The 119,512-nt window shown below is 39.4% G+C and overlaps 2 protein-coding genes across 4 annotated transcripts in view; both read right to left on the reverse strand.

The window, feature by feature from the left end:
• GFI1 (growth factor independent 1 transcriptional repressor) overlaps positions 1-3,276 on the reverse strand; it is a gene marked incomplete at both ends in the record, with an annotated part of 36,215 nt that extends 32,939 nt beyond the window's left edge. Inside the window, one exon of the mRNA XM_081325512.1 lies at positions 2,898-3,276. Within this exon, the coding sequence (XP_081181638.1) occupies positions 2,898-3,276 (379 nt within the window). The remainder of the gene's footprint in view (positions 1-2,897) is intronic.
• Positions 3,277-15,797: 12,521 nt separating this feature from the next.
• EVI5 (ecotropic viral integration site 5) lies at positions 15,798-109,754 on the reverse strand. 3 transcript variants are annotated; one of them, XM_081324338.1, is made up of 20 exons: positions 109,541-109,754; positions 98,832-99,049; positions 84,942-85,131; positions 81,692-81,916; positions 78,791-78,865; positions 77,255-77,380; positions 76,534-76,677; positions 76,231-76,320; positions 76,040-76,137; positions 75,298-75,358; positions 74,798-74,851; positions 70,144-70,176; positions 69,476-69,622; positions 63,575-63,709; positions 61,835-61,975; positions 60,855-61,013; positions 47,278-47,424; positions 45,118-45,213; positions 34,735-34,830; positions 15,798-17,003 (listed from the first exon to the last, which is right to left on the reverse strand). In XM_081324338.1, exons 2-20 carry the CDS (start codon positions 98,978-98,980, stop codon positions 16,701-16,703), a joined length of 2,469 nt encoding a protein of 822 aa, XP_081180464.1. In that variant the 5' UTR covers positions 98,981-99,049; positions 109,541-109,754; the 3' UTR covers positions 15,798-16,700. The 3 variants fall into 3 exon arrangements, with proteins under 3 accessions (XP_081180464.1, XP_081180465.1, XP_081180466.1); XM_081324339.1 differs by lacking the exon at positions 69,476-69,622; XM_081324340.1 differs by lacking the exons at positions 69,476-69,622; positions 70,144-70,176.
• Positions 109,755-119,512: the final 9,758 nt, after the last annotated feature.

Below are 119,512 nucleotides of genomic sequence, written 5' to 3' on the forward strand. Positions count from 1 at the left end.
TGTGAACTGGGCCCTGTTGTCCGAGACTACGACATCCGGCAGCCCATGTGTGACAAAAAGCTTCCTAAGCACCTGGATGGTCCTAGCAGTAGTCATAGTAGATATAGGAATTGCTTCCAACCATTTAGAGTGGCTGTCGACCACTATCAAAAACAGCTGACCCTGAAAGGGCCCAGCGAAGTCAATGTGAATCCTTGACCACGGTGTATGAGTCTCCTCCCATCGGTGGACAGGGGCCTGTGGCATTTCTGGTCTGGATTGTTGACACATGTAACACCCATGTACTTGGGCTTTGATAGCCTTATCTAACCCTGGCCACCATAGGTAGCTCCATGCCAATGCCTTCATCTGGACTATGCCCGGATGGCCCTCATGCAGAGACTGAAGCACACAGTGCCTTAATGAACTGGGGATGATAACCCTGCTCCCCCATAAAATGCAACCTTTGTGAGCTGAAAGCTCATGTCTACGAGTGAAATAGCTCTGGAACTCTGGTCCTGGGCTATTTTCAAGCCACCCGGTGTGAATCCATGACAAAACTCTACTTAAAACTTTGTCTGCAGCAGTTTCTGCAGCCACATCCCCAATATGGAGGGGAAACTCAGGCAAATCCTGAATTGACAAGATGCGAGCTGCTGGAGCCGGATCTGCTTCTACCTGTGGCAATGGCAACCTGCTAAGGCCACCTGCGTGGCCCATGTCTTTGCCGGGTTTGTGAACCAGCCTGAAGCTGTAGGCTGATATAAAAATGGACCATCTTAGCATTCTAGGGGACAGTATTTGAGGTGTCTGCCTATCTGTAGTAAATAACCCCAACAATGGCTTGTGGTCTGTGAAGACCGTGAATTCCCTGCCATACAAATAATCATGGAATTTCTTCACCCCAGCCACGATGGCCAAGGCCTCTTTGTCAATCTGAGTGTAATTGCGCTCAGCTGAGGACAGTGTCCTTGAATAATAGGCAATGGGGACTTGAGTCCCATCACTAGAGAAATGGCTTAGTACAGCCCCCACCCCATAAGGGGATGCATCACACACAATGCGTACAGGCAATATTTCATTCAGTGCGTAAGCACTGAATTGGAAGACAGTAGTGATTTTACTGCCTTAAAACTATTTTCGTGAACCTTGGTCCACTTCCATGGGGTGTTTTTATTTAAGAGCCAGTGTAACGGCTCTGCCACTGCGGCCTCCTTAGGAAGGAATGCATGATAAAAATTAAGGAGACCCAGGAATGCCTGAAGCTCTCCCTTAGACCTGGGGCTTGGTGCCAGCTGAATTGCTTTCAGCTTGGACTCCACAGGATGGATGCCTTCAGCATCAATACGGAATCCCAGGAACTCAGTGGAAGGGGCCCCAATGTTACACTTGTTCTTTTTCAATTTGAGTCCCGCTGTGTGGAACTGTTGAAGGACGGCCTTGAGCCTCCTTGCAAGTACCTCAGTGGACTCACCGGCGATGAGCACATCGTCGAAATAGGGGCAAACCCCCCGAATGCCCTTGAGCGTGCGCTCCATAATTCCCTGGAAGATTCCTGGGGTTACGCTAACCCCGAATTGAAGGCATTTGACTTTAAAAAAAACCCTATGTGTCACAATTGTTTGTGCAGCTGCTGTGGCCTCATCCACAGGTAACTGCTGATAGGCCTGTGCCAAATCTAACTTAGCAAACACGGTACCCCCTTGCAGTGATGCCAAGATGTGGGTAACGACTGGTACCGGGTACGCGTGCTGCTGTAGTGCCCGGTTAATGGTGCACTTGTAATCAACGCAAATCCTGACCTCCCTGTTGGCCTTAAGTGGCGTGACAATGGGAGTTTCCCATTCACCCCCATCTACGGGCTGCAGTACCCCCTGACTGACTAGCTTGTCCAGCTCTGCATTGGTTTTGTGTTTCAGTGCAAATGGGACTCTACGGGGCTTGATCCTAATAGGCGTTATGGCAGGATCAAGCTTAAAGGCTATTGGAGGGCCCTTGTACTCTCCCAGGCTTGTGTCAAAAACATCTGCAAATTCCTCGCATACTGACACCAAGTTCGCAGCTTGTGTCCGGTGGATCCCGGTTACTTGAATGCCCAGTGCATCAAACCAATCAAGCCCTATTAAGCTCGTTCTCTGGCCCTCCACCACAATCACATCTAGGCCCCCCGAAAACCCCTTGAATTTGACGGCCAAGGTGGCCTCGCCTTTGATGGCTACTCTGGAATTCTGGAAGTCAGTGAGAATGATGTCGGATGGCCTAAGCTTGTCCCATCTCTTGCTGCAGTTGCACACGAACCGGAAGGTCTCCAGGTAAATAATGGATACAGCTGAACCAGTGTCCAGCTCCATCCTGCAAGGAACGTCCTGGAGCTCGACGTGAAGCTGAAGTTTTGGCTTAAGGGGGCGGCAAGCTCCAGTGCGGCAAACACTCCGACAACTGGAGCAGAACCCTAGTCCTTGCTGCCCCGGGGCCCTGGTACCTCTCCTGATCGGATCGTCCGATTGGCGGTCCTTCTGGCAACCTCTACAGACTGCTGCGATGTGGCCAGTTTTCCCACAGGCCCAACATGTGACTGTCTGGAACTGGCAGTCCACTCATTGGTGGTGGCCGCCACAGCCCAAACACCAAAGGAAGGGAACTGCCTTGTAAGGGGACTTCAGTTCCTTGTTGTGGTGCCATTGGATCTTGTCGACTTCATGGTCGGAGTTGACATCTTCTGAATGCTCGGTGTCCTCGTGGTGGACGGTTTCCTCGTGAGGAGTGCTTTTGGCAGGCTGCAATGCCTTCACGGCCCCACCAGCGGCTTCGTCTGCCATGACCTCTTTTAAGGCTTTTTGGAGGAAGAGTCTCTTTTGCAAAAACTTTTTGTTGTAACTCTCTCCTCCTGAGTCCACAGATGAGTCGGTCGCGAAGACTTTCTTCCAAGTCCAAAAATTGGCACAGGTGAGAAGCTTTTGTCAATGCCACGATGAATTCTGTGGCCGTCTCGCTGGGTTGTTGAACTCGCTGTTCGAAGGCATGCCTCCACACTATCACCGACAGCTTCGGTTGGAAGTGGTCGCCGAGCCATTTCTTCAGGTCTGCGTAAGTAACGGACTCCAGCTGCGCTGGTGCAACTAAATTTTCTGCGATGTCTAACGTTGCAGACCCACAGACACAAAGAAGTGTTGTGGCCTTCAGGCCATCTTCGGCGACTTGGTTTGCACGGAGGTAATTCTCTACTCTTGAAATGTAGGATGACCATCTCTCTGGATGAGTAACCTCAAATTCCTCAAGCTTTCCGACTTTCCCCATTGTAGGGAAGTCTTTGCAGCTCGTGCCTCTCATCGCCTTGTCCTGCTTCTTCTGTAGGCCCTGGGACTGGTCCACAGGGCAGTGTGGTCGCTAGCGTGGCTTGCTAGGCCGACCAAGGTGGGGGGAACCCCTGCCAGGCGCTTTGCTGGCCTCACCCCTAGTGACTTTCAGCTCTTCCGAAGAAGCAGGATCCCATCCTTGTCACCAGTGTTGTGTAGTGAGTTCTTTGGACGCAGTAAGCAAGACAAGAGGTTGCAAACAGGAACATTGCTTTATTGAGGCAAACAGGAACAGAACTGAAACCGAGGCTTCTGCACAGCTTCTTATACGGTTGGCCACTAGGTGGTGGCCAATAGGTTTAAAGGAATCCATTCCCACCCCAAATCATCCAATGATCTTCTTGGAGACAGCAAGTCTGGCTAGTCAATGACCGTTAGACAGACACACCAATTGAGCAACCTTAAGCAGCATTCAAACAGACTCGTGAAACAGTTCAAGTAAAATCCCAATAAATTACAGTTACATTTTTTGGTAGTCTACAGTATTTCAAGCAACATTCAGAACATTGTTATGGACTATCTAAAAATATTACTAGGAAACATTTCCTTCAGCAAAAAGCTCACAAGCAGGGATGATAGATGGACCAGTAGGTTCCTTCAGGTTCCCAGAGATAGGAAGCCTTTGAAACTGTAGGTTTCAGCTAAATATTATCACTAAGACTAATGTATAGATTATGTATTCATGTGACATCTACTGAATGTGAACACAAACTTTAGGACTGTTATTTGACAGCATATGTCAATATTGACTCCTGGAGATGGCATAGATAGACATATCCCTGGGGTTTTCTTGGCAAGATTTCAAAGTCGTTTGTGATTGTCTGCTTCCTAGGGCAGCGAAAGAGTGGCTGGCCCAAGATCAATTAGCTGACTTCATTCCTAAGGGAGAACTAGAACCTACAGTCTGCCAGTTTCTGCCCTCGTTGGATTTAATAATAATTCATGTACCATATAAGAGTGCAAAGTTAATAATTCCTGTTGATAAACTATTTGATACACTATTTGATATATTATATCTTTAAGGTACTGCTATACATACATTAGCCAAAGTTCAAATCATCAAATCAAAGCAAAACAATACTGTATACTTTCTTTGAAATTCTTCCTTTTAATGTTTACTTTTAGTTTTTAATTTATGTAGTTCAAGTCTAAGGATTTGTGTAATGCTTTAACTTGCCTTCAATTCTTGCTACAAAGAACACGTTTGCTTTATTAAGAGGAATATGTCAATATATTTGTGAAGTTTTGACCAAGTCATTCTAGCGTATTAGCAAATTATAGAATGAAATAAATTGTCACGGTCATTATTGAAGGGGTCACTGGAATAAATATTTCCTCTGCATTTTATTTTCACAAAATTGAATTGGTAAGAAGAGCATAAGCGAGAGACAACCATAGTATGCTGTAATACAACACACTAATGTTATGGACAGTTATTGGAGTGTAAGAACCTATATCCCTTTAATATGGATACCTTTTTGTGTAGCTACTTTGCTGGTTATTATATAAGACTCAAGCCCCTTACTCTCAGCTTGCAACTTAGAGCACAGTAATACAGTGTAAAATAGATGGGGCTGTATCAGAGAATAGCAGCTGCAGTTGTACTTTTCTTCTATTCCAGCATGTGCTGTACAATTAAACCAGAGTTTTAACATTGGTTCTCCTTCCCCTGCCACCCCTTTTCTGTGCCTGAAGTTGTTGATGGCCACTGGTGTTGGCATCAATTTTATTTGATATTTTTGGCATGAGAAGGAGTATCAGAACCAGGCTGCTGTTCTTGGAGGCAATGCTGGGCTATAATCTGTACTACCACCAGTTGATTTTTGATTTCATTTAGTGCTGGACATACCTCTGTTGGCTGCACGCTGCTGGCTGTGAAAAAGTGCTGGTACACTGACAGGATCAAAACATTTCTGGTGCCCAGCAAGGAAAAAAAAAGTAAACTATAGAAATGAGGTTATGAAATAAGGGAAAGGTATAGGGAAAAAATTAGGGATGTGGTGGCTCAGTGGGTTAGGACGCTGAGCTTATCGATCAGAAGGTCAGCAGTTTGGCAGGTCGAATCCGGAGTGCCGCATAGCAGAGTGAGCGCCTGTTACTCATCCCAGTTTCTGCTAACCTAGCAGTTCGAAAGCACTTAAAAATGCAAGTAGAAAAATAGGGACCACTACGGTGGGAAGGTAACAGCGTTCCGTGCGCCTTTGGCGTCTAGTCATGCCGGCCACATGACCACGGAGACGTCCTCGGACAAGCTCTGGCTCTTCGGCTTTGAAACGGAGAGGAGCACCGGCCCCTAGAGTTAGAAACGACTAGCACGCATGTGCGGGGGAACCTTCACCCTTTACCTTATAGGAAAATAGCTAAATCTAGTTTCAACAACTGGCCCATAGATATTGAAAACTGTCACCCAGCATGGTTTTAGTCAATAAGTTTTTACATATCTAGTTTTTGGGCTCTGATGTATAAGAGGTTGTTTATCTTACTAAAAAAAACAAGATAGAGAAATTATAGATGTCAGGCCCCAAGAATTAGACAGGGAGTTACTCAAGACAAGATTCTGTTATTGTTCTTCGCCTCTGGACAGAATCTTGTCAGACTAAAGTAATTATTTGCATAACTGCAGATATACTCTGGGAAAAGCTAGGGAGAAACTGTTTTAAGCTTCTTTCTGCTGACGAAACTTTTCAAGCTCTGGTGCCTCTTTGCTCTCCGGAAAGCAGCTCTTCCCTCCTGGGAATCCAGTCTAAATCCTATCACAGTTGAGTAGATAATAATAGATCAACATAACAATCAATTTGATCAATAGTTCAACATAATGATCAATTATATTATCAACATAGAGGAACTAAAGAGCCTCTTGTTGCGAGTGAAGAAGGAGAGTGCAAAACTTCGGTTGAAACTAAACATTAAGAAAACCAAGATCATGGCATCCGGCCCTCTCAATTCCTGGCAAATAGATGGGGAAGAAATGGAGGTAGTGACAGATTTTATTTTCCTGGGCTCCAAGATCACTGCAGATGGGGACTGTAGCCAAGAAATTCAAAGACGCTTGCTCCTGGGGAGGAAAGCCATGGCAAATCTAGACAGCACACTAAAAAGCAGAGACATCACCCTGTCAACAAAAGTGCGTATAGTCAAGGCTATGGTCTTCCCAGTTGCAATGTATGGCTGTGAAAGCTGGACCATAAGAAAGGCCGAGCGCCAAAGAATTGAGGCCTTTGAACTCTGGTGCTGGAGAAGACTCCTGCGAGTCCCTTGGACTGCAAGGCGATCAAACCGGTCAGTCCTAGAGGAGATCAACCCTGACTGCTCTTTAGAAGGCCAGATCCTGAAGCTGAAACTCAAATACTTTGGCCACCTAATGAGAAGGAAGGACTCACTGGAGAAGAGCCTAATGCTGGGAAAGATTGAGGGTAAGAGAAGAAGGGGACAACAGAGAATGAGGTGGCTGGATGGAGTCACTGAAGCAGTAGGCGTGAGCTTAAATGGACTCTAGAAGATGGTAGAGGACAGGAAGGCCTGGAGGAACGTTGTCCATAGGGTCGCGATGGGTCGGACACGACTTCGCAACTAACAACAACAAAAAATATTATCAACATAATTGAAGCCAGGTTCTATTCTAGGTATACCCTAGAATCTACCTGTACATGTTAGGATCTGTAGTATGGAGATCAGCCTTGCAAGCCAACATAATGTGGACTGGATCTCACTAGCGAAGAAATGCTCTCATATTTTGTGAACACATTTGCAGTCTGTAGTTGCTATGGTCAGAGTAAATGAAAAAGTAAATGGGTTTAGAAAACACTTGGAAAGCATGCCAATTGTAGTGTGGCTGAGTAGATGGCTGTTTCATAGTATCCAGGTAGCCTTCAATGTACGACCAGAATGGAGCCCGAAGTTTACGTTGCTAAGCAAGACAGTTGTTAAATGAGATTTTCCCCATTTTACAACCTTTCTTGCCACAGTTGCTAAGTGAATCACTGAAGCTGTTAAGTTACTAACATGGTTGTTAAGTAAATCTGGCTTCCCCATTGACTTTGCTTGTTAGAAAGTCACAAAAGGTGATCATGTGACCTTGGGACACTGCAACCGTCATAAATACATGTCAGTTGCCAAGCTTCCAAATTTTGATCACATGACCACAGAGATGCTGCAATAGTTGTAAGGGTGAAAAATGGTCATAAGTCACTTTTTTTCAGTGCCGTTGTAACTTCGGTCACTAAATGAATGGTAGTAAAGTTGAGGACTACCTGTACTCACATAGTTACTCCTGTTGTAATATTCCTTTATTTCAGCAAGGGTGTAACACCTGAGGCTCAATCACAGGAATGTCATGGCTCCTTCCCCAACTTGTTTATTTTTTACCTAATGTGATTGTAGGAAAGAACAGTTTAGAGTAGAAAAGTTCAAGGTGAGCAAGTGCTTAACTTCTCAGGAACCTTTTAATTCCTGTTTTCTCTTAGTGCTCACTGGTGCCTTTTGCTGAACAGGAAAAAAAACCACAGCTTTTCCTCTGGTGGATGAAAAGCAAATGGGGAGAGTGAAGGAAGAAAAAGAAGAGCCAGGAAGGGAAGAATGAAGAAAATGACTCAAAAGACGGTCTCATCCTGTTTCTCACACTTTGGTTTATTTCTGCTCCAGATTGCAACTTTAAACCGAAATCAGATAGGATCATATCATAGTATGACCCTGACTGGTTCAGGCAGAGAAAACAACTTCAGCTTCCTATTCGTAGCACCTGGGTAATATGTCGGTTGCTGCAAGATCATTACACTTCACTGTTCAATGTGTTTTATGGCCAACTTTCAACTGAATTTCTCATGCCACCGACTGAAGAGCTTTGCTTGTGCAAAAATCTGCAGCTGGCACTGCCAACGACAGATATACAGATCCTTCCTTGAGAAGATCAGCTACTCAAGCCCAGGTGCCGAGAGTCACAGCTGCTTATAGTTGGATTCCCACCGGGGAGGGGGGTGGGAAAAAAAAATAAAGCAGATGCAATCTACAAAGAAAAGTGAGCGACAGGGTGTGTTATGTGTGTAAATATACGTACGCATGGCCCTGGTTTTACAAACTGCATTTTAGTTCTGAAGGCGAAGTACAATGTTCATCTTGCAGTCCAGGGAAATATCTTTTGTTGGAGAAATGTAGCTTAGATTCCTGGAGGCTGCTAAAAATAGTGTGCCAAGGAAAAACTGAAAGTTAGAGAAGCTCAAAAAGCTGTTTAAGAATTGCCTGGAGACCATCTATTTCTGTGGACAAATCTATTTCTTCTCCTGCAATTTTCAGCTAACAAGGTTTCATTGTGTAGTGCACCAAAATACTGTTGTGGCTTTTTAAACTGAAGCAATCAGAGATGCAGTTTAAAAGTTATATTCACATGCAGCACAAAGCTCTGCTTTTTTTTTTACTTATTGCTCACTGAATTTAGGAAGGCTTATTGCAAAGAATCATGTAGTGTTAGATATTTACTAGGATATTTTTAAAAATGACATAACTCTTAAGATGCAGGCCACTTGAAACCTCTATGCAGCTTCCATTTCTCTTATAATTTTCCAGAATGTATGGAACTAAAATTTTCGGATTCTGGTTGGTTGTTTCTAAGGGTAAAATGGGTGATTTAAGAAATTCGATCTGTAAAATAGTATTTGACCTTAAAACTTGCAGACACTTATTTAAGAAGCTGAAAAATATTATTTCCCACTCATTCTGGTAATGTCATATTACTGGCTGTGCCCTTTGTGACCATCAGTTACAGCAAGAATACTTTATGCAAATCCTGGACTGAAAAAAGTATTTATTTAAAGATTGGAGATATTTCTGGTCAATAAAGTGACCAGGGCTCCATATTATATATCATATCTAATCTTTCTTATGGCTATAGACCAGAAAAGGCATGGGGTGCATAAAGCATGCATAAAAATATATAAAAAGAAGTGATAGAAGGTAGAAAAGGTATACTGTATAAATTAAAAACTAAACTTATATATAAAAAGAAGAATCAGCAAGAAGGAATAGGAGCATTAGCTGAGTGTAGGGAAAATTAAAACGTCAGAATGTGGAAGGCTATATCAAGTTACAAAGCATCGCAACACACCAAACTGGGTATTCATGAAATCTAGTTTATAGTATAGGTTAAATTCCAATGGATTTTGTGCATTGCTGCATAGCTTCATAAAAGTTATTCAAATTTTATCTTGCTTAATCTCCATATTCACATATTGCTTAGTTTAGGGACCTAACATTTGGGGGGTGGGGGGGCTATGGCTCCACTTGGGAATATTGTAAGGTGGGTAAGGCTGTCACGAGGGAGAAACTACCGGTTACCCGCATAGCTACTATGGTTATGGCTAGTTACAGAACAGAGCCAGTTTTGTATAGTGGTTAGGGCATCGGGCTAGAAACTTGGAAACTGTGAGTTCTAGTACTGCCTTGGGCATGAAACCAGTTGGATAACCTTGGGCCAGTTGCTCTCTCTCAGCCCTAGAAAGGAGGCAATGGCAAATCACTTCTGAAAAACCTTGCTAAGAAAACTGCAGGGACTTGTCCAAGCAGAAATCAGACATGGTTGAATGGAATAAAGGAAAAATTACAGAACATCATTGACTACCAAGCAGAGCTGATGTTGCTTTCAAATGCCTTCTCTAGCATCCCAGGATGTTGTCTGCTACCCCTTAAATTATAGCGAGTTATAGTGTAATGGATTTACATAAGGGCCTTGGTTAGATTGTGAGGAAAGCTGTAGTTATATATGATTACATGCAAATGGGATAGAAACTTTGAGAGGAATTGAGGTGCTATCCATGGGTGCATATTATTTCCACTGGCTTAATAACTAACAACTCAGCATTTCCAGAATTGGGATATGTTATTTCATTGCACAGCAATAATCAAAATTAAAAAGTTTCACCATTGTAAATCATCCTCTGGTGTTTGCCAGGATCCGCAGAAGATTTTGTATAAAAGTACGGTTTCTTATTCTGTGCTAATTCGGCTGGAAAAGATTGTTCAGTGAGGCTTGTCCCCAGGTCAGCATGCAGAATTGCAGCCTTAATTTTAGAACCCATACCACAGAACTCAAGAATGTAATTATAGACACAGCCTGCATTTCCCCCGATGAATTGGTTTGTCAGCTCGTGTAGGAAAGATCATTTTTGAAATGTGAAAAAGAGAGAGAGAGAGAGAGAGAGAGAGAGAGAAAGAGAGAGAGAGAGAGAGGAAGCTAATAAAATAGCAACTGGGACATTTGCAACTGTTCCTCTTAGAATTGGCCCCTTAAATCTCTCTTCTCCTAATCTCGGAGGGAGCAACCTTTCTCAACCTGTTTGGGAAACCTTGTAATCTAACCAAGACATTTGGAGTGCTCCAAGATGGGGAAACTGACAAATCATCCAGTGACTTTAGTCATTTACTGACAAGGGATTTAGTGTCTTCATAGTAATCACCCATCCATTGTTCAAATGATACAAACCTGTTATTTTGGCGTAGCAATACTGAATGACTGCTAAGCTGTGATTTGCTAGTGGGCCAATGACTGTGCAGCACCAACTACTCTTTCTTCTATGGCCTTTCAATTCAGTTCCTCTAAAATCTCTTTATTTTACCTGATGTTTTCTTTTTATTGTGCGATCTTCATGCCCTTGCCTCCCTGTTCAAAGGCTAATTATATCTTTTTCCTCTTTATATCCTGTAGTAGTCTTGCATTAAGAGTTTGGCTTTCCTCCAGGAATCCAAGGTGTATATCATAGCTTACCTCTCCAGGTTGTGAGGCAGGTCAGGTATTTCAGATCAAAGTCTTTCAGTGATATTTATAGGAGTTTATTTATTTATTTATTAGTTGAATTTATATACCGCCCTATTCCCGAAGGACTCAGGGCGGTTCACAGGGCAGTTAAAACAATACAAAAAGAGAGTAAAATGGAATTAAATTAATACAAGCCCACAATTCATAATAATAAAATTAAAATTTTAAAATTAATTTAATATAATTTAATATGATTTAATTAAAATACTTGAAAATTTAAAATCCCTCAGTCCAGGCCAGACAATTCGAACAACCAGATTTTTAAGTCCCGGCGAAACGAGCGAAGGTCGGGGGCAGTCCGAAGCTCCATCGGCAGTTCATTCCAAAGGGTGGGCGCACTCACAGAGAACGCCCTCCCCCTGGGAATCACCCGCCGGCAATCTCTAACTGGCGGAACCCTAAGGAGGCCCTCCCTGTGGGCGCGCACAGGACGATGGGAAGCTGATGCTGGTAGCAGGTGCTCCCTAATTACGAGTTGATCATAATCTCGGTTTCACAATCCTAAATATAATCAACGCTAATAGTTTATAATATAATCCAGATTTGTGGTGGTAATAGGTAAAGGTAAAGGTTCCCCCGCACATGCCTGCTAGTCGTTTCCAACTCTAGGGGCTGGTGCTCATCTCCGTTTCAAAGCCGAAGAGCCAGCGCTTGTCCGAGGATGTCTCCGTGGTCATGTGGCCGGCATGACTAGACGCCAAAAGCGCATGGAACGCTGTTACCTTCCCACCGTAGTGGTCCCTACTTGAATTTTTACGTGCTTTCGAACTGCTAGGTTGGCAGAAGCTGGGACGAGTAACAGGTGCTCACTCTGTTATGCGGCAGTCGGGATTAGAAAAGTAATAATGGTTTAGTGATATATCAGTTCTATACAGATAGTTCAGTGTGACTTATGACCAGCATTTAATGAGGGTGCAAAGTTAATGATGGTCTTGGAAAAAGTGGCTTATGACCTGAATGTATGAACACTGCACCATTCCTGAGGTTTACATGATCGTAATTTGGGCGCTTGGCAACTGGCTTGCATTCACAACAGGGTGTAGCATCCTTTTTTTGTCGATTTCTGGCAAAACAAAATTCCCCTTCGGGAAGCTGGGTTCACTTAACAACCTCATGATGTTTACCAACTGCACGGTTTTCTTAACAAACACGTTGATTGGCTTAACAAACTCCATAAAAATCGTCCTATAAAATCAGATCTAAACTATGACTGCAACGACTTAACGGCAAAAATTCCAGTTCCAATTGTGGACATAAAACGTAGGGCTACCTGCAACTTTTTTTTTCATTTCGGTGATTTCTGATATGATTTCTTTCTTTTTCTTCTGCTAGGGCAGACGTGTCAAACACAAGGCCCAGGGGCCGGATCCGGCCCGCAAAGTGGTTTCTTGTGGCCTGCGAAGCCATCCTGGAAACAGTGAGGGAATGGCCCCCACTGCCTTGGCCCGGGCCCAGAGACCCTCCTTCTGCCAGAGACCCTCAGATCTGTCCCACTCCTGCCCAGGCCCCTGTAGGCACTCTCGATGCGAACGATGTAGAGCTGGCCATGCCCACCCAGTAGGCCATATGCACTCTAGCCACGCCCACCCAGTAGGCCACACCCACCCAGGCCATACCCACCCGGCCCCCTGAGGGCAACCGCAATGCTGATGTGGCCCTCAATGAAATTGAGTTTGACACCCCTGTGCTAGGGCTTACTTTCATCTGTTGCTTCCTTTTTGCCTTGACCCTACGAGCACTGCATTAGTATTGTTTCTTCAGATAGTAATAACTTACCAGTTTAGGAGAGTGGATTTTTTTAAAAACAGAAAATTATTTTAAAAGAGTTTTGCTCTATATTCTATCCTGTTCCACATTTTTGTTCCTGTTATTCTTGTACAAATTGGTTTACTTAACGTATTTTTAAAGTACTTTATTCTGTGTCTGTTCTTTTTAAAACATTTATTTTTTTAATTTTTACTTTCTGCATTTCCAGTTCTCTCTTTTCTAATTTGGTTGTTTTTCATAGAATGAAAAGCTGGTCATATTTTTACAAGCTTTTTGCAGGTGTGAATTGATATTTTGCAATACTACTTTAACAGACCCTTAACTGTTGATATAAATTAAATATTAATTATTTAGAGTTCTCGTGGTTTTTCAGGTAATCTTTGTATGCTTTCAATAATTACGAGTATTTTTTTTTTTACTGGCTTAGCAGTCTCACCTTTTTTCTTTCTGTTCTCAGGGTTATTATTGCAGTCTTCCTCTTTCTCCTTTAGCAAATCTATTTGCAAATATACTGAAATATTTTCAGTTTCATTCCTTGAATGAGTGAGCCATTTGGTTAAAATTAATTTATTAAAGCAGAATTTTTCTCGCATCTAGAATTTAACATTTTCATTTTTCCCATTTTTTAAAAAAAAATTCTTTATACAAGCAATGTTTAAAGAATAATTGAGAATTGTATTAATTTACCAAAATGTCAATTTCTTTCTTTCTGCAGTTTTATCACCTCCCTTATCAATAAGTCCTTAAAGCTTCTGTCTGAATATTTTTGCTGTTTGCTTTTTCAGTCATACAATTCCTTTGTGTTTCTGTTAGCTTCCTCATTTATACTCTTCAGTTTTCTATATTTATTCAATTCTCTTGTTTCTCTTTTTTATTTATGTGCTTCCTCCCATTGACTTTCTCTTGTACAAACTGCTCAGCATCCTTATTCCTTTTCTCTACTCTTTTTTTTTAAATCACTGAATCAGCCTTACAACACACATTTGATTTTCTTTTGCCAGTGGCTGATCACGGCTAGTATTATATTTTAATTTTTGCTCATATTATAAACACGACTGACTTTGTCTTTAACTGCTAGTATATCTCATATTAAGATAGAAATATTTTAATGGGAGAATGGAGAAAAAAAAATTGCTCATAATTCAAGAACTTTTCTGAATGGTTTATGGGAGGCATTTATTACAATCTACCCTACCTTAGGGACGCGGTGGCTCAGTGGGCTAGGACGCTGAGCTTGTCGATCAGATGGTCGGCAGTTTGGCGGGTCGAATCCCGAGTGCCGCGTAACAGAGTGAGCGCCTGTTACTCGTCCCAGCTTCTGCCAACCTAGCAGTTCGAAAGCACGTAAAAATGCAAGTAGAAAAATAGGGACCACCACGGTGGGAAGGTAACAGCGTTCCGTGCGCCTTTGGCGTCTAGTCATGCCGGCCACATGACCACGGAGACGTCCTCGGACAAGCGCTGGCTCTTCGGCTTTGAAACGGAGATGAGCACCGGCCCCTAGAGTTGGAAACGACTAGCACGCATGTGCGGGGGAACCTTTACCTTTACCTTTTTACCCTACCTTGTCTGAATATTTTTTTTAAAGGAGCAGATGTATCTAGAAACTATTACCTTTATTTATTTACCTTAAACCAACAATAAGCCACCCATCTCAAAACCAGCCACTCTGGTGGCATTCAACAGAGCTAAATAACATTAAAAACATAAAGACCAAACAAAAACAATAGACAAAAGATGTTAAACCACTGGAGTACCTGGTCTTGGTTTATCACTCTTTGACCTTCTACCACTATGTTCTAGTTAACATAGAAAAGTGATGAAAGAAAAGTGCAGATCAAGCGCAGGCAGAGCCTGGGGGCAGAGTCAAAAGAGGAACCAGTCTATTGTCATTGCATTGCCACAAATGATCCAAGTTCCACCCCCCTTGAATTCCTTTGACTCTTATCTAACTCCAATTTAGTGCTGACCATAGTTGACTATAAATCATCTTAACTGACATGCAATGTGTGATCCTGATAGTTCACCACATGGTTAGTGCTTTGAACATTTTGTCCAGGGTCCTGGGCAGGGACTTCAAATGATCCAATTACAACAAAGCTCCCGAAGGATTCTGAGACTGTGAGAACAAGATTCTCTGATTTGATGAAACCAAGATTGAACTGTCTGGCCTCAAATTTTAAACGTTAAATCTGGAAAAAGCCAGGCACTGCTCATCACCTGCCTAATACCATCCCAACAGTGAAGCTGTTAGGGGCAGCATCATGCTGTGGAGAGGTTTTTCAACAGCCAGGATTGAGAGACTGGTCAGCTTTGAGGGAAAGCTAAAAGGAGCAAAGTACAGGGATATCCTCAATGAAAACATGTTCCATAGCTCTCAGGACCTCACACTGGGTTGAAGGTTCATTTTCCAACATGACGACGATTCTAAGAACACAGCCAAGATAAAACAGGAGTGGCTTAGAGACAACTCTGTGAATGTCCTAGAGTGGCTCAGCCAGAGCCCTGACTTGAACCCTACTGAACATCTGTGGAGGGACCTGAAAATGGCTGTCCACTGATGGTCACCATCCAACCGGACTGAACTTGAGAGGATTTGCAAGGCATAAAATCCCCCAATCCAGGTATGCAAAACTTGTCGCTTCAACAATGTATTGAGGAAAGGGTTTGAATACTTATGCCGATGTGATATTTGAGTTTTTTTGTTTTTAATAAATTTACAGATATTTCTAAAATTCTGTTTTCACTTTGTCATTATGGGGTACTGAGTATAGATTAATGAGGGGAAAAAATGAATTTAAACAATGGTAGAATCGGGCTGCAGCATAACAAAATTGACAAAAGTGAAGGACATTTTTAAGGAAGAGTTAAACTTAACTGTTTAGTATTTGTTAAATCATGAAAAAGGTTTTATTATATAGTTACATATACACAAAGTTAAAATTTCAGTAAATAGCATCATTTCAAACATAATTAAATGGGACATGAACTGTAGATCATCTGATACAGAGAAGTCTCAGAATGAGAATTAGTGTTTTTCTTATTTTTCCCCCACACATCGCTCCCAATTTTAATTGCTTACACATAATTTCATTTTTCCTTTTAAAATGCTAAGACACTCATGTAACATTTACACATCATACAAAATTCAATATACATTTTAGGTAGGAGTACAGTTATACAAATATATACAAAATAGATATTATTTGTAGTTAACATATTTGATCAAATTCATTAGCAACTTGTCAAAAACAAATGCACATAAATGTTGACAAAAGTTTTCAATCCTTTAGAATGAAGTATGACCATTAATTATATAAAATAGCACAAACAGGCTTCTAGATTGGAAACTCTGTTAGTCTCCAGTACTTGAAGTTAATTAAAAATAAGACACTCAAAATAATCAGATATTCCGTATCTGCTATTTCTAGTGTACACATCCATTTTGATTGCAAATTGTTTATGGAACATAGTTGTTCACAGAGCATTAAACTATTGCACAAGACTGTCCCTTCTGAAGAGTAATGATTTTCCATGTTTGTGAACAGCAGCTGTGGTTCTTGAGAAGGCAACAATTATGAATGCACATCATCTAGCATGAGAAACGTACAAAGGAAGAATAATTAATACTGTTAACCACCCTGTATCTTCTCAAGTGTACTTCATGGCAATAGTGTTAAAGAGAGATTAGGCAAACACAGATGCAAGGACCAAGTCAATCTGAGTGCTTAATGCTAATTTTCTTAATTACGGAAGAAGCTCTTTGAGAATGAAAGCCAAACTTTTCACAGTGATCACACCATAGTAGAATAAGACTCCATTCTTTTTTTATTTTTTTCCTTCTGAGTATTTGTGATCAGTGATTCAGTGTTTTCAATATCACTGTCACTACTGTCTACCACTGTTGGATTCAGGTCCAACTGGCCAGTTCTGCTGTGCAAATGAAAATGGATCCCGTCTTCTTGGATGTGATTGGATATAAAATCTTCATCTGAAGAATGCAGTGATTCATCATCTCTTATCAAATGGTTCACGATATGAATCCCATCTAAAGTGTTTGTGCCTGGAAAAGCTTTCTTACTTTTTAAGCAACTGATCTGTCAAAAGAAAAAAAAAGACATTTAAAAGAATAAGAGAATGGGTCCTTTGTCTTCTTCATTTCCATCTGTGAACCAATCGCTTTTGAATTATGGCTGCAATTGCAAGAGTAGACTTTCAGTATATGCAAATCATTGCTCATTCAGTTTTAGAAGAAATTGAAACAGATGAAAATATTATATGTCTGCAAACTGGTCCTGAATATCTTTACATAATGACAGCTTTGAAGAAAACATTCCAATGATAAATGTGTTTAACTAGACATTTGGGGCATTGATCTTTCTAAAATTGTTTATTATTATTGAGATGAATTTCAATCTTATCATTCAAGTCACATGTGAATCATTTATAATACTGGAAAACCCAAACATCAACAGACCTGAGCTATACAGAAAAACTACAAAAAAGAACACAACATTTTGTAGATGTATGGTTGCATTTTGACTTTGGTGCATCATAGGCTGATTCTCAAAAGCATCTGGAGGGGGGTTCATGGCAAAAACCAATTGTAATTTCATTTACATTAAAACTGAGTTAAAAAAAATGAATTTAGTTACACTAAGGTTTGCCATTTGACAATTTTGGTGAACTCTGTGGACCTCAGATTGTATATTTTATACAACTGTTTTGTTTTTGCAATGTTCTGCATATATTTCCTCCTCACACCTTTATAAAACCTATTATTTTTGTTTTTATGCTTGATCGTCTGAGAACATGACAATACACACTTAATGATGTTAGAATATTGTAAGGAATTCTGTTGACATTATTTAGAATAAAAAAAATACTTTGTCTTTTCCACTATGCAAAATCAAACTCTACACGTGAAAAACATATTACACATCCAGACATGTCAATTAATATAACATTATTATTAATGAGCAGATTTAAAATATTTATAGTTTGTTGGTACTAGAGCTAATATTCCAGACAAAGTGCCTGTTGACGAAGAGAATAAGTCATATTCTAGAAATTTTAAGTCCATGTTGCTAACTTGATTCTAATAAGTGTTTCAATACAAGTGTCTTTAGGAAACAAACCATGTCAACCACTAATTAGATCTAAAATGAAAAAGATACACACTCAATACCTCATGCATAGGGTATTAAATAAGATGTTGAATCATAAACGGTGAGGAACCACTAAAAACATGCCTTAGATGTTAAAATCATAGTATAAAATTACAACAGTCTTTGTTTGTAAAAGCCCAGAATTGCAGGATGCTCAGAAAAAAATATCTAGCAAGATGTCCCATTTTAAGATTCTTTGCACCTTTGCATTATAGTAAGAAATAATTTTTGGCAAATGCCAGGAGCCTTGCTCAAATCAGATATTCCATAAGCAAGATTACAGCATTTTCAAATTCAAATTAGAAATTGGTCAAATATGCTAGAGTTTAGGAACTTCAGTCTTCTAGACACTATGGGACTCAAATTTTATGAGCTCCAAAGCCAATGGGAAATTGCAGTTCAGTAAAATCTGAAAAGCCGTGTGTTATCCATCTCTACTTTAAGCACTATCAAACTGATTTGTACACTAAAGTCCACTAAACTTTGTAAAGGTTTTTCCCCCCAAATATTAAAACGGAAACACCCATCCAATGCAAATCATCATTAAGTAACCTACAGATTATCTCAGTGCCATGTAATATTGAAAGAAATTGAAAATAATTCCAGAAAGCTTTTGATTTTTTTCCCTCCTGTTGATATTCTTCTTAAAGCCAAATTAACTGCATCTACAGTATTTTGGCAGAATAAATACTCATCTTTCTGCATTCAAGATATAGTACAGTAGAAAAGCTGCAAGGCATAGCAATATCAGCCACACCCTACTTGGTTTTAGTTACTGCATGCAGACTATCCTAAAACAAGAAATACAGCAGGAAGTGTAAGGCATGTTCTTAAGTTGACCAGATGCTTTGGATTAAAATTTGGTGGAATATGCAAAAGATATTTAAGAAAAGGATAAAGTTTTCTCCGCAATTGTTTTTATTGGGTATTATTACAGATACTACTCTTATAGATACAAAGTTGATGTTGAAGTTAATTACGGCAGCGAGACTTTTAGTAGCACAATATTGGAAGAAGGAGGAACTGCCTACTATAGAAGAGTGGACTTTGAAAGTTTCTAACTTGGCGGAAATGGCAAAGATTTCAGCATATTTGAAAGACCAATCGCAACAGAGATACATTGTGGAATGGAGAAGATGGATTGAATATATTCAGAATAAATATGGGACTAAAAAGTATCATTTAGCATTTGAATAAGTAGCGGATTTTTATGACGTATAATTAGTTAGTAGTTATTTTATTAATATTTTGACTATGGAGAGTTAAAGTGTGATAGAATTTAATGTTTTATTATTGTTGTTAGCATATTTTAGATTATGCTTGTTTGTATTATTATACCCTGTATTCAGCTCTGGGAAATCGGGGAGGGGAGGGGAGGGGGGGGTTGGGGAGAGGGGAGGGGGAGGAGGAGGTTTTTTTGTATTCAAAAATGTATTGTAAAACTTTTCAATAAAAAAAAAAAGTTGACCGGATGCTGAGTGTTAACATGTCTTTAAAAAGTCTTATTGGCTTTGAATCTTTCAAATGTTAATTGTGGCTTAACAGATGGACATACAAGTCATCCTTTCCAGGATAGTAATGTACACCTAAGAGATCACCTTAAGGTAACGGCGGGGAGGGAAAGATATCCCATTCTGGAGAAAGCATGGCAACAGAATAGAAATGTTTTCTGCACCAATAGCTGAAGAAATACACTTCATAGCTTTGCTTTTAGAAAGGGAAAACGAAAGAGAACGAGAATTGGAAGAAAGCTATGCTTTTAAAAAAAATATTTGGAAGAAATGTGGGCTGTGGAATAACTAAGGAAGAATATTTGGATATTTCAGAAAGCTACTATTGGACAGAATTCTTGCTCTTGCAGTGATAGTATAAATGCCTTACATACGGTCACTCACGCCCTTGTGACCTCTCGTCTGGACTACTGCAACGCTCTCTACATGGGGCTACCCTTGAAGACCACTCGGAGGCTCCAGCTGGTACAGAATGCAGCCGCGAGAGTTGTGTTGGGAGTTTCCCGACACTCCCATGTTACACCTCTGCTCCGCGAGCTGCATTGGCTTCCAGTTGTCTTCCGGGTGAGATTCAAGGTATTGGTAATGACCTACAAAGCCCTACATGGCATGGGTCCGGAATACCTTGGGGAGCACCTGCGGCCGGCGTCAACTTCCCTCCGCCCAGTACGCTCCCACAGAGAGGGCCTCCTCAGGGTGCCACCGGTCAAAGAATGTCGACTGGTGGCCCCCAGGGGGAGGGCGTTCTCTGTGGGCGCGCCAGATTTATGGAACCATCTTCCGGTCGAGCTCCGGATGGCGCCTGACCTCCGCTCCTTCCGGCGCGATCTCAAAATCTAACTTTTCGAACAAGCTGGCCTGGCCTGATGGGATGGGGCTGGGTTTTATTAATCTGTTTTAACCTTTTTTAATGTGTTCTAACTTATTCAAAATCTTAAAAGACGATGCAGTAAAAGTGCTACACTCAATTTGCCAGCAAATTTGGAAAACTCAACAGTGGCCACAGGATTGGAAAAGATCAGTTTACATTCCAATTCCAAAGAAAGGCAGTGCCAAAGAATGTTCAAACTATCGCACCATTGCACTCATTTCTCATGCTAGTAAAGTCATGCTTAAAATTCTACAAGCTAGACTCCAGCAGTATGTGGATCGAGAACTACCAGAAGTACAGGCAGGATTTCGAAGAGGCAGAGGAACTAGAGATCAAATTGCTAACATCCGCTGGATCATGGAGAAAGCTAGAGTTCCAGAAAAACATCTACTTCTGCTTCATTGACTATGCTAAAGCCTTTGATTGTGTGGATCATAACAAACTCTGGCAAGTCCTTAAAGAGATGGGCATACCAGACCATCTTATTTGTCTCTTGAGAAATCTATATGCGGGCCAAGAAGCAACAGTGAGAACTGGACACGGAACCACTGATTGGTTCAAAATTGGGAAAGGAGTCCGACAAGGCTGTATACTGTCGCCTTGCCTATTTAACTTATATGCAGAGCACATCATGAGAAAGGCAGGGCTAGATGAATCAAAAGTTGGAATTAAGATTGCCGGAAGAAACATCAACAACCTAAGATATGCAGATGATACCACTCTAATGGCAGAAAGTGAAGAAGAACTAAAGAGCCTCTTGTTGCGGGTGAAGAAGGAGAGTGCAAAACTTGGGTTGAAACTAAACATTAAGAAAACCAAGATCATGGCATCTGGCCCTCTCAATTCCTGGCAAATAGATGGGGAAGAAATGGAGGTAGTGACAGATTTTATTTTCCTGGGCTCCAAGATCACTGCAGATGGGGACTGTAGCCAAGAAATTAAAAGACGCTTGCTCCTCGGGAGGAAAGCCATGGCAAATCTAGACAGCACACTAAAAAGCAGAGACATCACCCTGTCAACAAAAGTGCGTATAGTCAAAGCTATGGTCTTCCCAGTTGCAATGTATGGCAGTGAAAGCTGGACCATAAGAAAGGCTGAGCGCCAAAGAATTGAAGCCTTTGAACTATGGTGCTGGAGAAGACTCCTGCGAGTTCCTTGGACTGCAAGGCGATCAAACCAGTCAGTCCTAGAGGAGATCAACCCTGACTGCTCTTTAGAAGGCCAGATCCTGAAGCTAAAACTCAAATACTTTGGCCACCTAATGAGAAGGAAGGACTCACTGGAGAAGAGCCTAATGCTGGGAAAGATTGAGGGCAATAGAAGAAGGGGACGACAGAGAATGAGGTGGCTGGATGGAGTCATTGAAGCAGTAGGCGTGAGCTTAGATGGACTCCAGAAGATGGTAGAGGACAGGAAGGCCTAGAGGAACATTGTCCATAGGGTCGCGATGGGTCGGACACGACTTCGCAACTAACAACAACAACAAACTTATTCATGGGCATTGTTGTTTAATCGTTTTTAAATTTTGTATCTTGTTTTTTAATATGTATTGCCCTGTTCACCGCCCTGAGTCCTTCGGGAGAAGGGCGGTATACAAATAAAATAAATAAATAAATAAATAAATCTGAATTTCACATCCAAAGCGATGGGCAGATAAGATTATAAGTACTGTGTGACAGAACATATACTTTTGAAATAAAAGGGATGATCCAGACTGTGTAGATAAGGAAATAGTAAGATTAACCAGTCAAGTCTCTTTTTTTTGTCAAGCTTAATTCTGAGTGACTTCGTACATATGTCTAGGTAGCTTTCCTGGCAATGTATGCAACTGATTTGTCATCTCTTCTTTCAGATTTTTTTCAAAGCTTCTCAATTTAGCCTCCAGCATTGGGATTCCATAATGCTCTCTGACCTACGTAGTAACCAAGTCTGATCCCACAGTGCTTAGCTTTTTATGATCAGCCAGCGTTCACCAGATGCTGCCACTCAACTGGATTGCCTGAAGTTAAGTATCAGAAAGCTAGTCTGTCAAAACTACAGGCTATTACCCCAACTATCTTTAGCTTAAATAATGTTAGTAGTGATTGCAACTGATTTCCCTAGCAATGTCTTCAGGCACCTTGAAAAAAAGCAGAATTAAGAAATGAACCAAAGGACCCACAAACCCACATCTCCCACACTGACCCTGGTTATCTTCTTGAGAACACAACATAGCCATGCTCCAAAAGACAAAAAATCATACTGAACTTTTTCACAACATGCTCTTACCTGTAGTTGACTGTTACACCCAAACATAAGCAAGAAGAAAAAGACAGCAGAGAAAAAATTAGAAGTATTAAACCATTTTAATCTAAATTTTAAATGCAACAAACCAAGGCAGCCAGCCATTTAAGATTCAGATATTATCACTGGCCAGTGTGTTATTTGGAGAAGAAATGCAGCATAATTACAAAAATTCCTTAGTTAAAGGATTTCTTTCACTTAAACAACACCAGAAAGAATATATTGCCGTACAGAAATTTCCAAGAATATGAAAGAACTGTTACCTCTATTATAATTGGAACTGTACCTTAGTAATGGTGCTAAGAATTGTCCCAAATCTGTGATTTTATAGGTTTAGAATTTAAACTACTGTCTGAGATGTTTCCACCAACTTCTCTTATATCCAAAACCAGAAAATATACACTCTGGAATTATTTACAGCTTTTGTTCCTCTGAGGCACACTGGTTACTTTAAAGTTAAAATGTAGGCAACACAAATTCCAGTTAGAGATCCATTGCATCATAAATCTTTTGGTTCTCTAATTGTGAAACGGTGATATTTCTCTTCCAGAGTTTGAAAGTGTTGATCACAGATGACATAACTCAAAACATACTTTTATTCATCTGCACTGTGCAAGCTATGCAATATGCAAGTTGTATATTGGATGACATCGCCAGGGCTCGTTGCCTTGGAAGAGTGAGGAAGATTCTCAGGGATGACTCACACCCTGGACGGTATCTCTTTACTCTCCTACAATCCGGTAGGAGGTATAGCAATATAGCCAGCCGTACCAACAGGCTGAAAAGTAGCTTTTATCCGTGGGCTGTTAGGCTTTTAAATGGGACATAATCTTATGCAGAATTGACTTGGGAGGCCGGTGTGTGGTGTAGTTGGTTAACATAGTGTGGTGGGATGGAGGGTTTGTTGTCACTGTGTGTTGGGGGGAGAGAGCACGGGGGGAGGCTCAGCTAATCTCAATGTACACATGTTGTACTTTGACAATAAAGGTTTTTTTTATTATTATTATTATTATTATTATTATTATTATTATTATTATTATTATTATTATTATTATTATTATTATTATGTCTGTGTAATCTTTTTTTTCTTAACTTACAATTTGCATGTGAAGTTTACTTTCACAGCTTGTTTCTCTTGGTAGCAACACAATTAGGAAGCCTACTATTATTACCGAGAGATAAGACATTAACCTTACCTGGGTTGGCATCAGAAGTACAAAAATAAATAAATAAAAATAACCTGATCAATCAGAAGAAGCCCATTAAAACCTTTTAGACTGACAAACTTTATTGAAAGGCAATCTGGGTTTGTGAACTATCATGTGCTTATGCATCATGTGCTTAAGCTATCATGTGCTTAACTATCATGCTCATTCATCATGTGCTTATGCCTTTTAATAACAAGTTGTTAATCTCCAATCAAATCAAACTTTTATTAGGGTCAAATAATCTGAAATTGTAAATCTGAAAAGGTGCTGATGGACTCCTTCTGTTAGCCATTGCTTACCATAATTAGCCTATCTTGTATCTTGTGAGCTCTTTGGTTTTGGTCTATACTTATTTCTCCAGTGAGGTAGGTAACCATGTTGAGATACAGGTAGTCCTCACTTACTGATCATGATTTAGACCAGCAATTCTGTCGCTAAGCAGCATGGCCATAAAGTGAAACATCACATGACTGTGCCTAGCTTATGATGTCGGTTCTGGCTGTGACCATTAAGTGAATTACCTGTAATTATTAAGCATGATACGATGTGACCATGATTTGCAATGGCCTGCCATTTTTCCCATTGTCTTTGCTTGTTGTGAACGTTACAAATGGGAGATCATGTGACCACCAACTGCAACCATCCTAAATGCGTGCTCGTCGCTACAAACTTGAATCATAGTCACATGACAATGGGGATACTGTGATGGCTGCAACTGCAAGGACTGTTCGTTATGTCTCATTATTCCGTGCTGTCATAACTTTGAATGGCTGCTAAATGAGCAGTCAGTAAGTGAGAACTACCTGTATTTTCCAGTGCTGTGCATGGTGGGTAGAGAAAGATTATATTACTAAAATTGTATTAGCATAGGTCATCATGCTATTTTGCTAAGAAACTTTTCATGTACAGGCAACAGGACTGGAGAATGAATGGCTTGTGTAACAGTTTAATTTTCATTAGCCCACACCGTATCTCGTAAGGGAAACTATTATACCACATGATCTAAGAAAATGTAAGAAATACGCTTAGTAATGATTAATTCTCATGGCATATGTCATACAAATGAGATCCAGAATCAATTCACGCATACATGAGCCATTTATAATTACTTCATTTATCTGAAATAAAGAACATCTTTCTTCCCAAATAATTCACCTTTAAAAGGGAATAGTCAATTTAGATTTCCCAACAATACGACAATATACGTAAGATGCGGGTAGGCATAGGGTAGGAGAGAGGGAGGATTTTATTAATTTTGGGGGTGGTGGAAAATGCTTTTCTTTCAGGTAAGCGCTATAAACATAAAACCTGAATATTTGTAAATGGTTCAAATGTCCACATACTATTACGATGCAGTTTTGTTAGAGCTGAGCGTGTTATGACACTTCACTTTTACAGAAATGCCTAGGTAATTAGACGGAAAACTAAAGTTATGCGTATCTTAATTCTGAGTATATATTTATATTCTAAATATCTGGATAAGATTTTTCTAAAAAGTCATGGGAGTAGGTTTTGTAACTTTATCACTTATCTAAAGCTAAACAGCAAACCGGAAAAAAAGATTTTTAACACTAAGATATTGTAGTGCTAGCTTGACAAAGATGAAAACTTGTGATACATTGAGACCAAAAGATTTCAAGTAAGTCAGAACAGGAAACCAATAACTTGATCAAGGAGGGTTCATGAACTTTTTGATCACTGTGCTAATACCATATAATCAAAAGTTTTGAAATCTTAAAAGAAATTATGTGATTGAAACGATAGCATGCAATCAGAAGAACATGTTTCAAACTCAATTCTATAAGCAACTTTGCTTATTGCAAAACAGATCCTAGCGCCATTTTATTTAGCACAGGGGTCCCTGACCCCTAGGCCGTGCCCCACTATCGGGCTGTGGCCTATTCGCAAGCAGACCACGTGAACAGTCGGCCAGCACACACGCACGCACAGATCAATTTGTGCACATTGAGCTGTGCACACATGCATGTTGGTGTGCCGCTCACGCGAGTCAACACCTGCACACAGGTGCGTGCCAGCCTGCTGCTCATGAGCTACGTTCCCCTCTCCCTCCCTCAGCTGGACCACCAAGCCGCAAAGGTTGGGGACTGCTGATTTAGCAGGTTTGAAAGACTTATGCTGATAGTAGCAAGTATAGGATTCAAATACATAAGAAGTTAACTTCAACATAACATGATAATCCTCAGTAGCCATCATTAATTTTAAAGAAACTGAAGATATATTGAGAAATAATAAAGAGGTGTAAAATGAAAGATTGCTTAAGAGATCAGTTATGGCCTCATTAAGTCAGATTGAAAAAGGAAATTTTTCACTCTACTTGAGTTGAATTATAATTTACTTATAATTCCTTACGATTCCTAGTCAGTATTATTTTCTCTACTAAATTTTTCTACTAAAATGTAAATATTGACAATACAGGTTTCACAAAGTCATTCCTCTGTTCCTTACCTCAATGAGGTTCCAAGAAAAATAGTCCTCTGCACTTCAGGTTGTGTAACATCATTAACAACAACAAAAGAGACTGACTGATTGATTTAAATTCAATTCATATGATCTCCCCCTCCACACCATGGAACTGGGGTGGATAATAATCAGTAAAAGCTACCCTAAAATTACAAAAAAAAAATATGAAAAGACATCATACTTGAAACAGCTTCCACTGGACTAAGGCAGGGGTCTTCAACCTTGGCAACTTTAAGACTTGTAGACTTCAACTCCCAGAATTCCTCAGCCAGCAAAGCTGCAAGTTGAAGTCCACAAGTCTTAAAGTTGCCAAGGTTGAAGACCCCTGGACTAAGGCAACAAGACAGTTTAATTGTAGGAAAGCAATGGAAATACAAGTAGTCCCTGGTCACATGACATCTTACTTGATGATCCCTTCTCTCAACAATCCAGGATTCCAGGCTCAATTGTGGTCCTACGTTGAGGACTACATGTAGAGTGAAATTTCTGCCATGATGGTGTCAGAGGGTAAGAAAGGGAAAGGAACTATCCAGCTGAATATAAATTTATTAAATTATTAATTTAATACATTAATTTATTCATATCTAGTTGGACCATAAAAAAGGCTGAGAAGCAAAGAATTGAGGCCTTTGAACTATGGTGCTGGAGAAGACTCCTGCGAGTCCCTTGGACTGCAAGGCGATCAAACCGGTCAGTCCTCGAGGAGATCAACCCTGACTGCTCTTTAGAAGGCCAGATCCTGAAGTTGAAACTCATTGGCCACCTAATGAGAAGGAAGGACTCACTGGAGAAGAGCCTAATGCTGGGAAAGGTCGAGGGCAAGAGAAGACGGGGACGACAGAGAATGAGGTGGCTGGATGGAGTCACTGAAGCAGTAGGCGTGAGCCAAAATGGACTCCAGAAGATGGTAGAGGATAGGAAGGCCTGGAGGAACGTTGTCCATAGGGTTGCGATGGGTCGGACACGACTTCGCAGCTAACAACAACAACAGCTGGATATAAATAAAAAAGCTAGTACAATCCTTGGTTCCATTAACAGAGGCATAGAATCAAAATCACGTGAAGTATTAGTATCGCTTTATAAATCCTTAGTAAAGCCACTCCTGGAATACTGCATCCAGTTTTGGTCACCACATTACAAAGAAGATGTTGAGACTCTGGAAAAAGTGCAAAGAAGAGCAACTAAGCCACTACTAATTAAAGGCCTAGAGACAAAAACAGTTGCAGGCTTTGGGTTTGGCTAGTTTAGATAAAAAAACAATTAGGGGTGACATGATAGCTGTATCCCAGTATTTGAGCAGCTGCCACAAAGAAGAGGGGTCAACTTATTTTCCAAAGCAACAGAGGAAACAGTGGTTGGAAACTGATCAGAGAGAAGCAACCTGGATTAAGGAGAAACTTCCTAACAGCGAGGACAATTAACCAGTGGAACAGTTTGCCTTCAGAAGTTGTAGGTGCTACATCACTGGAAGTTTTTAAGAAGAGACGGACAGTCACTTGTCTGAAATGGTATAGGAGGTCCTCCTGCTTGAGCAGGGGGCTGGACTAGAAGACCTCAAAGGTCCCTTCCAACTCTATTCTGATTCAACTAAATTAAAAGTTGCTAATTATCTTCAACACAGAGTGGTAAAATCTGCAACATGCAAGTATTAAATTTGTAGGTTACAGCTTTCAGAAAATTCTGGGGTAAATTAGAAAATAACATGATTTTGGATTTAATTTGGAAGAAGTGCTTCAAAACGCACAATGCGACAAACTCAGTTCCTGTCTCTGATTTATTAAAAGAGCTACATCTGTTTCCAGCATCATCCTGTTACAATGGAAATCTCCCTGTAGCAGCCATGTAATCCCTAAAAAAAAAGGATATGGCTGTTGCAAGTTGCAGACAGGGTACTATGCCCTCATTCCCTTCTTTCCTGAAATTTGTCTTTTGAACGGAATCTGAGGCCCTAAAAATGGCATAAAAAGGGAGACACTTTAAAAAAAATGCAATAAGGCCCTCACGTTTAATAGCTATCTAGCATGAACAGTAGTTCTGTTTTTCAAGAGTAGATACACTCTTCAGCATATCAGAGTGAATAAAGTGACTTTAAAACTGAGGGTCCATAAAGCTGCTATGTTAGATTGGGTATTTGCTAACCACATGACCTCACAAATGCTATCTTATCGCATCACAGTTTCCTCAGACTGACCACAATCGCTAAAAATCTAGACTCCACCAGCATAGATGCTGAGAATCTGACACGTAATAACAAAAACAGCAACTTTTAGTTGTCCAATAACTTTGCTGTTGTGGGAGGACAAATCTGGTGGTGTGGTCTTGTCTTACTGCATCTGTGAGATACCGTACAAGGAAAGCACATGATTTATTGTTCTGAAAGCTTTTGCCACAAGTTGGAACACTCACATTTTAAATCTGAAAACATATTTTTCCTCTCTCTTTGGTGTCAGAAGATCATGAAGCAGAAGAATTTTAGACAGTGTTGTGTTTTATCATCATTCCAAACTCTGTGCGTAAATGTCAAAAGTTTGTATTATTTATTTAGGTTTATATGACCATCTAGCTCAACTTCACGACTTTGGGCAATGAATGGCAGTTAAAAACTTAGAAATTAACAAATCCATCCAAGCCATCAACATAATCGTCCCAAGGGCTCCGTCACATCTCTGATGGCATAACAAGGTTTTGAAAGATGTCTGAAAGCCACCAGGTTGTGGCTAATCTAATCTTCCATATGGTGATGCTCCAAAGAACAGGCACCTCAGAAGGAAAAAAAATCTTTTTCTGGGCCCTGCCAGATAGCACTCTTTAACAGATGGGACCCATAATGTGACTCTCTTGCAGGATCTGATGAGGAGAAATTCTTAGAAAACAGGCAGGCTCAGATACCAAATTATATTAACAGCCAGGTTCCAAACCATTTCTTCAAAGATTACCCACAATACTTTGTACTGAGACTAAGTAAAGGATGGAAGCCAACAGTGCACTCGGTGTAATAATTGGGTCACACGAATCTCCTATTAACAACTTGGTTATTTTATTTCTGGATCAACAATTTGTTTTTGGATCTTTTCCTAGGTAGTCATACGATGTTATTCAGTTGTAATGGAATTAAAACACAAATAAAAACAACTGATTTTTGTGGTTTTAAGAACATAAATTTCACATAATCCTATTTTTTAGCACTACCCGAGAATCCCTATTTTGTTATTTAGTCTGAATAATTTATCAAAGTAATTATTTAGCATTTACAATTGTCTAAAAGTAGAATATTTGCTCTGTATTAAGCCCATTTTGTTTCAACATAAACATGATCGTAACAAGAGATAGCAGATCTATCAGAATATTTTACCAACTGCATCAGGAGAGAAACATCAGATGAGTGATAGCACAAGGTTCATTGGGAATAGGAAGAAAGAATTTTTAGTTTTCAAGTTTAAGAAAAGAAAGTGAGATAGTTTCAGAAAAGAGATCCCCTATCTAAATAATCTCTGCAGGTATTTTATGATCTGCAATGATTGAAAACCTTCCATTAAAGATATCAATCAAATGTTTTTCAGCTAAACATTTCCTTACCAGTAGGATAACCTGTATCTGAACAATTCTGGCTCTAGATTTTGTTTACTTGAAGATCCACAATCCAAAGGATAAAGTTACAATAAACTAAAAACTTTTTTTAAAAAAATCTAGGCTTATTGCTTGCAGCGGTGAAATATAAAAAGGTCACATAAGATTAATATCCTTCAACTATGCTTCACAACAGTTAAACGTAACATACCTACAGATATGAATTTATTTTAAAAATAGGGTATTACTCGGTAGCCCTTGACTTAATGACTATTCAAAGATATGACAAATACTCCAAAAGGTAATTATGACCCAGTTCCTAAGTTCTCATGGATGCCACCTCCCATAGTCACATGACAGCATTTTGGGTGCCCACCAAATTGACCTGCATTTATAGCTGCTTGCAGTATCCTGTGGTCATGTGACCGTGGTTTGCATTTTTTTTTTTTTGCTGAAAAACAATTATTTTTCCCCCCAGCAAAAATGCCCAAAAGCAAAAAATGGGTTTACTTAACATGTGTAGAGTTCGCTTAACAACCATGGATTTGGTTAATAAACAAGGTAATTTCAATTAAAGACTGCCACAAAAAAGGTATAAAATGAGGGCAGACACATGATGCCCTGCTTTTATGACCATCGTGACTTATAATTGTAATTGGCAGGCTCCACTATAGTCTTAGGTTGAGGACTATCTATATATCAATCTCATTTTTTTTTTTATAGAAAAGTACCTTTTTTAAAAAAGGCTAACGATACTTGAAATTGAGGAACATGTAAAACAGAAGGCAGAAATAAGTTACACAAAGCAATGGCACAGAACAAAAATATCTGATAGAGGAGATGGTTGGCATTACAAATCAGATATGGTATTGCTAATGGGTTTCCTGCGTAGAAGCCGACTGCTATTACCATACAGAGAAATTATTGCCTGAGAATAAAAAAAAGGAGAGGATCTAAAAACACTTCATAATGCAACAGTCACACACAACCTGCAAATCCAGGATTTTTCTTCATTTTATAACTGGAAACCACTATTTCTTCCTTCTACTTCCCAAGAAACTTTGTGGTCTGCCAGTGTAACCTTATCAATTCTAACCTTATATACCACTCCTCTAATCTACATGACACATTTGTTCCTTGGAGTATCCAACAGGAAGCCAAAACAACTGTTCAGGAATGCAGAATATATGTAAATGCCACTAACTCTAGTTAAAGCAACTGATAAAATAGAGAAATAGTACAAATAAGAAAATAATAATAAATATATCTGTAGTTTGGACTCAATCTTTTCAAGAGCCAACTGAATCAATTTATCTTCCTGAAGAAGCCTGTTTTTGTATCAAGCTGACTCATGTTAACACTTATGATAGTTAGCAGCATCTAAAGGTAAAGGTAAAGGTTCCCCCACACATGCGTGCTAGTCGTTTCCGACTCTAGGGGCTGGTGCTCATCTCCGTTTCAAAGCCGAAGAGCCAGCGCTTGTCCGAGGACGTCTCCATGGTCATGTGGCCAGCATGAGTAGACGCCAAAGGTGCACGGAACGCTGTTACTTACAGCATCTACTTACAGTCAAAAAAATGACTGCCCAGGTATAGATGCAGGTCATTAAACCAATCCTTTTAGAAAGTCGCTTTGCAAAGATTCCCAGCTAATGAAATGCAGGCACTGTGGTTTATGCTATAGTACACTACGTAGTTTGATATATTGTGGCATTTATGAATACTGGAAAAGCAAGCAATATAAGTTTGTTTCGACAGTTTCAAATCCACAGATATTTCAGTTATTTCATCTATCCATGCTGCCTTCATGCCTCAGCATGTGGTAACACCTGGCTGGCCTTGGCTAGGTTCAATATACCAGTAAGATGAGGCCTGACAATACTTATAGATGGGAGATGACTTCAAGAATACTGACTTGAACAGATGCAATTTTCTGAAATGGATAATATACTGTTTAAGTATTTGCTTGTTTTTCCCCAGAGTTTTGGCAAAGTCTTTACTGCTACCTAACATTACTTTGTACCTATTAACACCCAATTTGCTAAGTTAGTTGATATAACAATGACTTTAAGATTAACAATTATGTTTCCAATTCCTTTCTCGAGGAGAAACATTTGAGGTGCATACATACAGACTTACACTAGAAAAGCTCATATTTATTTTCCATACAACTACATAATCATCTATGAATACCAACCTGGTTCCTATATTTATAAAAAACTGTAGTCATTTTGTGTGTCTTAAAGGAAGATGACAAATTAGATATCTATGAATGTTTTGAAAAGCATGGCCAAAGTTGGGGAAAGGAAGGAAATAATTGTTTCCTTTCTATAGTGGTACCTCGGTACTCGTTAATTGTTTCTGGGAGGCGCGATGAGTACTAAAAACAACGAGTACCAAACAAACCACGTGACTTACTACGTGATCCTTTATTTTGGTTGGGAAGAACTTTCTGTCTGTCCCCCTCTTTCTATATCAGCGACCTTGCCAGCATGGCTGACTTCCTGTTTGCCCTCTGCAGCTGTCCCCCATTTCTTTTTGCAGTGATCTTTTCAACATGTCTAACTTCCTGTTTGTTCTCCGTGGCTGTCCACCTCTTCCTACTGCAGTGCGCCAAAAACCAAATGAACAAGTACTGGGAAAATATTTTCACGTCAAAAGGCGCTGAGTACCAAATTCGACACGTTTTGAAGCAGTCAAGTACCAAGGTATTGATTACTCAGAAATTTAGATGCCTCATTCTACAAATAAGACCTCTGTACTGATGAAATCCGGTTTTCATACCGCATTCAGCAAACATAATATGTTTATTTAAGTCACACTTAAACTATAAAATCTGGTTTTCACTGAACTAAAATTTTGTGAAGATTTACTATTAGAGGAATTAAATCCATATGAAAGAAAATGTTATGTCAAGCTGCAAGGTTCCCCCATAGTACATCTTATTATTAATTTCCAAAGACAATCTATATATGTCTATCTCTTCACAAAAGGTAGGGCTGCTACACATACAATATGCTAGATAAATAATATGTTTTATGAAATAAACTTTTTAAATTTCTTTTTAAAGACGGGGAAATGATTTCCACATCAAATTGTTATACTCATGCTATCATCCTTCCAAGTAATCAAAGGAGGAAAAGTTGGTCAGCAATTGCCTTGGTGGAGCAGTGGGCTAATGCCTCCTTAAGTAACACCAGCTGCCTGCAATTAGTGCAGGTTCGCGTCCCACCATCCTTCCGAGGTAGGTAAAATGAGGACCCAGATTGTTGGGGGCAATAAGCTGACTTTGTAATAATGCTGCTTGGGCCCCCCCCCCGAAAGCCCTAATAAGCAGGCATATACATAGAATGAAGGCTATTGCTAAGCACATTGGTTTGTGCTTAAATTGTAAGCCGCCCTGAGTCTTCGGAGAAGGGCGGGATATAAATGGGATTAAAAAAAAATGGTAAAAACAATGCTTTTTGCCAAAAGGTGTGTGACAGAAGCAGAACTTTAATGGCACAGTTAATCAATGCTAAAATACAGGCATACATGCCAAACAGCAAGCCCCATTAAAGAGTGGAATTATTTCCAAGAACAAAGACACTAGATAGTTAATTATTCAATTATTTCCAAGCATAAATAACCCAAATAGACTGATATTAAAAAAAGACTAACCCCTCTTTTATTTTGGACCTTTCTATAAAATCTCCCAAAGAATATTAATAAAAAGTTCTAGTTAATATTGATAAGAGACCCTTTTCTAACCACAAACTGACATACTATTTTGCCTGGATACATGCTGCAATGCATATTCTGTTCAAAATAAGAACATCTAAAGAGAGTGCAGAAGTAGAATGATGAAAGTTCTTTTCAGACATGCATCTGAATTTACACCATGACCACTGTTTCTCAATGATGGGGGGGGGTGGTTTATGGATTATGTTTTTATTCTATTTGCTGTCCAAAGTTTCATTGAACAGAGAGGCAGCCACATAATTTTGATTAATAAATAGTAAAGCATGTTTGTAGCTGGACTACAGATTAATTTATAAGATGGTTCCATACAATTTCTCCCAAATGAATAAAAAAAAGTACCAAAATGATTATGGGTAATACTTTGGCTAAAGTCAAAATAAGCTTTCTAATGTTGGGCAACTTATAAAAAGTCTAGGTATTTTATATTCTTTTATCTGATTTTTTTAAATGCACACCAGGATTATAATACGTGAAAAGATACAGCTTCCACAAAAATAGCTAGAGTAATATTCTGGTCCCTTACCATTCACTACTTATTCCGACTTAAATTCAAATGTCCATACTTTTCAATATTTTATTGCTGCATTAGTTAAATATTTCCAGTTGACTAAAATGATACTATCAATTAAGCTGAAAGTAGCACTTATCATAAAGGCCTATACTTCTATGAATTTTGCTCTCAGAAAGAGGACAATTTTAAAACCAAGTTTTAAAAGTCAGCTGCCACAGCGTTATTGATGAAAAAACAATAAAAGTCTAAAGAAGCGGTACAGAATTCTTACAAATAAGTACAAGCCTAATCAAGTTAATTTTATCAAAAAGACATTTCTTCATATGTTGCAAAGCAAAATTATCCATGTTTAGTATTTTCTTCTGACTAAATGAAAAATGTAATAATTCTGAAAGAGCAAGTCATTTGGAGTCAGCAAAAAGAAGAAAACAAAAGTACAAGCTCAAGTCTCAGAAAAGGAATTTAAGTGAGCAAAAATGGTAACTTACCTCATGATTCAACTCTGCAATCTGATCTTTCAGTTCTCTAATATACTGAGTAGAGTCGGAATTATTAAGTTGCCCTTGAATTTTCCCCTCTTCTTTCTGTTCAGGAAAAGGAGATAAGTACATCGCATCAGATCCAAAACTTTTATTGGCAAGTTTGATTTAATACAGTATTTTCCAAAGTGGATTCAGAGCAGGTGTCAGCCAGCTATATATGATTAGCCTTCCATACAAATGATTAAATGGGTAGCTACACATTGTTGCAATTTATTTTCCTGTTGCCATTTCATTAAGTCCATATGAAAGTACCCTAAAGAGACAAAACAAAAGAATTGCCAATCTATTTTCAAGTTAGCCATTCCACTGAGACAGACAAAAATTATGAGCTAAGTATACCCCACAAAGTATGCCTTTCTATATGGATCTGACTCCTATGTAGCAAATACTTGCATTCCAAACTATATCTGATTAGATTTACTGCAAATAATATGAAATGAAGTCAGAACAAGCCAGTCAGCATAAGTAGAATCCAAATACATCCCATTGAATTAAGAAGAAAATGATGAATAAGTGTTAGGTTTACAAAGAAGTACATTCTCAACGGGAAACACAGTACTAAAATTACAGTATTATTAAAGATAGCTCAAAGATAAGAATGTTTCAAAAGGACGTGTTCACCGATTTATGGAAGCCACAAACCTTAAAAACTAAAGCAAGCGTTATCTCACGAAAGTACTAGTTAGAAAGTTTTTCACATAACATTCATACTTGAATACGACACTCCAAACTAGTACCGTATATACTTGAGTATAAGCCGAATTTTTCAGCCCACTTTTTGGGCTGAAAAATTCCACTTCGGCTTATACTCCAGTCAACAAAAAAACTTACTGAGGACTTGTGCGCGGCCGAGGCTTTGGTGCTTCCGGGATCGCGCGCACCTCTCCCAAGCCACCGCCGTCCGGAGACCTGCCGAAGTTTGGGGAGGTTTGGGGAGGTGCGCGCGCACCTCCCCAAACCTCCCCAAACGTCGGCAGGTCTCCGGACCTCCGCGCCCTGCCTGCCTGCTTCTTTCCGTAGTGGAAAGAAGCAGGCAGGCAGGGCGCGGAGGAACGGAGACCTGCCGACGTTTGGGGAGGTTTGGGCGCCTCCCCAAACGTCGCCGGGTCTCCGTTCCTCCGCGCCCTGCCTGCCTGCTTCTTTCCGCTGCGGAAAGAAGCAGGCAGGCAGGGCGCGGAGGAACGGAGACCCGGCGACGTTTGGGGAGGTTTGGGTGAAGTAGCCGAAAGACCACTCGGACGACAGGCTACTTAACTAAAAGGTTTATTAGGAGCAAGGCAAACATAGAATAACTTGTCCGGCTTTTATAGCCGGCAGCTGTCAGTGAGGGCCAATCAGAAGTGTTCATTTTGGCGCCGCGTCTATCCGGACCAATCCGCGTCGTCTGCACTTGACAGCTCAGGCTTCCGCATGGTCCGGTGTTTTGACAGCCGCGAGCTGTCAGTGGTTGCGCCTGCGCCGTGTGGGGAACTTTGACAGCTGTCAAAGTTCCCGCGTGTTCTCCTGTCAGAATGTTTTCCCTAGCCGGAACAACCTGTTAATTGATGTATATTAACTGTTTACATATATAATACACCCCTTACCCCTCCCCTGGAGCGTTCCCTCCCCCTTGGTTGCCAGACCCCGCCCACTGGTAGTCCTTTAGGTAGACGGGGGCTCTTCGGTTCCTGTTTGAACGGCGAGGAAGTGGGGGGTTGTCTGGTTCTGGTAGTTCGTTTCTTTGCTCTTCTTCCTCTTGGTATGGTATAGGTAGTATTTCTGGGGGGGGGTTGCAGATCGAGTTCCTCTGGTTGGGGTTCTGAGTTGTGTGGTGGTTGTCTGGGTCTGAGTTGGTCGATATGGCGGCGTAGGTTGCCGTGAGTTTGTGTGGATATTAGGTAGGAAACGGGTCCCGTTTGTTTTAGTACTGTCCCCTGGACCCACTTGTTTTTATCAGTATATGACCGTGCCCATATCATTTGCCCTGGTTTGAGTGTGCGGTTTGGGTAGGGGTGCTCTTTTTCTTCTGGGTATGTGTCAGGATGCAGTCTGTCGAGCCGAGTTATCAGCCTCCTCCCCCATCTCAGTTCCGCCGGGGATTTGCCCGTTGTTGTGCATGGAGTTGCGTGTTGTGACATGAGGAACTGGCTGAGACGCCGCTGCCAGTTCCCCTTTGCGAATTTTTTCAACGCTTCTTTTGTGGAACGCACCATAATTTCAGCCATCCCGTTCGTCGATGGGTGGAACGGCGCAGACGTGACCAGCCTAATACAATTCTTCATAGCGAACATCTGAAATTCACGAGAGGTGAATTGAGGTCCATTGTCTGAAACTATGGTGTCTGGAAGACCGTGTGTGGCGAATATTTTCCTTAAGGCTTGTATAGTGGCTCCTGACGTTGTTTTTCTAAGGGGAGTGACTTCTAGCCATTTGGAATAGCTGTCTACTACAATTAGGAAACTCTGCCCCTGGATAGGTCCTGCGAAATCTAAATGTATGCGTGACCATGGGTTCCTCGTAGTTTCCCATTTGTGAATTGGTGCTTGGGGTGGCTCGTTTCGGGTCGCTTGACAGGTGTAGCACCCTCCCACGTATCTTCCTATCTCTTTATCTATGCCAGGCCACCAGACATAACTTCTGGCCATAGCTTTCATCTTGACAATGCCTGGATGTCCTTCATGTAAAATGTGTAATGTTTGGTTTATGTTCTTCTCTGGTATTACGACCCGATTTCCCCAAAGCAGGCATCCCCTATGCGTAGATATTTCATTTTTCCTGCTAAAATATGGCTGGAATTGGGGGTGTGGGTTTTGTGCTGGCCACCCTGTTGTGGCCCATTTGAGGATTCTGCTAAGTATTTTGTCCTTAGCTGAGTTGTTAGCTATAATGTTTGCAGACAGGGGACAGTCTGGAAGTTGAGAGATTGCTAGAATCAGTCCAGCTGGGGCTGGGTCTGAGTCCTTGCTTTGAATGGGCAGTCTGCTGAGGCAGTCTGCGTGTCCTAATTCCTTCCCCGGTTTATGTATTAACTGATAGGAATAGGCCGATAAGAATGTGGACCACCGTAGTATTCTCGGTGAGAGAATCTGTGGTGTAGTTTTATTCCACGTGAATATGCCCAGAAGGGGTTTGTGATCTGTAAATATAGTAAAGGGTCTTCCATAAAGGTAGTCATGAAATTTTTTAACCCCTGCGACTATTGCTAAGGCTTCTCTGTCTATTTGTGCATAATTCCTTTCTGCTTTAGACAGAGTGCGTGAATAGAAGGCTATGGGTCTTTGTGTGCCATCCTTGCATAAATGACTTAACACTGCCCCGATTCCATAGGGAGAGGCATCGCAAGCGATGCATATTGGGATGTCTTCTCTGAAAAGGGTGATCGTAGAGCTGTGACAAATAATCTTTTTTAATGATTGGAAACTATTCTCATGTATTTTGGTCCAGGACCAAACAGTTCCCTTGTCCAGGAGCCTATGCAGAGGCTCAGCGATAGTGGCTTTATGGGGAAGGAAGGCATGGTAAAAGTTTAATAATCCTAAAAACGCTTGGAGCTCTTGTTTATTCCTTGGGCTTGGTGCTGTTTGAATAGCCCTTAGTTTTTCTGTGGTGGGGTGGATGCCTTGGCCGTCTATTTTGTACCCTAGGAATTCTGTGGATGTGACTCCAATAGAGCACTTTTCCCGTTTAAGTTTGAGGCCGGCTTCTCTGAGCCGGCTTAGCACAGCTGACAGCCTGTCAGCTAAGTTTGCTTCGTTTTCTCCGGCGATGAGAACATCGTCGAAATAGGGGCAGACCCCGGGTATTCCTTTCAGGGTTTTCTCCATGATACCCTGAAAAATACCCGGGGCAGCCGATATGCCGAATTGGAGCCTTTTCACTTTAAAGGCACCGCGGTGGGTGACAATTGTCTGGGCTTCCGCGGTGTCATTAGTGACAGGCAGTTGCAAATACGCCTGCGTGAGATCAAGTTTGGCGAAAATGGCGCCTGAGCGGATGGAAGCAAATACGTCCCTTACCGCTGGCACCGGGTAAGCGTGGGGGCTGAGGGCTAGGTTCAGGGTCGCTTTATAGTCCGCACATAATCTCACTTCCCCGTTAGGTTTAATAGGGGTGACTATAGGGGTCTCCCAGCTTCCCCCTTCCGTAGGTTCGAGCACCCCGAGACCTATGAGGCGATCAAGTTCGTTTTCTATTTTTTCTTTAAGGGCAAAGGGTACTCTCCTAGCTCTTATCTTTATGGGTTGGATTGCTGGATTTAACTGTAAGGAGATGGAGGGACCGGTGTATTTCCCTAACGTGCCATCGAAGACGTCTGCATACTTGGTGCAAACGGCTTCTAGGCTGGGTGATTGAATTGTATTTACCCCCGTTATGGCGATTCCTAGAGGCCCGAACCAGTTTAACCCTATCAGGTTGGTGCGGTTTCCTGGCGTAACTAGAACTTCTAAGGGACCCTTGAACCCCTTGTACTGCACAACAACCTTAGCCTTCCCCTCCAGAGGAATGGGGGTTTTCTGGAAGTCTGCTAGGTGGACCTGGGTTTGCCTCAGAGGAATTTTTCCCTTGCTTTGTCGGCAGATCTCCTGATACGTTCCAAATGAAATTAAAGAGACTGCTGACCCTGAATCTACTTCCATGAGGCAGGGCACTCCCTGAATTTTTACCCTAATCCTCACCTTTGAGCTTAGGCTGTGTACCCTGTCAATTTTTCCTACTAGGGTCCCTGGCGTTTTTTCTCTGATGGCCCGGGTAGCTGGCCTACCTGGGGAATTGGTCTCCAGATCATTGATGTTGTCGCGCCCCCGGCTGCGGCACACCGGTTTGATGTGGCCGGTCTTTCCACAATTGTGGCACTTAGCGTTTCTGAACCGGCAGCTTCCTCGGGCATGATTGCCCCCACAGCTGGCGCAGGCGGCCCGTTGCTCGTAACGCGGTGGTGGCGGCAGGGGGTTCTTGGTTCTGCGATGATCCGATGTGTCGCTTCTCCTCTGTTGTCTGCGTTCCATTTTCCGCTGGAGGGCTTCCCCGTCAGTGAAGTCCACCGACTCGTCGCTGTCGCTGAGCGTGGCGCTCTCTTGGTATACCGTTGCTGGGCTCTCAGGGGTCGTGGTAGTCGATTTCTTCTTGTGGCTGTACTCATACGCCATGATTTCTCGGGTCAATTCTGCCAGGCTCATGTCGGGTTTGGATGTCAGCTTCTTCTGCAGCCTCTCGTCCCTCAATCCGATCACCACCTGATCTCTGATGCGGTCCTCCAGGTCGGGGAAACAGCAGTTCCGCGCGGCGTGTCTGACCCCAGCGATGAACTCGGCGGGCTCGTCTGGTCGCTGTTTCTTCTGAGCGAATTGGACCCGCCAGTACAGTTCTGAGCGAGCCGGCATATAGTACTTGTTTAGCTGGTCCACCAGGTCCGCGTAGGAGACCTCTGTGATGGGCACCGGGCTAAACAGGCCCACGGCAGCGTCGTACACGGGAGGTCCGCTGATGTATAGTAGAGCGGCGGCCTTTGCTCTGTCGTCAGTGATTTTACTGACGAGGAGGAATCCCTCGACTTGGCCTAGGTGTGATTGCCATCTCTCGGGATGGCGGGTATCGAATTCCCTCACACGCCCGAAGTTTGCCATGTCGTCTGGTCCTGGGTCGCTCCTTTGGAAGTTAAAACTTCCAGTGACAGCTCTTGCCGGGAACTCTCTTCCTCGGCCGTGACTTCAGCTCGGGAACTCTCTTCCTCGGCTGTGACTTCAGCTCAGGAGCGATCCCACCCTCGTCGCCAGTGAAGTAGCCGAAAGACCACTCGGACGACAGGCTGCTTAACTAAAAGGTTTATTAGGAGCAAGGCAAACATAGAATAACTTGTCCGGCTTTTATAGCCGGCAGCTGTCAGCGAGGGCCAATCAGAAGTGTTCATTTTGGCGCCGCGTCTATCCGGACCAATCCGCGTCGTCTGCACTTGACAGCTCAGGCTTCCGCATGGTCCGGTGTTTTGACAGCCGCGAGCTGTCAGTGGTTGCGCCTGCGCCGTGTGGGGAACTTTGACAGCTGTCAAAGTTCCCGCGTGTTCTCCTGTCAGAATGTTTTCCCTAGCCGGAACAACCTGTTAATTGATGTATATTAACTGTTTACATATATAATACATTGGGGAGGCGCCCAAACCTCCCCAAACGTCGGCAGGTCTCTGTTCCTCCGCGCCCTGCCTGCCTGCTTCTTTCCGCTGCGGAAAGAAGCAGGCAGGCAGGGCGCGGAGGAACGGAGACCCGGCGACGTTTGGGGAGGTTTGGGGAGGCGCCCAAACCTCCCCAAACGTCGCCGGGTCTCCGTTCCTCCGCGCCCTGCCTGCCTGCTTCTTTCCGCTGCGGAAAGAAGCAGGCAGGCAGGGCGCAGAGGTCCGGAGACCTGCCGACGTTTGGGGAGGTTTGGGGAGGTGCGCGCGCACCTCCCCAAACCTCCCCAAACTTCGGCAGGTCTCCGGACGGCGGCGGCTTGGGAGAGGTGCGCGCGATCCTGGAAGCACCAAAGCAAGTCCTCGGTAAGCTCCGGGCGGTCACTTGCTTCGCGTCTCCTGAGGGAAGGGGGGGCGACTGGAGCGGGCGTGTTTCCTCGCCTGCTGGGTGCCGCGATTTGCCCGGGGAACGCGGGGGCCCCGAATGGCAGCGTGGAGCGAGGAAGCGGACAGCCAGGGCTTCCCCGAGAGCCGCGGCCACACAGGGTATTCCTGTGTATTCAGGCTTGCAAAATGGCGGATCGAGCCTCTGCTGGCGGCAGAGGCTTGCAGAACGGCGGATCGGCTTATACTCGAGTCAACAACTTTTTCCAGTTTTTGGGGGTGAAATTGGGGGGTCTCGGCTTATACTCGAGTCGGCTTATACTCAAGTATATACGGTATGTCTATCGCTACTAGATGGCACTGAGCATACCGGCATAATTACTGGAAAATCAATAGTAAACCCCTGAAACATTTCAAATGTTTATTAACTTAAAATAGGTAATAAAGATTGGCTAAAATCCTGAAACTATACAGTACATCTAGAGATAGATACACTCTTCTTCTGAAATAGCAATTACAATAAAAATAACACCTGGAAAAAAAATTCTCATTTAATTAAAAATACAATAGAGATCGAAAGCAATTATCCTTTTAGTAATGTATGCAAATTCCTTCACAATGTTACTGAATGTTAGGCTAAAAATGAAATGGCAAAATAAGGGGATTCTAAAGAGTTAGCAAATACTGTTTATTATCAATGGAGAATCCTGGCTTTTTCTAAAAACTCTGGGGTGCCTGGCAAATCCAAACACATTTAATTAAATTATTGATTGCCACATTCATTATTGCAAAATGTTAGCAGATTAACATTTGAATTCCAATTCTTTTCCCCTCCATTTTTATTGGTTTTTATTCTTGGCTTAACTTTTTTAAATTGTTTTAATGTAGACAGATAGACAGACAGACAGACTGACACAGTTCAATATCAGAGAAACCTCCTTTACTCCTGGAGTATAATAGACTTTTCTTATGTTGCATTCTACTTTATACTTATGTTGTTTCAGGTATGGAAAAAATTATTTGGGGACGGGAGGGAAATGTATTATGGATATTTGAAATAGCCTGCCCAAACCCACACTGCCTCCTGAACTTTTACTACAGAGCAATGACATTTTGTACTGAAAAACTAATTAAGTTTATTCATCAGGGCAGTTGTGGGAGATTTGTGGCCTTTTTGTGACTATGATGATTCATTCTGTACTTTCAAAAAAAAAATCATGCTGCTAGAGAATGTTAAAAGTTTCCTGTAATAGTGAAAATGGAAATTCTGTTTTTAGATATACAAGTCATTTAAAATGTTTTTGTGAGGCTTATAATATTAAACAAAGATGTTCCCACATTATCTCTGGAGGAAGCACTAGGGGCGAACGCCATGGGTGTCAGTATGTCATGTGATAACGTCATGTGTATAAATGTAAGATTTGCATGATGTCACTGCAGAGATTTCCATGATTACATCATCATGGTTTGCTGCTTTTACCAAGGAAGATTCCATGAAATGTAATGACATATTTTGTAAAGTAACAGAGTTATTTTTGGCAATAAGTAATCATTCATTGCCGAATGATTTTTTTGAAGTTATTAATGTTTCATAATATTCTTCATCCAGAAGAAAATAGATTTCTCAGTTAAATATTAATATTTTCTAATGTCAAGGGCAAAAATATCATCTGGTCACATATGGGGAACATGGGCACTAATCATCAGCATTAACCATTAACATATAATCCACCTTCTGATAAAAATATTTATTCATGCAAAAAGATTACACTGAGATCCTAACACAGATTTAAATGCTTTCGGATGGGCTAAAGATCTATAAAGCAGAAGAACCAGTTTGGTCTAGTGGTTAAGGCAAACGCCTAGAAACTAATCTTACCTTAGACATGAAAGCCAGCTGGGTGATCTTGGGCAAATCACACTCTCTCAGCCCAACTCACCTCACAGTATTGTTGTTGTGAGAAAAATAGGAGAAATGTGTGTTGGATATATTTGGTGCCTGTCAGAATCCATTTATATCACATTTCATAAATGTATAGGTAGAACAATGTGCTTATTCTGGGGATTCTGCCATCTCTCCGAGGGGGGGTTAGAGGATAGTTACTTAAGGCGATCTTCAAACAACAGGGAAATGGTTGAACTGGGGGAGGGAGGGGGAGACACAGATCTGGATCGCACCTTCATTTACAACTGAAAAAGGAAGAAGCAATAACAATAAAAACAAGGAGAGTTTCCCTTTCCCTGACACCTAAGCAAATGATGAGAGCCTGACCAAATGGATGAGGGGAGGGGCTGAAATGGGAATGCTTTATATGGGATTGAAATGTAACTTTGTTAGATTCCGTCTTGTATTGCCACAATCGATTCCATCCTAGTAAACATTTTCCTTTTGGACTAAACTTGCATCCAAGAGTTCTTATTTCCTAAGATGTGGATTGAGGTGGGTCCTGACAGTGCCTTGAATTATTTGTAAAAATAATAAAGGCAGGATACCAACACACGAACATAAAAAAGAACGTTGAGAATTCTGGTGGAATTCGTCAGAATAAATGAATGTGTCAACCAAACATAAGAACATGTGTTATTTTGGAAAAGTGCTTTTATTTCCTTGACAGTGGCCCCAATGTGATTTCATCTAGGAATTGGCATGTCAAGTAATTTCACTTATAAATGTGGGTGTGGCAATAACCAAACACCTGTACATGTTTAATGCCAAATGCATCTTACACATGCACCAAGGCATTTCACAGAAAACTGTAAAATAGCTTACTGTTGTGGCCCAGTTCTGACTTGAAAGGGAAATTCCTGAATTCTTAAATTAAGAGTTATCCTGAAGCAGAAAAGCACAGCCTGATTCATAACTGATCCATCAATATACTAATCAGCCTTAAAAGAGATGGACCTATGTAAAAAATGTATTATAGTTACTTTGAACAATGGGCATACTTTAAACACAGAACTTCACAGAAAGTTCATTTTTCTGGTATTATTTACTGCTATATTACTATTGTATTACTATCTTGTAATCAAATGCTTTATTTGAGAGTTAGTTTCATAGCTAGCAACATAGCTCAGCAAATCAAGTCCATTTAGTATGAACTGTTTATAAATATTTTAAACTGGACAGTTACGCTTCCTAATCTAGGAAGCTGTTGCAATGCACTCACACAGTTGTGCTTATCTCAATTTCACAGGCTTGTACAAAGTCTGAGCAAATGTGTATTCCCATCTTGTAGTATAAAACTCAACTAATGACTCAGTCCAAACACAGATTTAATTTTAAAAATAAATCCTGAGGCCACAAAAAGCTTTCCATCTGTGCCCCAAAGAGTACACATATAAACTTTTTAAAAAACAAGGTTCTGGGGTAGAAGCGAGGTATAATCACTATAAACCACAGCTATTATGGGTGAAGCACAGTAATGATATTCACACGATTGGAAAACTAGGGTTAATATATTTGAGCTGAGATTGAGAAGGTGTGCACAAGCACCAGATGGCAGAAGAAACATACATACTGTAACTAACCATCTTTCTGCTCCCACGTAGTGATCATTCAGCAACATATGGTCATTAACGAACAACTCCAGTGTCTAATCTTATGCATGGGTAAGCTATTTTCCAATCAAAATTGTATGGCTGGATAGCTACTAATCAGGGATACTGTTGCTGCTTATCCAAAGTTTAGTAGATGGTTTGCAAATAAAAAGTTCTAAATGTATAGTTCCATAAACCAATGTCTATGTTGAGCATTTTAACTTAAAACTGAAGGGAAGTTACAAAAGAGGAATTGTTTTCATTCTTACCTGGATTTCTAGTTCTGCAATATGCTGCTGGAGCTCTGCCACAGCTGCTATGCTGTCAGCCTCTCGAAGTCTTACAGCCATCACTTCTTCTTTATTCTAGGAGAAAGAAGTGATAACTGACAAGCTGCATCACACTGAAGAAAAATTGATGCAGAAGACAAATGGATGGACTTTTATATTAAAGACATTCTACAGTTACCATAAGCAATTGGATTATTATCAACATTCTCTCTATAAAAATGATCAGCTTAAATAACAACAACAACAACAATAATAAAAACAAACAAACAAACTGTGCTACTCGGAACATCTTCGTGCCAGTCAATTTGAGTGTTCAGTTGACTGAGTTTCATGTTTTATGAATAAAGGTTTTATAGTAGTAGTAGTAGTAGTAGTAGTAGTAGTAGTAGTAGTTGGAAGGGACCTTGGAGGTCATTAGTCCAATCCCCTGCTCAGGCAGGAAACCCTATACCATTTCAGACAAATGACTTATGACCACAAATCTGGCCAGAATTTCCATCGCTAAGCAAGGTGGTTGTTAAGCGAGTCACACCTGATTTTATGACCTTTTTTGTTAGGGTTGCAAAGCAAATTACCACACTTGTTAAGTGAATTGTGAGGTCTTTAAGTGAATGTGGCTTCCCCCATTGACTATCATGTTGGAAGTTGAGAGGTAAGGTTGTAAACAAGGATCGCACATCCACAGATTGTGGCAAGTGTTGTAAATACACACTGGTTGGCAAGTCTCCAAATTTTGATCACATGACCATGGAGATGCCGCAATGGTTGTAAGTGCAAGGACAGTTTTTCAGTGTAACTTTGAATGGTTGCTAAACAAATGATTGTAAGTTGAGGACTACCTGCATATTAATTTTTCTCAGGATTATATTTTCTCAAATACGGAATAGATTCTTAGTGCTGAGAAAACAGACTCGGCCCACTTCAGTGACCCCACTGACTTGTCCATTCTAGGTCTTGACCATGTCACCAATTTAAAAAAACAACAACTGTAGTCTTTGGCTACTCTAAAGCTGACTGGCTTTGTTATAAACCATAACCAGCACCAGAATACTGAAATGAATCATGATTGTACCTTCCTTCCCACAATCTGTGCCCTCCTTCCCCGTAAGCCCAACTAGGTAAAACATCTGCCGCATATCTGACCACTAGGCTTTCTTCCCTCAGCAAATAAAAACAGGAAGAAATTCTGATGGGGACCAAAGCAGAAATAAGCGATTAAAACACAGAGACCACCATTTTAACTAGATCAGACTTAATGCTAATTATTTATGGGGGGAAAACAGATGCATGGATGCTTATATTTTGACCCAAATATTGTTCTATAAAAGTTGTCCACAATTTGAAAGCAATATCTATTGCAGAATTCCTACAAGTTATTGAACTGTCTAAACACAAGAACAAATGCTAATTCAAGAAAACATTGCTAAGCAGGGAAGCAACTTCTATCTATCCCCTCCATTTCTGAAATGTCTGTCTTTCAACAGGAGTCTTATCTCCTCTCTTACCAATCCTTTAATGTTTTTCTCGTGTGCATGTTAACATACAAGAATAACAATAAAACACGAACCCAAATAATTGACACAGACAGTTGGTTTAGCATTTGGTCAGATCTAACAACACAGCAAACACATCTTAAAGGTAGGCAAATGTATGGGATACACATGCAAACAATAAATATCACAATATACTCTATTTAATCAAAACATGATTATATGCATGGTACAGAAAAGTTGCAACATTTGCCCAAAGCCCTGAGAAGGAAAATGTCTGATCTTCTTTATGAAATAAACCCGGTACTTTAAGTTAGTACTCCAATCATTAAAAAACCTATCTAGGAGGTTGTATAGAGCATCTTGGTACTTCCTAGAAAGCTATATAACGTATGTATAACATAAATATGTAAAACAGTGATAAGACACATGATTTTCTAAAATTAAAAAAAAATCATCTAATGTATAAATGATATCCTATTTGAGAACTAAATATCACCCAATATTAATGATAATTAAGCATTAAATCTACCATTCTTCCTGAAAAAGATGTCAGGTAATACTAATGCAATTAACATGATTTTTTTTTTTTTGTAGTCTGCAAATACAATATGCAATACAATACAGTTCATTTATCCATTGTCCCTACCTTGCATTCAATCTCTGCTTGCTTTCGTTTTGATTCAGTTAACTGTGCCAGGAGCCCTTTGTTTTGTGCAGACAAATACTGGACCTTTCCTTGCAGGTTTGTGATCTCTTGCTCGGCCCTCTGTAAATGGTTGCTGTTGATCTGGTTCTGATGAAGAATGAGGCAAATGAATATTAGTTGCCATCCAGCCAATATAATGCTTTGAAATGGAATATAAATCAATACTGAAGACAGAGCTTGGATGTAACAGTGATCAAGGCTCAAAAATAATGCTTTCAAATTCTACAGTCAAATCTGAATTACCTTAAAAACATCTTAAATGAGCCCTCCTTCCAAACACAGTTCAAAATTGCCTGCCGACGAGCAGGATATATTTCCCAAACTAACATTCTAGAAGGTTCTAAGCACCTGGGGGCACAAAACAAAGCCTATTGTTTTTCCACATAAAGCTCCTCTTGTGTTTCCCTGAAAATAAGACCCAGTTAGTTAGTTTTATTTATGTGTGTGTGTGTGTGTGTGCATGCGTGCATGCACACATGTGTACACACACATATGTATTTTGTGTGTGCACGCACACACATGTATATGTACACACACATATGTACACACAAGTATATGTACACACACACAGAGAGATACACACACACACACACCCAAAAGAGGCAGTAGGTCTTATTTTCAGGGGATGTGTTATTTTGTTTCCCTCAGACACCTGCCTTGCTTCTTGGCAGCAGTACCAACAGCCCCGTCCAGTAGGAGCCCGCATGGCCAGCGGCCCACTTCTGCGGCCTGCTGCACTGTGCCGCTGTGAGGTGAGGCAGGTGGGGGAGGGGGTGGAGATGCTCTGAGCACCCCATAGATGCCCAAACACTTTTTGCCCAGAGGGAGACTGGAAGTCTTGTCTGCTTGAGAATGGGGCGCTTGGGAACGGGGCTAATTGCCCTGTTTCCAAGCACCCCATTTTCAAGCAGATGAAGCTTTCAGTCTGTCATTTCTCCGTCCGGGTGAAAAGTGTTTGGGCGCCTATGGGGCATTTGGAAACGGATCACTAATGCCCCATAGGTGCCCAAACACTTTTTGCCCGGACGGAGAAATGACAAGAGACTGGAAGCTTCGTCTGCTTGAAAATGGGGCACTTGGTGATGGATGAATGGGTCGGTTTCTAAGCACTCCATTCGCAAGCAAACAAAGCCTCGTCTCTCTCTGGGCAAAAAGTGTGCAGCACGTCTGGATCGCCTACCTCCCCCCTCCTCTGCCTCCGCGCTCAGACTTACCTGCTGCGCCAAAGGGCTGGCAGACTGAGGCTGCCAGACACCACACACTGGCCACTGCTTGTGCTAGACACACCCATCCCCCTGAGCTTATTTTTGGGTAGGGCTTATATTAGGCCCACCTCCAAAAAATCATGCTAGGGCTTATTTTGGGGGAAACACATTAATACAATAGCAGCTGATCAAACACCCAAATCTGGAAAACTGCATCGTGATGGTATGGATTTGAATACCTGGCCAAAAAAGTTGAAGAAAGCCAAATTAATCAAATTAGCAGTAAAACCAAGTTTTATATGGTTGAATATGATATAATTTCTCTTAAGTTCATGCTGCCAACATCACAAAGGAAAAACTAGAGTTCTTATACTCATGTCATCTTCTAAGATGTTGTTTTATAATGTTGTTTTGGTATGGAAGCTTGCTTTTAATTTCTTATAAAGGAAAGGACCAGTTGTTTATAAACAATGAAAACTTTAATCATAATACTGCAACAACAAATAACATGAGATTAATGAGATAACATGGGATGTATATTGCTTCATGTCTATTTACAAAATCATAATTTACTTTCTTGCAAGGACCATTTTTCAATGCATACTGTCTCTTTTCCCCCTATAGATGTTGGATCCCAAGAACCAGGAACGGCACATGGAATTAGAGGTAGTCCTTGATTTACAACTGGAATTGAGTCCAAAATTTCTACTGCTAAACAAAACAGTTAAGTGAACTTTACCCCATTTAACAACCCTCTTGACATATATGTTAAGTGAATCACTGCAGTTGTTAAGTTAGTAATATGGCTGTTAAGTGAATCTGGCTTCCCCATTGGTTTTGCTTATCAGAAGGTTGAAAAAGGTGATCACATGACCCTGGGACACTGCAACCGTCATAAATATATTCCAATTGCCAAGAAGCCAAATTTTGATCATGTGACCATGGGGATGCTGCAGTGGCCATAAGTATGAAAAATGATCATAAGTCACTTTTTTCAGTGCTGTTGTAACTTTGGTCACTACCGCTGGAGTGGACTACCTGTACTTAAGAATAGTTTCCTTTACTGTTCTTCACTTCTAGACAGAATCTTGCTAGACTAAAGCAATTATTTGCATAATCACAGATATATTTTGAGAAAAGCTAGGGAGAGCCTGTTTTAACCCTCTTCCTGCTAATCCATCTTTCCAGGATCTTCTGCCTCTGTACCCTCAGTAAAGCAGCCTTTCCTCCTGGAAAACCAGACTACATTCCACCACAATAAAGGTAAAGGTAAAGGTTCCCCCGCACATGCGTGCTAGTCGTTTCCGACTCTAGAGGCCGGTGCTCATCTCCGTTTCAAAGCCGAAGAGCCAGCGCTTGTCCAAGGACGTCTCCGTGGTCATGTGGCCGGCATGACCAGACGCCAGAGGCGCACGGAACGCTGTTACCTTCCCACCGTAGTGGTCCCTATTTTTCTACTTGCATTTTTACGTGCTTTCGAACTGCTAGGTTGGCAGAAGCTGGGACGAGTAACAGGCGCTCACTCTCTTACACGGCACTCGGGATTCAACCTTCTGATCGACAAGCTCAGTGTCCTAACCCACTGAGCCACCGCGTCCCTTCCACCACAATAAACCACCTTTATTACCACTCTCCCTATTTTCACAGCTTTCTGCCTATATTTCTTTACAAGAAAGTACCCTTTACTTATTTTACTATAGTATAACATAAACTTTATTACAAGGTATAAGCTTTCATGAGCGCAGGTCACTTTATCAGAGGATGAGTTTGTAACTCTTAATAAAATGCATTGATTGGAGTAACTACTATAAGATCCTTTCTGATTTATTTGGCAATTTTTTCTAACGCGTTTCTTCTCCCACAATTTTTAGCAGAATGCAGTCATTTATCATTCAATCGTATATGCCCCCTTCTCTCCTTCAAGTTTAACCCTGATAAAGACAGTGTATAAGTAAGACATTTTTCTACCCTAAAATATTTAATACATTCTATATACGGTATTTCATGTTTGATGAAGCACTAGCCATCACATTTTTGTTTTATCTTTTACTTTCGCAGTTGCTGCTTTTGAGGTTTTCTTCCCTTTTTTCCTGTTAAGTGCTACACTAGTATCAATTGCTGATTCTGGTTTAGCATTCGTCTTTCTGTTGAACATTTATGGTTTGTTCTATCTTTCCTAACAAGGTGGGAAATGTCTATAGTTTCCTAGTCTCTATTCAATTGCAACTGTTGAAGATCTAATACTTTCAGGGGTTTTTTGTGAAAGCTTAAAGATCCATTCCAAGAATTGTTTTTAGAACCAGTTCAGCCAACCCTACATTCTTTTGAGGCTACTTTGAAGCCTATAATAGCACCTTTAGGTTGTTTTCCCCAGTTTTTCTTCATATGATTATGGAACTAAAGATAATGCTTCTCTTTTTTTTTATTGAAAAGTTTTACAAAAACAAAGTTTTACCCCCAAATCCCCCCCACCCCAAAACCCCCCACTTCCCCCCCCACTTCCCAGAGCTAAATACAGGATTATAGTTATAATAATCATATTCTAAATAAAAATTATGCAAATATACAATTAACCAAGTTCATAATGTGCTTTAACTCCCCTTTAACATAACTACAATCAAAGTACCAATAACAATATCCCGCTAACATCTACTCATAAGCTAAATGGAACTTTTTAATCCCATATTTGTTCTAAATATAATCTATCCATCTCCTACAAACTGAAACATATCTTTCCTGTGGATGATCCTTCAAATACACAAAAAATCTTAGACATCCCTGCAAGATTCAAAACTTTAGACACCCATTCTTCTATAATAAACAAACTATCCTTTTTATATTCAACATCAAATTAATTTCTTTAACATCACAATCTACAATAATACCCCATTATCCAATAGATTCAAAATAAGACTAACATCCCAAACCTTTTCTATCAAGGCACCTATGCATATTTATAACAAAATTCTTTCATGTATTTTCTGTAAAAACCAGTCTGTCTCTCCTATTCAGACCATTTCTATCAAGGTACCTATGCATATTTATAACAAAAGATTCAAATTAGTTTCTTTAACATCACAATCTACAATAATACCCCATTATCCAATAGATTCAAAATAAGACTAACATCCCAAACCTTTTCTATCAAGGTAACTATGCATATTTATAACAAAAGATTAAGAATAAGTCTGTCTCTCATATTCCTTTCCCGCCATAATTCCAGCTTTTGCTTCAAATAAAGTTTTTAGAGGATCTCTTCTTGTCAAACAGCACCAAAACTCCATTCCAGTCCCTCATCATAATAACAAATTTATAATCCAGTTCGATTAGTCTCTGATGTATAAATTTAGAAAATTTTACTATTGTTAACTTGGAGCATATCAAAAACATCCCCATCTCTGATGACCATGAGCCTTTGGAGCATAGCCTAAAGATCAGCTATTGCTCTCTTCGGACGTACTCCCCCCACAAGCTCAGAGGCAACCACATCTTGCGTAACTGGACCAATTACAGGCTTTTGTTTTTGCTCTTTTTCCATACGCTTATATGCAGCTCTTGTCATCCTCTGTTCTTTTGGGTATTTCTTTAATGCCAAACTCTGCTCCGTAGACTTCACCTGCCACATCTCCTCAAGAGGCAATGACATTGCCCCTTCACTCAATTGTTTATCTTCTTGTACTTCTATTCTTTTGATTCGGGGAGATGGTGGTAAGCCTGCTTTCAGGACCTTAGTATAAAAATCTTTTGCTTTTAAAATTGTGTCCAATCTATATCTGGTCTCTGCATAATTTACTACAATTCCAATAGGTATATCCCATCTGAACTGGATTTGTCGCTTCTTTAGCTCATCAGACAGAAAAGCAAAATCTTTCCGTTTTCTAAGAATTTTTTGAGGTATCTCCTTTAAAATCATAATATCTTGGCCTGCAATTTGAAATTTTTCCCGATAAAAAGCCTGGATAATAGAATTTCTGGTTAGTCTCCTGGAAAAATAAATCACTACATCTCTAGGTAAATTTTTTTGTCTAGCAATCCAGGAGTTAACCCTAAATGTCTTATCCATTTCCTTAAGTAATTCTTCAGGTTCACATTTCAAAACAGGAGCCACTGCTCGTGCCACTTCCCATTCCAAGTCTTCTTTAAGATTCTCTTTGAGGCCTCTAATACGCAAAGCAAACTCCATATTCTTATATTCTAATATGGTAAGCTCATCTTCTATTCTGTCAATCTTAGCCTCTACTCTGTCAATCTTCTGTTCAGCATCAATAATTTTATTTTCCAAATTCTCCACATGCTCCATAGCTGAGTCCACACGGTCATCCAGGCGATCTATATGTACAGCCAGACCCTGAAGTGCAAGCACTATATCTTCCCTCATCTGGTTATTTCGATTAACAAATTCTTCCCTTATTTCCTTCATTTCCTGCTGGAAAACTTGTGTCACAACTCGCTGAATATCTGTCAGTGTAAATACAGGAGGTGGGGGGGAGGATGGTTGTACTGTAGGTTTAAAGATTGAAAACCCTCCCCCACGTCTCGCAGCCATCTCTTAAGTTTCGATTTCCTCTTTCAAAGTTCAGAGAGGAAAAAAAGGAAAAAAGAAAAAGGAAAAAAAAAGAAAAAGAAAAAGGGAAGAAAAAATAAAAATTCTCACAAAGTTCTTAACCTTCGATAACAGGCTTTCAAATAAACAAAATCCGATGCTGGGTAAAGTCAGTTGCAGATTATATCTCTTGCATTATTGCCCAATATAACAGTTTTCACTTCTCACAGGAAAGAAACATTCCAGCGCCATTTTTACTCCATTTCAAGCTTGAAACTTGAAGAAGATAATGAAGCTGAGTTAAAGTTATAATCCAACTTAAAAATTCAGATCTTCCTGCTTTGCTCTGCCTGCTTCTCAAAGAACAAAATACTCACAGTCCCATCTAAGCGGCAGGTGCAGTTGTCGCGTCTGGTTCCGCTCCTTTTGGAGCGAAGACGTCCTGAGAGCGGAGAAAGCCTGGGCTCCGAGGGGGCTCACCCTGTTATCCCCCAAACTACTTGGGAGAACCACAGGGGAGCTCTACCTCTACCCAGGCAGGCTCGCCTCTCCCTCTTCTCCCGAGGGAGAAGCTCCAGCGCCGCGGAGCAGCTGATTTTCGCTGCCTCCGGGCGCTTTGACGCTTCCCAGGATCGGGCGGCTTTGAAACGCCGCCATTCGGCGCGGCAGCGCTACCGGAAGCCAGATAATGCTTCTCTTGACTGTACAAGGATTTTCCATTGTTCCTTATTTTTCAGATTCATCATTTCTCCCTTTGCAGTACTTTTCACTTTCTTAACAACTGGTCTTGATGGTTCTGCTTTGCTGGGGATTCTGCTTTCTTCACAGCAGACATAAATTATTTCTTAGCTATTGCTTCACCTGAAGTTTTTACTAATGCCTCTATTACTAATTTTTCTATTGTTGTAGAATAGCAATTCAAATTACAAACTCTTCTGTTTTATTTTTATCTTCTTTAGATTCATCTTTTTAGCATTCTTGCTTCTTCTACAATTCAGGTTTATATTATGCCTTTCTGCCTGCTTCTGGATCTTCTCTTTTTTATTAGCTTCCCCAGATGGCCTATCTACAATCAATTCTTTCTTAGCAGCAATGTTTTCTTCAGTTTCTTCAAGTTTATCACTTTTTTAAAATCCAGCTGTCTCATTTCCAGAATATACAGTACATTTTATGCCTTTGAGTAAGCCTCATAGATACCATCTTTTCTTTCTTCTACAATCTACTGGGACTTTTGTTACTGATAAAAAGTTGACCCTTGCAACTTCAGAACCAGATCGTCAGTACTCCTAGAAAGATCCATCATGTCTTTGAACGGTCGCTAAAGCAACTGATTGTAAGTTGAGGATTATTGGTACTTGGTTTCATCTTGCAATCCAGGTTGATTATATTTCTCCCCCTGTGCCTAAATTTATAGGGTTTTTTTCTCTGACTTACATTCTGGCATGACCTCCTCTTGAATTAGATGTAATCTAAACTCTTGAAAGGACGCAGTGGCTCAGTGGGTTAGGACACTAAGCTTGTCGATCAGAAGGTCGGCAGTTTGGCGGGTCGAATCCCGAGTGCCGCGTAACAGAGTGAGCGCCTGTTACTCGTCCCAGCTTCTGCCAACCTAGCAGTTCGAAAGCACGAAAAAATGCAAGTAGAAAAATAGGGACCACTATGGTGGTAAGGTAACAGCGTTCTGTGAGCCTTTGGCGTCTAGTCATGCCGGCCACATGACCATGGAGACGTCCTCGGAGAAGCGCTGGCCCTTCGGCTTTGAAACTGAGATGAGCACCGGCCCCTAGAGTCAGAAACGACTAGCACGCATGTGTGGGGGAACCTTTACCTTTTTTTAAAACTCTTGAAATTTAGCAGATCTCTTAAAAGTTGACAAAAATCTGTGGAGATCTTTTGCAGCCACATAAAAGATAAAGCGTTTCATTTGAATCTTAAAACTGCAATATTTCCTTTTCATGATATTGTACATTCCATCTGAAATGTACTTTTCTTTCATCTCCAATTCCCTAAGGCTATGTTGTTTTCTTAACATATTTACATATTTGAGGAAAGCTGGCTGATTTGACAGATTTGACACTTGTGGGTGTTCTTGTTTTAATATGGGTTTATGTTTAACATGAAATTGGTATGGTAATCAGGAATAGTCTCATATCTTCCCAGTGGTTCCCTCAGACTGAATATGGAATGCATATTATGCAAGGCTTGCATAAATAGGTTTTTATTGCTTATGCTTCTGAGAAAACAGAAATCTTATTTAAAAATAAACATATTTAAATAATGTTTATTGGTTGATCTATAGATATATTGGAAGCACTTTTGAAATTAAAAGGTATCTTGGAGTTTATTCAATAGATGAAATATGCAAAAACTCCTAATCCAGATAACTATCTAATCGTATACATTTCTTATAGATTTATTGGCTCAATATTGTTTAAAATTAATCATTTAAATATGGTAAACTTATTGACACCTTTTTATGGGGCTTATATAACACCAGGTAACTAAATCTTGTGCAAGCTATAAACCCTTCTTTTTAATTAATGTAAATATTAACTATTTTGTTGATTCAGAGATTGCAGACTTACCATCATTCACTCACACCAGTCTGGATTTATCAAAAACAGACAAGTATCGGACAATTTATTTTTATAGCTATATGTTTTGGACATAGCTCAATATAAATTGGATTTTGCTGAATTAATATATTGGAAGGCTAGAAAAACTGTTGACATGATTCAGATTAATTTTATACAGCAAATTATTCCCAAGTATAGTTTTCTGTCTTCTTTTATCAAATAAATTGTAATGTATTAGTTGCAACCCACTGTACATTCCTCAATCAGTTGAATTACAGTGTGGTACCCATTAGTTTGTCTACTTTTTCGAGTACTATTTGACAGTTCTTAAACCATTAGCAATCATTGTTATGTAGTTTTACGATATTACTGGCAAATATTCTGGTAATGGCAGATTCAGGGTGAAAATTATTTTTATATGCTGATGTTATTCTGGAAATTCTGGATATTTTTTTTCTACATCGGTGCCTAATTTAATACAGGTGGTTCAGCAATTTAGAAAATATTCAGGCTAAATCATCTAATTTCCTTCCTTTGGGATCTGATATATCAACAGATCCATGTAAGAAGACAGGCCACCAAGGACTACCTCTTGAAGAAAGGAGGTTATAATTTATCAGAATTTAGTTTTTCCAGACATTCATCTTACGTATTTATGTGGAACGAAATATAATTAAATATCTGCCTCCATGAGTTTTACTGGAAGGTTATTATGTATTTCCATTTAAGTTATGGTAATCACTTATATATAGCAAAAATGTCTTTGACTTCCTGGCTTATGTTCAGCTAGACAGATTTGAATCCTATTATCTAAGGGAACACCTGCTGCCGGCATCAACTTCCCATCGTCCTGTGCGCTCCCACAGGGAGGGCCTTCTCAGGGTACCGCCGGTTAAGGAATGCCAGCGGGTTATTCCCAGGGGAAGGGCATTCGCTGTGGATGCGCCGGCCCTATGGAACCAACTTCCCACGGAACTCAGGACTGCCCCCAACCTTCGCTCATTTCGCCGGGACTTGAAAACCTGGTTCTTCGAGCTGTTTGGCCCAGACTGAGGGGTTTTAATTAATTTAATTTAATTGGGTTTTAGTTTAACTTCAGGGACTGTAATTTAATCATAGTTTTAACTGATTTTAATTTTGTATGCTATGTATTTTAATTTTCCCTGTAAACCGCCCTGAGTCCTACGGGAATAGGGCGGTATATAAATTTAAATAATAAATAAATAATAAATAATAAATGTCGATTGGGTTGTGATATTAAGCCTTATGAATATTTAACTTTGTAAAAAAACCAACTTTTAAAACAGATAGTAAAAAATGTTTTATTGCAAAGCATGGGCAGAATCTGGAATAATTATTTTAAATTATTTATTTTGTAGCAGCTATTTTAGGGATGCTCAATAATTACAGATAAGATCCTACTTGCCTAATAATACACATCAACCCATAATTTAAGCACTGAATTTCTCAGAAAGGATCACAAGTCTTGGTTGCTTCAAATAGGCTGACATGCTATCCTTTTTGACTCAGTCTGTTTCTGAAATCAAGCAGACTTAAAAATTTCATCAAAAACTGAAAAGCATATTTAAAGTTAAAATTACTGATATTATGATTTATGGAATAAAGAGTCAGAAGAGCCAATAATGGAACTTCAATGGTTCGAATTTTTTTTTAAAAAAAGTTTGCTTCTTTGGACAATATTAAAATGAATTCAATGTATAATATGGCTACACCAAATTTGTGTAAGATATTACAAGTGTATTGGACTATTCAATGAGTGTATCTGAAAAGATAGACTACATTTTCTTTCTTGGCAGTTTAAGGAATTAGACTGCCAAATGCACCAACTCATTTGATTTGGTGATGTCCAGTTTTGGTTTCGTTTTGAAAGAATATTTTAATATATAAGTAGAAAAAGTTGGAAAAAGTTTTCAAGATAAAATATGTTAATTATTTTGAACCACATTCCAAAACTGCAGAAATTGACTGTAGAGTAGGCTTTACATAATTAAAAAAAGAATCCCCCAAAATTGGGAAAATGGAAAAGCCCATCCCCCAACCACCTATGATATAGCCATATCTAATATGCATAACTGACCTGATCACTGTGGTTTAAATTTAGCTGCTGCTGATTAAAAGTTTACCTGTTTGAATAAACTATTATTTTTCATAAACAAGACACAAAACAAAATGAAACAGTAAATTAATTGACCTGGGGGTATATTATATTCATTAGGTATTGCCACTTTGGATTATATGTTTATACATATAATTCTAATAGCCTCAATGGGTATGCTATACTCATTAGTTTTTGCCGCTTTGGATTATATGCCTATACATATAATCCTAATAGCCTCAGCCAGCATAATCAATGTGAATGATTCCAGAAACTCATGAATTTCTGAAGAACTACAATATCTCCACAATTTGCCTACTGCCCCTACCCAGTTTACTTAAAACACTTGATGCTGTGTCTGTGTGTGTGGTTGTTTTTTTTTGTGTGTGTGTGCATTGCTTATATATCATCACACAGAACATCTATACCCCCTACTGGCTGAAAAGATTAGAAAAACTGCTGTTTAAAGTGTATACGAATAGGAAATAGGATGAAAAGTCATGAATGGATTTAAATTCACAGTGCAATACTATTTTATCATAAAGTTACTCAGTGTTATTCTTTTCTTACATTCTGCATCTTCAATAATTGCTTTTTACTGTTATAATATACTAGACCCTATTAGACAAAACTAAACAATCTAACAATTTAACAAAAAGCTAAATGTTTCAATTTAGAACATACATTTACAATGTGTGTTTACTGAATAAACACATATAGATAAAACATAATGCCCATATTGGTGATGAAAGGGAAAAAACCTTCCAAGGCAGTACCAATATAGTATTATCCAGACTCAGGTTTCATAAGGTACTACAGTCATGGCTGAAATTGTTGGCACCCCAGAATTTTTTTTTCAGAAAATCAAGTATTTCTCACAGAAAAGTATTGCAGGAACACATGTTTTGCTATACACAGGTTTATTCCCTTTGTGTTTATTGGAACACAACAAAAAAAAGGAGGAAAAAAAGCAAATTGGACATAATGTCAAACAAAACTCCAAAAATGGGCTGGACAAAATTATTGGCACCCTTAATATTTGGTTGCACACCCTTTGGAAAAAATAACTGAAATCAGTCGCTTCCTATAACCATCAATAAGCTTCTTACACCTCTCACCTGGAATTTTGGACCACTCTTCCTTTGCAAACTGCTCCAGGTCTCTCTTATTGGAAGGGCGCCTTTTCCCAACAGCAATTTTAAGATCTCTCCACAGGTGTTCAATGGGATTCAGATCTGGACTCATTGCTGGCCACTTCAGAACTCTCCAGCGCTTTCTTGCCATCCATTTCTGGGTGCTTTGTGACGTATGTTTGGGGTCATTGTCCTGCTGGAAGACCCAAGATCTCGGACGCAAACCCAGCTTTCTGACACTGGGCTCTACAGTGCGACCCAAAATCCTTTGGTAATCCTCAGATTCCATGATGCTTTGCACACATTCAAGGCACCCAGTGCCAGAGGCAGCAAAACAACCCCAAAACATCATTGAACCTCCACCATATTTCACTGTAGGTACTGTGTTCTTTTCTTTGTAGGCCTCATTTCATTTTCGGTAAACAGTAGAATGATGTGCTTTACCAAAAAGCTCTATCTTGGTCTCATCTGTCCACAAGACGTTTTCCCAGAAGGATTTTGGCTTACTCAAGTACATTTTGGTAAACTGTAATCTTGCTTTTTTATGTTTCTGTGTCAGCAGTGGGGTCCTCCTGGGTCTCCTGCCATAGCATTTAATTTCATTTAAATGTCGACGGATAGTTCGCGCTGACACTGATGCTCCCTGAGCCTGCAGGACAGCTTGCATTCCTTTGGAACTTGTTTGAGGTTGCTTATCCACCATCCGGACTATTCTGCGTTGCAACCTTTCATCAATTTTTCTCTTCTGTCCACGACCAGGGAGATTCGCTACAGTGCCATGGGTTGCAAACTTCTTGATAATGTTGCGCACTGTGGACAAAGGCAAATCTAGATCTCTGGAGATGGACTTGTAACCTTGAGATTGTTGGTATTTGTCCACAATTTTGGTTCTCAAGTCCTCAGACAGTTCTCTTCTCCTCTTTCTGTTGTCCATGCTTAGCGTGGCACACACACACACACAATGCAAAGACTAAGTGAACTTCTCTCCTTTTTATCTGAGGTGTGATTTTTATATTGCCCACACCTGTTACTTGCCCCAGGTGAGTTTAAAGGAGCATCACATGCTTGAAACAATCTTGGTTACCCACAATTTTGAAAGGGCGCCAATAATTTTGTCCGGCCCATTTTTGGAGTTTTGTTTGACATTATGTCCAATTTGCTTTTTTTCCTCCCTTTTTTGTTGTGTTCCAATACACACAAAGGGAATAAACCTGTGTATAGCAAAACATGTGTTCCTGCAATACTTTTCTGTGAGAAATACTTGATTTTCTGGAAAAATTTCTGGGGTGCCAACAATTTCGGCCATGACTGTATGTAAACTTTTGAGTTTTCATAAACTCTTCATAAAGAAAGATAAAATAAATACAGCCTGCATTTGAGTTGTATCTGCCCTTAGAATGTGGGGTAGATCACAGAGAAGAAAAATGGGTTTTCATTAAGGTTCTAGAGCACAGGTCTGCAACCTGCGGCTCCGGAGCCGCATGCGGCTCTTTCACACGACCGTTGCAGCATCCCCATGGTCAGTTGATCAAAATTCAGATCCTTGGCAACTGACTCATATTTATGACGGTTGCAGTGTCCTGGGGTCATGTGATCCCCTTTTGTGATCTTCTGACAAACCAAGTTAATGGGGAAGCCGGATTCACTTAACAACCGAGTTACTAACTTAACAACTGCAGAGATTCACTTAATAACTGTGGCAAGAAAGGTCCTAAGATGGGGCAAAACTCACTTAACAAATGTCTCATTCACCAACAGAAATTTTGGGCTCAATTGTGGTCTTAAGTCGAGAACTACCTGTTTTTGTCCTCCTATCCAACCTTAAGAAATTTCTATTTTATGTGGGGGGGGGGAAAGGGAACATAACCCAGAATCACACAATGAACACCACAGATGGATGGAACACCAGATATTCAATATTTTTTGAGTTATTATGTTTCTTACCTGAGTTTCCATTTCCATCTTCCTTTGTTTTATTTCTTTTAACTCTGCTTGAGTTTCTGCTTCTCGCAGTCTGACTGTCATTAGCTCATCCTGAAGCTCATTTATAGTATTTTTTTTAGGTGGGTCTTTCCATCTTCCAGAAGTGCGAATTAGATGACGCTAAAAACATGGCTACGTCTTAATATACTTTCACAGATTTTGTTATTTATCCTACAGTGTAATATTTAGCACTGCTGCAGTGCTGAAGAGTTATTTTTTCAAATTTTTACATTTCAGCAATAGAACAATATAAGCTAATAAAAGGTAAAGGTAAAGGTTCCCCCGCACATGTGTGCTAGTCGTTTCCGACTCTAGGGGCCGGTGCTCATCTCCATTTCAAAGCCGAAGAGCCAGCGCTTGTCCAAGGACGTCTCCGTGGTCATGTGGCCGGCATGACTAGACACCAAAGGCGCACGGAACGCTGTTACCTTCCCACCGTAGTGGTCCCTATTTTTCTACTTGCATTTTTACGTGCTTTCGAACTGCTAGGTTGGCAGAAGCTGGGACGAGTAACAGGCGCTCACTCTGTTACGCGGCACTCGGGATTCAACCCGCCAAACTGCTGACCTTCTGATCGACAAGCTCAGTGTCCTAACCCACTGAGCCACCGCGTCCCTTGTAAGCTAATATATGGCTTTAATTTCGCTCACTGTTGTTCCTACCAAACTATATTCAACAGCAGTTCCTTCTGAGAAAACACATTTCAGAGTAGGCTGGAAGACCTTCTGCCTTTCACCCAGCAGGTTTAAAACCATATCAGCTTTAAGGAAAAAAAACCCATAAACTCTTGTTTGCTAAAAGCAAGAGCTCAAAATGAACGTTAGGCTCTCCCAGCCATGACACAGGGTTCATTTACTAACTCATTTACTTTTTTTGCATGGATTCCACCACGCACAATTTAATGCCAAATTGTTTTAGGAACTGAGTGTTTATAGAATTACCTGCCAGTGTTCCTCCAAATCCTTAACTTGTTGCCGAAGTTCTTTTAAACCCATAAGAGCTTCTGCTTCTCTTAATTTCACTGCAATCAATTCTTCTTGAAGTCTAGCAATATTATTCTCGTCAGGGAAAGAGCTATTCCTCTGCAAAAAAATGACAAAAGGCACAATACTGGCATAACATCCACATCTTCCAGCCACAGGGTAATTTACAAGCAGATAGGCTCTAATAATTCAGAATATAAAAATCATCCTTCCTCCTCAAATAGGGAAACCATTCTTTTGGAAGGAGCATGTTACTTATTTCTTCCCTATAGTGATTAAAGAACTGTAACGATGACAACACAAAAGTTGTAAAGAAGATAGTATCTCTGTGGCTGACCTTATTTGGGCTCAGAAGTACTAAGCGGGAGAACACCAAGGGTATATAGGCTAGGCTGGGAAGTTGAAAAGACAACCCAGAAGAAAGTAACACCAAACCATTCCCGCATTGAGTCATTGTAGCAAGGTGGTCACAGTGTTGAATCGGGAGACCTAGATCCTAGAGGAGACCTAGATGAGTCCACCCTCAGCCCCAAAAGCTGTCTGAGTGGCTTGAGCCAGTCATCTTCTCATCTTCTCAATGTATTTTACAGATGCGTTGTTCTGGAGGAAAATAGGAGAGAGCAGTATGTACAGTGCTATGAGCTCCTAAATGAAAGGTGGAGGATGAATCAAATAAATCAAGCAAGCAAGCAAACTGCCAAGAAAACTATCTGGATCTTCCCATGAAGGCACCAGTAATGAGGGGTTGACCTTAATTTGAAGATGACTTTTCTTTTTTTTACTGATGAGGGGTTGACCTTAATTTGAAGATGACTTTTCTTTTTTTTAAACAGTACTTTCAGCTATTATCGTCTTCCATACACGACAATTATGTCTGAACTGTAGGAAAATGGCAGTTAACCAAGACTCAAAGAAGATCATCACATCAAGTTCAGGATGCAAAAAAAAACCCCACATAAATTACAATACATTTTAGGTATTCAATTCAAAGGTAGCTTGACTGTTTTCATATAAAAAGAATAAAAAGTGACCCATCCTCCAGCTGCCTTAATAATTTACAGCAAGAGTCAAAATTCTATACAAAGGATTCTCCACATCTTGGGTGCATCAATGGAAGATTCAGATCATCTCCCAACAGCGGTATTGAAAAAAACTGAATACACAATAATGTGCATGATACTAAATATAGTGCACAAATGCAAATATACGCATGAGATAGTCCTTCAATATCTTCGGCTAAATCTAATTATGGACAACCAATCATTTCAGGAACAAACATTTCACTTTAAAGTCATAATTAAAACTGACCAACATTGATCATGCACCTTATATTCTATTCTGTTTCAATGGAAAATAAATTTTCCAAAGCACCAACATGCAGATCAAGAAATGATAGTTGGGAATTAATCAAGGAGAGAAGCAACCGAGAACTAAGGAGAAATTTCCTAATGGTGAGAGCAATCTATCAATGGAATAGCTTGCCTTCAAAAGTTGTAGGTGCTCCATCACTGAAGGCTTTCACAAAAAGACTGGACAACCATTTTTCTGAAATTATAGGGTCTCCCGCTTGAGCAGGGGGTGGGACGAGAAGGCCTCCAAGCTCCCTTCCAACTCTATTATTCTATGTTATGCAACGTATGTAATGGTCAAAGGATTTGGAAAACTTTGATTCTACAGAGCTTTTGTGGTTTGACTTGCCTTTTCCATCTCAAGAATCTTATCTTGCATTTCCTTCAGGGCACTGTGTGATTCGGCTTCACTCAGTTTTGCTTCAATCAACTCTCTTTGCAACTGCAGCACAAAGTCTTCACTGTGGTGGGAACTGCTCTTATGCTACAGAGCAAGTAAATCCAACATCGGTGTTAACAGAAGGAAAGGAGATATCTTAAAATGTAAAATCATGCACACAATAAAGCAGACAAAAAGACATTTAAATAAGCTGTAATATTTGAAATAGCAAAGCCTCTTTCCGTAAAAGATTTCTGTTCAAACCTACAGCATCACAACAAAGACAATGCTACTACTTTTGAAAGACCGTTACCGTGTACACCTTCATTTTCTTTCAACTGTGATTTTTCCCTATTTTAAACACATAATTACAATTAATTGTTTCTAAAAGCTGAAGGAATACAGATCTAGTTTTCTTAAGGTCTAATAAAGCTACTCAATTAGTCATAAGTTTTAACATTTTGTGGTAGTGCTAAAGTTTTGTTCCACCTGACTGACAAACCACCCAGTTCCAAAGATATAGTAGAATTATTTTAAGACTAAAAGTGTGTTTACTTCTCTTCTTAGCCACTAAGTCATCGTGTTTTTCCAATTACAGGCAAGCTGAGTCAGGCAGTCTGCAGCAACATGACTAACTCTGACTAACAGAGAAGACAATCTTTCATTTTCAGAGTTTATTACATGAAAAGCAGCTAGAGCCATTCCTTTCATTGCAGAAGATAAAGTAAAAAGATTTATGCACAGTGATCAAGAGTTGGTTAACAGATTTGTATATGTGCCATTATCAAATGCTACTGAAAGCCTATCGAGGAAATATGTGGCAATTGCCAAATAGCACTATGCACTATTGCCAGAACTGCATTAAGGATTTCACCTTTGAGTGCAACTGCAGCCAGCAAATTACAGCAGCATCAAATGTACTTTCACATCCTGGTTGTCTTTATCTAAATGTCAACAGTATTTAATAAAAAGGTAAAGGTAAAGGTTCCCCCGCACATGCGTGTTAGTTGTTTCCAACTCTAGGAGCCGGTGCTCATCTCCGTTTCAAAGCCGAAGAGCCAGCACTTGTCCGAGGACGTCTCCGTGGTCATATGGCCGGCATGACTAGACGCCAAAGGCGCATGGAATGCTGTTACCTTCCCACCGTAGTGGTCCCTATTTTTCTACTTGCATTTTTACGTGCTTTCAAACTGCTAGGTTGGCAGAAGCTGGGACGAGTAACAGGCACTCACGCGGCACTTGGGATTCGACCCGCCAAACTGCCGATCTTCTGATTGACAAGTTCAGCGTCCTAACCCACTGAGCCACCGCCTCCCTACAGTATTTAATACATTGTCTTATATTTTAGCTGGCTGCAACTATGCAACTGCACAATGGATAGTTGACCCTCTTTTTGACAAAACTTTTGTCACTGTAATTTATTGCAAATATCACTCCTACCCAAGCCTCTGGGCAGCTTACATTTTATAAAACATAATGCAATCCGTTAAATTACATGGGGTGTTAAATACACTGGCCAACAAGATCCCTGATGACAATTTCCTAATATGCAAAAATCAGTGATTCACTTGGGAAAGAAAATACACATTAACGCATACACTTAAACCTGGAAAACTGAGACTCCCTTCTCTAAAAAATTAAGCTTTCTAAATGAAATATGAAAGGGAAGGGTTAATTTCCCTAAGCCTCCAAAACAGTGAGCTGCCTTCTGAAAACATATTTTATGCACATAGAGAACAGGACTTCTTAAGTTATGAACTATGAATTCCATCAGACTTTTCTGGAGTTTGTGAATCCCCACAATTTCAATTTCTTATTCAAATCAAAAAAGAATGAGCAGTTTTTCATTTACCTTTGGGCAACCTAGTTTTATTTGTGCAAGCTAAATTTATTTCAAAGTGTTAAGGAATTGGCCATTAGTTTTTACATGAAAAATGAGAGGGTAGAATCTTATTTGTAAAGATTGTATTTATCTTTACTAGGGAAAGAAAATCAATTTTCAGTGCTATAAAATAAACCATATAAGATATTTTGTGTATTATTTATTTTTTATTTTATTTTAATTCCATTTATATCCCGCCCTTCTCCGAAGACTCAGACTCAAGCTTAGCAGTAGCCTTCATTCTATGTATATGCCTGCTTATTAGGGCTTTTGCCCCCCCCAAGCGGCATTATTACAAAGTCAGCTTAATTGCCCCCAACAATCTGGGTCCTCATTTTACCTACCTCGGAAGGATGGAAGGCTGAGTCAACCTTGAGCCTGGTGGGATGCGAACCTGCACTAATTGCAGGCAGCTGGTGTTACTTAAGGAGGCATTAGCCCACTGCTCCACCAAGGCTCAGTTTTCTGCAGTGGAAGCTCCCAGCTTTTAAAACATCCTCTAAAATTAGGAACTATTTGTAAGGAATATATGTTTTCAAAAAATTGTTACAAATACTCAGTTTAAATGAGGTCCAAGTATTCTTTTTTTGAGAGCAACTTATTTAAATTCAGTTTCATTATCTGAACTTTATGTCCAGTTATTCTCAACTGATAATATTTATTTGGAATACAATCAAGAAGTGTAAATTCCCCCCCCCAAAAAAAAATAGAGTCCTCTTCCAAGGGCATCTGATTTAAAGCAACCAAAGTTTAAAAGTGACTTTAAAAAAGCCATTCAGTATGGAAGTTTTTTTTTAAAAAAATCCACAATTAATTATAGCATACAAAATACTTGCAGAACATCCTACATTATTTTTTATATTATCTTAGCCTTTTTTTTTAGGGAGCAATGTCACATTTAAATACACTTAGTTAAAACGCTACCGATACAAAATTCTAAATGAGGCCATAAGACAAGAAGGCACCAATATAAAATATAAGATACTTGGAAAACAACCTTGCTTTTAAAACAATACACAATGACGGAATGACAGTTGACAGATTCTGGATAATATTCATTATAAAGTTTTCACTGAAAGAAAATTTCAGGTCACAGTACTTGAACTGAGTATCAGCATCTGATTTAAAAACCAAGGAAAGCTTTATATAGCATTCAGTTCCTTCTTGTGGCATCCATCCATTGTTTCTCACCACATTCTTCATGGCTACCAAGTCAGTGCTAAAATCTTTTTTTTTAAACCCTTTTTTAGTTACCTCAACTGAAATGGATTTGTAATCCCTTATCTAGCCAATCATTGTAATAGTATATAACTTGTCCAAAGCTACCCAATTTAATGATTTATATCTGATAACTGTCTCAGACAATTCCTCAGACACATACATGCCAAGCAATTTAGAATTCTTTTAAGGTAATACAAATCAGTTGGAGCTATAATGTAGCACAAAGCACAGATACAGAATTAAGATGTGGAAAATATCACACCTGTTAAAAACCAAATTCAAAAGTAAACTTGGGTTTTGTGTACATTAGACACCTCAAAGAACTGGAATACTATTTCATATGATCTGAATTCGATCTTTTATTGCTATAGTTTGGACTGAATCACCAGGATTGTTAATATGACATTGGACTAATCCTGTTGTATCAATCAAGCATATGATCTCCTTGGTTATATTTCCAGAATCTAGAATTTATCAATGCATTAAGTGAGAACTTTAATCTGAGGGGAGAGGAACTGTGATGATAAATCTACACCTTGTTAAAAGAATGGGCTGTTAATATATCCTGTCAACACTAAAATAAGTATTTTTTTCCCATAAGGGGGCAAAGAACATTTTTTTGAAAAAATTGTTACAATTTTATGAAGTTGTTCTGTTTATGACTTAATTTTCCCATTTTAATATAATATTATATTGTTAATGAGTTACGTGCAATTTATATGTATATAATTTTTCTATTTGTTTGGTATAACCTTTGAAAATTAACTTTCAAACAGACTATATATCATAATTCCTTATTTTTCACTCCTATGGTGCATCTGCTACAAATTTTCTAGTGATAAAAATAAGTTTTAAAAAATAAGAAAAATTTTAAAATTTCAATATTTATATTAAAAAATGGCCATATGAAATTAAGCTTAAATAAAGTTTTGCCAAAAGAACAGTTATATTGAAAACTTTAGGCATCTATGTTTTAATAGAACTTCTAAATTATTGGTTGTGTTAAACTATTCCAGCAGCCTGAACTTATAACAGGTCAGAAAGTTATATAACAAAGATTAAAAATTGATGTATTTTAAAAATATGCAAAGATGCTTGCATTTTTTAAAAGAAGTTCCTAATGCTATTGATATTGTTAAGTAGAATGTAATTCTTATTTTAAAAATAAAGCACTTTTATTAAATAATAAACCGAATAGTTGGTTTTGCAAGTAGCAGGAATGATTAATGTAAGAGATTCTACCGTACTACAGTGTAAGAATTCTGAAAGTGCTTATAAACAAAACTTTATTATTAGAAATAACTTCTGAAGAGCGTTCTTCTGTACTTGCAAAACTATAATTATCTCCAGAAAGCTGTATTTTCTTTGTGGGTCCTATCACATTGCAACCCTCTGGGTTTGTCAGTTGTCACCAACAGAAAGTAACAACAGCTTTAATGCTACATACCATCCTTACCTGCTGCAATTTGCAATCGCTGGTTGGAAGACATGAACCATGGCAGAGAGCTACTCTCCATAATCTCTCTTTCATACATGAGCTAAACAAGAAGAATCTCTTTCACAGGTAAGCTAATCATCTATCTTTTCCACAGAATCCTTAAGATTCTAATCAAGTCCAGTACTTCTGCTTTCGTTATTAGTTCTGCTAGGCCAGGGGTAGGCAACCTTGGCTCTTTTATGACTTGTGGACTTCAACTCCCAGAATTCCTGAGCCAGCATGGCTCAGCTTGGAAACCTCTCCCTTTTCCCTCAGCATGGCTGGCTCAGGAATTCTGGGAGTTGAAGTCCACGAGTCAGAAAAGAGCCAAGGTTGCCTACCTCTGTGCTAGACTCTAACCACAGTAAAGATGTTCTTGCCTTATGGAAATGTTTTTTCTTATGCTTTCATAACTCTGCACTATTATCATCCACAACCTTATCAACAGAAGTAACAGGCTATAAGATACGTCTTAGTATCAATTATTTGCTAATGAACAAAACAGGTTTAGTAGGAGTTCACTGTTATTTTCTACACAGTAAAGCTGAAACCAATTCTAGATTGGAAAAAACATCTTCCAATGTTTTTCAAACAGTGCAGACACAATAAAAAGTGTCTATATGTTCAGACAAAAAACAGTATTTTTGTTTTGCTGAAACCTATTTGATCCAAATTTGCACAGGTAACATAACCAATACATTAAAAAAAAACCTTCTACAACTGAGGTTCTAACTTTATCCATATAGGTGCCCTCCAAATGGGTCAGAATCCCAAAATTGCTAGCTGGAAAGCTGGAAACTGCAGCCTATCATATTTGGACGGCATTAACTTGATAATAATTTTAAATGGTAACTGTGACACATTACATTGACAACTTAATGAAGCATATTAAAATGCTTTCATCATCCCCTCCTAAGTGCTTTTTAAATTTCACAAAAATCTGTTGAATTATGTATCTAGTCACACAACACTGTGTGACTAGAAATAGAGGGAAATGTAGGCATCCTGTAATTACACTTTACAATCATTTGCTTGCATATGCCAGATGTGATCATAAGCAAATATATATTAGGAAGTTGGCTCATTAAAATCAATAGATTTTGCTTTGGAGTAAATTAGATTCACATGGGATTCTTCACACATTTTCAGTTTCGTTTTATCAATGAAGATTCAACAATATTCAGTGAATTTGGAAGAACAGAATAGAACAGAACAGAAACCAAGCCATGATGAACACAAATAAGCACAAGTGAAGGAAGATCGGAGGAGATCAAGGTGCTATTAGCCTTACCCATTGTTGCTGTTGCTGGAGCTCTCTGATGGTATTCTCAGCTTGTTCTAGTTTAGTAATGGCCTCATCACTCTGTTGTTTGATGGTGGCCAACTCCCGTTTTGTAAGATAGTTTTCCTCAGCTTCCTGAGCCCTCGTCACTTGTCCCTTAGGACATAATTTTCTTTTTAAAGCAATTGGAAGATCGATCCGGGGAAGACCGAGAGTTTTTCATATTTATTCTGCCGTACAGTCAAGCACGTGCAAGTCGTCACATAATTGTTAACAGCCAATATATCAATTTAGTAAAGTAAAGCAGTTTAGTACTGCACCACCTTAAAATGTTTAGTATTCTTATGCAAGGTCAACTGAGTATTTGCATTCAGTCAACTCTGTTCATGCATTTATTACCTCATTTGGGCATGCACACATCTGTTACAAATTCATAGTAATCTAAGGAATTAGTGGCAAAAGATGAGAGCCCACAAATGATTTAGAATCCTGGATGTTATTACAAGTAACATGCAGGCATGTGCTTAGATATTATCTGATATGGCACAATTACTGAATTAATTACCGTAAACATTTCATATGAAAATGCATGTAGGTATCCATGCACTAAAAATAAAAAGCTGAAGGCTTGTTTGGTAGCAGGAAAATAATTAGTATGAAATACTAAAGCAGTATACCTGTATCAATCTATCTGCCAAGGAAGCACTTTCCTACAAAAAGGGGAAAAAATTCAGATAGAAATAAGAAAAAGGGGAAACGAAGTAACAAGAGTAAAAACAAGAGAATTATGCTCAAATTTTGCCTACTTTCCCAATACAATAAAGTTAAAGCCTGCATTTTCCCAATAGTCAAATATTTCAGTAGCATAGGTTAATTGATTTTGAAAAATAATATATATATATATACATTTTTTTCTTTAAAATTCAACAGTTCCTTGCTTAGAGAATTCTGCAGGTTTGTGCAGAATGTATTTGTTTCAAGTGTTACAAACTAAAAGGAGGCATCATCTGAGCATATTTAAAAGGTTTGGCTACCCAAGAAAGGCACAACCTAAGCAGGATTTAAGGAACAAGATTTCAGTAATGAAAAAGTCAAATATGAAGAGCTGAAGTATACAAATGAAATATGGCTAATTTTACCCAAACATGACTAATTTATCATTTACAATGGAAGAAAACTTTCAGAATAATTCAAATATTCTGGCATTTTTCAATGCAGACACATCCACTTTAACCACAAATGTATCAGACAATTCCACCTATAAATCCAGCATCTTAGAACAAGATAAATCAGCAGATCCACATGCAAAATTTGCTTTAAGGAGTAAAGCACACAATTAAATTTATTTTATTTATTTTATTACATTTATATACCGCCCTTTCCCTGAGGACTCAGGGCGGTTTACAGGGAGTTAAAAATCAACCGTACAAAAGTTAAAAAACCAATTTAAAAAATATTAAATCAACCCTGTACTATTAAAAACCCCAATTAAAATAAATTTCTCCTCAGCCTGGGCCCGAGAGCTCAAAGAGCCAGGTCTTCAGGCCCCGGCGGAATGATCGGAGGTCGGGGGCAGTCCTCAGCTCCACCGGCAGCTGGTTCCAGAGGGCAGGCGCTCCCACTGAGAAGGCCCTATCCCTGGGTGTCACCCGCCGGCAATCTCTTACCGGCGGGACCCTGAGCAGACCCTCCCTGTGGGAGCGCACTGGGCGAAGGGCGTTTGATGCTGGCAGCAGGTGTTCCCTCAAATACCCCGGACCCAGGCCATGTAGGGCTTTATAGGTGATAACCAGCACCTTGAATTTCACCCGGAGGGCAACCGGAAGCCAATGCAGCTCGCAGAGTAGAAGTGTTACATGGGAGTATCGGGAGACCCCCATTACAACTCGCGCGGCCGCATTCTGCACCAGTTGAAGCCTCCGAGTGGTCTTCAAGGGCAGCCCCATGTAGAGAGCGTTACAGTAGTCCAAACGGGAGGTCACAAGCGCATGAGTAACTGTGCGTAGGGCGTCTCGGTCCAGATAGGGACGCAACTGGCGCACCAGGCGAACCTGTGCAAAAGCCCCCCTGGTCACGGCTCCTATGTGATCTTCAAAATTGAGCCGTGAATCCAGGAGGACGCCCAACTTGCGAGCCCTATCAACGGGGGGTAACACCTCACCCCCCATCGTTAGAGGTGGGATAACTTGGTTAACCTGAGATGCCGATATGCACAGCCACTCAGTCTTGGCGGGATTGAGATGAAGCCTGTTTCTCCCCATCCAGACCTGAACCGCCTCCAGGCACCGGGACATCACGGAGAGGGCATCACTGGGTTGGTTCGGGGTGGAAAGAAAAAGTTGGGTATCATCAGCGTACTGGTGATACCCCACCCCGAAGCCACGAATGATCTCGCCCAGCGGCTTCATATAGATGTTGAACAGGAGAGGCGAGAGAACCGACCCCTGAGGGACTCCACAAATGAGAGGCCTCGGGGCGGATCTCTGCCCTCCCGTCAACACCGACTGCGAGCGGTGAAAATGAAAATGGGTTTGTTCTAGCAGATTACAAGATTTTTAAAAGCCAGATAAACTTCTTCATATTTACAGATTAGGTAAAATTTATATTGTAGACAATATATTCAAGATGATTTGAGCTTTTAATCCTTTTCTAAATCATTTTCTATGATTTAGGAAAGCAATTTCCATATTTTTTTCTGATCCTACTTTGTGACATCCAAGAGAGGAACCTTAAATAACAAGTAATATTTCCTCAGAACATACTAAGAAAGGACAGCTCTCGTTATGGGGTATAGCCATATCCTAGGGAAGAACAACAAAATTCTAGGATCAATAACTAAACTTTTATACTCTTTTATTTTTAAAATAGGTTTTTTTTTTAAAAAAAGAGCTATGATCAAGTATTGGGGGGAAAGGGAAACCTATATATTCCCACTGAATATCTATCAGAGAGGGAAGGGTGGGTTATATTTCATGCTATGAGGGGCAAATTGCTTTCTACAACTGAGGAAGAAGGATCTCAATGATGTCATACTGATAGACGCCAAAATACATTAAAAATATCCCAAGAAAGGTACTAGCTAATCATTCAGAAACACTTCCTGAATCACAGTCCTTCTCAGAGAATTTCAATTTCCTAGATTTAAAAAGCTAATTAGAGCATGGTCTATCCTAGAAGATGGGCACTCATACCTTACTAGGCTTTCATTACTTTTCAAGCTTTCCTAAAATGAAGATCAGTCTCTAAAAGCTTCTACGAATGTAGCATGACATAATTTACACATATGATGGTTTAAAAAAAATCCCTTAGATCAGGGGTGTCAAACTGCCGGCCCGCAGGCTGGACGCATCATCCGGAAGCCACGCCCACCCCATTGCCCACAATGGCAAAACCGTCCCAATACATTGCGCGACGTCACGTGACGTCGCGAGTTTGACATGTCTGCCTTAGATCCTTTGGGCTAAACTTTGTATGAACCAATAGAGACCATTTAGAAACATGGCAATTAAAACAGTTCAAGAACAATTCAAGATAAACGGCAGACACTCTGATTATTCTAGATATGGTACCTGATGCTAGGGTTTTTAAAATATATTTTAGGAGCTGGGAGCAAGATTTGATTAGATTTAATTAGATTTTTCCATCTTATAATTAATTTGATAACTACATTTTTGGATATTATAGAAAACTTGGAAGAATGGATATGCAAAAACCATTTCATGCTACCTCAAAAACCATCGTGAACAATATACTCATCTTATTTGGGCTAAAGGAGACAAAAATAATAATGTCCACTACTAGCAGGGAACTGCTTAGGCAGAAAGCAGAAATTCTTGCAGTTATTCTTGCCTCTACTAATAAGAATAAAATAAAATAAAATTCTGCCAAAAATGTAAACATTTCAAAGCAGCAACACTGAAGAAACAGAATATTTTTGACAATTTGCATATGCTTCAGATTTTCTGCTGTTCTTGATATAAGACCAGGCCAATATGAGCTATTAATCATAGCTTTCACCCTGGGTAAAGGTCAGCCTATTTCCACAATCCTAAGAAAAAGCAGAATTTTTCAGATTGTCCTCTCATTGGTAAATATTTCACACAAGTATATATGCCGTACCTTCCGCAGGTTAAAATAAAGGAATTGCAATGGAACAAAAATCTGGCATGATACAACCCAATTATGTGCATCGTAATTCATATTTTCTAACAATGCTGCATGAAGAATTTAAATGATATATACAACACTTCATTTTTAAAAATAAACCGTTATCGTTGCTATCACTGTTACATAATTAGGCTAGGTCCAGTTATTTCTGTTCAAATACATTTTCATCTTCACCATGCAACTGCCTGACACAGTTTTTTTCCTTCATTAAGGAATTAATTGTGACACTATTACTTGTACTCTTCTCTCTCTCTCCCCCCTTCTGAAAATTAATGAAACAGGCTTATTTTAGGACATACTTGATCCTCTAACTGTGAGGGTGGGGTGGGGGAAAATCACAGCTCATATAAAAGGGATCCAATTTTCTAAAACGATTACATGTCATTCTTTATATGCCTATAGTGTATCTAGGAATTAAAGGATGAGGCAAAGTGGGAGAAAGTTACTTGAACTTATTAGAAATTACTCATATTTGGATAGAGACGTAAGTAATTTGGAATTTGACAGAAATTTTATTCTTCATAGCTATTCAATAGAAAAAGATTTTTTAAAAAACCTGGAAGTGAGTATATTTGCAGCAGTATGAGGGGGAAATGAAGTTCTTCATTTGATCTAAGCGTAAACTCAAGAGAAGATTTACTGAACAATTGATAAATGTTGTAATTCAAATGGTACCTCTGTTTTATTTTCTATGATAAGCTTGGAACAAAAACAAAATTTCTAAATGTAATTCAAGTTTGAAAAATTGGACAGCAGCTAGATGGGGTGCCTTATAATTTCAGATCTCCCCTTAATTTTTCAGTTGTCAGTACCAAAGAAATGGAAAATTTAGGTGGAAGAACTATTACACAAATGCAAAGAATTTTTTTCTTAATGCACAGTAGAAAACAACTTGGCTTCCTTTCTGTAACACTACCTGAAGATGCCAACTTTCGATTATTGTCGACTGTAAATATACTTTTAATTCACCTGTCCCATTGAATTCCACGATACCCACACACGTTTTCATACAAAATGACAACTACATATATATACTTATTGTGAAAGCCGATCAATACAAAGAACAGGAACAATACCACATTATTAAACTTCATGCAGCTATTCTGTTATTAATAAAAAGTTTAGAATTAGCATAATTCAGGCTTCAGTTTCTTGGACACTTACTTTTTCCAGCGTTTCAATTCGCTGTTTTAAGAGTCTGTTTTCTGTTCTCAGTCTCTGAAAATCAAGCAAAATTGTAAAGAACGTTATCTGAAATATTTATCAAATAATTTCTATCTTCTGAAACTGAAAGAGATTAATTTTTAAAAAAGAAAATGGGTCGTTCTGTAAACTGCAAGGCTTATAACAGCTGCAGACTCAAAGCTAGATTCTTCTCAGTATTTCCTCAAAGGGAGAAACAAACATTTCTCTCAAAGCTACTTCTGAATTAGCATAATTCTATTAATCTTTGTTATTTCCTGTTATATTCATCAAAAAAGGGGAAAAAACCTACAACAGGATCCTAAACATGTATATATTAAAAATACAAAAAATAAAAATAAAATAAACCCCACAGACATATACTTCATGTAGGTTTTGTAATAATAATCCTGGCCAATCTGATTTTTTATTACACAAATGAAATTCTTATTATCCTGCTCGTAAGATAATTAACTACTTACCTTAATTTCAACTTGTTCTTCCATTTCCTTTGTTTTTATAGTAGTATATTCCTTTTCTAGCCTAAAATGTATTGAAAGCCATGATAATCTCTTTTTAATAATGCGTAGCTGTAGTTAAGTCAGTATGCCAAATTACTGTTCATATTAATTTTAACTTCCTGCCTAAAAGATGACCACTTTTTTGCATTTGTTGATGTAGATATACTTTTTCTCATCATGAAACTAAAAAAATCCCGATTTGAACCATAGCTCCCTTGAATTTTGGGTCAGCCTTTTTTTTCATCCATACAAATGATTCTGCACACAGAACAGCTGGTTTTGATGATCCATGTTTGAACTGAAAAAGGCATGTTTTAGATGTTTCAGTTTACACACAGAATGAAGTAGGCCTGAGGTAAAACTGTTTTATTCTTTTCAGAGTTGTTTTAAGGGTAAAAGAGAAGGGAAAATGTTTGGGACATCAATGGCTATGGGGAGGCAGGGGTGAGAAAGAAAAGAAGAAGGTAAGATAATGGGTAGGCCAGAAGAATAGGCCCTATAGAGAGATAATGGAGGTGCCTACATTTTCTGCCTAGGGATGAGAATAAACTCTTGGTTATATGACTGGAAAATAAATTGATTTTCTAGAAACACCTACATAATAAAATTCACATTCTTATGTAGAAAGTAAATGTCATAATTTAATGATTCCCTTCTTTGTAATAATAGCACGGAGGCTTTTTTTAAGAAAAGAAATACCTACTTTTTCATCTTTTTTACATTATATTTGACTTGATAAGCCATTTGGATTAACTTGTCTGGTCCACCATCAAATTGACGAGGAACAACCTTTTGAAAGTGCTGGAAAGAAAATGAAAGCAGAGTCAGAAGTGAGAAATATGGGTTTATACCCCGTGTGTCAAGTAATACAATACAATGGCATATTTAGCTTACCTGTAACATCCCTTCCATGTCAAGTTGCATTAATTCTGCTTGATTCATCTGAAGCAGCGCTACGCCAACCCGAAATACAATCTCTAAACCCTGTGAATAATGTCATTATTTTCTTCTAGATACATATTTGTAATGCTTATTATTTAAGAATTTTTAAAATAACCTTACATTGATATATTTATTGGAAAATGTCACTAAACTTAATTAACAACTATTGTTTTCATTATAAATGGGGACTTGAATTCAGCTTCCCCAGAAACACAACATGTTAAACAAATAGCCATCAATCTACATTAAACTTACCTCAGACATAAATATATCAAATATTCTTGTTGCAATTGGTAATGGGAAAGATGTAAGAAAAATAGTTAAGAACCATGAGGATGCATACATAGAAGTATGGAAACTCTGCGCCTGGAAATGCATAAAAAGCTCTGGAAGTTGCTCCTGAAAGAACAAACAAATCAAAGAGTCATTTTTCAAGTAACGTTCCTGAAATATGTATTTTAAAATATTTTACATTGTTAAGAGACTGGAATTTGAAATCCAATCTGGAAGGCTTCATATGTCTGGCATAAAGTCATTAAAGACTATTTAAAAGAACATTAAACCATTTTTATAACCAGAAGTTAAGCACTGTTATGTCATTAAAACATTTTACATAGGGAACATGTTCCAAATACAAAAGACAATGTCTTCAAAAACCATAGATGACAGTGCCATTGCTTTCTACATTCCATGCTTTGAGCATTTTTCTGCAACTATTGAATACTTTTTGCAATTCATTAATGCTTATGCACTCAGCTTTTTAAACCTACTGCTTAAAAATACCCTAGATCAGGAGTCTTCAAACTCGGCCCTTTTATGACTCATGGACTTCAACTCCCAGAATTCCTCAGCCAGCATGCCTGGCTGAGGAATTCTGGGAGTTGAAGTCCATGAGTCATTAAAGGGCCAAGTTTGAAGACCCCTGCCCTAGATTAACTACATATGGGCAAGAGATAACAGATTTTTTTTAATGTACCTGTATCATGGATTCAAATTGATACATACAAAGGCCCAGCTCAGCCATACTTGGTTTGAAGAGCTCTCGAAGACGATAATCTTGCATTAATTTAAAAAACACACAGAAGGCTTCCTCCTCTGGCATCTGTTTTGAAGGAGATTACAATCACAGCTTAACCTTCTTAGTTACAAGCACTTCAAAAGTTCACAAGAAGTTTTCAACACCACTTAATTGCAGGTGTAATTCAAGAGACGTATTTGGAAAAAATTACACCTGCCAAGCCTTTAAAAAGATGTGTTGAAACTGCAGCACTATATATTTATTGCAGTATCTAAAGAAGCGAAGAAATAATACTGTTGGTGTTCTCAGGTCCTTACAGCCTCTCTATGTATGGTAAGCAAATGGCACTGCAGATGTTGACAAGTCTCCTCTTTGTTCTCTCAATTTGATAAATATGTTCTGCGATTCACATTATGATCCTGGGTCTTTCTACACCAGACTTCTAACATATCTTGGCAATAAAAAAAACATTGTAACCAATTTTTCTATTATCCAATACAGTGCTCACATAAAACATCTTTGAAAATGGCGTTATCTGTGACCTCACGTTGAGAAAAAAAAATCCCTTGATTTATAAACCATAGAGGATTATTCCACGTATTGTATCTTGCTAAGCTCAAGCATCAAACCACATACAGTTATGGTTTAGTATCTTTGTGAATGAGACTATATATGACTTGCTGGAAGGTGTTACAATTCTCTAGACCTCTTCTCCCATAGAAGAGCTATTTCTATATTCTAGAACAAGTCTTCACAAGCAAAAAAAAGGCCAATGTAACAGGATTTTCTCCCTTTTAGCAACCAAGGGACTAATATATAGTTGCCTGCAGAAGAGAAATGAACAAGATTAAGAGACTAGATAGTCACCTGTCGGTATAGGTTCTCCTGCTGGAGCAGGGGGCTGGACTAGAAGACCTCCAAGGTCCCTTCCAGCTCTATTCTATTCTAAGATCTTCAGACCTTGGCTCAATGCCAACAACTTAAAGACTGTGCTTTGAAAAACATATATATGACAACTCCCAATACGAGGGAGTTCTAATTTGTAAATATTGCTCCTCCTTTTATGATGACTCTGTTACTTTAAATCAGGGGTGTCAAACTCAATTTCATTGAGGGCCGCATCAGCACTGCGGTTGCCCTCAGGGGGCCGGGTGGGTATGGCCAGGGTGGGCGTGGCCTACTGGGTGGGCGTGGCTAGAGTGCATGTGGCCTACAGGGTGGGCATGGCCAGCTCTACATCGTTCGCATCAAGGGTGCCTATGGGGGCCTGGGCAGGAGTGGGACAGATCTGAGGGTCTCTGGCAGAAGGAGGGTCTCTGGGCCAGGGCCAAGGCAGTGGGAGCCGTTCCCTCACTGTTTCCAGGATGGCTTCGTGGGCCACATGAAACCACTTCGTGGGCTGGATCTGGGCCCCAGGCCTCGTGTTTGACATGTCTGCTTTAAATGAAGTAGTAGAATTTCAAGATAACTTTTGCAGGGCTTTTTCCCCCCTACCTGCATAAGAAGCAGACCAACAATAAAAGCACTTCCTTGGCAATAACCAACCTCACGATCCACTAAAGAATATGCCTAGAAAACATTAATAAGAAGGTAACATTTAGAAAGAATAATGAATATCCACATTGGCTTTCCCAAATAACGTTAATGTTTTCTATTTCCAGAGGTGAAGGTGCAAATGCCACTAAGATACAGAAAATGTCTGTAGCTTATAAGACATCATAATTACTGACTTGGCACATGATATTAAGATAAAATGAAACAAACCATAGTATAACTTAATACGAATAAATCATAGTTTTATACAGATACAATAATAGTAAATTAGATATTTATTTATTTATTTATTTATATTTATTTATTTTTATTTATTTTAATTCCATTTATATCCCGCCCTTCTCCGAAGACTCAGGGCAGCTTACAAGCTTAGCAGTAGCCTTCATTCTACGTATATGCCTGCTTGTTAGGGCTTTCACACACACCCCAAGCGGCATTATTACAAAGTCAGCTTAGTGCCCCCAACAATCTGGGTCCTCATTTTACCTACCTCGGAAGGATGGAAGGCTGAGTCAACCTTGAGCCTGGTGGGATGCGAACCTGCACTAATTGCAGGCAGCTGGTGTTACTTAAGGAGGCATTAGCCCACTGCTCCACCAAGGCTCTTATATTTTGAAGAAGGATTTTTTTAATGAAATTCATTTTAATAACTTTCAAAATTTATTCAATAAAACGCAGGAAAAATTTCCATGTTCCATGACAAGAACAATAAATAATTAGGATACCAAGCACTATTATTCCTAATATGTCGGAAAAGAGACAAGAATACAGAACAAGGCTTGCTCCATGTCACTATCATTCAATGCCTGTTTAATAATGTTAGTTAGTTCAATCAACAGTTTGATTTTATGACATCTTCTTACATTCTAGTCATTATGTTTGAGAGTTATAATTCAATTTATTTTCTTTAAAATAAATGGCTTTCTCCTTTAGTTAGTTTTATATTAGCCAGCAAATGTAATATAAAAAAAGGAAAGTGTTTTCAATTAGACATGTATTTCCAAAACCTCCAATTTGCTACGTAAGACTAGCTACTATCCTCCTGATACACTATTCAAAAGGAAACTGTAGTCAGGAATATTTCAAAGCAATTATATAGAATAAAGTCAAGGACAGTTTACAAATGTATTGCCTTGGTTGTCTCGGGGATCTACGCCAGATGTGCCAACCTTTCAACAATAGTTAATTCTTCCTCTAATATTACAGGTTTTAATTGAAACTGTGAAGCCTTTTGTACTTCCTAAAGGTCACTTCACATTTTTATTACAACATTTCACTTACATAATTTTTCATTTACAGATGAAAATGTCTTTCTCACATAGCTATATACAAAGCAGGTTAAAAGTTCATGGATTCTGCAGCATTTTCAGATCACAAGACAAATAAGGCTGAAATCCAACAAGTCAACAAGCTATCTGGAGAAACTTTAGCAAAGTAGGGGAATGCCAACCTTCATAACTCTGAGCACTGTATCCATAAATGAGGCAAGGACCTATTTTTAAGAGGGAGTCAGAGACATTAAGTGGTGAAAAGATTGCATTAAGCATCTAAATCTTAAGACTATGTAACATTATGAATGTATTAAAATTATAGCTATCACTATTTGGATCTGGACATTTTCTATGTTTAGTCCTAGATGGCGTTACACTGCCACCGTTGGGACTGTCATCACATTTGGGGTTCTTCTTGGACCAAAGTTCCTACTCAAGCAGCAGAGAATCATTTTAGTTTGCCATTTGAGCCCACATTTGGACCAAGAGAACCTTAGTCTCTCAATGCTTTGGTGATCTCACATTTCAAAAACTGCAATATACTTTTTACAAGGCTGCTCTGAAAGATCGCTGGAAGCTGTGACTAGTTCAGAATACAGTAGCACATCCAGTTATTGGGTGCCTCAATATGTTAATATAACACCTCTCTTCTAGGACACACACTGATTACTACTAGTCTAGATGCAAATCAGCATGCTGATTATCACGTATAAAACTTTTAACGGCATACAGTCTAGTTATTTGAAAGATGTCTTTATAGTTGTTGCTGTCCTATACTGACCCATCAGTATCCAGCTTCCATCAGTTAGGCCAGGGGTCCCCAACCCCCGGTCTGTGGACCGGTACCAGGCTGCAGCATGCCAGCAACCGGTTGACACAAACAAGCAAAGCCCCATCTGTGAAATGCAGGCAGCACACAAAACCACATAGTCTCCAGTCCATGGAAAATCCTTTCTCCACGGAATCGGTCCCTGGTGCCCAAAAGGTTGGGAACCTCTGAGTTAGGCTATGTGATAGGATCCAAAAAGTGAGCCTACTCTATCACAGAGACTAACCTCTGGAATGACATCTCCCTAGAGCAGTGTTTCTCAAACTCAGCCCTGGGATATTTGGGGAGTTGAAGTTCCCATTTCTTAAAACTGACAAGGTTGAGAAACACTGCCCAAGAGATTTGTACATCCTGCACCTGACTTTATTTGGATGAGCACTTATCCCCGGGCCACGTTTTTTACACTCCTGATCCAAAACATGTACTAGCTCATTTTTAGTGAAGTTTAAGGAAGTCTTGAAACAATATCCCATAAATACTTTTGTTGGCTATTACCCACATTGTACAGAAAAGCAAGACAAATCACTGTGCTTTATTAATTATACACACTAAAACAAGAATGCTCAAGAAGACTGAAAGACTCAAGAATACTGCATCAGCAAGGATTGGGTATTAGATGGACATAGCCTTTTCCTCCTCTCTAGCATCTAGTATTCAGAAGTAAAGGAGCATAACAATAAGATTTATATGGAGGAAGTAAACCTTTTTATTGTCCATTAAGACATTAGGTTGCTAACTTACCTTCATTACATTAAATAAAACCTCCTGCCCAAGGCTATCTTTTTCTTTAAAAAAGTCATGTTCAGGATACGTTCTAGCAATGTCTCTTCTTATGAGCTTTTCACAAGGCGAAGTCATTTTCAAGAATTCTGAATATTGATCCTTAATTGTCATATTCTGAGCTGTGCACAAAAGCTGCCAAACTATTGCTCGGAAGTGATGTGGTATCCCTTTTCGAACAAGTTCCTAAAGCAACAAAATATATATGCATTTAAAATCCTGATGAGTTTTATTTTTAAAGTGGACAATGTAGCAAACTGACTTCAAAGTAATGGACAAAGTTTTCAACTTTCTATAAGGTTGTGAAAAGTGAAAGTTACCCAATATTCTCCAAAGCACCAGAGGGTTGGACAAGAAACAATGGTTGGAAACTGACCAAAGAGAGAAGCAACCTGGAATTAAGGAGAAACTTCCTAAGAGTGAGGACAATTAACCAGCGAAACAGCTTGCCTTCAGAAATTGTGAGTGCTCCATCACTGGAGGTTTTTAAGAAGAGACTAGACAGTCACTTGTCTGAAATGGTATAGGACAGGGGTCAGCAACCTGAAACAGTGAAAGAGACACTCAGAACCGGTTCCCTCACAAAAGGAAAAACTGGGAGCTGCAAAAAAATGTGTGTGCATGCGCGCATGTACATGCGCGCATGTGCAGAACAGGGTTTGACTGAAGAGTGGAGCCAAGGCGAGATATGCACCTACCCTGGATATTTGAATTGATTGGTTGAACTTTTTTAGTCCCACTTTTTTTTTTTGGACTGCACATGGCAGAAGACTGGGAGCTGCAGGAGATGGCTGAAAGAGCCATGGGTTGCAGACCTGTGGTATAGGAGGTCCTCCTCCTTGAGCAGGGGGCTGGACTAGAAGACCTCCAAGGTCCCTTCCAGCTCTATTCCTATTCTATTTCTATTTCTATTCTATTCTAATTTCTATTCTATTTCTATTCTATCTCTATTCCATTCCATTCCATTCCATTCCATTCCATATTCTATTCTATTCTATTCTATTCTATTCTATTCTATTCTATTCTATTCTATTCTATTCTATTCTATTCTATTCTCCTAGAATGAAAAAAACAACAACAAAGGAAAACCAGATGATTTACTGTAGTTAAAATTATCACATTATCATTGTTTTCTTTATTTTGATTTTATTTGCACCCTGCCTTTATTATTCTTACAAATAACTCAAAGCAGTGACCATATTCAACATACCTTCCTCCTCCTATTTTTCCCATAACAACATCCATGTGACATAAGTTGGACTAAGAGAGAATGACTGGCCCAAGGTCACTTAGCTAGCTTTCATGATTGAAGTGGGACTTGTTTAAGCCTGGTGCCTTATCAACTGTATACTGAAGAACAAGGAGAATTTTATGAAATAGGAAACAACCTGAAAGTTCAGGGCTAGATACAGTCCCTAATTCTCTTCCAAAAGTTGCCATTTACATGTACATGTACTCTTAAATGCTCCCTTACTTGAAATGGCCTAATCTTGAAGGCAAGTTTAATAGTGCATTTAAACCAGTGATTTTCAATCCTGGCAACTTGTGTGGAATACGGCTCCCAGAATTACCCAGACAGCATCAATCCATGTATCTTAAAATTGCCAAATATGGAAGACACTGATTTAAAGCATGTATTTTCTTAAAGAACAGGGCAAAGCCTAGTTCATTTTTCCAGCTTTTAATAATTCAATTTCAGACACATTTCTATTCTGTTTCAATATATTTTTTTCCTGCTAATTTGCAGCTATTAAATGGTGTTTCATAAATTCTAGTACTTTTTGTTTTAAACTATACTTAAAATAGTGATGATACGAAACAAAGTACCGTAGTTCATATATAGAAATGCATGCCGAAGTCAAAAAAATAAAGATATAAAGGGTGGTCTCTATATAGGCAAACCTTCGTTTTTCAGAATTCCATGAAAATAATAGAAATGGAAGGATCAGGAGTAGAAACTGCTATTAATGATTCTACTGCACATTTAGAAAATAAAACTAATTTGAAGTTTTATAGGGGGGTTGTTTTTACTCATCCCACTCCTGAAACTATTGTTTGCTATGTCTATTTGACACGGTGAAGGATAAAGTACACCATACATAATTTGTAGCTTTATCTCGATGGTTTTTCCACTTAAGACATTAACTTTTGCTTGCACTCATCTTCTAAACAATAAATTTATTATGACTTTCTGACATACTTTCATAGGCAAACCAAGTAACATAAGATATTTTAAAGTAAACAAGTAAACTAATAACTATATAATTTTTAACAAACTCTATAAATTTTATTTTTTATAAACTATATAAATTTTACTTTTTGTCAACATTTCTGTTCTGTTACAACTACATTTGAAGCCCTGCAGTAGCATTGTGTTGTCCTTACAGTTGTGCTATAAATCTCATTCATACAATATGGATTATTGTCTAGTAATTAGTCACCTTCTGCTTTTATATCAACTTGACTGATGAAAAAAGTTGTGGAGAAATTGAAAGCTTGCACGTTCTTTTGGATGGTTATAAATTTGGTTGATGCCAGTGAAATTATAACTCAACTATGGATTTCTCTCTCCTACTCACACCTATATGGACCGATCTGAGAATTTTATTTTATATCAAACCTAGTAACTAAGGAAATCTTTTGTGAGTTCCACAGACAAATAATTAAAAAGTAAACATTTTAATACAAGGCATCACATTGGTTACATATATTACTTCTGAAACCTTAAGTAATTTGTACCTATACAACTATTTAACTGCAGCACATTGTCTTATATTTTATGATAAAATATTTTTAAAAAGTGATTGATATTGGTCTTCTCCAGCTGGATAGCTCCCAGATATGTTGGAATACATCTCCCATAATTCCCACTCTCCATGACTAAGGGCCATCCTGGCTGATGGATTACCAAAGGTGAAGTCCCAAAGATGCTTTTTCACAAGGCAACTGGACTTTCTTGTTGCCTCGTGTAAAAGCATCTTTGGGACAACTATGACCTGGATGACTGAGAATCTCCATAGAGAAAAGTGAAGTCCAATATATCCAAAGAAGCCAGTTGGAGAAGGCTAAACTATATCCCTTCATGTCCAGTCATGTTTCATAACGTCTGTTTTCATTGAGTTCAGCGCAGACTACATCAAGAGTTTTCCTGAATTGCCAGTTGGAGAGGCATATTTCTAAGATTAATACTGAATAACAACACTCAACAAACCTTAATCTGTTTCTCTTTCTTTTTGCGTACATCTTCCCATTCATTTACTATTCTTCCCCAGAGGATCCAGGAATCTTCTTCAAGATGGCTAAGATTGCTAGAAGCCGATGAGCTAGACACAAGTGAGGATCCACTGTTTCTTCTTGACCCATTTACCGATTTCAGTGATTTGCTGTCAGTCTCCAGCAATCTGGAGAAAAAACATAAAATGGGTTTCTCGACTGTCAAAATATTCAACAGGCTCCTCTTTTCATTCATACAAAATATTACTATAAGTCAAATTCTATTTTCTTGCAGAGATCTTATATTTTGCAGAATTTAACTATGTTAAAGAAACTGATTAAGAAACTGTGTTTCTTAAATCTCAACTATAAAGTTTTTTTTTAAATGAGGTTTTTTTGGACAACAAAAAAACAGAAAAATAAAAATACATACGGACTTCTCAGGCGTGTATTTATATACTACTAAAACTCTCCTGTTTGTAACCTTCAATTAGTTAAAACGGTGCATCATAGGGCAAACATTTCTGAATCAAAGTAGTGCAAATCTGCTAAGTTAAAAAAATGCATGCAAAACATTCATGTTACTCCTGAGTAATGGAAATTTCATGGCTCTTCACACCAGTTGTATTCACAAAGTTGTGACAGCTGCAGTTAGCTGCAGTTAGCTGCAGTCACATGATCATGATTTCCAGTGCCCGCTGCCAGCTTCTCACAACCAAAGTCAATGGGGAAGTTGCTCCTGCACCCATTGTTTTTTTGCCTGCCTGTGGTCATTCTGTTTCTCGGCGTAGGTAAGGAAATATCTCTGAACAGGTCATGGCTTGTCTTATTATATATATACATGCATGAGAAGCACGTACATATTATAATATGTATTATAAATTCTACACAGAAATTTCAATGAAATATGATTACATTTAATTGTAATCAACATCTAGATGTAATTTAGGTAAACAAGAATCACTTTGAAAAGCAAGATAGGTGGCATATAGATTTAATAAATAAGTAAAACAAAAAAACCCTTGTTCATAAATTGCAAGCAATTTCAGCTCTTCAATCTGAGTAATCTGTATCGGAACGATACTGATTATTCAGATTGAAGAGCTGAAGTTGTTTGCAATTTATGAACAAGCATATGATAAATTCTCTAGCAATAAGAATGACATGGAGAATCAATTTCCATTGTCCAATTATCAATTTCCATATAATAGGTAAATAGTTCAAAAGCATATGATCATACAAGTCGAGTTAACATATTATTTCTTCCCAGAAATATATTAACATATTCATAGCACTTAATAATTTTTTAAGTGCATTGCAAAAATATGTTTTAATGAGCTGCCCAGAATCCTCACTGCATTTCCAACAATATAGTGATTTATCTTTTCAAACAAGCATACATAATAATTCAATAAATCCAAAATATCATTTATGTCAAAAAAGCTATAGTCTAAGAACTACTGACATTTTTTTATTGAAGTTTTAGAATACATTTTAAAAACATAAACTCCCTCCCTCCCCCTCCCTCCCACTTACCCTCCCTCGCCCTCCCCCCCCCGACTTCCCAGAGCTGAATACAGGTTATTAACTTTTACAAACTTAAGCTAAAATATACTAACTAAAAAAAACACATTAAATTCTATCACACTTTAACTCCCCTTAAACATAACTAAATAACTGACTAATAATGAATACCTAATAATACATCATATAAAACTAATACTTATTCATATGCTAAATGAAACTTTTTAGTCCCATATTTATTCTGAATATACTCGATCCATCTTCTCCATTCCACATTCCATCTGTTCCTGGTGCTTTCCCCACCTTTAATTGCTAAAATAATTTCTTCAGCATTTATCACTTGATTCATCCCTTCCCTTTGCTCTTGTGTAAGAACAGGGATATTCACTTCTTGTAAATATCTATCTATATCTGTACCTTGAATCTTATCCCTAACATATAACTTAGAATAGAATTCAACAAAAGCCTTTTTAATAAGATTTTGCTGAAACACCTCTTTTCCCTTATATACTATTCTATCTATGTTACGTGACCTTTGTTTCTTCCTTAACAAATAAGCTAACCACCCACCCGGCTTATATGCATTACAAAAAGTATTATGTTTAACATACCGTAGGTTGGTTGCCACTTGATCTGCCATCAACATATTAAACTGACCTCTTAACAAAGTAATTGCTTCTTTGATCCTCTTATCAGATGGATTCAAAATTAGAGCCTTCTCTTTCCTCTTAATTTCCTCCTCTAACTCTTTTCGCTTATATTCCAATTTACGCCTATATTTATTATTCAAATATATTAACACTCCTCTTACTTGCATCCCAAACCATTTCAATAGAAGTACCCTTATACATATTTGTATTAAAAAATTCTTTCATCTGTTTTTTACATTCATCCACATTTTCTTGATATCTAAACAGATTTTCATTCAATCTCCAAGACCTCCTCTCTCCACTCTCTTTTTCCAATTCCAACCATACTGGACTATGATCTGATAAAGTTCTTGGACATATCTTAATCTTCTTGATCCTAGAAAAAAATCATTGGTAGTTAATACAAAGTCAATCCTGGAAAAGGATTGATGTCTATCAGAAAAAAAGGTAAAATCTTTTTCATCCAAATTTCTTTCTCTCCAAACATCTCTCAATTCCAAGTCATCTTTCATCTCAAAAAAAGATTTAGGCAATCTAGCATGATTTGGTATGCTTTTGAAAAGACCTTTTTTGTCTTTCTGTGTATCCAGGACACCATTCCAATCTCCCATCAAAATACACGATTTATAATCCCATTGAATTATTTTACTATGTAAAAGTTTATAAAATTCTCCTTGCTGTTGATTAGGAGCATATAATCCAACCAAAAGTATTTTCTTGCCTTCTATTAAAAGTTCAATTATAATATATCTTCCTTGTTTATCTGTTTCAATTAAATTAGCTGTTAAATTATTCTTCACATAAATGACTACTCCATTTTTCTTATCTGGAGCAGACGCACTAAACTGTATACCCAATCTAGAGTTTATCAGATATTTTTGATCAACTGCACGAATATGCGTTTCTTGTAAACAAATAACATCATTTTTAAATTGTTTCAAATACTGAAAAACTTTCTTTCTCTTGTGCGGGGAATTTAATCCATTAACATTCCAGGTTGGAAACTTTGTCGCCATCTTTTGCGACCTGAAGCTTTCGGAGCGCCTCTTGCAGAACCACCTGGACCTGCCTCTTCGGTCTCGCTCCTCCCACAGCTTCACTATAAGTAAATTCTTGAGATATGATTGCAGCTTTTTGTTGTTCTTGTTCTTGTCTCATTCGTCTAATTGCAGCCCTTGTCATTCTTTGTTCTTTAACCTCTTCTGTCGACGTCTGGGGCTGCTCAACTTCTACAATTAGCTGAGATTCTTTAACCATCTGCGAAGTAACTGCTTCATCAGTCTCCACTTGAGTCTGACGCTCTCCTTCTTCCTTCCTTTGAATTCTGGAGATGGCGGAGGACCTGCCTTCAATATGTTAGAATAAAAATCTCGTGCCTTCAAAACTGTATTAAGACGATATCTTAACTTTTTCTTTCAAAGTAAACCAGAGTTAAAGTTCAAATACTTGCTGTTTCAATATTCTCCTGCACAGCTCTGACTGCATCCAAGTAATCCAAAGTTAATTGTTGATTGCAGGGATGGTTGCAGCGTCCTGCTCCACTCCAAAGCCTTGAAGCAGAGGAGTCCCCGAGTCCGGAGCAAATTCAGGCTATGGGGGGGGGCTCTCACCCTTCAACCCCCAGAATTTAAACTCTGGGGGTTTAGGGGAACTCTACCCCTACCTGAACGCTCACCCTCCCCTCTTCTCCCGAGGAGAGGGTTTCCGAATCGCAAAACAGCTGATTGTCGCTGTTTTAGCGGTTCAAACGGAAACAACGGGGCTGACGGCTGAAACGGCCACCATCGACGGAGCCTTGCCACCCGGAAGCCCAGAACTACTGACATTTTTGATACTGATGTTAAAAGTGCTTTCCATACCTTTAGGAAAATTCACTTTTTAAAATCACTGCATCAAATTTATTCATAACAAATATTTCTAAAGAATAATTGTGGGCTCTTTTTATCAGAAAGGATTTGATGAGCACTTCCAATAATTCAGCTGTATCTAGAACTGACAGTACTGCTGGTCTAAACTAACCATCATTTGAAAAATTGCATTAGCGTAGAAAATGGTTAAAAAACTCATCACCCAACAATTGGTCTAATGTAAAAATCACAGCTTCTATTCAATTCGTCCACCTCACCCTTGAAAGCTAAGATAGGAAAAGACAAGATTGTTTCTTATTTTGAGCAGGAAGTGGCTTTGGGGTTTTTCAGGGGGCTAGAGTCCCAGATGAGAGGGGTTGCTTCAGGAAAGGCTGAAAGCAGAATTGTGTTGGGAACAGTGATATTTTATCTTTTTACATTACATGCTGAGTATGTATCCTCTTTTGTCAATTTATTAATAAAGTTTATTTTTGGGGGAAAAAATCCTAGAATTGCCTGATTGCTTTCTAGACCGACCTCAGCTTGGCTAAACTAAAGACTCCCAAAAGTTGTGTTTGGTTTCCCTTTTTGTAGCTGAGCCAGAACTAATGTGGGCGATTAGTTCCTCTTCAATCGTCAACTGGTTTTTCCATAGCGCTGATGTGGAACTGAGAAACTGGATTGTGACTAAGGGGTGGTGGCAGGGAAGGAAACCTACTTTTTTAGTATGTTTATCCCCACATATAGATTATCTCTACATGCTTCATTGTGCAGAGATGGGTTGGTTTGATCCTTGTGTACTTTATTACAATTCAGGTAGTTCTTGACTTACAACCATTTTTTAGTGATCATTTGAAGTTACAGCATCACTGAATATTGTAATGGTCACCCTTATGACCATTGCAGAATCCCCATGGTCATGCAATCAAAATTTGGACAGTTGGCAACTGGCATGTATTTATGACAGTTGCAGTGCCCCGAGGTCATGTGATCACCTTTTGCGATCTTCTGACGAGCAAAGTCAATGGGGAAGCCAAATTCACTTAAGAACCATATTACTAACTTAACAACTACAGTGATTCACTCAACAACTGTGGCAAGAAAGTGTTCTGTACCAGCCTACTACCGGCCCTGCAGATAAGGCAGGGACAACCCCTTTTACAAGAAGGCAAGAGGCTGGAACTAAGCCTGCCAAATTTATGAACACAAAAGCAAATAGAGCAAAACAAGACACGAACCATGAAACAGGAACTATTCAAACGGTTGCCTTCAGCAAACCAGCCGTCCCACGCATTCCCCTTTTAAACAGTTCAGGGCGTGGCTTCTCTCTGCCTCCTTCCGAGGTGCCCCATTGCCTTCCTCTGTTTACTCCTGATTGACTGCCTCCTGCGTCGGGCGTCCTTGAACAGGGCCAGCTGTGGGTCATCTTCATCCACGCTGTCAGGCTCACACAGCTGGGTCTGCGTCGTAACCAGATGGGAGGGGCCTGGCTGAGGGCTCTCATCAGCAAGCTCTCCAACCCCCTCAGCAACCTCTCCAACACCCCCCTCCTCCTCCTCTGAATCGTCCGACCCAAATGCCGCACCCACAGGCTGACCCTGAATCACAACAGAAAGGTCGTAAAATGGGGCAAAAGTCACTTAACTTCTGTCTGACGTAGCAATGGAAATTTTGGCCTCAGCTGTGGTCATGAGCCGAGGACCACCTGTATACTTTTTTACCATTTGTTCTGTTTAGTTGAAGGATCTTCTGGCCTGCACCAAGTTCATTTGATGAAGCTATCGGTGCAGGATGTGACAAAAAGGTTTTTTTTTCAGACAGCTTCTCATAGTGCCTAAGGCTGTTTTTGAAAGGAGAAAGAGTAAGAACTCCAAGGCCATTTAGCTGCCTTTTCATTCCTCAGAGAAGATCCTTTTGAAAATATTTTGGGATTGAAGAACCCGATAAAAATGTAAGGGAACAAATACTATTTTTAAAAAAAAAAATGTTTTCCAGATACGTATTTGTATATTCTACAAAAAACTATATAGTACCCTAGCAATGACATAATATTAGAGTTTGTTTTAAAAAGACCCTCTCTTCAGGAGAACTGTAATTCCCAGTCAGAAATTTTACTTTTGAGAGCCCGGGAAGAGTACAAAAGGAGCACGGGCACATCATACATTTCAATACCTTTCTCAAGAGATTACATGGACTATGGCTTGAAAATTTCAGCCTCTCTCCCCAGGCATCTGTCAGGAAAGTTGATCAGGAACACAAAGAATTAAACATCTCCCCTGCCATTTATCCCATCATGTTATTGTGTCTTCACCGCCGAATTTGACTCCCGTGCCCATTTTAAGAAAATAAGTTCATGAAATGAAGGCTCACTGACTGAGATGAGCGGCTACAGAAACTGAATAAATAAATAATCGTATTTATTTATTTATTTTTATTCCATTTATATCCCGCCCTTCTCCGAAGACTCAGGGCGGCTTACAAGCTTAGCAGTAGCCTTCATTCTATGTATATGCCTGCTTGTTAGGGCTTTCACACACACCCCAAGCGGCATTATTACAAAGTCAGCTTATTGCCCCCAACAATCTGTAAAAGTATGCGCACTTTTACAGGATTCATGAAAGAGCTTCTTGCGTATTCCTCCTCTCAAATTTAATAAGATACTATGCTGCCTTTGATTCTAATAATACAGGCGTGAAATTGCGATGAATTCACCTACTTAACAGAGCAGAATTGCAAGGCTCTATTCCAAGAAGCTCTGTACTTTACAAGCTTCACAACAAACAAGTCCAAATTCCAGACAAGCTTAGAAAATGCAGGATATATTCTAAAAGCAAACAATACTTTTTAGCTGTAATGCTATAAAACTGCAATGTAGAAAACACCTATACTGCAAAATCATTATTCTATCATGAAAATCTTACCTGAATATGTTCATAGCTTTTTAATTAACAAGACTGATTGTGCTTAATGCCATAAGCACAAAGTACTGTAAGTCATTTCATTTCCATTAATGATTTACCTTTTACAAATAAGATTAGTTGTTCACTGGGACTGAACCAAACTAACTTTGGTTGGGGGGGGGAAAGCTTAACCCATTCTTTAACTTGATATTTGTATAAAAAGTATTTTATATTACGTGTCCAGAGAAAACATCAGTATTTCTTCTTTTTCATTAGACATATTTCTGTAAACTCTTCTACATCTGCTCAGATCAAAAGATTCCCCCTTCCAACACATAAAGTAATATTTTTAGAACTCCACTCAGACATTTATCAAATCTAGGCTGGCAGTTCCTCAAGTTTGCAAGGAAAGGTGTTTTTACATTTATAAGTGACTACAGCAGCCAATTCATCCAACTTGTTAGAATATTCTTTTTGTCCCTGCGCTAAACAAGAGATGGTTGTTTTTTAAAAATAATCTTAAATCAATTTATAAAGTGTGTGCCACAATCTCAGAAATTTTCCAAAAAAACAACTTTATTATCCAAGTGTGAAAGTGGGTAAAACTCAAAACTTGCTGGGATGGGGAAAAAGTAGGCTGAAGGTGTGATACACGCTCATTTCTGAAAAAGAGACAGTGAAACCAACCAGCTGACAATGGTCTAAACAAGAACAACAAGAAAAGTATTTTAACGCAGGAATTGAGGACAACCTATAAAGAACTAATTCAAGCATAACAAGTCAGTTTACAGGATAGGAGACCGCCTACATTGCCTTTGCTGTCACTTATCATTAATTTATGGGCTAGATCAGATCTGGATATATAGACAGACAAGAAACAAGTCCCTTCTTGGTTATTTAACCACAGTAGCAATTCTTAATTATATGCTGGATGAAAGGAAGTTCGGATCATCACATAGAGATTTGTATATGAAACCGGGTTAATGGTCAAAACAGCATCATTTCTTCTAAAATTATTTTGGAAATAAAAATACATGCACCTTAAAAGCATGTTGCCAACACCCTATTAAGATATTGAAGAGTTATTATACTGAGCTGATTTGCTGGTTTAACAATTGTTTCCCTAAGAGCTTAGCCAGGGGCAGCAGAGTGTTGTTATATTCCTCATGATTCAGAAGATCTAGAGCAGGGGTGTCAAACTGACGGGCCATGGGCCGGATGCGTCACATGCAGGCCACACCCACCCCAATTCTGCAAAGGCAAAAAACGCCGCGATACGGCACGTGACGCAATCGAGTTTGACACCTGTGATCTAGAGTGCATAAAGAATTAAAACTTTATTGAATTATAACATTGTAGGAATGGCTAATATAGATATGCATTGTTTTTGTTTAGAGCAGGGGTGTCAAACTCAATTTCATTGAGGGCCGCATCAGCATTGCGGTTGCCCTCAAGGGGCCGGGTGGGTATGGCCTGAGTGGGCGTGGCTTACTGGGTGGGCGTGGCTAGTGTGTGTATAGCCTACTGGGTGGGCATGGCCAACTCTACATCATTCGCATCAAGGGTGCCTATGGGAGCCTGGGCAGGAGTGGGACAGATCTGAGGGTCTCTGGCAGGAGAAGGGTCTCTGGGCCAGGGCCAAGGCAGTGGGGGCCGTTCCCTCACTGTTTCCAGGATGGCTTTGCGGGCCACATGGAACCACTTCGTGGGCCGCATCCGGCCCCGGGGCCTTGTGTTTGACATGTCTGGTTTAGAGGTACAGAACTCCATACTTACAAACAGAATGAGGGTTCACATTTTTCACAAGACCTACCAATGTTAAGTTTTCCTCTCACATAAACTGCCTCCTTTTCCTTTACCTCTTTTTTACTTCCCCTGTCCACTGCATTTTTGCATGACTTTGGACCAGTCATTCTCTCAGACCAGCCCATCTCAGAAGGAGTTCTTGTGGAGAAAATGGAATGGCAAAGCACTGTGTATGATACCTTGAGCTCCTGTAGAAAAAAAATGTGATCTAAATCTAATAAATAAATAATATAAATTATGCTTCTGATATTTGAATTATTAGAGCCCTTCAAAAAAAAAATAATGAAAACATTTAATGATCAAACTATTTTATATAGACAATGTTTTTCAAAGGATATCGAGGAGATTATTCTTCCAGCAACAAAATATCCAAAAACTGGCCCTCTACAGACAGGCAAACAATAAATGATACTTTATATGAGATAATCAAAGTCAACAAAAGGTTCCCTCCAATGTAGGAACAGATCCTTTGAAAAATAACTGATTAGCTGAAAAGATATTTTGGTTCACTGTAATCATACTGTGAAGAATTTCACTGACCCGTAAGTAGTACTTAAAACAGCTTCTTCTCTAATTACTTCACGACACAGAATACTTAATTCAAGATTAAAAGAAACTACCCTTTTGTAATAATTATAATAACCCAATGCATTATTGTACCGGTTAGAAGCACCACTAGGTGGCACCATCTAGTAAAGCTTATCTGGGCTAAAAAGCTAAGCAGGGAAGGACAGTTGGAAAGTAAGATGGGAGATTTCAAGGAAACTTCCAAGGCTTAGTCTACACTGAAAAGACAAACATGCCAATATAAGGCAATGTAAAACCATTTCTATGCTGATGCCAAGAAAATTCCACAAAGTGTTCCTGAAGCCACTAGGAGAGGGAGTTTATCTACTTTACCTCTAAGATATAAGGTGATCTTCTCCATTCATTAAAGGAACATGCATTTAAGAGATTATTTAAATCAATCTTTATCAAACCTCGCAACTTTAAGATGTATGGACTTCAACTTCCGGAATTGTTCAAGAGGACTGCAAAAACTGATTATAAACAACAATGTAGCATAGTCACTGAAATAATTCACTGGGAAGAATTATCATGTGCCAGTAATGAAAAAATGGTAGGAACATATAGTTGAAAAAGTTGTTTTTTTTAATCCCATTTATATCCCGCCCTTCTCCGAAGACTCAGGGCGGCTTACAATCTAAAGCACAAATCAATGTGCTTAGCAATAGCCTTCATTCTATGTATATGCCTGCTTATTAGGGCTTTCGCACCCACCACAAGTGGCATTATTACAAAGTCAGCTTATTGCCCCCAAAAATCTGGGTCCTCATTTTACCTACCTCGGAAGGATGGAAGACTGAGTCAACCTCTAGCCTGGTGGGACTCGAACCTGCACTAATTGCAGGCAGCTGGTGTTACTTAAGGAGGCATTAGCCCACTGCTCCACCAAATGAGCAGGTTAAAATATTCTGGTATTTCAGAATATTGACTGATAACTCTTGGCTCGTAACACCAGATATAACTGTGGTGAAAAAGTGTGAGGCGTCCTTGGTGCTCTCTGAGCTTGCTTGTTTTCTTAACCTAACCAGGTAACATGGTCAGTGCTAGTAAGGAGTGCTGTTTGCTGTCAGTTTATATTCTGGTGTCTTGCCTGTCTGTGTGTGTGTGGGGGGGGCAGTCTTAGGGATTCTTTGGTTGGGCTGTTTACTAATGGCTCTGTGGCAGTTTCATGACTGAGGTATTGCTTACTTGATTGTTGGTCTGAAGTTGACCTTAAGAGCTAAACTGTGCTGATCCGAGTGCTGATTACTGGTGGAGAGATGCTGGAGTCTTCTCCCCTTTTGGGCCAGTAGCTGATTGTCCGTTTTGCACGGTCTATACATGTTGTTAATGTCTGTGCATAAAGTATGCATAACTGATGTGGCAGTAGCAGGGAGTAGTAAAACAGAAGTCAAAGAACTGGAGAAGATCACAAAGTATCAAGATCTGAAATTCAAAGTTGAAAGATTATGGCATAAACCAGCCCATGGTGGTCCCAGTGGTTATCTACACACTTGAAGGTCACACCATACAATCTTGGATAGCATTTAGAAAATCTCTGTGTTAAGAATATTTCCATCTGTCAGTTACAAAAGGCCACACTGCTTAGATACGCACATATACTATGTCAACATATTTCAACATCCTAGGTTCTTGGGAAAAACCTGATGCATATGAAGGCCAACACCAGTTAAAGAACTGGAACCTGTGACTTCACATTGTTGTGTATATAGTAACAATAATAATTTAACACCTTAAAACAGGGGAGTCAAACTTGCAACGTCACGTGATGTGTCACAACTTTTTTTCCATTGCCAGCAATGGGGTGGGGGCAGTTCTGGCATGACGCATCTGGCCCATGGGACGGCAGTTTGACACCCCTGCCTTAAAACAACATCTGTCTATCCCAGAACCTTGGGAAGGACTCAATAGGTGAATAAAAATGCCAAATCCAGTCTAAACATCTGGGTGACTATGCACCCAATCATAACAATTTAAACTTGTATACTGCTTTCAACAACTCTGGGTAGCGACTTACTAGAGAAATAATGACGGCTTTGGAAAAAAATATTCAAATTCCCTGGTATGTCTATACCGACAAAGATGTGAATCAGGTAACCAATAGTTTTCTCTTTGATACTAACATAATTTCCTATTGAAGAAGCAGGATAGAAATAATGCTTTTGAAATTTGATTTTAAAGATTATTGAGAAATCCATGGATGACCAAGAAAATAAACGAATGGATCATACAATTTACCAATCCAGATTTCTGACTTGAGAGACAAAAGACCAAATTCAATTATCATATTTTGGATACATTATGCAAAGACCCAGATTTCTTAAGAAATCTATAATTTTGAGAAAGAGAAGCAAAAACAAAAAAAGACTGCCAGCAGCAAAGTGGATGGGCTCAATTACAGGTGAAACTTGAAAAATTAGAATATTGCATTTATTTCAGTAATGCAACTTAAAAGGAGAAACTAGAATATGACATAGACTCATTACATGCAAAGCAAGATAGTTCAAGCCGTGATTTGTCATAATTGTGATGATTATGGCGTATAGCTCATGAAAACCCAAAATCCACAATCTCAGAAAATTAGAATATTACATGCAATCAATAAAACAAGGAGTGTACATAGAACAATATCGGACCTCTGAAAAGTATAAGCATGCATATGTACTCAGTACTTGGTTTGGGCCCCTTTTGCAGCAATTACTGCCTCAATGCGGCGTGGCATGGAAGCTATCAGCCTGTGGCACTGCTGAGGTGTTATGGAAGACCAGGATGCTTCAATAGTGGCCTTCAGCTCTTCTGCATTGTTCGGTCTCATGCCTCTCATCTTTCTCTTGGCAATGCCCCATAGATTCTCTATGGGGTTCAGGTCAGGCGCGTTTGCTGGCCAATCAAGCACAGTAATCCCATGGTCATTGAACCAGGTTTTGGTGCTTTTGGCAGTGTGGGCAGGTGCCAGGTCCTGCTGGAAAATGAAGTCAGCATCCCCATAAAGCTTGTCTGCGGAAGGAAGCATGAAGTGCTCCAAAATCTCCTGGTAGACGGGTGCGTTGACCCTGGACTTAATGAAGCACAGTGGACGAACACCAGCAGATGACATGGCTCCCCAAATCAACACAGACTGTAGAAACTTCACACTGGACTTTAAGCATCTTGCAGTGTGTGCCTCTCCATTCTTCCTCCAGACTCTGGGTCCTTGGTTTCCAAATGAGATGCAAAGGTTGCTCTCATCAGGAAAGAGGACTTTGGACCACTGAGCAACAGACCAGGTCTGTTTTTCTTTAGCCCAGGTAAGACGTTTCTGACGTTGTTTGTTGTTCAGGAGCGGCTTGACAAGAGGAATACGACATTTGAAGCCCATGTCCAGGATCCGTCTGTGTGTGGTGGCTCTTGATGCACTGACTCCAGCCTCAGTCCACTCCTTGTGAAAGTCCCCAACACTTTTGAATGGCCTTTTCCTGACAATCCTCTCCAGGCTGCGGTCATCCCTGCTGCTTGTGCACCTTTTTCTTCCACACTTTTCTCTTCCACATAACTTTCTATTAATGTGCTTTGATACAGCACTTTGGGAACATCCAACTTCTTTTGCAATTACCTTTTGAGGCTTTCCCTCCTTATGGAAGGTGTCAATGATGGTTTTCTGCACAACTGTCAGGTCAGCAGTCTTCCCCATGATTGTGATTCCTACTGAACCAGACTGAGAGACCATTTAAAGGCTCAGGAACCCTTTGCAGGTGTTATGGCTTAATTAGCTGATTAGAGTGGGACACTTTGAGCCTAGAATATTGCACCTTTTCACAATATTCTAATTTTCTGAGATTGTGGATTTGGGGTTTTCATGAGCTGTATGCCATATTCATCACAATTATGACAAATCACGGCTTGAACTATCTTGCTTTGCATGTAATGAGTCTATCTCATATATTAGTTTCCCCTTTTAAGTTGCATTACTGAAATAAATAAACTTTTGCACGATATTCTAATTTTTCGAGTTTCACCTGTATAGTAGTGGTTGGTCTACCACTGGAAGAACTGAAGCACCTAGTTAGGAATAAATCTCCTGTAGAAGATTTCTCTATGTGATCACTAAAGTTAATCAATCCTATTCCAAAAGCCTTATGAAGATTTTAAAATAAAAGTAAAAACGATTTAAAAGGAAAAAAGTGTTAGATTTTATGATCTTGAATACAGACACAATACAACAGCTCGGATTTCAACAAAGCATAAAGGCTTTTTTTAAAAAAAAAGCAACCAAAATAACGTACCTATCATATACTTACAGAAACATACGTGTCATATATAATTTACATTGTATTTACACATGTATCTTGTTGCTGGTCACCCTGAGCCACGTGTTGAGCAAGACCACTACACAGTTTGATTAAAGAAATAAAAAGTTTCGAAACTGAACCAGTGATGGTGGGACAAAGCAAATGAAACTTCTGACAGGATGAACATTGTTAGTTTATTTTATACTTTTGGAGCCTGCTGAAGCACTTTCTATAAATATCTAAAAGAAGCTTTATTTTAAAGAATACCAGATTAACATGTGATGCCTTTTCACTACAGTATAAATGTCGAAGCGATGATCCCTTACCTGTTTTGTTCTTCTAATTTAGCCAATAACTCTACCTCATCGGGACTCAGTTCTGCTGGCGACAATGGAGACACGGCTGGAGTGGAATGTGTGGTAGAGGAGGATGTAGTGTGTAATGAAACAGATGGACTTGCCACCTGGCTGGCCATTTGACTGACAGTGTTCTTCACCCATGAGAGAGTAGAACTGAATCTCCCTGCAACTTTGTCTGTCGCCACCTGGAAAAAAAAGGCGGGGGGGAAACATTGTCCTTAATACTCCTGCAAAAAGTCACGTAAGTGCAAGTTTTGATTATGCAACCAACGAATTATAAAAGAACAGAACTCTATAACGTACATATTATCCCCACAAATATCAAAGTATTATTTATTCCCTTAGTTTTTATGATGCTATTCTATGTGTCAAACAAGTAAAAGCACAAAAAGCTTTATAGAAAAGCTTGAAAGTTCTGGAAAGCAGCAGGTATGGCAATACATCACGGAGAAAAAAAAATCTATCTATGTTGGCTAATTATCCCCATTACCTGCCCACGTACTCCAAGGCACGTGTGCCTTTGCAGAGAAGTAGTCCTACCTCAGATTCAGAGTAAGTTCTCCTCATACTCTTCTGGAGGTATGTTACTAGAAAAGAACCAGCTTGTATCTATTTTCACAACTGAAACCTGACAAACATTCAACAATAGCCAGCAGGTTCTATTGCACCTGGTGGGGCTGAGCAAAGAAGAGTTATTAAGGCACAGCAAAGTGAAGAATAGGAGATACTACAGGTGAGCCTCAACTTATGACCACAACTGGTCCAAAACCTCTGTTGCTAAGGGAGACAACTGTTAAGTGAATTTTACCCCATTTCACGATTTTTATTGCCACAGCTGTTAAGCGAATCACTGCAGTTAAGCTAAGTTACATGGTTGTTAAGTGAATCTGGCTTCACATGATCCCAGGACCATCATAAATATGAACCAATTGCCAAATATCCAAATTTTGATCACATGACCATGGGGATGCCCCAACAATCGTAATTGTGAAAAACAGTCATTAAGTCAAGTTTTTTCAGTGCCACTGTCACTTTGAACACTCACTAAGTCGAGGATTACCTATATAACAGGCTATTAGTATGATGGAAGTCCAGGATAAGTGTTGGCACACTGAGCATTTGCATTCCACATTGCCGTAATTTATTTATTAAAGAGTTGACTTCTCTGAGCCTAAACACGGCAACTAGCTGATCCTGATAAGATCTGAAAACCCTAAGCGAGGTTCCTACTTGAAAAGGAAACAGCAAGGAATTCCATGGCTGCAGGTTAGACTGGAAAATCAGGAAAATATCCCAGAAGAAAACACCACTTTCACACTGCTGCCCAAACACTGACATTGATATCTCTAATATTATATCAGTGGTCAAGCTCAACTCACAGGAACATTTTACCTTTTTGTCTCTCACTTAAGACTAAAAATAATAAAAATGCCTGTAGAAGTAAATCATACCACATGAAAATCAACTTCCAAAGACAAGTTATTTTTTTTTTTTGAGATTATGATGGCAAGAAAAAGTACAGCAGTCCTTGATTAATGACCACTTGTATAGTGACTGTTCAAAGTTATGACAGCACTGAGCAAGGGGACTGACAACTGTTCCTCAAAGTTGCAACCCTCACACCATCCCTGTAATCATGGGAACGCAATTCAGGGACTTGGCAACCAGCTTGCAATTACAATGGTTGCAGCATCCCACAGTCAGATGATCACCCTTTACATGTTTATTGTTTTTATATTTTTTGCTGTACCCTGCCTAGTCACTTCTTGTGAGATGGACAACTATATAAATTTGGTGAGTGAATGAATGAATGAATGTGTTGCCTTCCCTGCTGACTTCTGACAAGCAGTGTCAATGGGGAAGCTGGCAAGAGATCATAAATGACAATCACATGATGTCACACTTAAAAACACAATCACCTTAGAGGGGAGATACGCAGCAAAAAAATTTTAATAAACAAACTAACTTTGTGGGGTAAGTTTAACAACTGGAATTGCTGAAACTGCTGTCATAAATCACTGCAGTCATGTGATCACATGACATCATGCTTTATGACTGTGTTGCTTAGTGCTGGAATTCCCAGTCCCAATTGCCTGAGGACTATCTGCATGGACTGTAATCCTTTCAGTCTCATTAGTGACCTTAACCAAAGTAATTCATAGTACAGACAGGATAAAGGCAAATTAAAAAGCAGAAATAAAAACAGAAAGCCCCACCCCCAATTCTCTTATCCTATAGCACCTCTATCTTTAAGCTCTGTAATAAAACCAAGAAATATGCAAGCAAGCAATTAAATGAAAAGCGAAAGAGAGCCCACAGACACTTGTGACCCATTTCTCACATTCAGAAAGAGAACAGTATCAACCCCAGAGTATCATGCTTGGTTGTGACTAAGTCCAAATAAATACTTAGTGAGATTCTTTGCTTTTATGAAAGAGAAATTTAACACTACCCTAAATTTCACAGCCATTACCCTAATCTGAAAAAAGTAAATATTTATAATTTTAGTGTGACAGAGCTGACGCCTTTTACAGAAATAGGGAAGTTGGCATCCTATCTTCTTAGCAAGTTTCCAGAGAACTTGAAAAACTTAAAATACATTTGAATGTTTGTAGAATAGTAGGCACTTGGAAAGATCAGCAATGGTCAGCAATTCTCTTTCTTGTGTATTACACCCCTACAATTTAGTCAGAGTTAAGAAACTGCACTGTCAAGGAAAATCTGGCCTTTCTAGCCTGCCTCAACTGCTGAGCACCAATATATCAAAATTTCAAGCCATAACATTATAGCAATTTATTTTGTTACCTATGTAAACTTAATTTAAGGACTAGACAGATTTAGGAGCAACCACAGTGGATTATTTATGGTAATTACCATAAAATATGATAATGGTTTCAAAAAACGGACACATAGATCTAGGTCTTCAATTATTTCACCATAACTCCCGTCTACTGTCAAGTTTGCACTCAATAAGTACAGCGTGTGTGTGTGTGTGTGTGTGTGTGTGTGTGTGTGTATGTGCGTGCTCTGTAAAAATACTGCCATTAAGATGTAAACAATTTTTACTGAACTTGTCCTAAAATTAGGTGAGATTCACTTGCTTAGCAACAGAAATTCGGTCCTCAATTGTGACCATGAGCTGAGGACTACATATAACAATCACACATTAAATGAGATCAATAGAAGATGTAGATCAAAAAGTGAGGACACATCAGATCTCCGAGGAGGCAGTTTAATTGAATGAATGAAAGGCAGAAAAAGGACGTCCTGCAGAAAAGTCACACAACGTCCAATGCGTAAAGGAACGCAACAAAATAATGTTAAAAAGGTGCTTCAAAGATTAGTAAGAAAATGCTTTCTGCAGATTCATTTCAGAGCATTTAGAAAGCCCTTCACAAGTCAGTAAAATATGCCCCCCTGTTGCTGGATGCCATTCTAAATATAATACAATCACAGAATGTAAAGGCGGGGGGGGGGGAGGAAGATAATTTTGGAGATCATTTAATCCAACTCCCTGCGCAGTGCAGAAATCTGCTACTGAAGCATTGTCCCTGCCACATAGTTATCTATAGTCTCTATTTGCAAACACCTTTAAAGAAAGAGTCCATCAACTCCCAGGATAGTTTCTACTATATTGAACAATTCTTACTTTAGCTGTTCAATAAAATGCTAAGGTAAAGTAAAGGAAAAGGTTCCCCCGCACATGCGTGCTAGTCGTTTCCGACTCTAGGGGCCGGTGCTCATCTCCGTTTCAAAGCCGAAGAGCCAGCGCTTGTCCGAGGACGTCTCCGTGGTCACGTGGCCGGCATGACTAGACGCCAAAGGCACAGGGAATGCTGTTACCTTCCCACCGTAGTGGTCCCTATTTTTCTACTTGCATTTTTACGTGCTTTCAAACTGCTAGGTTGGCAGAAGCTGGGATGAGTAACAGGCGCTCACTCTGCTATGCGGCACTTGGGATTCAACCCGCCAAACTGCCGACCTCCTGATCGACAAGCTCAGGGTCCTAACCCACTGAGCCACCACGTCCCTTCTTCAATAAAATGCTAGTTCTTTGTAATTTATAAACTGGAGAAATCTATCCTGCATTTACACAAACAATAAATCTACACAGCAGTTGCCTTTCAGGTATTTGAAGATTGCTATCGTTGGTCAAGCACAGAGCTGTATGCCAATACTAAAACTAATAAAAGATTGAAAAATGACACCCAAACGCAGACATATCCACAGCTTTTGATAGAGAAGATAACATAATAAGGCATCCTATGGAATGTGTCTTAGTGTAACTGCTCTACATAAAACTAATCCCACTCTGTTTCTATTCCTTGTGCATAATTAATATTTCTCAGCTGGGACAAGATACTACATCAAACTATTTGGAAAAACCTGAATGGGGAAAAAACACATAACCTCAAACAGAAACAGTATAATCTATATTTAGATAATGACCATACATCCTATAAAACTTGCTAATAGTTAACTTTACTGCAGTTTAATTTTTAAAACATATTTGCATACATATATACACCAAGATACTTTTATTCTGAAAGTCTGAGATCATATATTAATTAGAATGTCTAGAAAAGCAGACCTCAAAGAACAAACTTTTTTCCCCCTTCCTAGCATTTTCCTCATACGTAGGGTCTGTTTCTTTTCAGATCAATCAAGTATTGATCCATTTGGTTGCGACAAGAATTGATCAACTAGCTTGTTGCCTGAATTTGATATTGTCAGCTAACAGTGACAGACCCAAAGTTAACTAACCAGCTAAGGAAAATGATACTCGTCATAATTTTAAAAAATAAGCTAAAAATTTCAGAGTTTGACATTGGAAATTACATGGATACAAGATATTTTAAACAACTGAGTTCATTTGTAAAAGAAAGCATGTATTTCACGTTGTCCTAAAGGGACTGCCGTTATCTCCTTTAAATTTGACACCACATCTAAATGCCTCAGGACGCACCAGCATGCATTCTTGAGCCCCTAAGCCAGGGGTCTTCAAACTTGGCCCTTTTATGACTTGTGGACTTCAACTCCCAGAATTCCTCAGCCAGGCCTACTGGCTGAGGAACTCTGGGAGTTGAAGTCCACAAGTCATAAACCGGCCAAGTTTGAAGACCCCTGCCCTAAGCAATATACATGTATTTCACATGCATTTATATGATTTTATATTTTCTACATGCATGTAGATGTCTGTAGTTAGTGAGTGAGTGAAATGAGTTTTGTCCCATTTAAGTTAGTGAGTTAAGTGAGTTTTGGCCCGTTTTGGCCCATTTTATGACTTTTCTTGCCACATTTGTTAAGTGAATCTGGCTTCCCTATTGACTTGTCAGAAGGTCGCAAAAGAGATCACATGACCCCTAGACATAAATATGAACCAGTTGTCAAACACTGAAATGTAAATCATGTAACCATGGGGATGCTGCAGCAGTCATAAGTATGAAAAACGGCCATGTCACTTTGTTCAGTGCCACTGCAACTTTGAACAGTCACTAAACAAACTGTTGTAAATCGAGGACTATCTGTAATGAAGATTCCCTCAAGCCAAGCTAAACTCTTAATGACTTCATGGATGTATCTATGTAATTTTCCTCACAGCAGCACAGAAATTATTTTAATTAATTTCTAGATTTTTTTAATGCCAGTCTATCACCAGCCTTCAAATTTCCTGTCCACTCATTATAATCCCAGTCCAACCCTGTTTACTTTTTGAGATTAACCACTGTCAGCTAGGTACTGCAATCTACCTAGTTCCCAGGTTGTTAACTGTGTTTTATTTTACTGCTCTTGAAAATTAATCCCTTCACTTTCAAGGGAAATACTGAGGGTTAAATGGTAATTCAATTACTTCACTTTGTTAAATTCTTGTCCTAATATTAGAATCTTTACAAAGGTGACATTTTCATTTCATTCTATAAAAAAGTCTACTGTTTTGTATGTGACTGCCTAAAGCATATGGTAAAACATACATAAAAGTCAAAATGACAACCTAGTGAAATGACTTTTTCTTCCAAATATAAAAAAATAAGTTTAAAATATTAAAAAAGAAATATAAAACTATTTGCACAAATTTATAATTCATGTTCCTACTAATCTATGATTCAATGAGGTCTATTCTGCCATGTTCCTTCAATTGTCATTTGAAGCAAAATTTCTAATTGTAAAAACTTAATATAAACCTATTAAATATGTGCAGAAGACATGACAATTTAGTCTATAAGATATATACAGTATCGTATGTTTTATGTCAATGCCTGGATTTCACTTTCATGCACAGTTATTTCTAGGACCTTTTCTGCCCTGGCTTAAACACCAGAAATCAGAAGATATCTAAAAGCAAAACCAAAATTAAGTAAACCCTTAATTAAAATGACTATCTTTAAAAAAAACCTTATTTATTCTGCTCTGGCAAGGAAATAAACATTGATGCAGTAAAGCTGCATCTGTATGCAGAGAAATCCATGTTTCCATCTTACAATGTTTGTGTTTGTCTACATTTATTTTAGAAGATTTGTTTGAACATTTGTCTGCAGGCCTCTCTATCAAATCCATCAGAATTGCTTCAGAAAAACAATGACAAATGGGAATGCAAGACAGAAACAAGCCTTTTCTTAATCAAATTAACTTCTCCCCTTTCAACTCTACAGTATTAAGTTAAAACTGAAAAAGTAGATTAGCTGCAAATCTCCTAATACTATTAAGTCTATGAGGACCCAGATTGTTGGGGGCAATTAAGCTGACTTTGTAATAATGCCGCTGGGGGGGGGGGGGAAAGCCCTAATAAGCAGGCATATACATAGAATGAAGGCTATTGCTAAGCACATTGGTTTGTGCTTAAATTGTAAGCCGCCCTGAGTCTTCGGAGAAGGGCGGGATATAAATGGGATTAAAATAAAAAATAAAAATAAAATAAAATAAGTCTGTCTACCGCAGATCTAGGGATCTGTTACCTTAGTCAAAGTCACCTTTTCTTCCTCAGCGTTTCTTCACAATAGGCCTAAACAAAATAAAGCCACACGCTCTCCTCCTCCTCTTGGTACTTTATGGGGTTGGTGGTGTTCCAAGTACCCACAGTTTGAAGTTCTTTGCCCTCTTCTTTGGGAACAACACATTTTAACAAAAAACCAAACCATTCCCCTTAAGAGAGGAATGTGGTGACAAAATGCCCACATCACTATTCACTTTCCCCCAGGGGTTCAGAAGTATCAAGTGGAATCCATTTTCAACCATGGCTTAGTTTTCAGCTAGATTGATGAGGAATATAAAAAATGGGCAGAGCAGAGATGGAAGAAAGCATAAGAATAAATTCAAAAGAATTTCAAGCAGAAAAAAGGAACCAAAATTGAATTTCTAGAGCAGAAAAGAATGTGGATTTTAAAAATGGCACGGAGGGGGGGGACAAATAGGGATTGATAAAAAAAATCTATTTTGACTTGGAAAGCTTTAAAAAGTTCATGAATATTTTGTTGATACTGTGCAATTACTGTAATTAGGCCAAAATAATTTGAGCTGGCATATCTGCTTTTTTCAGTATAAAATGTACTCTAATTTCATTTATTTTGACAAGCTACCTATGTTTTTCTGAAGGTAATTTTCAGGAAGAAATTAATCCTTCCACAAGCAAACTAAACTTCCTGGAAAGCTGTCCTTGGATAACTTATATCATGCCAAGTATAAGAACAGCTGATTTGACTATTTTTTTCTTACAGAGAATATGTTTTTGCAGAAAGGAAGTTTAATCACTAATTTATCTTCTTTCTTATGCAACTTCAGTAACCCTCGTGATAAACAAAAAATCATTTTTTTCCAAACGGAATACTAACAGATGTAAGTTTGACATTTAAAACTATTTTTATAGAAAAGAACGCCTGGCTAAAACTAGAGACGTATAAATTCAAATTTATTTTCAAACTATAAGGTAAAGGTAAAGGTTCCCCCGCACATGCGTCCTAGTCATTTCCGACTCTAGGGGCCGGTGCTCATCTCCGTTTCAAAGCCGAAGAGCCAGCGCTTGTCCGAGGACGTCTCCGTGGTCATGTGGCCGGCATGACTAGACGCCAAAGGCGCACGGAATGCTGTTACCTTCCCACCGTAGTGGACCCTATTTTTCTAGTTGCATTTTTATGTGCTTTCGAACTGCTAGGTTGGCAGACGTTTCAAACTATGAACATTCACTAATGACTTTGGGGCAGCTATTGTCCATCAGTCTGACCTTCCAGGTTATTAAGAGAATAATGGTGAACAGGGAAATAATGTTTACACTGCCTTGAGCTTTTGGGGATAAAGTCAAAGAACAAATATAATTAACACTAATATTTGTAATGGCTTGTATTGAGGAGGAGGAGGATCTTTGCCTTAAAGCTGTCTCAATAAAATATTCAGAAATTTTATAAAGGACCACCTTAGTAAAGAAATTGGCATAAGTTACTATCTCTCAAATAGCAATTTGAATTTCAATTTAATACACATCATAGTCCAATGAAAGCAACAATTTTAGATCAGTACAAGATCTCTGTACAATTGTCTCTGAGACAATTCAAAATGAAATAAGTTGGTTAAATAATTCTTTTAGGCAAGATTTGAACGTATTTAACTGGCTTTTTTTAAACTATTCAGTTCATAGGCTATATATAAAGTTGGGTTGGTAACCTTCAGTACCGTGGATTTGTAAAAAGTAAAAAAAACAACAATAATTTACCAAGTTACAGATTTAGGATTTTTGCCCTTTCCCTTGTTAAAGAACTGGGATTCCAGTATCTTCTGTAATTATAACCATTCAGGGATGTCATATGATGGGTAGAAAGTCTATCCCAAACTATTTTCTCCCAATCTCCCAATGTTGGATTGAAAAAAGTTCAATTAATTTTTGAACTTAACTCAAATAGTTAAGATAGGATATGCAGAAGATATTTAAGAAAAAGATAAAGTTTTCTCCACAGTTATTTTTGCTGGGTATTACTACAGACTGTACTGTCATAGAAACTAAACTGATGCTGAATTTAATAACGGCAGCAAGACTTTTGGTAGCGCAATATTGGAAGAAGGAGGATTTGCTTACTATAGAAGAATGGACTTTAAAAGTATCGAACCTGGCAGAAATGGCAAAAATTTCAGCATATTTGAAGGATCATTCACAACAAAGATATATCTTGGACTGGAGAAGATGGATTGATTATATTCAGAATAAATAAGGGACTAAAAAGTTTCATTTACCATTTGAATAAGTATTAGATTTATAAGATTTATTATTTAGTTATTTTTTTTAAGGAGAGTTAAAGTGCGATAGGATTTAAAGTGTTATTATAGTTAGTTAACATATTATAGTTTAAGATTGTTAGGGTCAATACCCTGTATTATGCTCTGGGAAGTGGGGGGGGGGGAGGGAGGGGAAACTGGGAGGGGGTGGGGGAGGGATGGGTTTTATGTTTAAAATGTATTTGTAAAACTCTTTAATAAAAAAAGATAGGAGGAAGATGCCTGGATAAGTGCTGATACTGCTTTGATCAGGAGTTCAAGAAGAGTGAGCTGTGCTTTTTAACAAAAACATTGTGTTAAAAAATGTTTTTAATGCTGTTAAAAAAATTTTTTTAACACAACAGCTCACTCTCCTTGAACTCCTGATCAGAGCAAGTACCATCACTTATCCAGGCATCTTCCTCCTATCTTAACTATCTGTTCTAACGGAAAGAATTGAGAAATGATCTTATATAAGCTGCAGTCAAGCATGCTGTATGACATGCAGCACAGACAGAAGCATTAATCAAAAATCCTCCAACAGAAACCTTAGAAGTATGGACAGAAAGCTCCATGGGGTATCTGGGGAAATGGGGGGAAAAAAACCCACAAAAATGGGATGGGCCCCCTAAAGGAAATAATTTGTAAAAACAGTAAGATTAACAGAAACCATTCAGAGAGATGGGGATGGGGGCCATCAAAGGCTAAAGAGCCACTTCTTCCTGTGTACACACACACACACACACACACCACAGAGCAATTACAAAATGGACTGGTAGAATCTCGGAGGCACTCTTGCTCTACATCTCACGGGAAAAGCTGAACCTTGGCAGAAAGGATTTAAAAAAAAAACAACAAACTTTTTGACACTCAGACCACTGCAACTTCCTGAGAGTTTGGCCCCAGCGTTTCTCGGCGTTCCCCTTGGGAACAAAAGGGACGCGACCACAAGAGTAGAAAACTCCCAACACAGCCACCCAGTCCAAAAGGCATCCCCAGTCCCCTCCGCCACCACAGAGAGGAAATCCGGTGGGTAGTGGGGGTGAGAGAGAGGCAGAGGAGGGGGGAAATCACTCGGGAGCGTGACGACAGCATAGCCCTAGAGACCTATAGGCAGAACTTACCGGCAGAACTCTTCCAAAGATTTATATGCCACAATTCGTGCTCGGCCGACACTTCACGGACGCCCAGGCAAGAGTTTTTTCCAAGGCCACAAACAGGCCCCGAGAACGTGGCAGTCGGTCCGGAGAGAAGCGGAGAAGGGCCGGAGGTCTTTCCCTAGAAGAGGGTCCTCTGCGCGCCCCCGACCACCGCTGTAGGACGGAGACGGGCAGCGGGGCTCTCCCCCTCCTTCCTTCCCTGCTTGGCCAGAAAGGCTGGCTTGGAGTGGAAGATGCGGACGGAGAACAAACAGGCGACGCCGCCGACGCCGCACTCACCTTGGAAGCCTTTGCCGGGCAGGCGAAGCGTTGCCTGCATCGGGTTCCCCTGCAGCCCGGCCCGGAGCCGCCGCGGCTGCAGCTGCCTCTTGGTCAAGAGCTTCCCCGCCCGGACGGCGTCCCGCCTTTCGACTCTTCTTCTGCTTCCTTCCCCGCCCCCTCCCTTTCCTAGACCCCGCGAGCCGCTCGGCTCTCAAGAAACCGGGCCATGTCCCTTAGCGGGGAGAATGTTTGTGTGTATGTGTGTCTGTCTGTAAATCCGTCCGTGTGTGTGTGTGTGTGTGTGTGTGTGTGTGTGTGTGTGTCGCGCGCAGGCGCAATCCCGGTGCGCAGGCCCGTCTGCCGTCGGGAGGACCCCCCCTCAAATCTGCACCGAAGACCGCTGACAAAATAAAGCCTAATGATGAAGGGGGCTGCGGGGGGGGAGGGAGGGGGGGGCAAGAGAGAGACGCGGAGCCGCAGATAAGAGGCCTAAGGGAGAGGGCGCAAACTGGAGCGGGCGTGCCTGAATTGCACGTGTACTTCGCCAGATTGCATGCAGACGTCCTTAAGGGGCAGCCCCGTTGGAGACGGCGAGGCCGGCTTCCTTAATTAAGAAGCTTTTGCTTCTCGCGAGTTGCCGCGTGGCTCTTTGGGCTGCCTTAAAGAGCGCCGGCACCAACTAGATTAGAGAAGGTCAAAATAAGGAAAGAAGTCCGCTTTTATTTTTTATTTTTTTTGCTGAAGAGCTAATCCAAAGGCTTTGGGTTTCATTGAGGTTTAGAGCAGGGGTTTTCAAACTTGGCCCTTTTATGACTTGTGGACTTCAACTCCCAGAATTCCTCAGCCAGGCATACTGGTGGAGGAATTCTAGGAGTTGAAGTCCACAAGTTATAAAAGGGCCAAGTTTGAAGACCCCTGGTTTAGAGTGTTCTGTGAACCCAAGGCTTGTGATTTCTGTTTTAAAGGGTGGTGAGAACCAACTCCGTGAGTGGGCTCTTCTAGCGGAACATTAAACCAGCACGGATTTCGCTGTTCCCATTATCATTATCAAATTATTTTTTATTAAATTTATTTATTTTTATTGTCGCCTCAGTTACAGCTACTATATTTTAGTTTGTAGCAGGAGGTCAATAGTTTCATTTCCCAGAAATGAAGCCGGTGCTTTCCCTCTACAGTCACCAGCCAGCAGGAAAAACGACTTGTCAACAACATCACTGTTATGATTGGTAATGATGGTTAGATCTATGGTTTAGCCCAGAGGTCTTCAAACTTGGCCCTTTTATGACTTGTGGACTTCAACTCCCAGAATTCCTCAGCCAGACACGCTGGCTGAGGAATTCTGGGAGTTGAAGTCCACAAGTCATAAAAGGGCCAAGTTTGAAGACCCCTGGTTTAGCCATATGTCAGAATTGCCCCCTTTCAGGCTGAGTGTTAACTGTGGAGAGGGCAGAGAAAGAGGGAAGCTAGAACATTGGGATCAACCCAAACAACACCCTAAAGGCATAGTGTGAGCTGTTGTGCAAACATGCTCTTAACCTCTTAGGAACACCACTTTGAATAAAACCTTATTCAAAGCAGTCTCAAAGATAGCAGAAGGTTGCACAAGCCAGCTTCCGTCCACTGCATTGTGCAACCACCCCCACTTAGCAACTGATGACCCTGATGCTGTGAGATATAAGGCTTTTCTGGAAGAGCCTACATTCCAAAGCAGCTCCAAGTGCTGCCAGATATGGTGGGAGGGCCTGCAAGAAAAGAGAAAACTCTTCTACTTGTCTGAAAAGGTATAGGGGTCTCCTGCCTGAGCAAGGGGTTGGACTAGAAGACCTCCGAGGTCCGTTCCAACTCTTATATTCTATGTCGTATTCTCAAGGCACAGTTCTTCCCCACTGTCGCTGCTGACCAGCTGCTATTTGGGTTATCCAGGTTCCCAAGTCCAGGAACAGCTCTGAGAACTGGTATCTACTAGGGAAGAACCTGGTTTGAAAGAAACAAACCCATCCATTGCTGAAAGCAGTACTGCTCTAAGAGGCTATGGGAAGGAAGATGCAATATGACTGCACCGGTATAAAGTAGCCAATGGGCATTGAGCTGATCCTACTTCCTAAGCGTTGCCTAACAGAGGTACCAACAAAATTATTTGTAAAGCACATCAGGTCCCACTAAAACTCACTGAAGGCTATTTCCTCCTTCAGAAGGAAAACGTTATTTTATCACTTGAACACCAAAGTACTTTAAATTCCCTCTGTTCTTTGTTTATTTTTATTTTATTATGAAATTTATTTGCCACCCCTCTCATATCTAAACAGCTCTGGGAGGCTTACAAATAAAAACATTAGAAAATTAAAAACATTAAAATCATCAATTACAAAGTGATGGTTTGGGGACAAGAAGAAAACAACATGAGATGTGTGACACTGTGATGTGCAAGAGGGGAAAGTCCCTATGATGGGCAGAAATTGAGTAGCGGTAGTCCTCGACTTACAACAGTTCATTTAGTGACCACTGAAAGTTACAACAGCACTGAAAAAAGTGACTTATAAATGTTTTTCACAGTTACGACCTTTGTAGCATCCCCATGATCATGTGATCAAAATTCAGGTGCTTGGCTATGTCCCAAGGTCATGGGATCACCTTTTGCAACCTCCTGACAAGCAAAGTCAATGGGGAAGCCAGATTCATTTAACAACTGTCTTGCTAACTTATTGACTGTCATGATTCACTTAACAACTGTGGCAAGAAAAGTCGTAAAAATGGGGCGAAACTCACTTAACAAATGTCTCATGTAACAGAAATGTGGGGCTCAATTGTCATAGGCTGAGGACTACCTGTTGTCGCTTTGCACCACAAAGGTTAATTATTAGTTGTTCTTTTCTTCTTTGCCTACTGTGCTGTCCCAAGGATGTCTCCCTCCGTGATGAAGGATGGGCATGGAGTTAGCATTCTCCTAGAAGTTACTTATACTGGTAGTCCTTGACTTAAAGTATGACCATTTGCTCAGCAACTGTTCAAAGTTACGGCAGCACCAAACGAAGGGACTTACGACCTGTCCCTGAGGTTACAGCTATTGCAGCACCCCTATTCTCATGTGCTCAAAATTCAGGCCTTTGACAGCCACCTGCTGCACTAATGTCCACAGAGGTGCTTCAGTTCCTGCCCCCGCCCCCCCATATCTATCTCCCCACCTATCTATGGCCTTTTGGCCCCCTGCACTCCAGGGTCCCTGATACCTTAGTTGACCTTCACCTTCTTCATTCACCTGTCCAGCTGGCTCTTTACAGCACAACTGCTAGCCACAGGAGGCTTCCTTCCCCAGGTTGTGCATGGTAATTTCCTCATCAGACTTGTAGAAGAAGACTTCACAAGGTCAGCAATTGTGTCCTGAAAGGCCAGGCCACACATGCTTTCTCTGCAGCGGGACCAAGAAGATGGCAAAAGTCAGCTAGGACAGCAGAGCACAGACAGCAGGGGCCTTGAAGTGCTAAATTGGCAAGGGTGGATGCAGCTGGGAATGGGCTGGGCTGGGCTGGGCTGGCTGGGGCTATCCGAGGCAGTGAGTAGCCCCTTTGTGCCACACTGCAGCTCTGGGGTTTCTTCCAACCCCAGAGATATGATATGCCAAAAAGCCTCTATGTACTTTCCAAGGTGCTGCAGCCTTGTGCCATTCTGCCAGGGCTTCCCGGTGCACAGCTGATCTGCACCATGCTGCTGAGATGAGATGGCTGTAGCTTTGTGTTATGCTGAGCTTGGGCTTTTTGCAGCCCTGGAGCCACAATGTGTCAAAAAGCCTCTAAACTGCAGCCCATTTTTGCCCTGGTTTCCCTGTGTTCACACACATGCAGACAGGCACTCTGCAACCTCTTTCCCTGGCCTCCCTGAGCTGATATTGCACTGCAGAACCCCCATCCCCACCCCCACCCCCGCAATTTGTGTCTGGCCTGGGCCAGGCCTCCCAGAATCTTCTTCAGTTGCTTGTACCGTCTCCACACTCCTTACCTGGAACTCCCTCTGCTTCTCATTTAATGACACACGTGTCTAGAGTGATGAGATCCACCAACTTGTCATCACTAAGCAATGCAGGCGTGTGATGTTGCGCTTTATGACTGCATTGCTTAGCAGCAGAAATTCCTGTCTCAATTGTGGTCATAAGTTGTAAACCTAAACAACCACCGGTATGTCTGCTGTGATTGGAACTATTTTTTACTCTAGCCTGTTCTTTAGTTTCGCTAGGCAAGTGTTCATATAAGCAATGATAAGAGTTGTACTAGAGATAGTCCCCATGTAAGGTAAACCACAATTGTGACTGGCAAGTCAATTGTTAAGTGAAGCATGGGCTTTGGATCCTTTTTAAGCTTTTAAATCCTTGAGAAGGTCATAAATGCAAGGATCAGTCACATAGTTATTTTTCATCACAGCTGTTCACTGTGAATGGCCACTAAATGTGTCAGTTGCTAAAAGAACACTATCTGTGTAAGGACCAGTACTCCAGCTACCTTCAATCCCAGCACAGCAAAAGGAAGGTTCACCCAATTGTATGAACCATAGAGGGGAAGTCTCTACAGTTTCTGCAAAATTACTTACAAGTATATATAATAAGGATTGCTCCATTCATTATGCATAATATACAGTTTTAAATTCTGAATGTATATAGGGTAGGAGCAATGTGTATGTGTGTGTGTGTATGTATATGTATATATGTGTGTGTGTATATGCGGGTGTATATACATATATATGTATATGTATATGCACGTATGCGTGTATATGTGTGTGTGTGTATATATATATATATATGTATGTGTAGATCTAGAGTCTCGGGTTTCTTCCCGCGTTCCTTTCATCTTCAGAAAGTTGTGGCGATGTTTCGACGAAATCCCATCCGTCATCATCAGGCCGGAGTGTTTCTCCTGCTAAACACTCCGGCCTGATGATGACGGATGGGATTTCGTCGAAACGTCGCCACAACTTTCTGAAGATGAAAGGAACGCGGGAAGAAACCCGAGACTCTAGATCTACACATACAGACACCCGCGAGAATCTACGAAAACAAATATATATATGTGTATATATATATATATATATATATATATATATATATATATATATATATATATATATATATATATGCATGTATGTGCGTGTATATATGTGTGTGTGTGTGTGTACACACACGCACACACAGACAAATATATACAATATATGTATATATATTGCTCCTATCCCATATATATATAATATACAAGATGGATAGGATAGGATAGAATAGGATAGGATAGGATAGGATAGGATAGGATAGGATAGGATAGGATAGGATAGGAAAATTTCTGATGCTCCCTGCCAGCTTCTCTCAAGAAAACTCAAAAGGGAAGGCTGGCAGGAGGTCTGAAGTCATTCCTGCTTCTACTAGCCTTTTGCCCACCTGTGGTCATTCGGTTTCTCATCTAGTAAGAAAACATCTCTGAAATGTGACCCAATGAGTAACAGATTCTCTAGTTTCATTATCTGAGGATACGTCTAGAATCTAAAGCATCCTTCATTTGAGAGAACAGTAACTGGTGTCTCTTAGATGCTAAAGGGATTCCATCTGGTCAATTACATTTTAGCCTTGCAGGAAATATGGTTAATTTGTTAAATCATGGCTAAATTAACCATAGGTAAGAATTAAACAAAGACGGCTTACCCAATTGTTAATGTATCCACCCAGGAACTAAGTTGGCTGGAAGAAATAATGTCTGTGGCCCCAAAATTTGTTTGCAAGCGTTTTTCTGAGAGTGAAATTTAACATCAACAGTTACTTACCCACTTCCTTCTCCAAGTTAGGCATCTAGCAAAATTATTTGCTGACCATGGCACTAGATACAAAGGCAGACATTATTGCAGCATAACAAGAAGAAATAAGCATCATGACAGAGGCAGTTGGATAAACAAATATTAGGAAGAGTATAAATTGCCTGCTTTAACTGGGATTATAGAATTCAATTTTCACACAATGCTGGAATTTATCTCATTCTGACGACACTGTGGTCTTTTTAACAATGGTTGGCATATGTACCTTTCATTTTGTAAGATTGATCACATTTGTTTATGGAAAATTAGTCCTATAAAATATTTCTTTACATTCTTTATAGACATATATAGAAACTGTAATTTTCATTGTATGAAGGCAATTACAGGGTTCTTTTAATTCAATTACTTCTGCAGTGGTTTTCAATATTTCTAAATAAACTACATAGCCTTGGAAACTGGTTGAACAATGCCTGATTCGCTTAATGACTGCAGTAGAAATTGATTAAAAATAGGGTCTGATCACATGATGGCCCATTTGACAACTGCATCCCTTACCAATGAAAACTCCAATCCCAATTATGGCCATAAATCAAAGACTATTATTAAATTCATGTTCATTCATCACCCATTCATTCTTGACTCTCTTGCTTGTTTTACTATATACGTTTCTTATGTACCGCATTTGCTCCCAACGGATGTGCTTTGCAACTGGATCTATTGTATCAACTCATATAACGTCTTTATATAATCTCCTTACAGCGTATGCTACAACATAGTGTGGTTTGTTTGGTTTTGATGTGGCAGGATTGCTTTGTAAAATCTGGTGTATGGTTTACACTACAGTGTTATAAAAATACAAACATACTTTAGTTTTAATCTTAGACCACACTCACATGTAATTTAAATCAAGATTGAACAGGCCATAAGTATAGGTAGTCCTTGACTTACAACCATTTCTTTAGTGGCTGTTCAAAGTTACAACAGCACTGAAAAAAATTGACTTGTGACTTGTTTTCACATTTCCAACTGTTAATGTCATCCCCGTGGTCAGATAATCAAAATGTGGGTGTTTGGCAACTGACATGTATTTACGACTGTTGTGCTGTCCTGGAGTTATGTGATCACCGTTTCTAACCTTTCTGGCTGGCTTCCAACAAGGCAAGTCAAAAAGGAAAGCTAGATTCGCTTAACGACCGCATGATTTTCACTTCACAGCTGCAATGTTTTGCTTAACAGCTCTTGACATTAAAAAGTCACAAAATGCAGCAAAGCTCACTTAGCAGCTGCTTGCTTAGCAACAGAAAATTTGGGCTCTTTCGTAAGTGTATGACTAAAAACCACATTATTGCTTAAAATAATCTATAAAGGAAGCCTTTGTCAATTACTTTCTTTAAAGACAAATGAGTAACTTGGAAGCATTTCTGATGTCGTTGGCAGCCATGCTATAATTATGGTGTATATTTGCCGTATTGCCAAATTGTTTTAGTCAGTTTTATGGATTACTATTTAACCTGAATATCAAGAAAAATGCAGATTGAGATACAAATTAAAAAGTTACATAAGACACAAATCAACAGTATGTTGCACACTTATTTTCCTTATTGTAATTCTACTGAAGCCAAAGTTGTTTCTATTATTTAAAAAAGTTCTAATAATACTATTTCATCACCAGGCAAATGGCTGATGTATAAATGATTAGTGCAGCTTGAGTATCGGAAACAGCGAGGAGGAGGAGGAGGATATACATAGCTTGATAACAAAACTATTATATATTTTTACAGCTTCCTACTATTAAAGTTATTTTGTTAACAGATATTTGCCATGTAACATTTAGGAGAAATGAACATTTCTGGGCTGCAGAAATCCAGATAATGATTAGGTGGCAGCAAACGATTTTCTGTGTCTCTTAGCTTCCATTCACTGATCATTGTAGTCTAGATATGTTGTTGTTGTTAGTTGCGAAGTCGTGTCCAACCCATCGCGACCCCATGGACAATGTTCCTCCATGTCCTCTACCATCTTCTGGAGTCCATTTAAGCTCACACCTTCTGCTTCAGTGACTCCATCCAGCCACCTCATTCTCTGTCGTCTCCTTCTCTTGGCCTCAATCTTTCCCAGCATTAGGCTCTTCTCCAGTGAGTCCTTCCTTCTCATTAGGTGGCCAAAATATTTGAGTTTTAGCTTCAGGATCTGGCCTTCTAAAGAGCAGTCAGGATTGATCTCCTCTAGGACTGACCAGTTTGATCGCCTTGCAGTCCAAGGGACTCGTAGGAGTCTTCTCCAGCACCATAGTTCAAAGGCCTCAATTCTTTGGCGCTCGGCCTTCCTTATGGTCCAGCTTTCACAGCCATACATTGCAACTGGGAAGACCATAGCCTTGACTATACACACTTTTGTTGGCAGGGTGATGTCTCTGCTTTTTAGTGTGCTGTCTAGATTTGCCATGGCTTTCCTCCCCAGGAGCAAGCAAGCATCTTTTAATTTCTTGGCTGCAGTCCCCACCTGCAGTGATCTTGAAGCCAAGGAAAATAAAATCTGTCCCTACCTCCATTTCTTCCCCATCTATTTGCCAGGAATTGAGAGGGCCAGATGTCATGATCTTGGTTTTCTTAATGTTAAGTTTCAAAGTCTAGATATAATAGACCTAATTTACAGTATTAGCTATATTTTGCTAATACCCAGAATTGGATGCATTTCCCAAATACTTTAAATTAAGTCTAGATATAATAGACCTAATTTACAGTATTTGGGAAATGCATCCAATTCTGGGTATTAGCAAAATATAGCTAATAAACTAGATGTTTTGTGTATACTAAATCTTGGCCATGTGCACAGAACATAATTATATTTAATTAGCTGAGCATTGAAAAGATTTATTGCTTTTGTGTATAACGTTTGTTTCTTAATTGGACAAAGCAACATATTTTAGAGTTTTGCCTTTTAAAATTCTTTTTAAAATCATTATTATTGCACTTGTTAAAGTTTTATGGCCTCTCTTCTCTTTCCACTCTGCTAGTCCAATTTTTGTGGTATTCACTATTAATGTACTGCAACTTTTGCTTCACTACATTTATTTCATTTATTTTGAGGTCGCTCAACTGCTAAAAAGACTCTGGGTAGCTTACAATATTTAAAATTATACATCATTTAAAACAACATGACTGTCCAGACAAAACCACTTAATAATATGCAGAAAAATAGTGTTTACCAAATTGAGAATTGTCAATATTTGAAGGTGCTAAATGTACAGTAATTGATAAATGAATTTCAGACACATAATGCATATATATTAAATTACTCAGCTATGTATACTGTAGGATGCGATAAAGGAAACACCTGTACATATGCCTCACTTAGATGCAGAGATTCCTATTCAACAAACCAGAAAGCATCTAAAGGGGCCTTTTTAACCCTACATTTCTAAGGAAATCTTAGTTCAGAGCAACTGTTTTCAAAATACATCCCTGAAAAATAGTGGAAACTGCATGTTCCAGATTCAAGAGCTTACAGATTACAGATAGTCCTTGACTTACAACAATTCATTTAGTGACCATTTGAAGGTTATAAAGGCACTGAAAAAAGTGACTTCTGAACATTTTGCAAACTTATGTCTGTTGCAGCATCCCCATGGTCGGGGGTAGGCAACCTCGGCTCTTTTATGACTCGTGGACTTCAACTCCCAGAATTCCTGAGCCAAGCTGGCTCAGGAATTCTGGGAGTTGAAGTCCACGAGTCATAAAAGAGCCGAGGTTGCCTACCCCTGCCCATGGTCATGTGATCAAAATTCAGACTCTTTGCAACTGACTCATATTTATGACGGTCGCAATGTTTCAGGGCCACGTGATCACCCTTTGGACCTTTTGACAAGCAAAGTCAATGGGGGAGCCAAATTGACTTAATAACCATGTTACTAACTTAACATTTGCAGTCATTCACTTAAGAACTCATAAAAAGTGGTAAAACGCACTTAACAAATGTCTAACTTAGACATTTTGGTCGTAGGTCGAGAACTATCTATATTACTATAAGATCCTTTCTGATAACTTCATTATTTCTACTTTATTTTCAGTTGTGATCTTTTTTGTTTCCTTGGATGCATCAGGACTTGCATCTGTTTTACAGTTCAGAGGCATGGTTACAAGGGTAAATAAGAGAAAACATTCAGCCAAACGCAAAGTTGCACACACAATACATTATTAATAGCAACAT

This window comes from Vipera berus (genome assembly GCF_964194415.1).
Source record: "Vipera berus genome assembly, chromosome: 3".
In the NCBI taxonomy this organism is placed as follows: domain Eukaryota; kingdom Metazoa; phylum Chordata; class Lepidosauria; order Squamata; family Viperidae; genus Vipera; species Vipera berus.

What these genes read in the sequence shown, in the direction of transcription:
- EVI5 (XM_081324338.1), bottom strand. Translation starts at nt 98,980, where the DNA reads ATGGCCAGCCAGGTGGCAAGTCCATCTGTTTCATTACACACTACATCC. An exon ending in TTGGTCTGCTTCTTATGCAG is followed by an intron (nt 77,381 to 78,790) that starts GTAGGGGGGAAA and finishes CCTTCAAAACAG; the next exon opens with ATGCCAGAGGAGGAAGCCTT. An exon ending in ATTTGGAGGAACACTGGCAG is followed by an intron (nt 61,014 to 61,834) that starts GTAATTCTATAA and finishes CCATGTTTTTAG; the next exon opens with CGTCATCTAATTCGCACTTC.